The sequence below is a fragment of the Ambystoma mexicanum genome, chromosome 7q (assembly GCF_040938575.1).
Source record: "Ambystoma mexicanum isolate Mex_15411 chromosome 7q, UKY_AmexF1_1, whole genome shotgun sequence".
In the NCBI taxonomy this organism is placed as follows: domain Eukaryota; kingdom Metazoa; phylum Chordata; class Amphibia; order Caudata; family Ambystomatidae; genus Ambystoma; species Ambystoma mexicanum.
Genome location: NC_090941.1, coordinates 684,351,855 through 684,496,033, shown reverse-complemented (window position 1 = coordinate 684,496,033; position 144,179 = coordinate 684,351,855).

Below are 144,179 nucleotides of genomic sequence, written 5' to 3'. Positions count from 1 at the left end.
CAGTAATTTTAGGCAACTTGCGGGCCCAACTTAAGACTGCCTGAGCCTGCCTTAATAGTTACAGGATTTGTTTTTCTTTTTTAGTTAAATGCAGCTCTGAGAATGTACACCGTTTTCAAAACATTATAGGTTCCCTGATTCCAGGAGGTTTATGGTCCTATAGATAAGACGGAAATTCCGTACCTACATTCCTCAGCCAATTGTCATGTTGACGTACTAGTTGTGGGAGCTTCGGAGGTGGGACGAGAAGTGACGCCTCAGAGGCGGAGTCTGTCAGTTTTAGAAAGGCGAGGAAATGAAGAAGACACAAAAAAGGTAGCAGGCGCCCCTCTCTCGAAAGAACACGGCATGATAACTGAGCGCCTGCTACCCTTTTTATTAAATAAAGAAGATGTTTGTTTAATGCAGCTCCGTCTCTGTGTCTCTGTCCTACGCAGCGAGGGGCTCGCAAACGAACAGAGGCCAGGCCATAACACTGCCGACGAAGGGGAACCGTGGGTGATGGAGATACCCACAGGGCTGACGAGCAGAGCGGCCCAGAGACACATCGGTCTCAAAGAGACACTGCTGTGCCATGGTTGATATTGAAGCCGCACGAGGAGGAAAGTGCCGCGCCCACCCTAGAACGCTCGGCAGAGCAAAAGGGAATCCCGGGCTGCGGCAGTGATCTCTCTCATGCAATGTGAGAAGAGGAACATTTCTCCACATTGGGAGGCCCCACCCACACTGGAACGTGCAGGGGAGCAGCCTAATATCCCGGGCTGTGGCGGTGAAGTAGCACACACGCTGAGTGTGGGGAAAGTATCCCTCAATGGTGCTTGTGTCGGAAGGCAGCCATTGAGAGGCCCAGCTGCCCCAGGACATATCTCCCTCCCAAACATGGTGCTCGTGCCTGTAGGTGGCCGTAAGGAGCTGGAAGGGAGAGTGAATCACCCGAGGAAAGATAATGTCTGGCCAGGATGGGGTGCAGGCACAAGATGGAGCCCCAGAGGCAGTGGATCAGGGGCAAGCAGCCCCACTGTAGCAGCCCCAATACAGGCTCCCGGAGTATTTAACAGCCCAAATGCCTGGGGCATTTGATGTAGCGGACACCAGCAATATGGAGCCCAGATGGTCACGTTGGATGAGGGACTTTGAACTGTACATGGAGGCCAAAGGGCCTATTGAGGAGAACCGACAGAAATGTCTGCTGAAATTGGCGGTTGGGCCGGCTACACGTAACATCATTGGTGAGATGCCTCTAACATCTATAAGCTCCCTGCAGGACCTAAAGGCTGCACTATTTTACTCCACACACCAACGTAGACTAAGAATAACACCTGTTTCACAGCACCAAACAAGCCAAAGGTGAGACCATGGATGCTTATGTCATGAGACTCTGAAACAAGATGAAACACTGCGACTTCGCAAACTACTTTAACACTGAGGCCCTGCGGTCACAAATCACCCCCGGTTGTGAGTCCTAGACATTCCGCAGAAAACTGCTGCACTTTAGATGAGGTTCTGATGCTGGCCAGGGAGGAAAGGGCTGTTGACTTGCAGGTGGAGAGCTTTAACACCCCAGCCGTGGGTGACAGAGTGCATCGACTGCAGTAGGGAAGGAGGCCGGATGAACCATACTGCTTCAATTGTGGGTTTGAGTATCCACACAAAGAACCCTGCCCGACAAGTGGACAGCGGCATGCCACGCGTGGCGAGGAAGGACATTTTAAAGCAGTCTGCAGCCTTCACAGAGACAATGGCAAAGAAAGAGGACGAGAGGCTCCCCTCAGATACAAGCCCAAGGCCTGGCCTACTACACCCCAACCATCGGGCATGACTCAAGTCCAAGCAACATCAATGGACTCTGAAGCTAAAGACCGAGACTCTAGGGAAGAGAGAAATAGAAGAGAGAGGAGGGAAAGGAGAAGGTATGTCCGGAGCGACGCTCACGCTGCCACGTGCAATATTTAGTTGACCAGTCCCCGTCCGAGACGGAAGGCAGATCCTCAGGAAGTGAACACCTGAGGAAGGCATATGTGTATGCCCTAGGAAATGCCTTGCCCTCAGAACACAGCCCCACCCTCATCATAAAACTCAACGAAAGACCCACCAAATTCCTCATTGTATAGGGGCGACCATAAATGCCATCAGTGAGGAAGTATTTCAGGAGCTACCACAATGCCCGAAGCTGTCCCCAGCCACCCTACAAATATATGCATATGTAGCCACCACGCCCCTCAAATCCGTAGGCCAATTTGAAGGCTCATGCAGATACAAGGGTCACGAAAAGAAGGTGTTAATGCATATGCTAAAGGCTGGTAAGGAAAACAGCTGCGTATTAAACTTCAAAACAGCCATAGAAATGGGTCTGATTCATGTGCTATGCAAAATCATGCTCCAGAAGTACATCGACCCGATGCACATGATAAAGAATCTATATCTCAGGCTTTTCAAAGGTATCGGTAAACTCTGCAACAGGTAAATCAAGCTACACGTCGACGAGTCGGTACGCTCCGCAGCACAACACTACAGGGGCATACCTGTAAACATCCAGAAAAAGGTCGAAGGCGAACTGCACAAACTTCTGGAACAGGTCATTATAGAGCTGGTGACAGGTCCCACCACGTGGGTCTCGCCCATCGTTCCACCCAAGAAAGGTTCCGACGCAATAAGATTCTGCATAGACATGAGGAAGCTGAACCAGGTGATTCAAAGAGAGAGACATAGGGCTCCCCATATCACTGACATGACACATCTTCTCAATAGAGCACAGGTCTTCTCCAAGTTAGACCTAAAGAAAGGATACCATCAGCTGGTTCTAAGCCCCGAAAGCCAGAACATCACTACTTTTGTTACCCATCTAGGGTTATTCTGATACAAAAGATTGAGCTTCGGGGTCTCCTCAGCAGCTGAGATATTTCAGGCCGAGGTGCACAATATAATAAATCACATACCGAACTGTCTGAACTATAGTGACAACATTCTCATCTTCGGAACTGACGTGAGCAAACATGATGAGACCCTGGCCATAGTATGCATGGCCCTCGAAGCTGCCAATCTCAATTCTCATTTTGTTGAGGTAGTGACAGAAGAGCATTTGTTCAGTTTGAGCAGATGACTCCAGACTACCAGGAAATGGCCTTTCCAGTCCCAAACTTTCAACTAAGAAACTTGTGCTGCTTAACTTGGAACACCTCGCATTTAGGCACCTTATATCAATGCTTTTTCAATGAAGAGCCCAGGAGAGAAAACTGTGTCTTGTTGATCTGGAATCATCTGGCCAGGACACCACTATATTTACTTAAATATCTGACTACAATATGTGCCCTTCAACACATGTGGAAAATGATGTGTGTAAGGAATTCGACCATTCGCACAGTGGGTGGGCGCTCACCTGGGCTTTTTTCAAAATTGTATATGAAATTGAATAATTGTAGATCAACCTCTGGAAAATGTGTGGGGCTAATCCGCACACATTTACCTTTGCTCACGGCACAACATACACGTAGACACGTGTACTCTGGGTGGACTCCAGAAGGGGGAGGGCCAAACCTTCCTCCTGCCATGGCCAGCCTAATTAACTACAAAGGCTCCATGGATCTGCCCTTTACTTTGTTAGCTCGGCTGGTGGCAGCTTTGCATACTAATCAGAGTTAATTCAAACAGGCCCATGGGGGGCACGGTCGCAGAACTAACAAAGGACAAGAAAACCCCAACAACCTTTGATATGCACTGTATCAACCTGAAGCCAGCTCCCAACTCTCAGTATCAAGGGCAGTGACCTGTTATGTCTGGACAGTTGTTTACAGTAATCGTCCTGCAGGGGGACCCCATTCAGAAGATACGCGTATGTGATTTGGTGGGGCTGAAAGTCTGCAGTTTCAAGGGGGACCTGCCGCTTTAATCAGGAACCACAGACAGCTCAATTAACCAGAGAGACCCTTTGATGCACAACAGACAAGAAGATGGGTGGGACTTACCTTTTCTATTGCAAAGCACTCTAGTTATGACCTCACGCAGATTGTTGATGGGGACCCAGGATTGGTTCATTAAGGTAAGAGCCCCCAACACCAATCACTGGGTCACATTTGGCTTTAACAGAGGGTTGAGACCATCTTTTGGAAGATCATCTGAAGACATCGCAAGGAGTAACAAGAAGAACTCATTTGGACCCTGGCTGAAGGCACAGTCTGCTTCACAGCTTCCGCCAGTGAAGGAAAGCCAGGATTTCCAGAGAGGGAATCAAGATCCCTCCCCTAAACATCTCCCAGGGAGCAGAGGGAGACACTGAATCCAGAGGACCCTCAAGCAGCTCCAGAACCAGCACCCAGCCAGCACACAGCGTGCCCTGCTGGGCACTGCAAGCAAGCTTCCTAGTTCGGAAGTGCCTGAGAGTCTATGAACCAAACCAAGCACAAGGCTGTTGCCTGCAGCACTCTCCTCAGCTTTGGACCATACGCCTTAAAGGAGGACACAAGCCCAGTGAAGAACCTAGGAGGAGTGCATCGAGAAGCATCAACCAGCATCCAACTTAAAGGACATTTTTGAGCCAGTTGAGCCCCTTAAACTGCAACCGACTGCACTGCTGATTGTTGTTACGCTGCAGTCGCTAACGCCATCCGAGACACCTCAACCAGTGCTTCAGACCTGCCGACCAGCAATGAGACAACGATTCCTGACCCAGAGCCACTGTGTAGGCCAGCCTGCAGCCGTCTGTCCAGCCTCGCTCACCAAACTGCCTGCTGCCTGCAGCTGTCTCCCGCCTTGAACTTTGTCATAGAAGCTGCAAAGCACCCTGAAACCGAATCTGCACTGTCGAGCACCAAGAACTTCTACATGCACAAGGTATATTGCGGTTCTGTGCCCCAGATCCTTGTCTGAAGGCCCCTGGTGACATTTTAAGATCCATTGCTCCCTTTCTGCTGAAACCAAGTATCCGTGAACTATTGCAATTAATTACTTTACTGATTACCCTCCTGTCAGTATCAAGAATGCATCCCTTTTCCTTCTTGAAACTGTCCTCTGAATTGCTCGACAGGGTGGTTATATTTTGTAGTGTGCTACAACTGTTTGTTGTGATAATAATAAAGTAGAGAGTTTTATTCAACCTTGACTGGACAGTCCCTTTTATCATTGGGTAATAATTGTATTTTCGCTGTGTTACAACTAACCAACGATCCACAACCTTTTGGCGATAAGCCTGCCGTTCCGTCCATGTTACCAAAATTGGGCAAACAGGTTTATAATTTGCTTGTGTTTGCAATCTGTTTGGATCTCTTCTGATGTACTAGAGGTGTGCGGCTGATTGATGGTTTAGAAACCAATATTCATCCGTGGATCACTAGTGCCACGTAAGTTGGTTTGTCACAATGGAACTCATTACGAGTTTGGCCTCAGCCCTTAAATGTGGCGGTAAAGCTATTACCGCCACATTTAAGGGCTGGCTTAAATCATGTGTTGGGCGGAAAGTTTGGAGATTTACTGCCAGCTTTTTGCTGGAGGTAAAATACTCCACTTTCCACCTGTTTTTCAGCGCTATTAGCACAGTGTTAATTGCGCCCCCAACGGACCTAATGGGGAATGGGAACGTACTGCTTCACCGCTACTCGTGATCTGCTGCTAGCTCCTGACCGATTGCCAGTAACGCTATTTGCTTTGGCAGTGTTACAGAAGGGATACCGCCAAGGCTCTGATAGAGCCCAATGTGTCTGCATTTATAAGAGAGACACAAACTTGCAAAGTTTAACTGAATGGGCATCACAACATAGATGCACAGAGGCCCAGTGTCACATTTGACACCCTGAGCCAGTGCAGGCCTTTCAGCCAAGTAGACACAGTGTGGCTGTTACAATGAACTGTTAACAATACGGTTCTTGGGTATACCTGGAAAAAAAATGGCATGACAAATATGGACTATCAACATACTTTATTGTAACCATGAAAATACCACCAATGAAAAGATGTTTTTTTTTGCAGCGCACATGACCCGTAGGTATCTAGGCGCTAGTTTCATTGTGGAAGGGAAGGGTATCTATAACGCGCTCTTTTCTTTTTCATGCTGGAATCCGGGATTCAAACCTGTGTTTGCTCATCTTGCTTTCAAGACCCGCGCGTTGCCACAGAGCTATCCTCCCGTGGTGAATGTAAAACAAAAAAAGTCATTTGCATAAACCCATTTAAAGTAAGAAGTCACCTCCTGTGATTAAGTGTGCAGATCCCTTCGTTATTGGCTAGCGTCCCTCCACGCGCTGCCCGGGGAGATGTGGTTGGAGTGCAGACTGTAGGGACCACAGATTAAACTCAAAGGAAGGCGTGTGCAGTGTGCTGGTCATGAGTCACACGCATGATGCATATGTTTGAGCACGGCGTGTACAAATACTGCTTATCACTCCAAAACACAGACCCGGCCGTCGTTACATGGCGCAAACAAAAGCCATTTGGCTCTTTCAAGCATTCTCCCTGCTTTGTGCCATCGAAGCAGCATGTGTGTTCATATCTCTATGAGGCCATAATGCATCCCAACCGCAGTACCTCACTTCTTAATGTGTGACGATGCTCCGTACATGCCAGCTATGGCGAGGCTTGCTGGCACACCTCTTCTGCGGTGTTTTCTATCGCGATGCACAGTAATGCCCCCCATGGCGCCGTAACGTTCCATTGACGCATCCGTCCATAGAGGTCGCTGCTCAGTCACTTGGCCACACATCTAAGACTGGTATCCCACCCAAGTCACCGAGTGTTCCCTCTCATAAAGGATTTCCCATCAACATACTCCACCATGCGAGGAAGACATTACTGGAGGGTCAACATTCAACCCCATTTTCGCATGCGACTTGCAAGACTGGATTGCTACTCGCCAGTCGGCCTTTCCCCATGCACAGCCTCACACTGAAGCCGCAAGAAGCACTTTTCAAAAACCCAAATAAATGAATGAATGCGCTGATTCCAGGCCCTGGGGGTCACCGATGCCACCACACTTTGCTATGTGATGCTGTTGGGCTTTGTGACACACTCTGCTACCATTTGCATGGCCTCCAGGCACCCTGGCGGATCTGAAAGAGACAGGGGTGGGGTAGGTTAGCGGGCAAGGGGGAAATGCAAAATTACTTTGCTGTTGTGGTGTGGCATGCAAATCAGCAGTTACTGAGCGCTGCGTGCGGATTTGTTTTTAGGTGTTTTGTGGCGAGAGCATTGAGACATTTGTGGCCAGACAGGAGAGTTCTGTGCCCCTGCGCTAGGATGCATTGGCCTGTCAGATGGTTGTAGAAATGAGGTGTACTGTTGTTTGAAGTCTGTTGGGGGAGGCATTACATTCCTGTATGTGAGTGGTCGGTCGATCTGCGTTAAGTGAGTTTGAGTGGAAAGGTTGAGACTGTTGGTACAGGGAGGTTGGCGAAGGGTTTGGTGGGCAAATTGACATGCCCATCTGCTGGGGTCGCATCAATGCCTTGCCCGAGCTGCCCTCTGGGTGATGTCTGAGTGGTGGTGACTTCGGGTATAGTTGTTCTGAGGAGGTTTTCTGAGTTGCCCTGATGTGTGTCAGTATCCCTGACCACATGGCGTGGAGCGGTGACTCCTAGATCAATGTGGGGAAATACAGGGGAGATAACAGGGAGCATGCAGCTCTAGACACCAAGTAAAGGCCAAGTAGAAAGAGGGTGAAAGCAGTTCTGGTGTGTGCTAGGTAAGGGCAGGCTTCCAGAGTGGCACATGTGCAGCTTGGGTCCCTTAGACAACTGCACCTGCCTTGAGGGCAAAGTGTGATACCTATGGCCCAGAAAACACAAAAGAGTTGAGGAATAACATGTCAGTGGGTCGCTCGAGACATTGTGCACTTGGGGGCAACTGACACTAAGAGAGGTAGGAGGACGGGGTATTTATACTGCTTCACCAAGCCTCCAAACTAGGGGAAAAAAACCTTCACAGAAATACAAAAAGTTTGGTGGACAGTGTGTTGACCAGGTGGGGCATCTATCTTTAGCTGGATTAAGTTTTCTAAACTGAAAAGGGATAGCATGTAGCTCACCGCATTAGAGTGTAGAAACAAATGACCTGGTTGGTACTACAAAATGTACATTCAAAGCAAACATTTATCAGAATATATATATTTTATTAAATTGATTAACAATGGTTAAAAAAGAGATCCTTCAAAGAGGCAATTCATATTTAACAACACAATACAATAGAAATGTGGAAAGTGCACAAAACAAACTCAAACAAATACTACACGGGAAACAATGGCAGTAATCGGAACCATAAGCAATCAGGTTCCATCTTACGGATAAAGAAAAAATCACTATTCACAAAAATTCACTATTCAAAAAAGCACTCAAGGGGTCAACTAATTCAACCCACGATGTGCTCAAAACTCAATTACACCAAAGTACTCACACTGCATCATACCCAGTCAACCCAACATGTTTCATTCCTCATACAACCACATCACACACAGTAAGGGGAAATTCATCAGGGGCTCATACTCAAAAGACAAACACAATTCACAGAAAACAATTGTTTATGTAACTTTGAAGGCTAAAAAACCGGCTCAAGGGCCGTTTTAAAAAAAAGCTTTACAGAACCTCCTGGTCACTACCAGGGCTAACCCCGAATATACACTATTAATGTGATGCCATGGTTAAACAGTAGAGGGAGATGATAGGTGCAGCCGAATTGCTATCTTCACCATCACCTCACCATCACCTCGGTCTCTGATCCTGCCGAAGGAAGATGCTGTCCACCTGTGAACAATGAAAGAATCGGGTGCGGGTAAAAGAGGGACTAGTCACTAAAGCCTCAATCCCACCAGAATGTTACATTACAATTCTGCGGAAGTACACATTTGCATATGTAAAATGTCTCCAACCCCCATAACACATTGCGAATCTAATGCTAAGACACAAGTTGAATTAGTATTTTAAAATATTATAAAAATATTTTATAAGAGAAAAGAAAAAGAGAAAAGAAATGGCCATAGTTTAAAATAAGCGATAGGTTGGTGATGTTACTCATAAGATTCTTAACCATCCTGTACCTTCCACATACCACGCTTATAACACGCTTATAGCGGGACTCAAAACAACACAGTATGTCCTCCGTCACCTGGTCAAGAGCACTCACTCAATATCTTCACGAAATGGTCTTTGTAGACTACTAAAGAATATTATCTGTGTTCTTGACGGTGCCTTAGCCTACACCACACCTCCCCAATAAGATGAAGGGGTGTGATCTTGAGGGCAAATCACATTACATTGGGTACACTGCAGAACCCTCCAATTGCCAAACGGGAAAGTTGTCCTGCTTTCAGGAGAATGAGGGTGCCAAGCAGGAGCACACGGCAAACAGGTGTCCGTGTCCCATCCCCTATGGGCCACTGCAGCATCCGCGAGTGGTGTGGGACACGGACACCAGTGTTGCTGTGTGCTCTGCCTTTGAGCCCTGAGTGCTTTCACCGCAATTTTGTGAAAGAAGTCAGATAATTTCTGAAGTTGGATTCAAAGCACTCAGAGTCAGAGAGTTAAGAAAGTAACGTCCTAGTGGAAGTGCGCGCACCACACTGCAACTAGCACTGCAACTAGAACGTTACTTTCTGACCAATTCCGGCCCAACTGCACATGACAGGAAACCAGGAAGCTCTCCCTGTTTCCCTTCCTGCGTAGTGTATGTGGGAGTCGGCTGAGCATGGGACTCGGTGACCTGCAGTGGGGGCCAGCCAGCCCTTATTCCTGGGTGTAGACAGGGGAGCACTGGAGCAGTTAAGAAAAATATGTTTTGTGTGTATGTGTATGTATTCATGCTGTGCTGTGTGTTTATGATGAATGTGCAGTGAGTGAATGTTGTGTGACTGGGCGGGTGTGTGTGTTTATGCTGGGCTAGCAGCGGAGAGGCTGGTTTTGGTGGGAGGTGAGGGAACGTGTCAGTGCATTAATGGCACTGTTCATTTTGTAAAGGGCATTAATCCATGATAAATCAAGCATTGTATGTGTTATTACTTGGCTACACTGGCATTTTGGGGAAGCCATTTGTTAGGGAAATTCTGGGCAGGCAAGGCTGTGCCAAGGGTCCGTGGGCTCCCAACTCTTTCCCGTGCCCCAAAGAAGTCGAGGTCCACGCAAGTAGCAAAGGAATACTGTGGTTTTATTACAAGCAACAAAACACACAGGGGTCATATGCACAGAGTAAGGTCCAGGCACATCTCGCCGCATTCTGGCTCGCAGGCCAGTTTTGTAGACTTGTGATGTCATAGTCTGAGTGACTCAGCAGGCTCCCTCCCCAAACCTTACACCGCTCAGTATTGACCACTGAGTGGTAGTTCCCATATAGGAACCTATAGAGAAAGAATATTAGTGGATACCACTGTGTCAGGTTGTATGCTTGGATCATCCCTACAAATTGCTACTCTGAGAATGTTACATTGGTAAGCTCTGTGATTGGTCGGTAGCCCCTGCCATCTGCCCCCGGACCCAATGGCCATGATTGGTCAGGCTGCGGGCCCCCAAGCCTGGGACAAACTCCGTTCCCAGCCCGCAAGCCACCTGGTTTTGCTACGTGTATACCATGTGTCAATGAGGTGCGACTATGTGGCGGTGATTATATAATAGTGTGAAAGACTAATGCCATGAGAGCGTTCCATTCTCATTGTACGAGGTCACTTGAGAGTAGCGAATATGTTGCGACCCGTTTGTCTAGTCGTGGGACAGCTGCTCTTTCCCAGCTGCCAAGTCTTGGCTCATTATCAGCTTGGCCGAGACACGTGTTTGGAGACCACTCTTGTAGGCTCAATTGCTTCGAATTAGCTTATATTTTGCAGGGAGTATTGTTTGCGGGAGCCGGTGTCACCTTGGCTCTGTGTGTGGAATGTCGTTCACAACATTGTAGCCTTGGCCGCCTTAGCTCCTGCCACGGCCGTTTTGCTTGCACAGCATCTTGTGGCTTGAGATTTCTACGAGACGATCATTGGCCTACTGTGTTTCTCTAAGGCCTGTTCAGCCTTCTATTTTGTGTTCTCCATAGTGTCCATAGGTTAGTGTGTCATGGTTGATCAGGTCCCTCGAGTGCTTCTGTTCTTCCATCGGGTTTAGCTGCATGTAAGCAGCTGCAAGCATGTACACGAGCTCTTCTTGCTTGTTGCGTTTCTGCATTGCTGTAGCAAGCCTAATGGCAAAATACAAAACATGCAGACAGTATTTATATGTCACGGTCCACTACCTCATAGAGCTGTACGCATGTGTTCTTCATGTAGATTGGGTGTGTGAGGATCCTGAATGTGCAGATTGCACGTTTGCTTCCTGTCTAATGTGGCTGTGTTGTCATGATGTCTCTAATGACTTGAGCCCTGGCTTCTTGGTGGTGTTAGTCAATCCTGTCCATGTATTTGTCTCCAGCTCTGTCTTGTCTCTCCTCATCCACTCTTGGTAGGGTTCAAATTACTGCAGGGTTGTATGGTCTGCTGGCAGGGTACCTTTCGTGGTGGTTATCCATGGTTGGAGCAGTGGTAATCGGTGTAAACTCATGCAATCAGCGGCCATGGTGTCGTTAGTACTTCTTCCAGTGAGGTGGTCTTTCAGGAGGGAAGGCAGTTTCGGATTTTCCCTCTTCAGTCCCCCCTCTGGTCAACTTGTTGACCACACCACCATGGTGATTTCTTCTGTCGTCCATCAAGCGCCATACCTTGGTAATTCCAGCCAAGTGTCCATAGTTGTTGACATGATCTTCAAATGACCAGTACATGTAGACGCACCCTCCTCCGGGCTTGCAGTAGACTCACTTCCCTACGTACTTTTTTGGGTTCCTAGGGTTCTCTAATTTCATTGTAGGTGGATACATGTCTGATTCCATTATCTGTTGTTGTAGGTTCTCTCGTTTCCTTAATATTTCGTCCGTCTGCTGTTCACTGTCCATGGCCATGAGTAGTTTCATTCCAACCACTTCTTCTGCTGTGGTCTTGCATTTTGCCAGGGATAGCTTTATTCCACACAGGGATGATGCTCCCAAGATCATTCCTCCTGCTAACACCTTCTGGCCGTCTGATAGCCAGGATAGCATCCAGGACCAAATGTACGAGAACCAGCTCCTGTCCTTCTTCGTGCCCTTTGATTCTTCCTTCATTTTAGCATGCATCTGCGCCAATTGTGCCACTGCTTCTGACAGTGTCCCGTTGTCCTCATCGTTTGCAGGTATGAACGTGCAGCTGGAACTTCCTGTTTTGGCTCAAACTCCTCCTTCCATGGCTGTGAGGCGGTTCAGAACATACCTATTTTGTAGTGCCACCAGTCGTATTGCTCTAAATTCTTCTTTTATCACGTTAAACCCATTCACTGTTGAGTTTATACTCATCATTAGCTCCCATCGTGTTATCTGGAGCCACTTTGCATTTGCATGTTTGAAATCCAGGGTGTATCAGTGCCGAGAAAAACATCTGTGTCCTGCTGAACAGTCTGTGAGACGGTGGTACTTCATCAAGTGCCACTTCTGATCGCCCCCAAATGTAATTTCCTCCACTTTTTCCTCTTTTGAGTGTTGCTTTCTGGTCAGTGTTGTTTGTTTGGGGACCTTGTGTCGATTGCAGTGATCTCTTCCTCCTCTTTTTGCCTTCGTCCATCTTAGGGAAGTCATCAATCTTCACGTCTTTCATTGGCACCACCAGTGATGGTATGTTGACGTGTGCCAAGGAGCAAATTCCTCCCCAATTCGGTGGGAGTTTGTCATATGCCTTGGAACCACAGGCCCAATAGTGATCCATCAGCACCGCCATTCCTGTTCCCATTTCTGGAATTTTCTCTATTCTTTTGCAACCTTCATTTTCACCTATTTCATCCTCGCTGTCATGCTGGCAACACAAAGCAGGCGTTGTCAGGGGAATTATTGTGAGTGGTCCATCTTCCTTATCCACCCATGTCAGTAAGCTTACACTTTTGGCCCATTCCTTGAGGCACTCATCATTCTCTAATTGGACCTTGTTCACTGCTACCTTTGTTAGTGTCAGTGCCTTGCTCCCCACTACTTCAGCCTCCCATCCATCTTTTGTGAATACCTTCCCATACACCAGTATCTCTGGTCGTTCCCAGCAGCCAGGTTCTCCACCTATTTTATTTGCTCTCCATTTGCATGGTAAGTATTCCAATGTAACCATCTTTGTTTCACCTTTTTCTGGGCCAAAGGTTATGTATCATAGAGCTTCAGGGTGCTGCCAATAATTGTCCATCATTGGCAATGTTTTAATAAAATTATCTTCGTAGGGAAATGTTGCCTTCGATCTCCATCTTAATGTGGCCGTCTTCCCTTGAAACCTTCCTCGTGTTTGGAACATTGCAAGGTACAGGAGACATTGTGCTGTTGCTACTGGTACTTCTGTTGCTACGAATGTCCTGGAAGCGATCATGGCATATGGGATCAGTGAGCAGCCAAAGCAGCTCTCCCCTGTTGTATCCTTACCAATTTCTGACTTGTGTTTATACCACATATTGTTGGTTATGTGTGCAGTGCCAGTGAGGTATATGTCAACTCCATTAACATCTGTGCCAACAATACACTTACCTCTTCTTGCCTTATCTGCAGTGTCTGCTGTACCACCTTACACATTATCCTTGCTGCTTGGGTGGGGGGAATGTTAGTATTGGATACAGCGGTGACATGCAAAGCCATATACAGCTGCCAGAGGGCAGTTGCTAAAAGACCGGTGGACAATAGTAACCACACAGTTGTTATAAGTATTTTTATTACTAGAACCATGATTTTCCCTTTACTTAACCCGCTATTGAGCGGCTGATGAGATGATAAAGTTGCTTGCCTGAAAATCGCAGTAAAAAGAGTTATTGTTTTAGTATTTGTATGTACCTTTAAGCTCTGCGTACTAAATAATCATTTAATGCCTATGCAAATATCTGTTCCCAAATTCTTCATATGGAACTATGTCTGAGTGTAGGTAAAAGGGTGTATGCCCCCTGCTGAAGTTGTGGGTATACTTGCACTATATACTCAAGAAATGCGTAGTGGTAAATTTGTGGTGATCAGGATCTAAACTGTGTGGGTCTTCTTATAGCATAGGTGAATTGACGAGACAGTGCTTCAGGGTGTTAAATGGGAGGCAACATCTATAATATTCCATAATAACTATACTTATCAACACTTATACATTAAAAACCAACAGTTGCCGAACCCTGCGTGTGTGAATTAGAACAATGTTAAGACAGTGTTAACATAGTGTAGTGAACCCATGAGACTGTGCGTGCGGAATGATCAGATTAACTCAGAGTGCTGTAATATTTGACATTTTCATTCGAGGCAATGGCTGGGATGTTGTACAAAAATATGTATATATTGCTTTTAGAGTGCTTATTGTTCTCAGGTATGGGGACAATGTTGTTTCATTGGTCACCAGTGTTGCAGTGGGAATATTAGGAGCTTGGGAGCGTCTGACCATAGGGTGACTGGAAGTCTCTGTTTCGGGGGCACAGTTTTCAAATTCAGGGGCGTTTGGGGCACTGATGTTTTTTTGAAGATTGTTTGTTGCTGTTGTGTTGGCCCTGTTGATTTCTGTGGAGGCGCTTTGGGGCGAGGCTGATGCTTTGTCGGGCTTGATGTCTTGGGCGTGGTGCCAGACGGACCGTCCTTTGAGTTTAACGACCCTTTCTGCTACTGCCTCCACTGTATGGGGGACTGTAAAGCAAGGTGCATTCTAGCACCTCGAAAAGGTTTTGAGGAGAACCTGGTCTCCTACTTTAATGGGCAGTTCCTTCAGTGTTTCTTGGATGTTGTCGCCCTCTTGTATGTTGTCATCCAACCTCCCCTGTAGCCATTGAATCTGTCAAGAAATAAAATAGGCGGTAGAAATAAGTGAATTCACATAGTCATACATCTCTGTTCCAAATATTTCTGAGGCCCCTTCACAAACCTTTAAAGCCCTCATGTGTGGAGCTAGTGGGAGGTGCATATGGCATCCTGTCACCACCTCGTGAGGTGTGAGATGGTGGTTGGAGCCGGGTTTATTTCGTGATTTGAATAAGGCCATGGGTAGACAGTATAGCCAGTTTTTCTTGGTGCTTTGCTGTGTTATGGCTATGCTTCTTTCAGGAGTCCATTGAGGCGTTCACACACACCATTTGCTTGTGGGTGATATGCACATGCAAGCTTGTGTTTTATCTCTAGCAAGGCAGTTATGTGCTGGAACATTGCGTTGGCGAAGTGAGGACCGTTGTCAGACCGCAGGACCTCAGAGACGCCTCATCTTGGGAATACTTCTCGGACCAGGAATTTGGCTGCTCTGAGGGCGTCGGCATGGGAGCATGGCCCAGCCTCTATCCATCTTGAGAAGGGGCAGACTACCACGATCATGTATCGGTAGCCTTGAAATACATTGATCATATCCACATAGTCGATGTGGAGGTGTAAGAACAGGCTTTCTGGCCTGGGGATTGCTCCTTTTATCACTCTTAATGTGTGTCCAGCCGTGAACTGCTGGCACGTCAGGCAGTTGTTAATGAAGTTTGCAACGTGTGCATTTAAGTCAGGGCAGAACCAAGATTCTCCAATGAGTGTTGCAATGACCTCTTTCCCTGTATGTGTGGGATGATGCAGTTGTATCAATTCTGTTTTCAATAGTGCAAGGGGCATCACTACCTTTCCTGTATTGTTTTGCTGCCAGAAGGCATCAGGGGGGGACATCGAACACCCTCTTTTTACCCAGAGTTCTTTTTCATTCATTGGGGCTGCTGCCTGCGCTTCCATTATTTGGGTTTCTGGTGGGTGGTTTTACCCTCTTACTTTAGTATTTGTTTCACCCCTCCCTTTCCCTTTTGTTTTTCCCTCAAATCCCATATTTCTCCAAAATATGATGCAATCTTTGCATGGTAGTATGCTGCTTCATTCCCCTTTGGGATTGGGTCCTCCCCGTTAGTGTGAGCTTGGCACTTTACTAATGCTAGTTCCGTTGGGTATGTAACAACCTCTATTAGCTCTCCCAATTGTAAAGCATGTTGTACCGGGGTCCCATCTGCTCTCCTGATCCCTCTTCTCAACCATCTTGCCAGTCCAGAGTGTACTGTTGATGTTACGCAGGCACTGTCAGAGTAGATCGTAACCCTCTTCCCTTTACATTCCCTGAGAGCTAGTATCAGAGCCACTAATTTTGCTGCCTGTGCTGAATATTGCAGAGGTAATCGAATACTCCTTACTACCTCACTTGTCCAAACCTCCCTCAACCTGACCACCACTGCTCCTGTCCTCCTGATACCATCGCCTTGATCAATCATTGATGACCCGTCAATGTACAGTAACTCTCCCCCTCAAGTGCATCTTCCTCTACCTTCCGTGTCTCTGTGAAAAACTCAATAGCATTTGTGCAATCATGAACATATTCTCCTTTCTTGTATTCCTCTGACAGGAAGTGTGCTGGGTTTACATTTTTGCACCTTACTATTTTCAATTCAGGCCTGGACAATATGATCTCGTACCCTGTTGCTTTTTGTGCTGTCAGTGTGCTCTTTGGCTTATGCAGAATCGCAAAGAGGGCATGTTCCAAATACAGTATGGTGGAGCATCCCATAGTTATTGATGATGCTTTTTCTACTGCGAAAGCTGCAGCAGCCAAGTGTTGTTCGCACAGGAAGTGCCCTTTCATTATCAGATCTAATTGTCCAATGTAGTAGGCAATTGGTTTGTGGCCCATGCTAGTTTTTGTGTCAGTACTGCTTTTATGACCACACTGTCTGAGTGCGAGAATGTGAAGAATTCTTTTTTGTAATCTGGGGTCCCTAGAACCAGAGCTGTGAATATTGCTTCCTTTAGTTCAATGAATGCCTCTGTGATTTTCCTAGTACACTCCAGCTCTTTACTTTCCCCTCTGTGCTTCTTTAAGTGCTGTTTGAAGGGGACACGTGTGTCACGTTTTCCTGAGCCTCAGTGGGAGCGATGGAGTCTTCTGGCTCTTCTCTCACTTCCTACTTGCCCACTACTGCTGGAAGGACTATCTGCCAAGAAAGGTAACATTTTAGAGGAGAGATGAATAGCCCAAACCCCACCTCTCTTCCCAGTCCCTTCTAAACCAGAGGTTTAGTTCCTCCCTAACTAGGGTATGACTCACCTTTCAGTTTAGCTCTCCATCCTGCTCTTGCAGGGACGCTGTGTCTGGGGCACGGAGGGCGTAGTTGGAGATGGCCGCTAGTAACGGCTAATGTTCAGGTATGTCTTTTGTTCAGATAAAGTCCGGGACCAGTTGCCTCACTGGTCGGTTTTCGTGTGCCAAAGGTAAGTTCAGGAACCCAGTTCACTCACTGGATTCGTAGTTGGCCTAGCAGGTAAGTTCTGGTACCAGGTAAGTTCAATAACCCAGTTGCCTCACTGGGTTACTTGCATTGTGTGAATGCGGTGAGCGTGCTGAGCAAAAGTTTCTGATTCTAACCTTTGTCTTCTCTTTCTCTTCACAGGTCTGCTCTGGAAGGCACTGAGGTACTGGACAGAAGAAGGAGTAAGAGGCAGGACCAGAAGCAGTTCCAGATGAAGACCGTGCACCGGAGGTGAATATCTGTAGACGGTCTCAGAGCAGTGCCTTAACACACTGCAGAGAGCGAAGAAATCCGGGTAAGCGTGTGATACAGAATTCACACGAATCGCGTGTTGGTCTCTGGGCGTGGCTTATATAGGCAACCACGTCCAGAGACTAGACCGCGCTGCTTGCTTTGAGCTGGAAACCTTTGTCCATGTTGGAGGAAGCAGGAAGTTCCCTTGACTGTGATTGGATGATGGGGTTTCCCTGATGACATGCCCAGGGTTCTCAAGGCCTTAACCTATGCCACTCCTGCCTGTCTTCCCCACCTATCCCTATGAACCACACAGAAAGAGGGCCTGCATGTATGCCTCAGGCCCGTAACCATGACAGTCCTCCCCATCAAGGCCCCTCACAATGATGTGTTCTCTAGTCCTGGCTTGGTGGGGTTGTCCCTATGAAATTTGCGTACTAGACGGGGAGAGTGTAGGTTCCCACTTGGTTCCCATGACCTATCCTGAGGACAATATCCTTTCCAATCTATTAAGTAATACAGGACATTTTTAACGAATTTGGAGTCTAAGATCTGTTTGACCTCATATTCTGGCTCTTCCCCCTCTACTATTATGGGAGCAGGTGGTGCTTGTATTCGGGTCCCAGGGTGTACCGGTTTTAATAAAGAAACATGGAACACTGGGTAGATGCCCATTTGAGGCGGTAACTGGAGCTTCATGGCCATAGGGGAAACTATCGTTTCAATTGTAAAAGGGCCCAGGAATTTGGGTTGGAACTTTCGGGCCCCTTTCAAAGGGACATATTTTGATGCTAGCCATACAGATTCCCCTACTTGATAGGCTGGAGCTTCTTTTCGGTGACAATCAGCGTGTCTCTTTTGTGTAGCCTTAGCCGCTTCCAGGTGTGTTGTCACGTCTTTGACAGCTTGTGTGATTCGTTCATCTAGGGTCTGGATGGCTGGCATTTCGATGATCTCGGGTGGGTCGTACGCAGATGTTCGAGGATTCCGTCCATACAGTGTGTAAAAAGGAGTCAACTGTGTGGAACTGTGCGTCGAGTTGTTATAAGCATTTTCTGCTATCCATAGGATTTCTGTCCAGGAGCGATCAGTTTGATGCAAAAGACAACAAAGGTATTGCTCAAGAGTTTGATTTGTGCATTCCGTCTGCCATCTGTTTGTGGATGGTGACTTGTAGATCTCTATCCTGACTAAAGAGCAACATTTCTTCCAGAATCGCGATACAAACTGGCTTCCTCTGTCGGAGATCACCACGGACAGGAAGCCATGTAGCCTCACAATGTTGTTGAGAAAGTCTTGGGCCAAGACTTGGGCTGATGGAATGCCCTTTAATGCAATAAAATGAGCCATCTTAGTAAAGAGGTCAACGACCACCAAAATAGTGTTATGACCAGAACTGGGTGGTAAATCCGTGATGAAATCCATGGAGATGGTATGCCAGGGTGTGGATGGTATCGCCAATGGTTGTAATAAGCCAGCTGTTTTTTGCCTTGAGGCCTTGTTTTGAGCACAAGTTCTGCACAAGTTGATAAAATCAGTGATGTCTTGCTGCAAAGTAGGCCACCAATAGACTCTTTTGATTTTCTCTATGGTCTTCGCTATTCCAGGGTGCCCTTCAATGGGTGAGCTGTGGTAAGTTGTAAGAATTTCTTCCTGCAGGGTTCGTGTTGGGAGGTATAGGCGCTTCCGGTAATATTGCAGCCCATCTTCAACTGAATAGTTGGTTCCTTTCTTGGCCCACGTCAGTAGTTCCTCCTTTGGCAAGTTATTTCTTATCTCCTTCTTGATCTCTTCCCAAGGACTGTCTCCACAAAGGCCTAGGATTTTGTTTCCCAGTATGATGTTCAGTGGATTAGGGATGCAGAAGGCTTATTCCACTTTGCCTATCCATGATAGAGTGTCTGCTTTGCCGTTCTTGACTCCAGGTCTGTAAGTGATCACGAAATCGTACTCTGATAGAAATAAAGCTCAGCAGAGTTGTCGGGATGATTGGGCTTTAGCCGAGTGCAGGTATTGGAGGTTCCCATGATCGGTTAAGATGGTGATGGTATGTTTGGCTCCAAGAAAATAATGCCTCCATTCTTTGAGGGCTTCTTTGATTGTCAGCAGTTCCTTGTCCGTTACCGCATAGTTCAGCTCTGCGGGAGAAAACTTCTTCGACCAGAATGCTACTGGGCGAAGGTGGCCAGTGGTTGTATTCCTTTGGGACAGGACGGCCCCCATGGCCACGCTGGAAGCGTCAGTCTCCACAACGTAAGGGGGTTTGGGCTGCGGGTGTTGTAAAATGGGTGCCGATGTGAATTTATTCTTTAAAGCAAGGAAGGCCTCATCAGCCGCAGAAGTCCACTCAAATTTTCGATTCTTGCGTTGGAGGGAGGTAATCGGATGTACCATGTGCAAATATCCAGGTATGAACCGCTGGTAAAAATTTGCGAAACCGAGAAAGCTCTATACTCCTTTCAGGGATGTGGGTGGAGGCCAGGTGAGTATAGCTTCCACATTCCTGTTGTCCATTTTGATGCCTTGTGGAGATAGTATAAAACCAAGAAACTCTACTTCGGTGACGTGGAAGGAGCATTTTTCTAATTTGGCGTATAGATTGTTGTCACGTAACTTGCAGAGAACTCCTTGCACATGTGACACGTGTTCTTGAGGGGTTGCCGAGTAGATGAGGATGTTGTCGATATATACTACAGCGCACACGTCCAGTAGATCTCATAGGACATTGTTCATAAAGTGTTGGAATGCAGCCGGGGCATTACATAGCCCGAAAGGCATCACTTGGTATTTGTAGAGACCGTACCTGGTGCGGAATGCGGTTTTCCATTCATCACCTTCTTTGACGTGTACCAAGTGATAGGCCCCTCGGAGATCCAATTTTGTAAATATCTGAGCCTGGCTTACTTGGTCCAGGAGTACAGGGATTAGGGGCAACGGATACCTATTCTTTACTGTGACCTGCTTTAGTGCTCTGTAGTCGATGCAAATTCGTAAATCTCCCTCTTTCTTAGGGACAAAAAAGAGGGGAGAGGCCGCGGGTGACTTTGAAGGACGGATGAAACCGTTTGCAAGGTATTGGTCCAAGTATTTTTTTAGATGAGCGTTTTTGTCTTTGGTCAAGGCATATATCCGGCTACATGGGACTCGTGCTCCTGGTATTAAATCGATTTCACAATCGTAGGCGCGATGTGGTGGTAATGTATTGGCCTGTGCTTTGGCGAATACGTCTTGGTACTCCTGGTACTCAGGGGGTAAGGCCCCTATCAATCCTAACAAAGGTGTGGCTTTGGGAGATGCGAGTAGTGGGAGTTGAGACTCCTGGTTTATAGTCCCATAACTATGGCTGCACTCCTTTGGAAAGGTTAACGTTCTGGCACGCCAGTCTATTTTGGGATTGTGCTTTTCGAGCCACGGTATGCCAAGTATCATCTAAAACTGTGGGGCTGGAATGAGGTCAAACGAGATTAGTGTCCATCGTGACAGAGCAGAACGATTTCTGTGGTACATTGATTTACTGGGCCAGAGAGTAGTTGTGTTGCATCCACAGTGGTTATGTTCTCAGCGGTTGCCTTGGTAGAAACAGGGAGTCCCATCCTACCAGCCGTGACCAGATCCATGTAGTTTCCGATGGCGCCACTGTCAATAAAGGCTTCAAGGCCGTGCAGTTTGGTTGGCTGCAGTTGATCTATAACCACCACCGGAATAGCAAAGTGCGAGGTCTGATTAGGTCTTTCCTCGCTCGACAAACCAACCTGTAAGTTTGCCGGGCACCGGAGTTTTCTGTCTCAGTGGGATTCCTTCCCCCATCTGTTGCTCCTACCGTCTTCCGTGGAGGCGTGGCGGTACAATTGCGAAGAAAATGTCCAGCCTGACCACAATACAGTCATAATTGTTCTTGTCGTCTTCAGTACCGCTCTGCCTTGGTGAGTGGTCCACGTATACCACCTAACTGCATGGGTTCCGGAAGGGGTTCTGCAGGTGGTTGACCTGGTGTTTCCTTGGGGCGCATGTAAAAGGTTCTGTTCTCTGAGCGGATGCGATCGGTCTTTCTGGTCTGTAGGCAGTGATCGAGTTGGATAGTCAAATCAATGAAGTACGCACAGTCGTCAGGCGGATTCACCACCTGTGCCAGCAAATCCTTGAGGTCCCCTCGCAGACCCCTCTCGAACAAGGAAGTTTGCTTCTCCTCTGGCCAGTTCGCCTCAGCTACAAGCCGATTGAACGTAGCCACATAGGCCAGGAGGTCTTGATTGCCCTGTCTAAGAGACAGCAGCTCTTCGTCCACGGCCTGCCCTTGTGTACGATGGGTAAAGAGTTTCTCTAATTCCCGCTGGAAACTGGCATAATCCCGGAGTAAGGGGTCATCCCTGTTTACTAATGGGATTGACCAATCCGCGGCATGACCCCCCAGGAAAGAAAGCACAAAGGCTACTCCAGACTGGTCCATCAGAAATACTCCTGGCTTGCACAAGAAGTCTAAGCGATACTGGTTCATGAATGTTCCAAACCTTTTTGGGTCTCCCAAGAAACTTTCTGGAGGCACTAACGGGATGTTTCTGGGAAGGACTACTTGCACTGGTGTCACAGGTTGGGTCTGTAACGACGGAGCTGAGGCGGTTGTAGGTCCACTTGGCAACAGGGCTAGGCACGCCTGGGTTTGTAATAACTGCTGGGCTATCTCATCTGTCTTATCTCTATTCACTACCAGTTCGCACCTCAATGCATTTGTTTAAGAACGAGTTGCGTGCACTTGGAGATGGCCGCTAGTAACGGCTAATGTTCAGGTATGTCTTTAGTTCAGATAAAGCCCAGGACCAGTTCCCTCACTGGTCGGTTTTCGTGTGCCAAGGTAAGTTCAGGAACCCAGTTCACTCACTGGATTCGGAGTTGGCCTAGCAGGTAAGTTCGGGTACCAGGTAAATTTAATATCCCAGTTGCCTCACTGGGTTACTTGCGTTGCGTGAATGCGATGAGCATGCTGAGCAAAGGTTTCTGATTCTAACCTTTTTTCTTCTCTTTCTCTTCACAGGTCCGCTCGGGGAGGCACTGAGGTACTGGACGGAAGAAGGAGTAAAAGGCAGGATCAGAAGCAGTTCCAGATGAAGACCGTGCACCGGAGGTGAGTATCCGTAGGCGGTCTCAGAGCGGTGCCTTAACGCGCTGCAGAGAGCCAAGAAAAGTCCCGATGCAAGCCGTTATTAATCACCTGTTCTTGCCTTTCATTTCAGGTGCTGGTATGCTGAGGGAGCTGTGGGACGAAGGCGAGCGACTCCGGAGAAGGATCCGCTATCAGTTCTTCTTTCAGCCTCGAAGCCGATGGTCGCGAAATCCACACGGAGATAACAGGTAAGCAGAGAAGTGCGGGTAAGCGTGTGATACAGAATTCACACGAAGCGCGTGTTGGTCTCTGGGCGTGCCTTATATAGGCAACCATGCCCAGAGACTAGACCGCGCTGCTTGCTTTGAGCTGGAAACCTTTGTCCATGTTGGAGGAAGCAGGAAGTTCCCTTGACTGTGATTGGATGATGGGGTTTCCCTGATGGCACGCTCCGGGTTCTCAAGGCCTTCACCCATGCCACTCCTGCCTGTCTTCCCCACCTATCCCTATGAACCACACAGAAAGAGGGCCTGCAGGTATGCCTCAGGCCCGTAACCATGACAACGTGTATGCACTGTAATCAAAGACCCATGCTCTGCAATAATTGCATAAACCGAAGAACTGTTGTAGCTCCTGTTCCGTTTTTGGTTGCGGTGTGTCAAGTATTGCCTGTGCTCTTTTTGGTGCTATGTGCCTGCTGTTTTGAGATAGTAGCTGTCCAATGTACAGTACCTCCTTTTGACAGTACTGCAGTTTTGCCTTGTCTACTTTGTACCCCTTTTCTGCTAGTACAGTGAGCATGTGTACTGAGTCCTTCTTGCAATCTTCCTCAGTGGTGCTGCAGATGAGGATATCATCCACGTATTGCAAAACTGTGCTCTCCGTTTGTACATTACCCAAGTCCAGCTGGATTACTCTGTTAAAGATGGATGGTGATTCGCAGTACCCTTGTGGTAATTTGGTGTGTTTCCATTTTTTGTTGTGGTACATGAAGCTAGTCAAATCTTGTGAATCTGGATGTAGTGGTACTCAGAAAAATGCATTTTTGAGATCGATAACAGTGAAACATGTTGCTTCAGACGGGATGCCACATAGGATTGTGGCAGGGTTAGCTGCTACGGGGTACTCTGCTTCTACAATGTTGTTAAGGGGGCGTAAATCTTGAATGAAATGCCACAACCACCCATTCGCCTTGCGGACAGGGTACACTGCAGTGTTGCATGGAGATTCTGATGGTACTAGGATGCCACTTTCTATGAGGGCACTGATTGTTTCATAAATGCCTTCATCTGCTTCTTTGGTCAGGGGGTATTGTCTAACCCTTATCAGGATTGCTCCGGGTTTAAATTTAATCTGCACTCACCCTATGCTTTTTATACAATCCATGTCATAAGGACTGGTGGTCCATAGCGTGTTGGGTACCTTTGCTAGGTCTGCTTCACAGAAGGGAGGTGGTGCTTCTAGTGCCATTGCCATTTTCTATGACACTTCTCTGTATGTTATGCACAACCAAAAATACACGCTCATCCCCAACATCATCTCGCTCTCCCCTTTCTTTTGTGAGAAGAGTTCCTCATCGGACACCTGTTTTTATCGACATCCTTCTGCTAGTGCAATTATCACCCTCCAAGGCTTTCCCTCATCCTCTAGGGTGTGTACAGCAATCCAATCTTCTGTTGCTACATTTCCCTCAATGTCAATTGATACAAATGCTCCCTCTTTCTCATCTGCTGGTGTCTCTGGCCTAAAGAGGTACTTATCTGGTCTCTTCCAAACCTTTCCTGCAATTCCGGGCAGTCATGCCAGTGCCATGTCCGTTCCATATTGCAACATTTCTGGGTCAACTGGCTCCCCCCTCTGTACCTTTTTCCCACAGTATGCCTGAAGTATTTGCATAGCAGTGAGCATGTGAATGCCTGGTGTGGAGCATACTATACCTCTGTCTGTGAATGAGATAGTCAGGTTCAACCTGCTCATTATGTCGCGTCCCAGTATGTTTACAGGTGCTTGCTAAGAGCAAAGCAGAGGTAAAGATAAGTTGTGATCTCCTATAGATAAGGAGATGTTATCAGTAAATGGAACCATTTCTCGAGCCCCAGTGAATCCTTGAGTGTTAATTTCCCCTCCCGTAAGCATGACCTATTTGTCCCATTGTCAACAAAAAAGGAAAACGTTTTGTCACCTATCGCCACCTTTATGCAAGGTTCCTCCACAGGATTAGCTGTTACTGATAAAATGGGACACACCAAGTTTCTCTGTGGGCTGTCCTATTGGGGATACAGTGATTGTCCATTCCCTGTGTATGGATTGTGCCCCACAGTGGTTACCTCTCCCATTCTTGTCACTGGCACCATTGCCGTCGTGTCCATAGTTTGTGGTGAGTGGTCCTGTAACTGCGTTAGCTGTTGTGCAGGTTGTAACTGTTGGGGCACTTGTGCTGCAACTTGTTGTGTTGTTTGTTGGGGTGCTGATACTTGTTGTGTCTGAGTTGGATGAATGTTTTGCGGTGGAATATTTTGTTGTTGCCCTGTCTGGGTGGTCTGCGTGTAGTCGCCTGTCTGCCCACCCTGGTAGCTCTATTGCCCTTTTTCACCCCACCCCTGTTGCATCCCTCTGCTCCTACGTGTGTGGGAAATGTGGCCTAGCTGCGCGCAGGTCCAGCATTGGGGTGGCTCACGTGCTTACCATGGGAATCCTCCTCCTCCCTCACCCTGTCCTTGTTGCATTTGCTGTGGGTATCCCCTGATGTGACTGTGGTTCAAAGCCCCGCCCTCGTTGGAAGCCTCCCCTTCCTCTGCAGTTATTCTGGTAACCACCCATTCCCATATACCCGCCTCCCATTTGTGGGGCGTATTGCTGTACCGAGTTGTATTGTTGCTGTTGTTGAAGCTGAGGTTGGGGTTGCAATACTGCCACCTGTGCCTATGGGTCTGAGCTTGTTATGAGCGCACCTTCGAGTGCATATTTGGACAATTTCTTTTGGACCAATTTTGCTTCATCTGCCTTTCTGTCTTCTGCCTTTTGCTTCATCTTCTCTTGCCATAGCCTACAATTGTGCAGTATAGTGAGTTCTATTTCCGACCACGCTTTAGCTTCCAATCCTACCATTTTTTCTTAAATTACTTTGTACTGGTTCAGATAATCCTTGCATCAAGATGTGATAAAAGATAGCTATGGTCTTATGCCAAGGCTCTCTAGTTTCGAGGCGCCAAAGCTCTTCAATCTCTTGAATGTTACTAACCGGATCTTCATCGTCACGCATTTTGCGTGACGTAATCGTTCCTATATCTGATGAGTCAGGGTATTGTGTTTGCAATGCCTGCCAAACTGTGTGTCTGCAATTTTGAAATGGTGATCCGTTGTGTGCGGTACTTCGAGTGGTGACTCCTGCGAAACCCGCCCTTTTCCAAATGTCATCAGCTGTGTCACACAATATGGAGACCAACAGACCCATAACATCATCCACTACCAATCTGTGACCCGCTGTTTGCTTCTCCATTTCGTAAATCCATTTCCCTCCCCCCTCCCTTGTTGTTGGATGCTTGTGGCATAAACCTTTGGGGCATATGTGGGCGGTTTATACGTGGGGTTTGAGTAGCATTCTGCTGCTTTTAATTCTCGTGCCTCCCTCACTTCTTTTAGTTCCCGTAATGGGTATAGGCCCTGCTCCTCCTCCTCTTCTTTGTCTTTGGAGGTGATGCTAGGTGGCACAGGAGGTGGAACGCATGAATCCGCTCCCTCCTCCTTCACCCCCTGCAAGCTCATCATCCATAGCCTGTCCTCCTGGAACATACGCCACAGCTTGAATATCTCCATACGTTTAGCTAACTTCTTCTCCTTGTATGTGCTCTGTAAATGGGTCAGTAGTGATTGCAGCATGCCTTTGGAGAAAATGCCGTTAGGGCTATCTTCCCTTCCGTACCTTTTGTACCATTGTACACTGTAATTGACTATCCTGTCCTGGTAGAGAGGTAATGTCTTGCACATGTGCTGGATGGGAGTTACTAGTGTTCCTGATCCACTGTACGTTGTTCCCCACACCCCTCCGTGTAAATACATAATGGCTTTATATTTTACCTGACCTCTAATCGAGGATTCCAATTCTCCGCTGTCAGCTCAGGGATAAACAACTTTGTGTATTATACAATGCAGTTTGTCTTATGTTGTCTACGGCCTTCACGGCCCCGCACCTTATGCAATAAACTCTTGTACTGCCCCGCATTCACCAGAACTGCCGGTTTCTGGCACACCGCCTCACTCACGCGCAGGCGCTGTCCACACACTGCCGCTCGTTCACCTGTCTAGCAATCCAGTTGCCGTACTGCTGACCCTTCACCAATTACACACAATGTCCCATGCAATGGCGTATGGGTGACATCACCAGCTAAGGTTCACAAAAAGGGAACACTTTGTGCGCGCACAAAACATCAACACGTTACTTTGACCCCACACTGAAAACCCACAATGTCCTACAATGTCCCACAGCTGTCTTCCCACCTCCCAGGAGTGGAATATGCTCATCAACTCTATGTGATTAAACTGCACCCGTCGTGTCGCCTGACGTGTGACATGCCTCTTATCAGGGAGACTTAACCAGTTAATGCACCTTCCACAATCTAAGATAGCTCCCGCTAACTCTTACGGGGATATGTCATCTACGCACCAAACTAAAACGCCTGATTTATAGGTTATCCAACACACTAACATAAGCAGTCACAATCCAAACCTATCGAGCGACCAATCCTACTTAACACAGGAACCTGTTGCCTCGCAACCTGAACACTCACCAAAGGGACTTATACCTCTGCTCCGATCCCTACCACTGTGTGCGTGCTATCAAAACACTTTGATGCCAAAGGTTACCACAAGTCACCTCCCCCGGCCCTCGTACTATTTACATATCCCCCACCCACACAAAGAATTGCTGCTGATTGCGTGGAACACACTTACTTTAGTTCCACGTCTGCCGGCGCTGCTCGGTCGCTGACTCCTCGCTCTCCTCGCCTCGCCCCCTCTGGACTGCGTGGATACCTCGCCAACTGCGGTCAGGATAATTTTGAAGTCGGCTATCGACGGCCAATCTCCAGTTGCGCTGTCCATTTGTCTTGCAATTCCCGTGAGGGTCCTGCAGTCCTCCGAGGTCCGACAGCCGAGGAGGCAGCACCTTGTTGGGCTGATGTCACAAACGATCTTGCTGGGGCCTCCAACTTGTTAGGGAATTTCTGGACAGGCAAGGCCATGCCAAGAGTCCGTGGGCTCCCAACTCACGGAAGGCCCTAACTCCTTCCCGTGTCCCAAAGAAGTTGAGGTCCACGCAAGTAGCAAAGGAATACTGCAGTTTTATTACAAGCAACAAAACACACAGGGGTCATATGCACAGGGTACGGTCCAGGCACATCTCGCCGCATTCTGGCTCGCAGGCCAGTTTTCTAGACTTGTGACATCATAGTCTGCGTCACTGAGCAGGCTCCCTCCCCAAACCTAACACTGCTCAGTATTGGCCACTGAGTGGTAGTTCCCATATGGGATCCTATAGAGAAATAATATTAGTGGATACCACTATGTCAGGTGGTATGCTTGGATCGTCCCTACGAATTGCTGCTCCGAAAATGTTACATTGGGTAAGCCCTTTGATTGGTCGGTAGCCCCCACCATCTGCCCCCTGACCCAACGGACCTGATTGGTCAGGCTGCTGCCCCCAAGCCTGGGACAAACTCTGTTCCCAGCCCGCAAGCCACCTGGTTTTGCTACGTGTATACTAAGTGTCAACGAGGTGCGACTATGTGGCGGTCATTATTCAATAGTGTGGAAGACTAATGCCATGAGAGTGTTCCATTCTCATTTTACGAGGTAGCTGGAGAGTAGCGAATATGTTGCGACCCATTTGTCTAGTCGTGGGACGGCTGCTCTTTCCCAGCCTCCAGGTCTTGGCTCAATATCAGCTCGACTGAGTCACGTGGTTGGAGACCACTCTTGTAGGCTCAATTGCTTCGAATTAGCTTATATTTAGCTCCTGCCACGGCCGTTCTGCTTGCACAGCATATTGTGGCTTGAGATTTCTACGAGACGATCATGGCCTACTGTGTTTCCCTAAGGCCTTTTCAGCCTTCTAGTATGTGTTCTCCATAGTGTCCATAGGTTAGTGGTCATGGTTGATCAGGTCCCTCGAGTGCTCCTGTTCTTCCATCAGGTTTAGTTGCATGTAAGCATCTGCAAGCATGTACACAAGCTATTCTTGCTTGTTGCGTTTCAGCGTTGCTGTAGCAAGCCTAGTGCCAAAATAATACCTGTGCAGGCAGTATGTATATGTCACGGTCCACTACCTCATAGAGCTGTACGCATGTGTTCTTCGTGTAGATTAGGTGCATGAGTATCTCGAATGTGCGGATTGCACGTGTGCTTCCTGTCTAACATGGCTGTGTCATCATGATGCATACTGCAGGGTTGTATGGTCTGCTGGCAGGATACCTTTCGTGGTGATTATCCATGGTGGGAGCAGTGGGAATTGTTGTAAAATCATGCGATCAGCGGCCATGGTGTTATTGGTGCTTCGTCCAGTGAGGTGGTCTTTCAGGAGGGAAGGCACTTATGGATTTTCCCTCTTCACAGTCTAGCCCTTACTTACTGTGGCATGACTTTTTTCTGGGTATCCTGTTCAGCACAGCAGTGTTGCCGTGTGCTCCTGCTCAGCCTGGCTTCCTGTACAAAAGTGGCCCGGACTGGGACAGACTGGGCTTGGGGGCAGAAGGGCAAATGCCCCCCTGGCCAGGCTGTCCACCTTCAAATGGGCTGCACTAATGCCTGCAATTGTATCTAACCTCTGGGTTTTTATTTGTTTATTCTCTCAATGTACAGGAGGCAGACTGGCAGGATGCATTTCTGTATGAGATGACATTAGCAGGTGCGGTGCGTTCAGTAGTGTAGTGATACATTGTTGTCACCTAAGCTCAGCCTTAGACTTCCTTTCCTGTTCCAGAAAGTGCGTGTCCCCGGGCTCGGCTTCATTCGTCAATAGCACGCAACACTGTTTAGAGTTCTCTGCTTGACCTCGGACGTAGGAGCAATACCAATCACCAGATAAAAGCCAGTGATGTGTGGTGTCTACACGTGTGTTCAAAGACATTGGATTAGGTAAAAGCCAGGGCAGCGACTGTTAGCACTGAGGTACCATACTCAGGTAGAATAGTTGATATTATATTATATATTTATGCATAGCACTTCATGTCTGAATCTTCCTGCTTCCAAGTGCTATAAAATAGGTGTCAATACTACCAACTGTAATACTACTTCATTTCTCAACCTCAGAAGGATGAATGGTTGATTCAGCCCTGATGAAATATGAACCTGGAAAGTGCAGGCTGGCACATGCTCGAGCTGAGCTTTTAACCCGCTGAGTTATCCAACCGCAACACAAGTATGCTGTTTTATGAACTGGGCACTTAAAAAGAAACATTTATTAGGAGACCTATCCACTGTCCCTTGCAGTCCTTTAAACAGAAAATATATAACAGTACTATTATTACGTTTACTCCTGGGTCATGACATATTCCTCCTGCTTCTAAGCACCGTACTAATAGGTGTTATATTAATAAGAAATTTAACTCCTGGAGCCAATGCACTACCAAATGCAGCAGCATGCACATTTGAAGGAGAAATAGGTGGTAAGATAGCTCAGTGGGTTAAGTGTTCCCATTTTACCCATTTATGCCCCCTTGTGGTTTAAATGACATATAGATTTGTCCTCTTGTTTATTGCTAGGTTGTACCAAATGCACACAGATAGATTCACATAGGTGTGTATGTTCAGAACCAGTTGGCCTGAGGAGCCAACTGTAGTTCCTCTTAGCTGTTGATGCCAAGCTAACCAGGCTCTTCTATGCTACAAACAGGAGCTAAATAGCTACCAGATCCCCTAAATTTCGAATCCTGTTTTAAATGCCAAAGCCAACTAAGTACATTCTTTTAAGAAGGTACTGTCATATGTTGGCAGAACCAGCGTAGACATGTTTTCTTATAGTATGATTACTGTCATTATGCGCAAAGCAAACATGAGTACGTACTTATATGAGACTAACTGGCACATTGGTGCAGCCAGAACAGAATATGTATGGGCACAGCAAGCGTGAACATGTTTTTATACTGGCATACATTGTGGTAAAAAGCGTCAGGAAATGCATTGGGAAATGTTCCTGTGCACGGTTTGTGACTTGCATCTACTGGATTTTTTCACTTAAGGTGTGCTGTAAAAAGCATCATTGTAACCCATTAATAAAAACAATGGAGGGGTGTGTCAGTCTCCCTTACTATGCTCGGTCACTGTGGCATATTCAGGGGGAAATATTTACGCCCCTCTAATTAAAGAATTCACCAGCTGCCACTGCTGGCATGTCTGAAGTGGAATGAGACAGGGTTATACATCCATTGGCTATGAGATAATAGTGCCTTCATTTAGCTGGATGGGAATACACATCCTGATGATACAATCTATATATATCTACATAGCAGACTTTGTTAATGTTATCAGCAACTGTACATGCCTCCTCCACCAACAAATAGCTTATGGACACACCAATATTCTGCCCCAACCCATCTGGTCTACATGAAGCACATGAGTAATACCTAGAAAATAACTCCTCTGGGGACACTGCCTCCAGAAAATTGGATAAGGCAGTTCGGGTGTTGGGGGGTGTGCCACAGATAGGAATAAGGCCAGAGACCATGCTGGAAGCAGGCCGACCTGGTGATTAGTGCAAACTGCAGAGAGTCCAGGTGGCAAGGAGGTGATCACTGTGCATAACACAGTGGAGAAAGGGCACAATGGGAGCTGCAGCTATGCTACATTTGAAGACAGACTGTGATCTGCCTTGTACCTGGTGGTGGGTCATGAAAGGCATTAAAGCAGAGGAACAGGACAGTAGATTGCTGGCACCAGCCAGTTAACACCTTAGCTTTGAATGTATCAGAGCGAAAGCACAAAGACATTCAGGGCAACTGTTAACGAAAATGCTCTGTCGGCAAGGGCCTCACAATAGAGCCCACTGCATGTCCCCACAGAGAGCGGGGTTGGGGACGTTTTTTCACACTACCTGACCCTCGTGATGGCGCTGACTGTCCTTCCGGTGTACCCTAGTACCCCATTGCTTCCCTATTGCTAACATGTCCGTAAATAGGTAGCTCTGATGCCAACCAGCCAGCTTAGTAAAAGGGCTGTTGCAGGTAAACGTTTTCATCCTGGCAAGAAAGACTTGAATGAAAAGATGCAATGAGGATTGGTTTATCAGATGGGGAATGGCGCCCTGTGATTGACTGGGTCTGGGAGTTCCAGTTCCTGAAGTTTGGTTACTTTGGCAAATATGGGCACAGCGGAAGGTGCTTAAATAGGCGGCTGGGCTAGTCACAGAATCAGTATCAGCTGATATTTAGATTAAAACATGCACTCGTTTGGCTCAGAAACATGCGTGGGCATTTTGGGGAAGAAATTAAGCCTACTGTTATGACAATGTCCTCTCACATTGCAGGACCAGGAGGAAGGTCGAATCATGGAGGCTCGGCCTGCACTCTGTAACTAGGCCTTGGCCTGGCCTGGATGGGCAGAGAGTCCATAAGGGCTTTGCCACCCACTACCTCCCCGGCCAAAACACTTCCTCCTCAAGGGATGCCTTTGAACTAGTTTTCTGAAGCAAACGTTACATAAAACCTTGACCTGCCAGTGCTATTTGTAAGCAGTCTAATGAGAGTTCATGGCTTAAATGCAGCAATAAATCTGCTAACAAAAATATCTTACAGCATGGCCTCAGCCACTTGACCTATAACTGTTCCTTGCACTGAAATCCTCTTAAAAACAAGCATTGACAAAGTCAACAATTTCGGCTTGCATAGACATAGATACGGACTGTGGTGGGTTTGTGAGTTTGTGGAAGGGAAGCAAAGGGAGCAGAGAAGAGATTGCTCTTAGATTAGATGTGTGAGTTCGGTTGTGTTATTGCTCTAATGCATTCATACTTGTTTTCTCTTTTTTAGTTGTACCATGTGCCACTGAACTGTCCTCTCCACCTCCTGCTAGGCTTAAAGTTGCCAGTCTTCCCCTGGGCCTGCAGCAGGACACAGCCAGCAGCATTGCTGTGTGCTCCTGCTCTGCACCCTCCATGCACAATGAGGGGCACAGAAAAAGCACCCTCTGTGTCCCACTCCATTCTGTTGACTGCACTGAAGGCCCACTCCCTGCAGCTCTCTGGCCGGCCTCTCTTGGCCCTCTTCCTGCTCCTACCTGCAAGGCAAAAAACCTTGGGGTCATCTTCGACGCCACACTCTCCTTCTCTCCTCACATATCTGACGTCTCTAAGAAGTCACACTACCAGCTGCACCTCCTCAGAGGTATTCTTCCTTTCCTCTCCTTCCCCCAGAAGCTCACTGTCTCCAGAGCCCTGGTTCTCTCTAAGCTGGACTACTGTAACAGCCTCTATCTAAATCTGCCTGCCTCCACTCTCTGCCCTCTGCAACTCATCCAGAACAGAGCTGCGAGACTTGTCCTTGGCCTCAAGCCCAGGGACCATACCTCTCCAGGACTGAAATCTCTGCACTGGCTCCCAGTGGCTGCGAGGATTAAGTTCAAAACCCTCTGCATTGGCCACAAGGCCTTCTGGGGCCTGGGGCCAAAATACCTTCAACTCTCTCTTCCTAAATATCTTCCTTCTCAAGCTCTTCGCTCATCCGCCTCCAACTCCCTCAGGGTCAGCCGCTTCTCCAAGCAACGAGTTGGGGGTAGATCTCTCTCCGCAGCAAGGGCCTCCCTCTGGAACAGCCTTCCTGCCTCCCTGAAACTTGAGGAGAACCATCTCCGGTTCCGGAAGCACCTCAAAACCTTCCTCTTTGCTTCTGCTTTCTCTCCCCCTTTCCCCTGCTAAATTCCTGACTGAGACTGCACTGAATCTGCAACTGGGCCACTCTCACCGATCTCGGTCCCTGGCCCAGCCACTCTCCCCTTGCAGAGCCTCCCTGGCGACCCCTGCACTGCGGGACTGTCTCTGTATCCCTACAGCCCCCCCCCTTCCCAGCACTTGTATGCACGTAACTTGCACTTGCCACCAGCTGGCCATTATTATTTATCTTGTTATTCTACTACCCCTGTACTGCACTTTCCCCTCTCCCTTTCCCCTTGCACTTTCCCTTCCCCTCTGCCCATGCACTTGCGCAATCTGAATGACACCTGGCCTAGTAAGATCGTTGTCTGTCTACCCTTTGTCCCCCCTCCCTGCCTCGTCGCGCCTTGAAACACTTGTGTATAGGCGCGTTACAAATGCCATATCATATCATATCAATAAGGGGCAGAGCCAGATGTAGAGCAGGAGATGTGTGTCCCACGCTTGTCTAGATGTTGTAGGTCTTAGGGGTGGAGTCAAGTCATCATATGGGGGGCGGGAACAATTGTATGTCAGTTCAGCATTAATTGTCCATGGTACAATTGAGGGAGGTGGCTGGGGGGGAGGTGTAGCGGGACTCCACTCCCACTCTTGCAATGCTGGATACCGCCCCGGTTCTGTTCTTTCCATCCTAAATAATAATCTCACCTCCCTGTTCTGCATGCGTTATGTTTCTTAATAAGGGGATATGGCATGGCAAGATTTGTGCTACTGACACAGTCAATTCTTGGTTAAACCAGAAACATGAAGGCACGGGCCCTTTTGGGAATGTGAGGGGGGGGCATTGTTCAACTGATCCTGGAACCAGCAGTTTCACATTTAACATTAGAAATGTGGCCCTCCAAGAACTCACACTAGGCAACCAGGGCTGGCAGGTGGGGCCCTCGAATTCAAGGCAGATGTATGCTTCATCTATTACTCATATGTAAGTCATGTGTTTTGTGTAGAAAGGCGAAGACCTTTGGGTGGTTTGTATACACCTGCTTTATCTATTTCACAAGTAACGTTGTTTAGCAACAGCCAGTTCGGGGCTATGAAGCTGCCTTGTAGTAAATAAATAACCCTAGGAGCCTGGTACTCAGTGTTGACCACTGAGGCCATTGCATACACTACATAGACATGATGTCAAGAACTGGAAACAGACACCAGCTAATGCCTGCTACATCATACACTATCAACTACAGAATTATGTCGATCCTATTAAAATTCTTCTAATTATATCACTTGGAAGAAATGTGTGAAACTGGGCGCACACACATATACACATGTCATGATCATAGTAATTAGTTGCGTGACATTTGTATATGCGTGGGCTCCCTTGTAGCCGCCTCAGGTCTGCACGAACGCCTTGATAAGGAAGTGTGTGTGATGGACTGTGTCTGTCCCTGGGGCCCTTAAAGCCCTACGTTGCGGGCTTGCAAAGGCGGCCATCAATGAGTCACACAGCAGCGCTACCTGGTTAACTTACTGCCCCTCCTAAGCCGGGTTCACTAAACATTGAGCGAGGGGCGATTGCTGCTTTACGAGCAATGCTTGGCCTTTCTTGGTGAGCTGTTAAAAGCTTCTGCAGCCGAAGGAAAGCTCACTCAAGCCGCACAGCACACACATTAAAGGCTTGGACCCTTTAAGGAGAGGCTTACAAATACTAAAAAGAAACCTCTGCAGTTGGGTGGGTGGGCAGCGGTGGGGGTCAGGCTGAGGGACACAAGGATTGTTCCAGCTGTATAATTCCGGTCAGTGACATTTCACTGCAAACCATTCCAGTTCTTGCTAAAACAGGTTTAAATTAAGAAAAGTCAATGGCCACAGTGCTTGTTTGAACTACCCAAGCCTACTTGCAGTTTGTTCTGGTCTGGCGCTTTTCACCACCATCAGGTCCGCAGCACCTGTTTCTTAATTGGAAAACGTGGCTGGGCAGCATTAGAGCATTTCCCATCCGCGTCTAGGCACGCCTGAGCCTCTAGGCCAAGTGATGTCATTTCCTATGACGCAACACCTATCCGCTCTCAACAATATTGCTGAGAACTCTGGGCAATAGTGGTGTTAAGTGGCCGGGAGACGGACTTATGGTCCCAAGCAAAGTGGGGGTGCATAAGGAGGACTAAGGGCTCTTAACCATTAGTATTGCCCAGGGGCAGTGGCGTGTCCATACTCTTTTGACTGGGGGGCCCTAAGTTGGGCACTGACCCATGCAGGGATGGCATGAAGTACGAGCTCACACACACATAATGATCATAGTTTAGGATAATGGGGTAGCCAATCAGATTCCAGGGGTAGCACGTGTCCCCCCAGCAGTGGCAGATTTAAGAGAAAAGGTCCCGTTGGCAAAAAGGACAAAGGGCCCCAAGTGGGCGGGTCATGGCGGCGGAGACTAGAGTGGGCAGAGTTGCACAATGGTGAACTTTTGGGATAAATAATAAAAAGTTGTGTTTTTGTTTTACAGTTTTCTGTGTTTGGGGGTCTGACTGTAGCTACAGACAGCTGGGCCTCCTCGCCGGGTTTTGCTGTCAATGGTGGTAATATTGAAAGATCAAGCCTGAAGCTAATGTTGGAAATGATAGGGTTCAAGGCAATGTGCAAAAGGAGATGACATTACAGGTGGTAATATCACAGGATAATTCATACAGCATACAGATCCTATTTGTGTTGTTACATATTAATAATAAAGTATCCATATATTGCACACCACAAAATTCTCTTGGTTGACACAGGAAAACCTGGCATCCAGGATGGGGCAAATAAATGTATAATCACATTCTTTTGCTAGACACATAATTATTTTCCCCTTTGATTACCAAACCTTTACAATACTGATATAAATTATACCTGGGAAGATATGTGGTCAGGTTCTTACATCTCCTCCTGGGACAGAATCCTGGTTTTGCTACTTAAAGTGTTTGATCCTCAGTAAATAATGCAATCTCATCGTGCCTGATCTACCAACATTGGGAGCCCATAAAAGCAATTAAGTTTGCAACTTTTGCTATGAACTAAAATCTACTCTCAAAAGTCACTAAACTCTATTTAATGATCATTATGATTGGTTATTTATAACGTGCTTAAAACCCGGCTTCTAAGCGCGGACCCGGGGATCAAACCTGTGTTGCTCCGTGTCGTCTTGCTTCCAAGGCGAGCTTGTTGCCCCTGAGCTATCCTCCCGAGACTTGGTGCTCCCCGCCTATGAGCCATTTACTGTAGTTCTTTGCATGTTGCATTTATAGGCACCAGGAGACAAGGAGGAGAGTGCACAATTTGAAAGGAGGATGCGATAAAGGGATGCAGAATGAGACGTGAAATAGGGCAAAGGAGGAAGCCATTGATAGAGGGTGTCATTGATGATGAGCAAGAGGAAATATGAGCGAGAAAGGGTGAGAGTGAGGGTGGGTGGGATAGAGAGAGTGGATATAGCTGAGTGGGTGGGAGTAGAGAGTGGATGTAGGGTGGGTAGGAGTAGAGAGTGTGCGGGCAGCGTGAATGGGGGTAGAGAGAGCAGGGGCAGGGTGGGTGGGGGTAGAGAGAATCGATGTAGGGTGGGTGGATGAGGGTAGAGATTGGCGGTTGGCAGAGAGATTGGGAGTAGGGTGGGTTGAGGTAGAGAAAGTGGATTAGCATTAGGTTGAGTGGATTGGCAGTAGAGATTGCTTTCAGGGGTTAACATGTAGTAACATGGTCTGCAAACTGCTCTGGATGTTTTGGACTACATCTCCCATGATCCCTCACTATAATGATGCTGGCGAGATCTGATGGGAGCTGTAGCCCAACACATCTGAAAGACAAAGGTTTCAGGCCCCTGCATTTACGATATTTTTACTGATTAGTCCATCATAATGAAGTAGGGAAGTGTGAGAAACCTGAAGGTGTCTCACTCGTTAGTCCCTGGGGATCTGTCATCCAGGTGGCCAGGACACGGCCATCACTTTTGGATCCAGTTGCTGGGGGTGGACTAGTGCGAGAGGATCATCTGGATGAGGGGTTTCAGGGAGTGGAAGTGGGATACCGGATGGCAAGACACAGTATCCCCTTCCCTGTAACACCTTTTCCCCATCCTCCCCGGTAGGATACCTAGGAACTCAAGCCCCTCCCCACCTTTCCGACACAAACACTTTCCCACGGACAGTTCACCGTGAGCGACAACGGACTAACACCAGAGCCGTATAACTGACATGTCCCAATACAATGGACAGGTAAGGTCAGGCAATTACTGATCATTACACACACCTGACATCCATCACACTTCCCCACACAGATAAATGGCGGAGCATGAAAGCACCCTCTGAGCGAGGAAAGCACACCAGGAAACAGCAGTTCCAAGATGGCTTTTTAATACAAGTAGAAAGACAGCAAGACCAGAGAGGGTTTCAAGGAGGGAAGTGCCCTTGTCCTTGAAAGGCCGTTACTTTCGTGAACCTTGGAAAGTAAGAACTAAAGCTGAATAAATCTACATTGAGCATCGAAGGTGCCCGGGGCTCTCCCACGTCGATAACCAAGGTGGGGAGGAGCGATTGCCGCTGTGGTACTGACCTTGGCTCATACAACAAAGCAGCACCAGTAAAGACATATTAGCCAGTGAGTCGAAGAGACTGATACCAAACTAGCTTGTGTTTGAACCAAGGTTGCAAGCGTCAACATTGTATGAAGAATTTCAAAGAGGACAGTTTGTGAAATGCATGTGATGAGCGATCCGAATATAATTGGAAACCAAAGGAGTCCATGAACATTGGGAGCTCAAGTGAGATTTGGCATACAGAGTGGTCCGGGCCCACGTGGGTGCTCATTCAAAGGTCTCTGTTAGGTATCCAACTGAATGGCAACTGTATTGTAAAAAAGAGGTTTTGTATAAAAGTGGCCCTGCAACGGCTCAAGCTAAATCCTGTGCACTTCGATAAACCAAAGTGAACTACAATTGGTCTGAGCTGAGGGAGACTAATTGAAAATAGGAATGATCTGAGCCCGGCTGAGGGGGATCCAGAGTGAACCGTGAGTCACCTGAGAAAACAAATATTCTTTGAACTTTATAAAAAGTAGGATCTGTGCCCGGAAGAGAGGGATCTGCAGTAATGATCAAAAAATAACAGGGATCTGAGCTCTGGTGAGGGGGATCCAAGGTGAAGTACCCATGTTGAATACTTGTAAGAAGAAAATAACTCTGTGGGCCTCATTACAAGGTGGGCGGTAAGGGATTACCGGCACCGGTAAGGGCACCGGTGCCGGTAATCCCTTACCGCCCTACTACGAGTTCCCTTTGTGGGTCCTCCGTTAACGACTGGTTTTACCAGGCGTTAAGGACGCGACCCGCAAAGGGACTTTGGAGCTAATAACGGTACCGCAATTTGCGGTACCTTTATTAGCGCCTTCCCCATTCCCATTGAGCCCTATGGGGGCTCAAATGGGAATGGGGAAGGGCCCTGGTGAATGGGGAATTACCGCCCCCACCAACCTTGTAATGGGGCGGTAATAGCTCCATTCACCAGGGCGGAGTCGTTAAGGATTTGGAGGCAGCCATGGCGCTAATAGTGCCATGGTTACCTCCAACCTCATAATGAGGCCCTGTATCTTATTTTTGTACATCAAGCCCTCTGAATCAAGAGACTTTAATAAGAAAAGAGACTTTGGCACAGAAGAAAGGCCCTGTTGCTGGAAATAGAACTGTATCCTCATGTCGAAGAAGTCAGAGATTGTACTTTGCTCGAGTGAACCACCTTGCACCGGCTGAAAACGTGGGGACGGGAGGCCAACAGCCCGATCATCCTGATGTATCATTTTGTGAGCACTTTTTAATTTTTCATGAACATTACCCCACACTATTTGTCAATTAGTTCTAAGGATTGGCAGTCATTTTTTTAGTATAGGCCCCTTTTATTTTGACAAGACTACACTAGGACTGCATTATTATTATTTGATGGTCGTAGGTTGCTCCCATCTGTAGAATTAGGTTTAGATTAGGCATTTATCACACCCTTGTGAAAGTTCAATAAACACCCTTGAACTGTGGTCACTTGTATCTGTCTTACTGTTGATACCATGCCTTCCTTACAGAAGAGAGTCATTTGTTGGATAGGTGGTAAATGTAATCTTGGGGGTTAGAAAGGGATGCCCTGATATATATATATATATGGTATTATATTGTATTGTGTTGAATGAATTAATGTCTGTAATGTTTGTTTTAGGATGTTGTGTCTGAAGTAATGTATTGCCATTTGTAATGAACTAAGAGTTGGAAAGAATAATGTTTTTAATAAACTATAAGCGCACACAAAAAATAGGCAGAGGACACTGTCATAGATATGCCACTTCAACATCGCATGGCCAGCTACTTCAAGATTATGCCAGTTTTAGATGCATGTCGGGTAATGTCATTATATGAAAAGTAGAACCCCTGCATTGCCAGTTGCAGCGATAATACAGTATCCACACATCCAAGTCACTTTCAGTGCACAGGAGCATTAATGCTTTAATTAATGTTGATTTGTTTTTTATATGGCGCTTTATATAGCACATATTTGCATACAATTATCATCCCAACCAAAGTTGGTATTAATTTATCAACCTCAGAAGATTGAAAGGCTGAGTTGGCCATGCCAGGATTTGAACCTATGACCTGCTGATCACACAGAGATTGCAGCAGCGAGCTCTCAACCAGCTGAGCTGTCTTAATGTTTTGCTATTAAAAATGCAATACCACCATAAGAAAGCATATTAAAACCGGCTGCACAATGTAGGCCAGACACGTAATAACACTTACCATGTTTGCTGCAGCCTTGAGGATGTACAGTAAAAAATACCTTCCCACAGTAAGGCATACCTAGACTGGCAGCACCAAAACGCCAATCTAACCACACAATAACAGTTATCATGCATACTTTATCATAGCTGCCCAGAAACATATGCAATGCCACAATAAGGACTGGTTGCACCCAAATGCCAGTCTAGCCAGGTAATTAAACTTATCATGATTGCTTTATCAGTGATGCACAGTACCAAACGCCACAGTAAGAAATGGCTAGTCTAGCTGCAGCAAAATGCTACTCTAGACACGTAATAACATTTATGATGCTTAATTCATTAAAGATACCCAGAAAAATATGCCATGATGAAGTGTCAAGGGACTGATCACTGGGTTTCTGCTTACCCGAATGCTGGTTCGAGGTGGCTTGTCTGTCTTCTTGGAGGCATCATCTTGTGGGACATCCAGGATGCTGTGGTCAGTGCAGGCAGGAGATCCAGTCCCCTTCCCCCCTGAGTGGTGGTAACCCCAGATAGGGTTGGGGACCGGTTCTCCCAGACCACCGGCTCACTTCCCAGGATTGACGAGGTGTGAAGGTAGTGAAAACCACTGAACTGGGAGGTGGTGGATCTAGAATGATGGTATCCAAAGGGAGTCATCACAGAGAGATAAGGCAGGCCGGCTAGCCAAGAGGAAGAAGGGAAGGGAAGGAGAGGAAGGAAGGAGGAAGAAAGGGGGCAGGACAAGAAGGGGGACTGTGCCAGATGCAGAGCAAGGCAACGAACAAGGGTTAGAGGAAGACAGAATTCTGCAAAAACAGGAGCGTTAAGACACACCATTCCTGGTGTCTGCCAGCCTTATGTAGTGGAGCCTAATTGGTTCCTGTGTGGACAGTTTATAGGTCACAGGAGAAATCCTATGAAGTACAGAAAACAGACACAGGAAGCTAGGGGCCAGCTTAGTGGGTAGATTGCGGAGGGGCGAATTCTTTGAGGACAACCAGACCCGGTCACCGACCAAGTAGATGGGACCCGGACAACGTTGTTTGTCAGTTTGGCGTTTGGATTGGGATTGAGAATCCTGCAACAGGGTCTTTGTCAACTGGTGAATCTGCAGAATACATTGCACAATGGCATCTGCTGAGGGAACGGGACTAACCAGGACTGACTCCACAGGTAACAGCTTGGGATGTTTACCGTAAGTAACATAAAATGGTGATCGTCGATCGAGGAATGTCAGGTGTTATTATAGATCAGTAAGCATATGGCCCTTGGAACGTGCATCTGTTGCTGAATGGGATTACACCAGAATAATTTGGAGTCCAAATAACCAGACAAACTCAAGAAGATGGCAAGTTACTGTTTTATTAACAATGATCTAAAATAGGTAGGTTGCAACGAACATCAACGGACATACGCTCAGTCTCTGTGATTTCCACAAAAAATACAATTTATATACTTCATTATGCATCAGAGTGACATCATACTAGGTGGCAATAGTGAAAAACCTATCAATGGTTGGGATTGGTTTAAGGGACACATCTAGATACAATCATATAGGAGCTAGGTTTGTTATTGGCTGTCTGATATCAGGTGGGCAATGTATGCCTACCTCTTCACACATGTCATTTAAGCAAAATCAGTTACACAGTGTTTCATTGGTTTCTTAAACTATACCTCCTTTGTTATACAAACTAATACAATTGTTTTGGCATGCTTGTGCCATGTCTATAACATTCATTTAAATTAGCAGCACATAAGCCAAGACCCGGGTGCAAGTAGATAGGACATGAGGCTGCCCTACCACCCAATTAGCCCAGCATCTCTCATCACCCATGCTTTCTGCCATGAAATTGTCTTTGTACTTTGTCTTGTAGAGTATTCCTATCCTGGGAATGCACAGCAGTGAGGGCACTTGCTATTGTATCTGGAACGCCAAGTTCAAACTCTATTTCCATCCTTGACCCACGTGACAAGAGACCATGATTTGGATCATTCTGCAGCTTTTAAATGCTTTAAATGAATTAAGACTTGGCATCCTTTGTGTTCCTTCTTTCACCTTAATGTGAGTGGATTCATCCTCAGCACACACGTTCTTCTTCAGAGTAAATAATTGACCTTGACTTCTTAGTTCTTGACTTCAGGCCAGACAGCCTCCCAACGCAGCTCCAATAACCTGCTATTCTACTGCAACACAACTTTTCATTTTTTCTCAAAGATTCTTTGGCTTACTGTTTCATTATACCAATGTCCAGTTTATATACAATGGTGGCTCCGCCTGAATTTCTTTCACTATTTGTAGCTAGCCTATACGATGACTTGATCTATCTTGCTTTTCAGCATCTGTTCATCCATTAAACTTCTGTTTTCTGCAGCACTTTGTTAACATGTAATCTTCTACTTTTACATTTTAATAGTTCACTCGATTCTTTACTTAGTCATTTGTCCTCAAGGATCCAGACGTCTTCATTCAGTATCTCAGGACGTCGTGCACACTTTCATATAGCATTATCAGTTCATTTTCTTAGCTCTTTTTCATATTCATTCAGGAAGTTCCCCCTGCAGGCTTTCATCGACTCGAGGATACATTCAATATAGTCGTCTCAATGGATACTGTCTTCCATATGCTCGCTGTATTATTGGTACAGCAGCTGAGGTTAGAAAGTGCATGGTCTCATGGCTCCAATACAGGGGGGTTAGAGGGGTAGGATCTCCTGTGGATATATACGCCTTCTCCTCTACATCCCCTCCAGTCAAGCCCTCGATCACCTCCTTGAGTATATCTGCTTCTTTGGATGTTTTCTTGAAGAAAGTTTTCTTTGGTATCCGTATCTTCGTCACCCCCTCAGGGTGCCCGCACTTTTTATATGTTCGTCCGCACATAATTCTTATGATCTCTTGGTTACAGGAACTTCGTTCCCTCAGATACTACAATACTGAGCATTGTCTTCTGTTTCACCTTTTACATCGATCTTGATCTTCATTCCAACTGCTTTCTTTGCTGTTTTCTGGCATTGTCCAATTATTATCCTTATATTACAGAATCTGAACATTTTCATCACCAGTATTGCTCCAAGGAACTTGAATATACTCACCATCCAGTCGAGAATCCATGAAAACAGGTATGAGAACCAATCGTCATCTCTAATAGCCTCTGTCTCTTCCTCCATTTTCATATGCAGTTCTGTCAACATAGTTATAGCATCCGTCAGAGTCCCGTTCTCACCGTCATGAGATGGTATGAATGTACAGCAAGAAGGCCTGTCCTGGGCACAAACACCTCCTTCCATTGCTGTAATTATGCCAAGAACATACCTGTTCTGGAGGGTCATCAACCTTACGGTCCTCAATTCTTCCTTTATGGCATTAAATCCTTTTATAGTGTTGTTGATTATCTGTAACAGCTCCCTTCTGGTAATCTGAATCCATTTGGCATTCAATGCTGTTTGGAGTCCAGGCATGAATGTAGATGTCATTATCATAGCAGTCTTGCTAAACAACTTGTGCTCATCAGGAAAGTCTTCATAACCCTTTATCGAGATTTTGATGAGAAATAGTTCTCTCTTTTCATCCGCTGGAGTGCAAGTGACCTTTTTTTCTCAAGTGCTCATCCACTCGAGGAAATCCCTCGATCTTCAGGTCGTTGTGAGGAATCACCAAGGCTGGAACATGGATGAGAACAATGGAACAGACTCCTCTCCAGTTCCTGGGTAGCTTCATATATACTCTAGATCCACAGGCCCAGCAGTCCCTTTCCTCATTCCTGGGACATCAGTTATGTTCTTGCACTCCTTATTTTCTCCAACTCAGATTTTACCTGTGTTTTAAAAGCACATTGTTGCGTTAATCAATGGGACCACAGACAGTGGTCCTGCTTGATCATCCACCCATATCAGCAGTTTAGAGTTCTTTGCATCACTCCTGACACTCGTCATTCACCTTCTGCACCTCATACGCTGGTCTCTTCCTTAGTAGAGGAGCTGAACAGGACATCACCCCGTCTTCCCATCCCTTGGTCATTATCACTTTGTTTTTCGATCACAAAGAAACATGAGACTATTAACATCTCTCCTAACAAGGATAGAGCATGATTGAAGTATAAACCCAAAAATGTCAACTACAAGCCTATGTGTGCCACTATCGATGGGTATCATGTATTATCCCTGAAATAGAGATGCTCATAAGATTGAATCTGGCTATTGAATTATCTTCCAATATCTCATAAGGAATTGGCGCTTGGGCATAGCATCAATATGATTTTGCTTTATCATTATTTTTTCAAAGAATCTTTAAAAGTACATTTAAGCTCTGGAATTCTCTGCAAGTTCATGCACTTCCTGCTAACATTTTAAGTAGTGTCCAATGAATTCCAGTCCAAAATGAAATATCTTTTCAATCTCACACTGTTTTATCATCCTTTTTCCTGATCATCGGTCAGGTCTGCACAACCAGCAATTCATCTTCTTGTCTTGCTTCTCGGTCAACGGGTACTAAAGGGAGGGTCTTGCATTTATAGATCTTTACATTGCCCAAATGCAACCAAGCTCTTCTTCCAGACACCCTAACTGCAGTAGGGAAAAATTCTTCTACACAGAAAGGTCTGTTAAACCTTGGCTCATTCCATCTACGGGTAAAGTTTTTAATAAGCACTTGGTCCCCAACATCCAGCTTTGGGGGTGGCAATAATTTCCTGTAATTGGTTACTAGGATGTCCTCTTTCATGTTCCTTGACCCCTCCCTCCAAAGCTTGACTTGATCTGAAATGAAAGAAACACTGGTAGTCACACATGTCAAATAATCATGAATCTCTTTACCTAGAGTCTGTGCTAAACTCTGGGCATCACTCCTGACTCTAGATGGGGGCATAAGGGGCATTCTTATCCAGCACCCTGTTACTAGCTCATGGGGCGTAAGGTGATGGTCCGAACCAGGCTGATTTCGAAGGGCACTGTGAGAAAGCTTAAGGTGTCTCACCCGCTAGTCCCCAGAGATTGGTCATCCAGGTGGCCAAGACACAGCCCTTGCTATTGGATCCAGTTCCTGGGGCTGGACTAGTAGGGGAGGATAACCTGGATGAGGGGTCTTTGAGAGTGGAAGTGGGAGACTGATGGGTGAGATGCAGTACCCCCTTCCTTCTAACACCTTTTCCCCATTCTACCCTGTTTTAATACTTAGAAGCTCTACGCCCCCCTTTCCAACATGAACACTTTCTTACACAGTGAAAGACAATGGACTAACACCAGAGCCGTTTATCTTAAATGTCCCACACAAGGGTCAGGCAGAGTCAGGCAATTGAAAATAACTACACACACCTGACAGCCTTTTCCCTTCACCACAAGGATAAAAGGCAGAGCAGGAGAGCACACTTTGAGCAAGGACAAACGCACAAGGAAGCAGCTATTCTAGGATGGCAGTTCAAATGGAGAAGAAAGGCGGTGAGACCAGAAAGGACAACAAGGAGGGAAGTGCCCTTGCCCTTTTCGATCCAATTCTGCAAAGCCTGCGTGAAAGAAATCATAATACCGGGACATAGAGCTGACGTGTGGTATAAAAGATGTCAACGGTGCACAGTACCCTCCCACACTGATAACGGAGCCAGGGAGGTGCGCTTGCTACCGTGATACCGCCCTTGACTCCAGAGATAATAATCGACAAGGAGGTCAGCACAGCGGGTGAGTTGGAGGGAGTACAGATAGTAAACCGGACGGTGTTCAGCGAAGGTTGCAAACGGCAACTTGCTTTGAACAAAGAACTTGTGCACTAGGGAAAGACCAGCTGCAGAGTGGTCCAGCGCCATGTGGGTGTCCATTTGTAAGACTCTGGCTGGTCCCCTTTTCTTGTCAATAATATGGTAACAAGAGGCCGTAGGAAAGGCCGGCATACAAAGTCAAGGTGGTCATACAAGGGTCAAGCCAAAATCCCTTGTACAATCAAAAGTCCTTAACCCATTACCAAAGTTGTGACAGTGTGAAACAGGCCTATGCGCCTAGCTGAGGGAAAACGCTGTATGAATGATAAATGTGAAAAGCCTGGCTGGGGGCTTAAGAGAAAGCCTCACTGGGGGCTAGAAAAGCTAAGAGAAGTGAATCCCGCAAGGTATTACAAATAAGTGAACTGTGTGAAACTGTCAAATGTCAAGTCAGTGAGCGGGACGAACTCGGGAGCGTGCGAAAAGACAGTATTTTTTAAAGTGCCACGAAGCATAAAGCAAGAGAGAGAGCAGAAAGTGAATGGAAAGTGAGGGAAAGGCGCGATGAGAGCGGAAAGAAAGCAAAAGACTTGAAAGTGACTTAGAAAGGTGTGAGTGACCCGAAAGGAACAGAAAGGTGCAAGTTAGCACTGAAGATCGAAATAAGGATGCAAGAGGCACGATAAGGAAAAGGACAGGTGCAAGGGTGCATAAAAGTATGGAAGTAAATATGCAAGAGGCACAGTGAAGGGAAAGTGAATTCAAGGAAAGTGCCAGGGGTACGACAAGGTGAAAGAAGAGAAAGCCAAAGAAGGTGCAAGGGTGCACAACAAAGTGAAAGAATGTGCAAGTGTGCACAACAAAGTGGACAATAACAAAGGGGTGTAGGAAGCACCTGAAAATAAAAGGGTATAAGACAAAAGGGCATAGGAAATAGAGAGAGGGGCCAAGGATCAGAGTGGTCGCGCTTAGGAGGAGCCAAGAACCTATCATTTTTTACAGTCTCTGATTTTACCCCATGAGAAGGTTGTGTGTGAACGGAATTGTAAATAAGAAAAAGGTACATCCTGACAAGTTGAATTTTGTGTTGGAAACTGAAGGGGCCTAAGCTTGAAGAAACTAACCCTGAGAGGCCTAAGTGGAACTGCGTTATCAAATTGAACTTCTGTTTCGAACTGAAGGGACCTAAGCTTGGGGAAGGGAACCCTAAGGGGCCTAACAAAGGTGAATACTTATTTGGTGAAACAAGGAGGAATACTCTTGGGGAAGGGAGCCATGAGAAGCCTGAGACAAACTGTGTTATATTTTTGTTTTGTTTGAAATGTGAAAGGATTGAAGCTTGGGGAAGGGAATGCCCACGAACTAAAGACATTGGGAGTTGTTTGAACATAGAGCAACAGCTTTGTGAAGGAGAGTTAACAAACGACCTCTTTTTGATTGTGCTGAACTTTGATGGTACTGGCCGAACCACACCTGGTGAGAAGACCACCTGAAACCAGCCTTGATTTATATTTCTTTTTTAACTACTATTTTTCTTTAAAGAGACGTCCTACCACATTTGATCAAAGAGTGAGGGAAAGCATAGGGTTAGACACAGATGGATTTTGGTTTTGAACTTTCAGACATCGACGGCCCTTAGAAACATCAGTTGAGGGAACCATCCCTTTAGAGTAAGGGCCAGTTAGGTATTACACCAACCCCATCATTATAGTAAATAAAGGTTTTGAAACTATAAAACGTGGGTCTGTGTCTCTCTTGATACCATGCCCGTCTCACAGCATCCTCCCACTACTCCCCTTGGATCTTCCTCTCAAGTAGCCAGGGAAAGGCCATTGTTTTTGGATCCTGACCCTGTGGTGGATATGCGAGGGAGGATCATCTGGGTGGAGGGACCTTTAGGAGTGGGGAGAGGATGCATACAGGCGAGACATGATCTCCCCTTTCCCTATGAGAATGAATCCTTGGTTCCCCCTTCATAGGGTTTTGTCAGTCCCTATCACTTTCACACACACACTATGACCTTGAAGTATATACCTTTAAGACAGGGATGTGGAAAGGCAACTAGCAACAATGCACACTTCTAGTCTGTTTCACCACTGTGGTACTGAGACGCAGAAGATGCCTATAATGGATCAGGGATGTCCAGTTAATTGGTGTAATTAGGGTCAAGCAAACTATTTGCAACTGCAACTTATTGGATGGGTACAGGTGCTTAATAGCAGGCCCAGGCAACAGAACAGGGAGAACCTGCCTGGAGAGAAGGTGGCCGACGTGTTGCAAGGAGCAGGCTGGAGCAGGATTGGCAGAGAGGACATTGCGTGTTCCCAGGGGAGGAGAGAGGTGCTGCGACCCAAGTGGGCCATGAGAGGACAGAAGCCCCAGCAATTGCCTGCGCCACGTGTTCCCAGCCGCTCAGAGGTTTGCCGAAAGTGAGCACCCCTTGCTGGAGCTGGCAACATCTATCTGGGAGTAGAGAGCAGAATGGAGAAAGGCACAAAGACGCCCAGTGAAGCAGAGCAGCTCCGGTGAGTGCGGGATGGGGAAAACCTGGACTGGGAAGCTGAGGGGAGAATCTAAGACATTTATAGTTTGCAAACCAGCAAAAAGCTTAGAAGAAGTGGGGTTTGAACCCAAATGGAGAAATAATGAATCTTGAATAAATTACTCAGTGTTTTGGGAAGTACAATGAAGGACTAATGAATCATGAAAATCGGTGCCAAGTATTTTGGGAAATACAAAGGCATATATTGAATACCGAACTAAGGAGAAGATATGGAAATCATGTGAAATAATAGCACAAGTGGAAAACAAATAACAAGCTTTGGTGAAGGAGGGATATTTACTGAGGCATTAAGAAACAAAGTGAAAGCTGTCATGAATATTTCTGAACTGGATGAAAAGACAAGTGTAAAAGACAAGTTGTTGAACTCAGAGGGGCAATGTGACTGAAAGGTAGTGTAAGAAGACATATACACCACAGAACAAGGTAAATGCAAGTTGTGGAAAAGCCAAAAGACTGTTTATATGCGCATGGTGATTGAGCCCCAAACTGCTAAAGAAAAACCAAAGCAGATGTTAAGTGCTAACACTGGCGCTAGGTGGAACAAGCAATGTTAATCAAAAAGAACAAAGAACATCATAAAGTGCCCAGGGTCATCGGTTGTGTGACCTGTAATGGGTGGACTGTGTGGTCCAACAACTGCGCCAAGATCGAGGAGCCCGACCTGGGAAGGGGCCAAGAGAAGCTAAAGACAAAGGCTGAGGGGTATCAGTTGCATGACCTGTAATGGAAGAACCGTGTGGCCAGACAACAACACCTAGACCAAGTAGGCCAATTTGAGGAAGAGCCAAAAAAAAAACAGAGACAAATACTGTGTGATATAAATGCTTAAGCATCTGTTTGATATGAGTCAAAATGAGTATAAAGTGAAGTTAACAATATTGGTGAAAATCAGGACACTTGAACCGAGTGGAACTGTGTTGAACTTGGGTAAGGGAACCCTGAGATTTGCTGGAATTGTGTTACACTTGGGGGAAGGAAAACCCTGGGTCCTTTTTCTTTGTGGAACTATTCGAACTTGGGGGAGGGGAAGATGAACCAAGCCTGAGCTGAGAGAAGCTCAGAACTTTATTTTTTAACACTTTTGCTGCTGCCATTCCTACACATTGTATATCTTTAATTGTGAGGGCAAGTATAGGTTTTGGACACAGACAGACTTTTAAGTTGAACTTACTGACTCAGACTATCCTTAGTTTCTTTAGGTAGGGATATCCCACCTTAGCATAGTGCAAATTAGGCCTTGGGGCATGGCCGGCAGCCGAGGCATGACCACGTAGCTCTTCGGAGCTCCTACACCGCCTACTGAAATCCTGATAAAACCTGACTCCGAAGATCAGAAATAAACTCCAGGAGGGGAGAAATTTCAGCGGGACAAGGTCAGAATGTTGAAGGGACAACAAGAAAATGGAAAAGTACACGGACATGAGGAGTAAGATACAGAAACAGGAGGGACTGGACACAGGAACGGAAGAAACATCTGTGGGGGTACTGGAGGAGTGACCCTAGACGTGCTGATGGAAGCAATCCAGGTCACAAGGTTGTCCCTGGAAGGGATCATCAAGGAGGTGGGTATGGATGTGTCCGTGGTACGTGCATACCATCGCAAGGTATGTGAACGGGTCACAGAAGTAGAACAGAGAGTAAGCTCTGTGGAAGATGACCTCCAGCCAATCAAAAACCAAGTGGCGGGTCTTGTGGGTGCAACCAGGACCCTGGAGACTGAAGTGGAGGTTGCAGAGGGGCAATCCAGGTATTGCAATATCCGTCTGGTTGGGATACCAGAAAGGGAAGAAGTACCTAGTGTGGAACTCTTTGTGGAAAATCTCATCCTGAAGGTGCTGGGGATAAAGGGATTGTCCACATTTTTCACAGTGGAGAGGGTCCACGGAATACCTGGTAGAGCCCCGCTTCCGGGGTTTCCGCTGAGAGTTGTAGTGGCAAAGGTCATGAACTTCAGAGACAGGGACGCCATACTGCAGGAAGCCCTATAGGTGGGATTCTACGATTGAGGTGCAACGCCAAAGGAGAACATATGATGCAGTGAGGCGACGACTCAGAGAATTGAATATTAAATATTTGATGATCTTCCCAGCTAAATTGTAGGTCATAGTGGGGGGAAAATCATGGTTTTTCACCCCCCCCGCAGGAGGTGTGGGCCTGGCTAGACACAATATCGCTGTAACGCTTACCTTCTGATGTCTTGCGGAAATGCCCTGTCTTTGGGCGCCAGCTAGGTGTTTTCGTGGCCCCCCTCCCGTGATCAGGTATGAAGAGTATTCCAAAACACTCCTTCCCTACCGTATTCGCAGAATGGCAGGTTGAACCAGCGCACAGTGTGGGTGGGAGTGTTTTAAGGTTATGCTGGCGATGATCGCTGAGTGACTCGTAGCCTGGCCGCTGTGCCACCTATAGGCAACAAGTGGGGACTATAGTAAATGGTCAAAAGTAATCCCTCCCAACCTTCCTTGACACCCTCAAGGCTGCTGGCTGTCAAGAGCAATGGCTCACCTTCTGTCGGTAACGGCGAGCTGCATGTTGTAGTCCTCAGCACCAGGTCCAGTTGCTTCACTGATCGCTCATGGTCCAGTCCTCAGCGGGTGGTTGATGCGCAGCGAGGCACGAGTCTATAAGTTCTGTTGTGCGAAGTGTGAGAACTGCGCCAAAGTAATGCTCTCTTGTTTTGTCTCCCCGTAGGTGCGGTTTATCTCCGGAATGCGGCGGGCATTGGAAGATTTCGGCAACGTGTCCAGTTTTCAGCCAAATATGAGGTAAGTGAAAGACTTTGGGCTTGCTCGAGCGCGATGCATGGGCGGGCTCTGAGTGCGATGCTAATGGAGATTCTTACATGTGCTTTGATCTTTTCAGGTCCGGCGGCATGCATCGGATATCTGGCTGCGTGTGGATTGGAGGAGTACCTCCAACAAGCCGATCGGGATGCACGAAGAAAACGAAACAGGTACGTGTGAAGATTGCAGCTCCCAGGCTTTTTCTGAAGTAGCAGCTGAGCTGCGCTCGTACAGATGGCAAGCTTTGTAGACTTGAAGTGCTCCTGAAGTTAAAGCAGGGCCGTGCTCGGAACAGATAGTAACCGTTACACTGCTTATGGTCTGGCAGAAGTAAAGCTAAGCACAGGGTGTGGCCCAGCAGGTGGTTTTATAGCCCTGTGCTACACCCTCGAATACTAGACCACCAGGGATCTTCAAGATCTGGGTTACCTGGAGGCCGTCTTTGATACCAGTCAATGGTATAACTTGGCAGCTATCTTGGTACAGGCCTGCATATGCCAAGTGTTTATACGCCAGCCAGCCACCCTTTGAGTCCAAACCATGCCAATCTGGCTATGTGCAGAGGTGTTTAACTGTCTGTTTGCAGTGACAGCATAGTGATGATGTGTGTTAAGTGAGAGCCCACCCTGCCTCCTACTGGGGATCATAACACTATCGCAGGGGGGCGTCTCCAGAATGGGAAAGGAGCGGGGATGTCACAGTCACAATCAGGGGATTAAAGAAGGACTGAGAGGTGATCAGGCTACATGTGGGTGACATAAGTCCTGGGGGAGAATTCAACAGTGGTAGTGGTGAAATGGGAGTGGGAGATGCTGAGCAGGCAGGTGGGAATGGGGATGAAGAGGAGTCCCCGGTTTGGCACCACTAACTGCTAGCCCATGAGGAGAGGGAGAGAGGAGGGGTGAACCGACCAAGTGGTCAAAAGTTTGGGGGAAGAGGGGACCAGACCCTTGTGAGTGGAAGGTTAGTGGGGAGGGAAGGGGAGTTGGGAGTGGGGATATGGAGCGGGGGTGGGAGAGGGAGGCGGAAATTGGGGGGAAGCAAAGGGGTGCGGGGGACAGCGCAGGGGGAGGGGTGGAAGGAGAGTTGAGTATACGGCCAAGTTGGGCACAGTTGCCGAGTTGGGTACAGTTCAAAAATAGGAGGGGGGAAGGGAAAATGGGGGAGAAACAGGAAAAGACAAACATAGGACCGAGAGGAAGACCTGGAGATGGGTTTGTCAGCCTCAGAGAGGAGGAGGGAATACCAGAAGAAGGAAGGACTGGGAGGGGACCTGGTAGAAAGGGAGAGGACCATAAATTATAGTCGTGATCTACAATGGGGCTCAGGGGCTTGAAGTTTAGAACATAAAACGTCCGGGGGTTGGTAACGAGCCGAAAGAAACAAAGAGTTGTTGGGTTTCTGAAAAGATAGGAATACAGGTAGCCCTGATCCAGGAGAAACACTTGACCAGAACTGACCTGGTGGCGTTAGGGAGAAGATGGGGAGGGCAAGTGATTGGCACGTCTTATTCATCGCAGGCAAGTGGGGTGCTGACTTGGGTGGCAGCGGGAGTACCGATACAAGTGGAAAAGGTGTTATTGAACGAGGTGGGAAGGACGGTTGTGCTCTTGGGGAAATGGGAGGAACAAGCAATATGTGTTGCAAACTCATATGCACGAATATTGATGACAAGGAATATTTCCCTTCGGTGCTACAAATAATAGGGGCACACAGGGACGCTTTGGTAGTTTGGGGAGGAGATTTTAACTGCCAACTGGATGCAGATTTAGATGGGACGGGTGGGTCAGGGCCCTGTAAAAAACACATGGCGGCAGCTCGCCACAATGTAATCGAGGAGCTGGATTTAGTTGAGCTGTGGAGCTGTGGAGAGAGGCACATGGGGAAGAGAGGGGGTTCTGGTACTATTCGGGGGCATATGGGTAACACTCGCAATTGGATAACTTGCTGGCGGGGAGAGAAAGTTGTCACCTATTTGAAGGGTTGGAATATTTAAGACATACTCTAGTGGCAAACTTGATGGGGAAGGGCAGGAGACCCCCACAACGGTTGTGGCGCATGCTGAGGACAAAGCTGAAGGATGTTGCCTTCAGGAATGAGCTCCGAGGGGGGATTGAAAGCAATTTTGAGCTAAACACAGGGTCAGTGACAACAGTGGGGGTGTTGTGGGAGGCCCTTAAGCAAATATAAGAGCAGTCTGTATCTCTACGACAGTAGGCATGAGGAATATGCTGCAGGTAGAGCTGCAGCAGGCAGAAGCACAGGTGGAAGAGTTAGATAGTAAAGCGGCAAGGGGAGGGCAGGTGGGGGATAGATTGGCCCAGGTCCTGTCATCATGTAATAAGACCCTGGCGTACCTTGCTAATTTTAACAGTATCAGGCGAGATGTAAGACTTCATGGTGAAGGAGATAAGGCGGGAAAACGCGTGACCTGACTAATAGACAAGGAACGTCCACAGCGTACTATAACACAAATCAGTCCTGGAACCGGTGAAACAGTGGGTATCCAAGACCAGATTAATAAGGTATTTCTGGAATTCTGCAGAGAATTGTGCATGAGTGAAGGGGCATATGTGGAGGAAGACGGGGATGAGTTGCTCCGCACAGTTCAATTACCAAGGTTAGGAGCAGACCGGAGGGAAGAACTGGAGGGCCCGATAGGGGAGGAAGATATCCGATGGGCAGTGCGTTCAATGAAGAAGGGTACGGCTCCAGGTAGTGATGGGCTCCCAATAGAATTCTATTCCAAATATATAGACCTCCTAGCCCCATGTCTTAAGAAGGTGTATGATGAAGCTTTTGAATGTAGTATCCTTGCGGACCCCATGAGGGAGGCCATTACAACGGTCCTGCTGAAGGAAGGGAAGGATCCCTGGGACTGTATGTCATATCGCCCCATTTCCCTGTTGAATATTGATGGGAAAATTCTGGGAAAAATCCTGGCAAATACGGTGACAGGAGTGGCTCCGTAGCTGGTTCATCCAGATCAATGCAGGTTTATTGGAGGGAGAAACATGACAAGAAACATTAGCCACCTCCATCACGTAATGGACCAAACCAAAACCCAGAAGGGGGAAATGGTGTTAGCCTCTTTCGTCGCCATCAAGGCGTTCGATTCACTGGAGTGGAACTGGTTATTCTGGGTACTGGAGAGGTTTGGGTTTGGCAAGAACATTTGTAGGTGGTTGGGCTTACTTTATAATAAGCCAGTAGCGGTGGTGAGATCCAATGACTGGGTGTCAGAGAGGTGGGAATCGGGCAGAGGGACAAGTCAGGGATGTTCCGTCTCCCCGATCCTATTTGCACTAGCTCTGGAGCCGTTAGCGGGGTTCTTGTGACAAGAGATGGGGGAAGCAGGGATATTAGTGGGTGGGGGTGAGACATGTAGTGTCACTGTACGCTGAAGATCTATTGTTGTACATGAACAATCCCCGGGAGAATCTTCCAATGCTGCTGGAGGTGTTGAGGAACTTTCAACACCTATCAAGTTTTCGAATAAATGAGAAAAAGTCCCTGTTGTTTCCTTTAGGAGGATTGTGTGGTAGTGAGAGGGAGGACCTACTGGACGGGGGATACTATGGGAGACAGAGTCATTTAAGCATTTGGGCATCCGCATATTTCATGACATAGAAGATACCTTCATACATAAGATGGGGAGGGCACTATCAAGGAGATTCAGTACAGTTCTGGAAAGGATTACCCCTCTACTTGATAGGAAGAGTAGCGATATGTAAGATTGTGATACTCCCGAGATTGCTGTATTATTTCGCCAATATACCGTATATGGCCAAAAAGATCTTTTTCAAATGCTGGATGGTAAAATTGGGGAACTACTGTGGAACACAGGAAGGAGGAGGGTTTTCACTGGCAACGTTAATGCGGACGTGATTGGAAGGTGGCCTGGATTTGCCAGACTACGAGAGGTATTTCATGGCGGCCCAATTGAAAATGGTACTGGAGTGTGGGCAAGCAAATGGAGAAGTCCTGAGAGGGATGGTGGGAAGTCTACCGTCTCACAAACAGGGGGTGGAACTGTTATAGAACCCAATGGGGAACAAGGGGACGACAATTGTATTTAAAGTAGTTAGAGAGGTATGGAGAAAATATGTCAAAAAAAGGTGGCCTAACGTGTTATACGGTGGCTGCCTACCCTGGAGTGTGGACCCGAAGTTAAGGCAGGCCATTGGGAGGATGGGGGTATAGGGACTCCGAACAAAGGGCTGCTCCATGGTGGGGGACCTGTTTGAGGGAGGGTCGCTACTGACGTCTTCAGAATGGTGCTCAAAATATGATCTTCCGAAGGGATTGTTCCTGACATACAGGGCAATAGTTAAGAGGTTAGCAGAGTTAAGGGAGGGAATACCTGAGGAGCCAAAGGTCAGCCCACTACTGTAGGTATTCCTGGAACAGGTGGGGGCCAAGGGGGCAAAGATCTCACGCATATACAAGGCCCTACAGGAGGAGGAACCCCAGGGGGAATTGAAGGTGAAGGGTAAATTGGAGGGTGATGATGGAATCCATATATCTGAGAAAGATTGGACAAAGATTTGGGAACAAGTGCAGAAGGTGCCACAGAATGCTAGATTCCAAGTGGTCCAGTTTAATTTGCTACAGTGGGTATATGTGACCTCAACAAGGCTGAGAGCGATGAAGGTGACCCTGAGTGATGAGTGCCCGAGGTGCGGGAGGGGCCCAGCGGGATACTGGCACATGGGTTGGGAATGTGGGATCATAGCAAGTTACTGGCATAAGGTGGTCAAAGGGGTGAACGATTTGTTGCGGACAAGGTTGGAATGTAACCCAAGATTATGTCTGTGGGGAATTCTTCCAGAGGAGAAAAGATACAAGTCACAGAACAAGATGGTGAGGTTCCTATTGAAACATCCACAAAGACTGTCAGTAACGTTATGGCAGGGGGATGTCTGCAGATGGGGGATGGCCGCACTGGAGATATTACAGGCTAACAGTACCCACATAGAGGAAGAATGGGTAACAGCAGATTGAGGTTAGCTGCTGAATGAATTATCCATATCTAAAGATCTGAAACCACCATGAGCCATGGGAGGGCGTGGGGCAATAGGAAGAGGGGGAGAGAGGTGGGTGGAGAGAAGTCATGGAGTGAACCTCAGTGGAAGGTACTCGAGAGCAGGGTCCGCTATTCAAGGAAAGTGGGGAGGGGTTGGCAAAAGGGAGATAGGGAGGAGTTGCTACAAGGGTCACAGGAGAATCGGTCAAATGAACGGAGGGTTAAAGGTGATGGGGAAGAGGGCAGGGGGGTTAAGGAAATGTTGGGATTGTTTTTTGATTTAATGTTACAAATGCCAATAAAGAGTGTTTTTAAAAAAACTTAGGCCTTAATCCATCCTAACATATACAATAAAGTTCTTTTTGTTAAGAAAGTGAATCTGTTTTCTGTGTCTTGCTTCATGATGCCTTCACATAGTCTAGACAGCTAATAACACTTATCATGCTTACTTAATTATAGATGCCCTGTAAAAATGTCTTGCCTACGTAAGAAATTAGTAGACTGGCTGCACACAAATGCCAGTCTAGCTAATAACACTTATCATGCTTACTTTATTATAGATGTTGTGTATAAATGTCATGCACATTAAGAAATGACTAGACTCACTGAACCAAAATGTGAGTCTAGCCACTAATAACACATATCATGCCTGCCTTTTCAAGGATGCCCATTATGTGATAGCACACCCTCCTCTTGCCCCACCCTCATGACCCATCCCCTCTCCCTCCCATTCTCCTCCTCCAACCCCAAAATCAGCCGGTTGGTCCAACATTTCCTCCACACTCCTCTGCCTTGTTCCAGTATACACATATGAGGCAAGGTACTTCATGGGCAAGTACTGGGACGAGGAAGAGTAGAGCTAGAAGTAATGCAGATTACTGGTAAGTAATCTAGGTATTGAACACAAGCACACTTTTCACATACTCATGTACACTGCACCAAAACACCATTCACTCACACACTGAGCCGCCTTTACTTCATGCACTCACTCACACACATTACATAATTACATGGCCTGCGGTAGAGGCCATGTAGTTATGGTTAAGTTGCTAAACCCATAGGAAGAGCACTTTTTGGGTGGCTTATAACTTTGCTCCCCCTGGACAAATCCTCACCAAACTTTGCAAAAAAAAGTATATGGCCCACTCTGAATTTTTTTGCAAAGTTTGGCGAGGTTTGGTCAAGGGGGGCAAAGTTATAGGGGGGGTCCCAAAATTTCTATTTTTCCCATAGACATAATGGGAAAACATTTCTGTCGTGCCTACAGCCCAAACCACTGGATGGATTTTCACCAAATTTGCGGCAGGAAAGGCGGCTTGGTCCCAAAAGCATACTTTTGTTAACTTGGTGTAAATCCGTCCAGTAGTTTATTTTAAATGACCAAAACGGAAGGCAAAGAAATTAGTGATATCTATGTCCGCTCCGTGGACTCACTTACCTGTTCAGGCCGCGGACTGGCCTCTGATTGGCTGTTCAGTCCGTGAACTGGCCTCTGATTGGCCAGAAAAATTCACAGACTTTTGCGTGGTCCAAGGACATCGGGACGCGGCCGCTGATTGGGTGGTGAGAAAGCGTGAAATGCGTTGACTTTCCCGAAACGCCCGCCATCTTGGATTCGCTGACTTTTTTTGTGGTCCGGGGACAGTGTGGTGAAAACATTAAAAAAAAAGCAGTATTGCACTTGTCAAACTCAACAAACAATCTCTGGGGATGTGGTGGGGATGAGGATTGGATTGGATATGGCCAGAAGAAGCCAAAAAATTGGTTGTTTCACACCCCGAAAGTCCACGAACACTCCAGATGTCCTGGGGCAGTCCTGTGGTGTTTGGGGACACTTCAGATGTCCTAGGACATCTGTACCTATTTCTGCATTACAGGGTTGGGGAAAAGCAGTTTCTGGATGGTTTATAACTTTTTGCATGTAATTTTGCAATTGTATTCTTGAACCAAGCCTGAACGGTTTTGCAAAGTTTTGTGGGATTCTGTCAAGAGGAGGCAAAATTAGAGGGGGGGGTCCCAAAATATTGTAAAGGCATATAAATGTGGTGTCATTTGATGAATCTGCACAACATTTGGCAAAACGATTTTGGATCTAGATATAAATGGTTTTCTAAAGGTTGGTGGGATTTTCTCAAGAGGGCGCGAAATTAGAGGGGAGTCTCAACATTTTTAGATGGCTTATAACTTTGTTGCTATTTGACGAATGTGGACAAAAGTTTTGAGAAAGATTATAGATCCAACCTTCAATGTTTGTGTAAAGACTGAATGGATTTTGTAAAGTGGGGGCTAAGTTATATTACTATTGTATGTACATACATTTTGATACTGTTTAAAAAATAAAACAAGGGCGGATTTCAAGCAAAGTCGTGAGGAGCTCTGGCAACGACATTAAAGCATGGTTTTGCAAATATGTCAGTGTTTTATTTTTTGACAAGTGTCATAATGTAGGTACAAAAAATAGTCATATACCTTTGGTGACTGAGGTATAGCCTCAGGCCGTGGGCAGTAGCCAGATTGTCTGGGTCATGGCATAAGGTCATGACGCAGACAATCTGGCTACTGGTCATGACCGCTAGGGACGAAAAATGGTGTTAAAGTGGTTATGTCTACCCGGGACCGGCTATGTTGTAAAGTTATTCGAAGGTAGGATAGGTTTGAAAGGGAAAAAAGTGCTTGTGGTAATATGTTCATAGGACTTTGCAGGCTGCCATGGAAAGGGAAAAAGGGCTGTGTACGGAGCCCCGCCTTCTCTTTCCATGTTGGCTGTCTTGGAAAAGGTTTTTCCTTCCTACAGTGGGATGCCACAGGCGTCCCGCTGTAGGAACGATAATCCTTCCTTCTTACGGCGGGACGCCACAGGCGTCCTGCTATAGGAAGAAAAATCTATGTTTTAGCACCCTGGGTTCCCGCTTTGGGAACCAGGGGTGCTAATGGCCTTTATCCCCCATTTCAGGGGCTGCAAGGGACGATAATGGTCTGTAGCCCTCCTTATTTATTGATTTATTTATAACGCGCCAAAGCACGCAGACATTAGGCTGTGTGGTTACAGTATATGTTGAGGAAGATGAGGCAGAGGAAGACATCTTACCACTTGCTGAGAAAGGAACAACCTTTCTGAGAGCATTGTGGTCATTGGATTTGGTGTGGCAGTGCATTGCATGGAGGTGGTCCCGTAGGAGTACTGTCCAGGTAGTCTGCGACTGAGTACAAAATTGCACTCAGTGCATTTCACTTTGGTAGCTTTAGCCTTTGGTACACTCCCAACAGTATCAAAGAACTGGCACACCCATGATTCGATCTTGGTGCTAGAAGTAGACACTTCCTCTACCTCATCTTCTTGTTCCTCTTCATTGCCTTTGAAAGTGCTGCGCTTTTTTGTTGTGAAGGTCCTCCAGCTGGTGGTGGTGGCTCTTGGGGAGGAGGGATGGCAATAACTGATGCCATTTTTAAGATGAATAGCAGTTTTGATCAAATTCTTCCAAGTATGTACTATGTACTAGATTGGTGATGGATGATGAGTACAAAAAGGTGTAGGAGGTGTGCAAGGGAATTTTGAAGTTGAAAGTTCCTAGATGAGTAGAAAATGCATTTCCGAACTGTCTTTGAAGCACGGATCCGATCACAAAGTGCAGACGCCTTCTCAAACACATCCCCATGCCACGCGCAAGCATATGGTCATGTGGCACTGTCCAGAAGGTCTGCGATTAAGTCAGATGTTCCCGGACATATACGGATGCAAAATTATTTCAAAAAAGTTGCAAAAAGTGTATAGACGTGTTCAAAATTATGCTACAAGGTGGGAAATGGCAGAGTTTTAAGGTGAAACTTTGAAAGCTGGACAAAAGTATTGCTTATTGGCTAAGTATGATATTAGTAAGTTGTAGGAAAATAGCATGCACTGGTAAAAACCCATGAAATTCACTGAAAAAACTTTGTTAAAGGAATGTTATGGTTAAGTTGCACTACTAAAAGCCTATGAAATTCAATGAAAAAAGGTTGTAAAAGGGACGTTATGGTTAAGTTGCACTAATAAAAACCTATGAAATTCAATGAAAAAACTTAGTTAAGGGGACGTGATGGTTAAGTTGCACTAATAAAAACCTATGAAATTCAATGGAAAAACAGTGTTACAGGGACGTTATGGTTATAGGTAAAACCGAAAAACCTCAGAAATTGGCCAGTTATGGTCAGCTAAGCAACCATAGCTCGCACCACCACCATGCACTGCTAAGACTAACACAACATCACTGATGACATCACATATCTGGCTCACTTATTTTGGTTCACTGAAAAATCTAGGCCAGGTGGTTTTATTCATTGACAATCAGAATATTAAAATTCAAAATATGCTGTGTATCAAAACGTTAACCTTGTCGTATGTTCTTAAAGTACTTTCCTTAGGGTTTGGTCTCAGCTCATGGTGCACATGCATGGGGCAATAGCAGGCCTCAAACAAACAATTCATTTGTATACAGGAAGATAAACTTTAATGCTATTAACATTTTCTGATGATGCTGTTTCTTTCTTCCGTACATTAGTTTCCATGTGTGTGGCTTTGATTTATATGCCTTGTGGGTCTTCATATGTACTGTTTGTACTAGCACAAGTGTGTAGTAAGTCTTGAATTTTTAGCTAGTTATTACATGTTTAGCATTACACAATCACCCCTGACATCTTGTTACCAACATAATAAAAACAACCCCTTGTAGGTAGGGACTTTTCATCAACATTAATTTCACATGTGATGTCATCAGTGATGTCATCAATGACATTTGTGATGTCATCTTTGATGTCCTGGGTGTTAGTGTTAGCAGTCATGGTGGTGGTGCGAGTTATGGTTGCTTAGCTTACCATAACTGGCGAATTTCTGAAGTTTTTCGGTCTTACCCATAACCAAAACGTCCCTGTAACAATGTTTTTCCATTGAATTTCATAGGTTTTTATTAGTGCAACTTAACCATAACGTCCCCTTAACAAGGTTTTTCATTGAATTTACATATACATACATACCCTTCCATGCACGCATGCACGCATGCACGCACGCACACACACACACACATTTACACACAAAAGAAATGTTCATACATTTTTCAAAGTCCATTGCTGCTCCGAGGACTGCCGTCTGGCATCTCTGTCTCCCATTCTCTATGCATGCAAGGCCTGTCATGTGCAGAGCAGGGGAGCCAGAGGATTCCATGACCTCTGGGGGATGGCAAGGGGGTTCTCTTTGAAGCCATTTTTACTTCAAACGCAAATTATTTTTGTTTACGGAAATACATTCATTTTGAAGTTCAACTCACTTTAAAAATAAATTAATGTAAAGAGAGCTCTCGTTTGAGAGCCCTCTTTAGTTTCGGTTTCTCTCTGCCTCTACAACCCCTAGGGTTGCAGAGCCAGAGTCAGGGATAGCACAGGAGTTGCCAGGGGTAGCAATTGCTACCCCTGGTAACTCCTAATGGATGTCCCTGTGTCAGAGAGCTGTGCGTTCATGAGGGCAGTACACTGTGCTTTGTCAATTTCCTTCAGGTCTAAGGTGACTTGAGGGAGCAAGAGAATATTATCTATTGCTCCGCAATTGATGAAGAATTCCATAATCCACTGCTATGATGTCACGGTAGGAGGATACAGCATTTCAAAACTAGATTACTTCTGCCTAGATCTCTTTTTTTTACCCTGGCCCACTTCACCAGTCTCAATCCTGCCGCAGTTTGTATCAAGGTTCACTTCACCCCTCTCAATCCTATCGCAATTTAAATCAAGCTCCACATCACACCTCTTATTCCTACTACAGTTGTATTAGTGTCCGTTTCCCACCTCTCATACATACTGCAGTTTGTATCAAGGTCCATATCACCCATCTCAGCCATATTGCAGTTTGTATCCGGGTCAACATCACCCCTCTCGGTCCTACTGCAATTTGTATCAAGGCCCACTTGAACCCTCTCAGTCCTACTGCAGTTTGTGTCAAGGTCCACTTAAACCCTCTCAGTCCTACTGTAGTTTGTGTTACAGTCCACTTCACCCCTCTCAGTCCTATCACACTTTGTATGACGGTCACCGCTTGTAGTCCTATTGCAGCATGTATCAAGGTCAACATCCCCTCTCTCAGTCCTATTGCAGTTTGTATCAGGGTCAACATCACCCCTCTCAGACCTAACACAGTTTGTATCTGGGTCCACCTCGCCCCTCCCAGTCCTTTTGCAGCTTGTGTCAAGGGCCACTTCACCCCTCACAGTTCTACTGATGCTTGTTTCAAAGTCCACTTCACCCCTCTCAGTCGTACTGCGTTTTGTATCAATGCCCACATCACCGCCCTCAATCCTACTGTAGTTTGTATTGAGGTCCACATTATCCCATGTATTCCTACTGCAGTCGTAAAGGGGTCCATTTCACCCCTCTCAGACCTACTGCAGTTTGTATCAAGGTCCATGTCACGCCTCTCAGTCCTATTGCAGTTTGTATCAAGGTGCACATCAACCCTGCCAGTCCGACTGCAGTTTGCATCAAGATCCAATTCACCCCTCTCAGTCCTATTGCAGCTTCTATCAAGGTCCACTTCACCCCTTTCAGTCCTATTGCAGTTTGTATCAAGGTCCACTTCAACCCGCTCAGACCTACTGCAGTTTGTATCAAAGTCCATTTCACCCCTCTCAGTCCTATTGCAGTTTGTATCAGGGTCCACATCAGCCCTGCCAATCCGACTGCAGTTTGCATCAAGGTCCACTTCAACCCTCTCCGTCCTATTGTAGCTTGTATCAAAGTCCACTTCACCCCTCTCAATCCAATTGCAGTTTGTATCAAGGTCGCCCCTCCGAGTCCTACTGCAGCTTGTATGAAGGTCAACATCCCCTCTCTCAGTCCTATTTCAGCTTGTATCAGGGTCAACATCACCCCTCTCAGTCCTATCAAAGTTTGTATCCGGGTCAACATCACCCCTCTCAGTCCTACTGCAATTTGTATCTATGTCTACTTCACCCCACTCTGTCCTAATGCAGCTTGTCAAGGTCCACTTCATCCCTCTCAATCCTATTGCAGTTCATATAAAGGTCCACCTCACCCCTCCCAGTCCTATTGCAGCTTGTGTCAAGGGCCACTTCACCCCTCTCGGTCTTACTGTATTGTGTATCAAGGCCCACATCACCCCTCTCAATCCCACTGCAGGTTGTATTGAGGTCCACAACATCCCATTTATTCCTACTGCAGTTGTATAAGGGTCCATTTAACCCCTCTCAGACCTACTGCAGTTTGTATCAATGTCAATTTCACCACCTCAGTCATATTGCAGTTTGTATCAAGATCCACATCACCCCTTCCAGTCCGACTGCAGTTTGCATCAAGGTCCACTTAGCCCTTCTCAGTCCTATTGCAGCTTCTATCAAGGTCCACTTAAATCCTCTTAGACCTACTGCAATTTGCATCAAGATCCATCTCACCGCTCTCAGTCGTATTGCAGTTTGTGTCAAGGTCCACAGCACCCCTGCCAGTCCAACTGCAGTTTGCATCAAGGTCCACTTCACCCCTCTGGGTCTTATTGCAGCTTGTATCAAGCTCCACTTCACCCTTCTCAATCCAACTGCAGTTTGTATCAAGGTCCACATCACTACTCTCAATTCTACTCTATCTTATATTGAGAACCACATACCCCTCCTATTCCTGCTGCTGTTGTATCAAGGTCCACTCCAGCCCTTTCAGATCACTTGCAGTTTGGAACACGGTCCATATCACCCCTCCAGGTTCAACTGCAGCTTGTATCAGGGTCCACTTTACCGCTCTCAATCATATTGCAGTTTGTATCAAAGTCCACATCACCCTTCTCAATCCTACTGCAGCTTGTATTGAATTCCACATCAACCCATTTATTGCTACGGCAACTGTATAGGGTTCCATTTCACCCCTCTTAGCACTACTGCAGATTGTATCAAGATCCACTGCACCCCTCTCAGTCCTATTGCAGTATCTATCAAGGCCCACTTCACCCCTCTCAGACCTATTGCAGTTTGTATCAAGGTCCACATCACCCCTGCCAGTCCGACTGCAGTTTGCATCAAGATGCACTTCACCCCTCTCAGTCCTATTGCAGCTTCTATCAAGGTCCATTTCACCCCTCTCAGTCCTATTGTAGTTTGTATCAAGGTTCACTTCACACCGCTCAGACCTACTGCAGTTTGTATCAAGGTCCATTTCACCCCTCTCAGTCCTTTTGTAGTTTGTATCAAGGTCCACATCACACCCTGCTAGTCTGACTGCAGTTTGCATCAAGGTCCAATTCACCCCTCTCAGTCCTATTGCAGCTTGTATCAAGGTCCACTTCACCCCTCTCAATCCAATTGCACTTTCTATCAAGGTTCACATCACACCTTGCTATTCTGCTCTAGCTTGTGTTAAGATCCACATATCCCTCTTATTTCTACTACTGTTGTATCAGCGTCCACTTCAGCCCTTTCAGACCTCTTGCAGTTTGTATCAAGGTCCATTTGACCTCTCTCAGTCCTATTGCAGTTTGTATCAAGGCCCACATTACCCCTCTCAATACTATTGCAGTTTGTATTGAGGTCCACATCATCCAATTTAATCCTACTGCAGCTGTATAGGGATCCATTTCACCCCTCACATACCTACTGCAGTTTGTATCAAGGTCAATATCACCACCTCAGTAGTATTACAATTTGTTTCAAGGTCCACCTCACCCCTACCAGTCTGACTGCAGTTTGCAGCAAGGTCCACTTCACCCCTCTCAGTCCTATTGCAGCTTCTATCAAGGTCCACTTCACCCCTTTCAGTCTTATTGCAGTTTCTATCAAGGTCCACGTGAACCCCCTTGGACCTACTGCAGTTTCTATCATGGTCCATCTTACCCCTCTCAGTAGTATTGCAGTTTGTATCAAGGTCCACATCACCCCTGCCAGTCCGACTGCTGTTTGTATCAAGCTCCACTTCAACCCTCTCAATCCAATTGCAGTTTGTAGCAAGGTCCACATCACCCCTCTCAATCCTACTCTAGTTTATATTGAGGACCACGTACCCCTCCTATTCTTACTGCATTTTGTATCAAGGTCCATTTCACTTCTCTCAGTCCTATTGCAGTTTGTATCAAGGTCCACATCACCCCTGCCAGTCTGACTGCAGTTTGCATCAAGATCCACTTCACCCCTCTCAGTCCTATTGCAGTTTTTATCAAGGTCCACTTCCCCCTCTTAGTCCTGTTGTAGTTTGTATCAAGGTCCACTTCACCCCATCTCAGACCTACTGCAGGTTGTATCAAGGTCCATTTCACCCTTCTCAGTCCTTTCGCAGTTTGTCCACATCACCCCTGACAGTCTGACTGCAGTTTGCATGAAGGTCCACTTCACCCCTCTCAGTCCTATTGCAGCGTGCATCAATGTGCACTTCACCCCTCTCAATCCAATTGCACTTTCTGTCAAGGTCCACATCACACCTCGCTATCCTGCTCTAGCTTGTATTGAGGTCCACATACCCCTCTTATTTCTACTGCAGTTGTATCGACGTCCACTTCAGCCCTGTCAGACCTCTTGCAGTTTGTAACAAGGTCCATATCACTGCTCCAAGTTCTACTGCAACTTGTATCAAGGTCTACTTCACCCCTCTCAGTCTATTGTAGTTTGTATCAAGGTTCACTTCACCCCTTTCAGAACTACTGCAGTTTGTATCAAGGTCCATTTCACCTCTCTCAGTCCATTTGCAGTTTGTATCAAGGTCCACATCACGCCTGACAATCTGACTGCAGTTTGCATCGAGGTCCACTTCACCCCTCTCAATCAAATAGCAGTTTGTATCAAGGCCCACATCACCCCTCTCAATCCTCTTCTAGCTTGTATAACGGTCCACATACCCCTCTTATTCCGACTGCTGTTGTAACATGGTCCACTCCAGCCCTTTCAGACAACTTGCAGTTTGAAACAAGTTCCATATCACCCCTCCAATTTCTACTGCAACGTGTATCAAGGTCCACTTCACCCCTCTCAATCATATTGCAGTTTGTAACAAGGTCCACATCACCCTTCTCAATCCTACTGCAGCTTGAATTGAATTCCACATTACCCCATTTATTCCTACTGCAGTTGTATAGGGGTCCATTTCACCCCACTCAGACCTACTGCCGATTGTATCAAGGTCCACTTCACCCCTCTCAGTCCTAATGCAGCTTCTATCAAGGTCCACTTCACCGCTCTCAGTCCTATTGCAGTTTATATAAAGGCCCACTTCACCCCTCCCAGACCTACTGCGGTTTTTATCAAGATCCATTTCACCCCTCTACGTCCTCTTGCAGTTTGTATCAAGGTACACTTCACCCCATCTCAGACCTACTGCAGTTTGTATCAAGGTCCATTTCACCCTTCTCAGTCCTTTCGCAGTTTGTATCAAGGTCCACATACCCCCTGTCAGTCCGACTGCAGTTTGAATCAAGGTCCACTTCACCCCTCTCAGTCCTATTGTAGCTTGTATCAAGGTCCACTTCACCCCTCTCAATCCAATTGCACTTTCTAGCAAGGTCCACATCACACCTTGCCATCCTGCTCTAGCTTGTATTGAGGTCTACATACCCCTCTTATTTCTACTGCTGTTGTATCGACGTCCACTTCAGCCCTGTCAGACCTCTTGCAGTTTGTAACAAGGTCCATATCACTGCTCCAAGTTCTACTGCAACTTGTATCAAGGTCTACTTCACCCCTCTCAGTCCTATTGTAGTTTTTATCAAGGTCCACTTCACCCCTCTCAGAACTACTGCAGTTTGTATCAAGGTCCATTTCACCTCTCTCAGTCCATTTGCAGTTTGTATCAAGGTCCACACCATCCCTGCCAATCTGACAGCAGTTTGCATCAAGGTGCACTTCACCCCTCTCAGTCCTATTGCAGTTTGTATCAAGGCCAACATCACCCTTCTCAATCCTCTTCTAGATTGCATAATGGTCCACATACCCCTCTTACTCCTACTGCTGCTATATCGACGTCCACTCCAGCCCTTTCAGACCACTTGCAGTTTGAAACAAGTTCCATATCACCCCTCCAATTTCTACTGCAGCTTGTATCAAGGTCCACTTCACCCCTCTCAATCATATTGCAGTTTGTATCAAGGTCCACATCACCCTTCTCAATCCTACTGTAGCTTGAATTGAATTCCACATCACCCCATTTATTCCTACTGACGTTGTACAGGCGTCCATGTCACCCCTCTCAGACCGACTGCAGATTGTATCAAGGTCCATTTCACCCCTCTCAGTCCTAATGCAGCTTCCATCAAGGTCCACTTCACCCCTCTCAGTCCTATTGCAGTTTATATAAAGGTCCACTTCACCCCTCCCAGACCTACTGCAGTTTGTATCAAGATCCATTTCACCCCTCTCAGTCCTTTTGCAGTTTGTATCAAGGTCCACATCACCCCTGCCAGTCCGACTGCTGTTTGCATCAAGGTCCACGTCACCCCTCTCAATTCTATCACAATGTGCTTTTGTCACAGAGTCCACAAAGTGAATGGGCTTGCAAAGAGTCGCTGCTCCATTCCTGAGCGTGCATGGAATCGTTCAAGAGAGTCTGTGATTGCAACCCTGTGCTTTTGATACTCCCAGCTTCCCCATGAACCATCCATCTCCTGGGTCACTGACACCCGTAGGGCAGAGGTATGGGCGTTTTACCACCATCGCAGAGCAGCCAGAAAGAAGCCAATGGGCAGGAATCCCAAAGCGCAGTGTCAGATGTTAGAATTGTCATGTAGGCGGTCACCAGGGGTTGCCCGTTCGTTATACGCTTCATACTTCTTTTTAGATCCGTTTTTCAGCCTTATTAAAGTGTTCTTTGAAATCTACTGCCTGTGATTTCATCGGGGTCAAAAGCTATGTGAGAAGTAATTGGAATCAACTATCACGTGCTGCCTCTTCCTTTGATGTCGGTGGGTGTCTGATGGTTGCGCGATTTCACTTACGTCACTCCTATGATTTTGTTCAAATGCCTCCATTGTTGACTTGGTGCAATCACAGATAAGGATTCAGCAGCTGTGCCAGCTCCATGGCGAGCAAGGCTTTAACCAGCAGGTCTGCAAGTGCTTGCGCTGCACTACTTTCAGTGAGTCACGAAAGCAATCACTTCTGGCTTAAATTGGTCCCTTTGGCCAGTGCAATGAGGCAGAACCCTTCTGGAAAAGGTCGCGCAATCACACACAAAAAAACGGGACTGACAAACAGATACCCACCAGAACATTATGCATTGGCGAGAGAGAGCGTGGGTGTACGGGAAGGGCGGGCCGTAGTAACAATATACGCCCTAGTCCACCATTAATGGACAATGCAGTCATAAAGTATGCACACACAGCTGATGTCATGAAGGACCAATGGGAGGCGTGCTTTCTGACTTAATGGGCTTCCCTGTTTACAAAGCTCCGATTAATGAACGGAAACAGCGTGCGTGTTTTCCCGAACACACGAACGAACTCTCAGTCGTAGAAGAGTTTAACCTTGAGACCGAAGCACTGACCGGGCTGGAGAGAGGGAAACAGTCATCGTGTCCCTTGAAAGCAGAGGGGAGGGATGTGCGCTAAGAGAGGATTTGTTCAACACTCAATTCTAGATTGCCTGGTGCATATCATCCGATCACCTGATCCCCTCTGTTCAATAGAAGGGGCTCATTATAAGTATGGTGGTGTGGGAAAACATGAACAGTAACAGAATTACCGGCATTTTTCCCGCTCAATTATCAGTAAAAGAATTACCAGCACTTTTCCTGCTCTGCCATACTACGAGTATGGCCCTCAAGCAGAGCCGGCCTTGAGAGGGGGGGGGGGCGAGTAGGGCAACTGCCAGGGGCGCCACGCCCGGGGTGCCACGCCCCCCAGGGTGCCATATGCCCCCACCACGCCAGGTCGGGGGAGTCTTTCAAGGGGTCCCCCGAGCTGGCGTTGTGGGAGAAGGCGCGGCAGGCAGCCTTTTGCTGTTAAGAACACCCGTCACCGCGGGTGCCTTTAACAGCAAAAAGCGCCATTAGTCCCCCCACCACGCCAGGTCAGGGGAGTCTTTCAAGGGCTCCCCCGAGCTGGCGTAGTGGCAGAAGGCATGGCAGGCGACTCATTGTCATTGAATGAACCCGCAGCGGCGGCGGGCTCATTCAATGACAATGGGGTGTTAACGCGCCCTATTCACACCATTACCTCGTCGCAGTGCGAGGAGGTTTAAAAAAATTAATTAAAAAAGTGGCCCCTCCTGGTACGCCCCCCTTCCGTCCTGCCCCCTGTTAACCACGGGTGCCAGAGGGCGAGGGGGGCGCCAATTCGCCCAGGACGCTGCTCCTTTAAGGCCGGCCCTGCCCTCAAGTGGGTGATTTACCTCCAGCATCGTGCTGGAAGTAGATCCTGACACTTTCTGCTGAAAATCAGCTAAATCGGTGGAACTGTTGCAGCAGTAATTCTACCGGCGGTAATTCTGCCAAAAATGCCCTACAGAGTCCAAAGGACTCTCAAAAAATGGGGATTAACTTTGTCGCTGTCACTTGTAATCTGGCGGTAATCCCGCCAGACCAAGTGGCAGTAACTGTAATTCCATTGGGGTGGTATTCCAGCAGATTTACTGCCAGAATACCGCCCAACTCGTAATGGGACCCTTTGTCTTTTAAACACAGAGGTTACCAATGTATTAGAAATCACATCACTGAAATGGAATTGCCTGCTTCTTTTCATGCTTTGGGTCTATTTCCTTTTGCTCTTTGCATTTAATAAAACACGTGTACATCACTGTGTGGTTCCATGGTGCTGAGTCTGTTCGAGGGGATCTAGGTACCAAATGTAGATGAAGCAAGCATTGGCAAAGCAAACAGGGCTGGCTTTTGTGTAGGCCTGGGATAGACATTTGCCATGCAATGTCATAATGGTACTACCTGGCTTTAGCATGGCAACAGCTGGAAAATGCTGTATCTGGCCATGTGATAGCAGAGCTTAGCAATACCTAAAAACAAGTGAAAACTGTTGGCTTTGCCAATGTTTATTTTTTACAAAACTTCAAATGTGAGGACACACATACTGCTTATAAATGAAGTGGCTGAAGTCACAGTTACGACATTCTGTTACACCAGTAGCAGAATTTTGCTTTACAATAACACTGGCATGTCTTTCACAGAACAACATGTCATGTTTCTGCGTGATAGAGGTAGCTCAAAGAGATCCCATGAGGAGGTGTTTTGGGCGGGGAGGGAGAGATAGTGGGTGTAAATGGCCATAGGGACCAGCATCACCAGGTGTGGTCAATAACCAAATGACATCCGCCACATCCTTTCTTATAGCTCTTCCTTCTTCTAGCTTCACTTCTGATGGCACTAGTTTTGGCTTATGGGCAGCACTTTCAGGACACTTATAGCAAAAACTAAAAGGCCTGGTCCTAACATCCTAGCAGGACGGAGAGTGGCAGGGAGAGAGGCAGAGTTCCTACGGGCAGATGCTTAGCAGTAAAACGATCCACTGGTGCCACCAGCATGGACAGACAGAGAAGTAACAATGCGTTATAATGATGGCATCTTGGGATTTACAGATGGTTGAAAGCAGAGGAAATCCCTGCGTGTGGAGGTCTTGCTTCTAGGGTAGGATATCTTTTCTTTGGCTGACAATGTAACTAAATACTGAATTCGGTCTTCAATAGAGGGTTTTTTATTCTCCTTTCTAGATATTTACGGTGTGTACTTCTGCGAATATCAGCTTTGGTTAATACAAGTTTTCCCGCTCCTCCTCCTCCCTTTTTTCTTGGTCTGTGTACGATTTCGCCAGATTTGTATGACCTGCTTGCCCTGAACCCATTTTCCTGCTTCCCTGCTTAAATGCATGTTCCTACCAGTGGCACATGCACTGAATATGTCACTGCAGGAAAAATACATGTTTGGATAGTGGGGCACATTATTGAGTGGGAATGCGTGCCTGGGCCAACTTGATACACACCCCCATTGGACACAGTGGCAAGTAAGTAGTCTTGCAGCTGTGCTTGTGGTGGCATGGACCATGTTGGAAGGCCTGTGATTGGTTTACGGGCGGGGAACACATTGTGTATCCTTGGTAAATGCAGACTGGCATACGCCATGGTCCAAGAGTCTAGAGCACCCTACTGCTATTGTCACTGCTGTTTTAACCCCTGCCCGCAATGTATTTATTTATTTTATTTTTAACGCGCATAAACAAGGCCCGTGGGCACAATAGCGCAAGGACAACATAAAACAGGATCAGAGAGCAGGGCAAGATCGGGGAAGTCAGAGGTTTAGCTGAACAATGTAAAAAAGACAAAGGGAAAGAGAGAGAGATGGTGAGAGAGTGTGAGAGAAAGAGAGCAAGCAGATCAATCATTATGGCTAGTATTATCTGTATATCAAGTCCACCATCATGTATGAATCTCATTTATTAATATACAAAGAGCCTGCAATACAGTAATAAAGCCCCACCATGCCCCTGGGATCTGGTAAAACAATAGAGCCAGACTGGATTGGTCACATCACGCTAGGCTTTGCAGGCATTGCTTTAGGGAGCAGGTCCTAAATATATGAAGCATTTCAACATCATACACAACATTCATCCCTGCGTCCCATACATCGCGTTCATCTGCCCTAGACAGTCACGTGTGTGCTTAACCTCAGGCGATTTGGTCAGAATAGAAGCATTGCAAATGTTCCTCAGAAAAATGTGGTTCCCAATAGAAAACCAGACTAGTATCGAACAGGCCACGAATGGCCAGCAGCAATCGTGCACCATAACAAGTTTCAGAGTTACTCTGCTCAGGGGCGTACAGGCCCTCAAAATAAGTATGTGATGACATTCTGCCAATTAGAAAAAGGTGTGGAATGAAAGATGCCATGACAATGACCTGACCTACGCACAAAATATACACACACCACTCAGAATTCTGTGCCCGACTTCTGTGTATGTCTGAATGGCTGTGGCATATGCCTATGTATTTACTAGGAAAGTAGGCAATACTAGGGATTATACTGCCAATAGAAATGGTCTTCAAAATGTATCTTCACTTCTGTCAGAATAGTGTTGCACCTGGATTGTCCCTCGGGAAGCAACACCACAGACCACACCATCAGAATATATTGTAGCCTAAAAATATGGACGTCAAAAATAGTGTCACAATCTGTGCTCATTAGAATATAGATGCCAAGAAGATTGTCCCAGAACATATTTCCAAATAATGCTTCCCTATACTATGCCAGACAGAAATATGCCCACATACCTGACGTCTGTTAGGATCACACACATGCCTGCGGCAAAGTGGAAAGCGGGCCTCAACGACAGACACGCAAGGTTTTGGTGTTCCACAGCCATGAATTCACATGGGCAATGAACATTGGCCTTCAATTAGCTCTTTCTGGCTGAAGTAGCTGCATCTGGAGTTGGGGCAGGGGAGACATCCTTCCTTCTTGCTTGCAAATGATGCAGTTGATGGTAGTACAATCTCATGAACCTGATTAGAAAACACTCCAGGCCTAAAGCATAGGCCTCCCTCCCTCAAACCTATATTAATATAGCTTTATAGACCTGTAGCGAGGGCTGTACCGGGCATTATGGGCCCTGAAAAACTTTAACGAGGCATGAGGGACCATAACGCCCGGTATGGCCCGAGCTGCAGGTTTATAAAGCTATAAGAACACTCTTAGGGCCTCATTACACGGATGGCGGTAGGGATTTACCGGTACCGGTAAAATACCGGTACCGGTAAATCCCTACCGCCTTACTACGAGGTCCCTTAGCGGGTTGGTGCTTTAACGTCTGCTTTTTGCAGGCATTAAAAACCAACCCGCTAAGGGACCTCGGAGCTAATTACGGCACCGCAAAATTGCGGTGCCGTAATTAGCGCCTTTCCCATTCCCATAGAGCCCTATGGGGCAGAAATGGGAATGGGGAAGGGCAATGGCGGAAGGGGGATTTACCGCCCCTCCAACCTTGGAATGGGGCGGTAAATCCCCTTTCCGCCAAGGCGGTGCCGGTATTTTACCGGCATGAGCCATGGCGCTAATAGCGCCATGGCTCACCGCCTACCGTGTAATGAGGCCCTTAGTATTTAATTAAAGTAGAAAAAATGACAAAAATGACACATAAATGCTGCAGAAATTAATTTGTTTTGGGAAAAGGGTTAGAGGGTGGACAATGTAGTTTTGTAAAGAAAATTAAATAAATGAGATAGTTAGATGAATCAACAGTTTAACCAAGATACAATTTTAACAAAATATCATACATTTTATTTAGAAATCAATTCTAGTCATTAAAAACAGAAGAAAACATTACAATACATGCAATATACAATTATTAGGTAGTGCATAACACAGTACATCAATACTAAAAACTATTATAAAAAGTAACAGTCTTAGTGACAAACACTTCTCTTTGTCTCTAAAAGAGTGGGGGGAGAACCTATATGGTAATTCATTGATGGTTTACACAAATTCGGAATCAGTTTTGATTCTCTTGAATTGAACACTATTAGTTTCTGTTTCTCCAATACTTCCTAGTTAAACTATTACTAGGACTATTCGCTCGACGCGTTTCAGTTCTTGCAGTGATTGTAGAACCTTCATCAGGAGATGTGTCACAGTGACTATACTGGTTAAAATACAATTCTTCTTGGTACATACGATTCTGTATGGTTCAACTGTTGATAAAACATAAAAATACAGAGGGTGAGCTATACATGCTATCATACCTCATAGACTAAATTGTCTGCGTTGGAGACTAGGTCTATTTATTACCTGTTTCAACTTGTGGGCAGAGTCCTTAGTGGGTCAGGTCCCTAAATAAGCAGGGAGCTCTTTGGATGGCCGGAGAAAGTTCTCGAGTAAACCTGTAGATATGGTAAATAGATGGAGGAGACTGTAAAATCTATATACCTTAATTTTAGCACAATTAAACGCTCTCCTATTTTTAAAAAAAAACAATTGCTTACCTTGATATTATAAAGGTAAGTGCTAACGGTACTTCAAATCATGAAGAGTCCATAAAATTCTCAAGCGGATCTCCCTTTGTAGATGTGGTAGCCCGGTGTACAAATTCCTATTAGGGAACAAGATTATAAGGACATTCTATTTAGAATTTCTCTTTTGTAAGTAGTTGCAGGCAAACAATTTTTTAGTATATTAAACTGCTTGCCTTACGGTAGATTTTTAGAGGTTATATGCGGGCTGAAGCTTTAGGTGGTAGTCTTTGTTTGTAATCTTTCGATTAAGTCTACGTTTCGTTAGGAGAACTCTCCAGTTCGTAGGATCTACAGAGACAAAGTTAAACAGTACTTGTAAGTTTACTGTATGACTTTATCAGCAATATCTATTAATTCTGAATGTTTAAGTAGCCATCGATCTATGACTTACCTTGTTTTTAAATATGCCGCGATTAAATCTGCACTGGGTGTCAAGACCGCGTAAGGAGTAAGGTCGTATTATTCGTAGCCGTGTAGAAATACACGAGAAATTTGGCTTGTTCCTCTAGTTGTTAGAAGTGAATCATCCGCGCCATCTTGAAAGTAAAGATGGTTGAATCGCAGTAGCATGCTAGTGTCTAAAAAGTCCTTTTTTAGTTTGTATTTTATTCTTTCACTCTCGAGGTGCTAGTATAGTGGTCTAAAAATGGTGAACATAGAAACAAGGAAGAGTTGCATCTTCTAGTGTGTAATAAATATAAGATATTGTTTTAGTATTTGTAGAACTACTTGGAATTCTAATGTCGTGTAGATTCACATTATATTTCTTTGTAATATTAAGAGATAATATCCGACTTTTCTATTATTCATACCATTTTAGCTAATACACGTATATCTCAGCAACTTACAAATACAGTATTTTAGATTTTATTTCATTCAATAGCTTCATTTAAACGTTTCTGATCACTTTTTGTCAGAAAAATTAATTTCTGTTCTTTTTCCAGTAGAATTTTATTTTTCATATAGTGAGGCTCACCTTGAATAGACATTAAAACTGTCCATCTAAATTCTTCACAGCCGTGATTTCTTTTAAAAAAATGTTCTACCATAGGTGACTGCAGTACCTTGTTTTTTATACAACTTTTATGTTCCATAATTCGGGTTTTCACCTTCCTATTGGTTTTCTCTATGTAAATTAAACTACATGGGCATTTGATCATGTAGATGGTATATTCTGACTCGCAGTTGGAAAAATTGATTTGTTTCCAGCGAATATCCAATCCTATGTCGACACCTTTAGATTGGGCGATCATTTTGCACACAATGCACTTACCGCATGGGTAATGACCAACAATCGGGGCTAAATCGCAAGTTTCTGTGATATTTTTAGTGTGGAGCTTAACTTATTTCAATTTACTACTGCTTACGCAGTTCCCTATTGTAGTAGATTTCTTGTAGGCGAACATAGGGAAGGGTAATGGTGATTCGGACTTCTCGAATATCTTCCATTGTTTCTGAATTATATTTCGGATGCTAAGGCTCTGATTTGTGTAGGTGTTAACACAAACTAGCCTTCCTTCAGTAGGTTTTTTTATTTTTCTTCTAGTAGAGCATCTCTGTTGTTATTGTATGCTCTTTTCCCAGATTTCTTTACTCGTAGTTTTGGGTAACCTCTCTGTTTAAGTTTAGCAATTTACTGGCCGATTCATGTAATTCCTCTCAAAAGTGTCGCACGCGGCTGGCGCACAGCGTGCCCGTGCGAATGTCTGCGCCAGCCGCGTGCGATAAAACCAATTCCTGCGCACAGCGTATTCATGGATTCTCGCCTCCAAAAGCAGACGTGGCGCAGAGTGGCGCAGGGACCCTGCAGCAGCGCCAGTTACGCCCCCAAGAACGCCCTTGCGCAAGGAAAAGCCATCAAGATCGCAAAACCATCGCAAAGGGCTGCGCCAACACTGTACCAGTTTACCGGACTGGCAAAAGCGGGGAACGCGTATTACGGGTGTTGGGAACACACGTGCGCAAGAAGATTCACACGCGATCGGGCCAGGGGGAGCGTGTGCGTGTATTTCAGGGGTGCGCGAGAAGTCCTACATGCGAATGGCCTGGGTGCGTGTATTCCAGGGGTGCGCGAGAAGTTCTACACATGAATGGCCTGAGTGCGTGTATTCCAGGGGTGCGCGAGAAGTTCTACACGCGAATGGCCTGGGTGCGTGTATTTCAGGGGTGCGTGGGAAGTTCCACACGCGATTTCCCTGGGCGCGTGTATTTCAGGGGTGCGCGGGAAGTTCCACACGCGATTGGCCTGGGCGCATGTATTTCAGGGTGCGCGGGAAGTTCCACACGCGATTGCCCTGTGCGCGTGTATTTCAGGGGTGCGCGGGAAGTTCCACACGCGATTGCGCTGGGCGCGTGTATTTCAGGGGTGCACGGGAAGTTCCACACGCGATTGGGCTGCGTGCGTGTATTTCAGGGGTGCGCGGGAAGTTTCACACGCGATTGGGCTGCGTGCGTGTATTTCAGGGGTGCGCGGGAAGTTCTACACGCGAATGTCCTGGGTGCGTGTATTTCAGGGGTGCGCGGGAAGTTCCACACGCGATTGCCCTGGGTGCGTGTATTTCAGGGGTGCGCGGGAAGTACCACACGCGATTGCCCTGGGCGCGTGTGTTTCAGGGTGCGCGGGTGGTTTCACACGCGATCGGGCCTGGGGGAGCGTGTGTGTGTATTTCAGGGGTGCGCGAGAAGTTCCACACGCGATTGGCCTGGGCGCGTGTATTTCAGGGGCGCGCGGGAAGTTCCACACGCAAATGGCCTGGGTGCGTGTATTTCAGGGGTGTGCAAGAAGTTCCACACGCGATTGGCCTGGGCACGTGTATTACAGGGGCTCGCGGGTGGTTTCACACGCGATCGGGCCTGGGGGAGCGTGTGCGTGTATTTCAGGGGTGCACGAGAAGTTCCACACGCAATTGGCCTGGGCGCGTGTATTTCAGGGGTGCGCGGGAAGTTCCACACGCGAATGGCCTGGGTGCGTGTATTTCAGGGGTGCGCGAGAAGTTCCACACGCGATTGGCCTGGGCGCATGTATTTCAGAGGTGCGCGAGAAGTTCCACATGCGATTGCCCTGGGCGTGTGTATTTCAGGGGTGCGCGAGAAGTTCCACACACGATTGGCCTGGGCGCGTGTATTTCAGAGGCGCGCGAGAAGTTCCACACGCGATTGCCCTGGGCGCGTGTATTTCAGGGGTGCGCGAGAAGTTCCACACGCGATTGCCCTTGGCGCGTGTATTTCAGGGGTGCGCGAGAAGTTCCACACGCGATTGGCCTGGGCGCGTGTATTTTAGAGGTGCGCGAGAAGTTCCACACGCGATTGCCCAGGGCGCGTGTATTTCAGGGTTGCGCGAGAAGTTCCACATGCGATCTGGCCTGGGGGAGCGTGTGCGTGTATTTCAGAGGTGCGCGGGAAGTTTCACATGCGATCTGGCCTGGGGGAGCGTGGCGTGTATATCAGAGGTGCGTGGGAAGTTTCACACGTGATTGGGCTGTGTGCGGGTATTTCAGGGGTGCGCGGGAAGTTTCACACGCGATTGGCCTGGGCGCGTGTATTTCAGGGGTGCGCGAGACGTTCCACACACGATTGGCCTGGGCGCGTGTATTTCAGAGGTGCGCGAGAAGTTCCACACGCGATTGCCCTGGGCGCGTGTATTTCAGGGGTGCGCGAGAAGTTCCACATGCGATCTGGCCTGGGGGAGCGTGTGCGTGTATTTCAGAGGTGCGCAGGAAGTTTCACACGCGATCTGGCCTGGGGGAGCGTGTGCGTGTATATCAGAGGTGCGCGGGAAGTTTCACACGCGATTGGCCTGGGCGCGTGTATTTCAGAGGTGCGCGAGAAGTAGTTCCACACGCGATTGCCCTGGGCGCGTGTATTTCAGGGGTGTGCGAGAAGTTCCACATGCGATCTGGCCTGGGGGAGCGTGTGCGTGTATTTCAGAGGTGCGCGGGAAGTTTCACACGCGATCTGGCCTGGGGGAGCATGTGCATGTATATCAGAGGTGCGCGGGAAGTTTCACACGTGATTGGGCTGCGTGCGGGTATTTCAGGGGTGCGTGGGAAGTTTCACACACGATTGACCTGGGCGCGTGTATTTCAGGGGTGCGCGAGAAGTTCCACATGCGATTGGCCTGGGCGCGTGTATTTCAGAGGTGCGCGAGAAGTTCCACACGCGATTGCCCTGGGCGCGTGTGAAACCACCCGCGAGCCCCTGTCATACACGCGCCCAGCCCAATCGCGTGTGGAACTTCCCGCGCACCCCTGAAATACACGCGCCCAGGGCAATCGCGTGTGGACTTCCCGTGCACCCCTGAAATACACGCGCCCAGGGCAATCGCGTGTGGAACTTCCCGCGCACCCCTGAAATACACGCACCCAGGCCATTCGCGTGTAGAACTTCTCGCGCACCCCTGGAATACACGCACCCAGGCCATTCGTGTGTAGAACTTCTCGCGCACCCCTGGAATACACGCACCCAGGCCATTCGCGTGTAGGACTTCTCGCGCACCCCTGAAATACACGCACACGCTCCCCCTGGCCCGATCGCGTGTGAATCTTCTCGCGTGTTCCCGACACCCGTAATATGCGTTCCCCGCTTTTGCCAGTCCGGTAAACTGGTACAGTGTTGGCGCAGCCCTTTGCGATGGTTTTGCGATCTTGATGGCTTTTCCTTGCGCGAGGGCGTTCTTGGGGGTGTAACTGGCGCTGCTGCAGGGTCGCTGCGCCACTCTGTGCCACGTCTGCTTTTGGAGGCGAGAATCCATGAATACGCTGTGCGCGGGAATTGGTTTTATCGCACGCGGCTGGTGCAGACATTTGTACGGGCACGCTGTGCGCCAGCCGCGTGCGACACTTTTGAGAGGAATTACATGAATCGGCCTGTTAGAATGTTCATCCATTCATAGAATTCAGTAGCCCTTTCTTTAGTGCCCGTCCATATCATAATAATGTTGTCTACATTGCAAGCCCAGAGATTTAGATGTTGCTCAAAAGGGTGAGTAGTGTAGATGTATTTTTTCTCAAATAGTTCTACATATAAGTTTGCCACGCTTGGCCCATTGTGGCGCCCATCGCGGCTCCTTCAATTTGTTTGTAAAATGAACCTTTGCACTCAAAAAAACTTGGGGTTACTGAAATTTTAGACACCAAAGAATGAATGAGGTGGGTACAGGATCATTATCGGTTCGAGTTAATAGAATCTCTTCTATTGTATCAAGAGTTTCTCTCTGGGGGATGTTAATGTAAAGAGATGTAATGTCAAGGCCAATCAGATACTTAGTTTCGATGTTGTAAGGGCGATGTTCCAATTTATTGATGACATCTTTGGTATCTTTTAGATATTACTTTATTTGTTTAACATAGCCTTTCAAATAATGGTCTCCAAAGATAGAAAGAGGCTCTAGGATAGAATTTATTCCTGCAACTATGGGTCTACCTGGTGGTTTAATCAGGGTTTTATGAATCTTGGGCAAACAGTAGAAGGTAGGGGTTGCCGGATTGATGTTAATCAAAAAATTGCATTCTTGTTTGCTCAACCAGCCTCTATCTCTAGCTTTAGTAGCTTTAGATTCAATCAAAGTGCGCAATTCCCTCGTTGGATTGTGGGTCCGTTTTCTATAGTATTGGGTATTGTTAAGTTGGTTCTGGCATTCTTCAATGTAACTCGCTCTATCTTGCATAACAATCCCCCCTCCTTTGTCAGCTCTTTTTATGATGATTTGCTCGTTGTCAGAGAGAGATTTTAGAGCCGCGTTTTCTTCTTTATTGAGGTTATGAAACATAGGAGTGTTCAATTTCTCTAGTTTATCTATTTCTTTCAGACCTCTTTTCACGTAAATCAAAGATTCCGGTGAATTAGAATGAAGAGGTGGACAAAACGTAGAGGGTGGTTTCAGCCCTGTATGGTTAATAGAAGATGAATTAATGATATTAATTTTCTCAGCAAAAAATTATTTCAAGTAGATTTTGCGCATGAATTTTAAAAATTCACTACGGAACAGGAAGGGTTCACATTTATTAGATATCACAAAGCCCAAGCCTTTGTTAAGAACCTGTTCTTCTATCTTTGTGGGTATATAGGTGGAAAGGTTCACTAGAAGTGATTGCCGCTTCTCGTGTATCTTTGGTCCCTGTTCCAATTGCCGGTGTTGGGTCCTTTGTATAAAAAAGGCCTTGTTGTAGAGCTCTGGTTATTACGCCCCTGTCTAGGGTTAGGATTTCTTCTGCCGCGATAGGGGTTCGTAGTGCAGCTTCCTTCTCCTGGGTTGTCTGGATCACTACTCCCATTGCTCGAGCTATAGGATGTAGCTCTGAAGCGCACTCTTCTATTCCGATTAGTAGGTCCATTTTGTTGTGTGGATGGATGTTTACATCCTTCTTGTGTCTAGGGATATAGTCTTTCATGGCTATATTTAGATAGATCTTTTTTTCAGACGCTGTATGCGTTCAAGAGTATTGGTTTGTTTGAAATCTTTCATTTCTTTAACGATTTCTTCCAATCTCTTTTGCATGGCATCTAGTGATGAAATCTTTTGGTATCATCCTCTAGTTTTTTTAGATCAATTTCGATTTTGTCAGCTGTTTCTTTAGCCGTGTCTATTATTAGGATAAACCAGTCACGGCCATATCGGTTAGCTATATAACTCCATTGGAGCTTAAACATGACGTTATCCAGGAACAAGCATGGTTCATTCTGGACTGTGAGACCTTGAGGCAGTGCTTTAATTTTAAATACTCAAGCATTATTGCCCCGTGGAGTTCGGTGCTAGTGAGTCATTTTTTAAGTTGTATAATTTCATCCCATTCGTCACTTTTATCGTTAGTAGTCCCTAATTCACTATTGTTTATAATAGAGATGGCGTTCATGAGATCCATGGCGTAATCATCGCTATAGGCTAGTGTTCTATCTTCTGCCATATTTACTTAAGGAGTGGTTATTAGGAGAGTGTTCACATTGTGGAAAACAAGGTACAGGTTTCCCACTATTAAACTAAGTTCCTGTGACCATTAGCCACTGAGATACTCTAAACATAGGAGGAAGTCCAAATGTTCACTTATAGTTAAATCCCTACCTTTTTTTGGAGACTAGTATGTCAATTATATAAATGAGGTAGTTAGATGAATGTACAGTTTAACCAAGATACAATTTTAACAAAATATCATACATTTTATTTAGAAATCAATTCTAGTTACTAAAAACAGAAGAAAACATCACAATACATGCAATATATAATTATTAGGTAGTGCATAACACAGTGAATAAATAATAAAAACTATTATAAAAAGTAATAGTCTTAGTGACAAACACTTCTCTTTGTCTCTAAAAGAGAGGGGGGAGAACCTATATGGTAATTAATTGATGGTTTACACACATGTGGAATCAGTTTTGATTCTCTTGAATTGAACACTATTTGTTTCTGTTTCTTCAATACTTCCTAGTTAAACTATTACTAGGACTATTCACTCGACGCGTTTCAGTTCTTGCAGTGATTGTAGAACCTTCATCAGGAGATGTGTCACAGTGACTATACTGGTTAAAATACAATTATTCTTGGTACATATGATTCTGTATGGTTCAGCTATTGATAAAACATAAAAATACAGAGGGTGAGCTATAAATGCTATCACACCTCATAGACTAAATTGTCTGCGTTGGAGACCAGGTCTATTTATTACCTATTTCAACTTGTGGGCAGAGTCCTTAGTGGGTCAGGACCCTAAATAAGTAGAGAGCACTTTGGGTGGCCTGAGAAAATTCTCAAGTCATCCTGTAGATATGGCAAATAGATGGAGGGGACTGTAAAACCTTTATACCTTAATTTTAGCACAATTAAACGCTCTCCTATTTTTAAAAAGACAATTGCTTACCTTGATATTATAAAGGTAAGTGCTAACGGTAGTTCAAATCATGAAGAGTCCATAAAATTCTCAAGCGGATCTCCCTTGGTAGATGTGGTTGCCCGGTGCACAATTTCCTATTAGGGAACAAGATTATAGGGGAATTCTATTTAGAATTTCTCTTTTGTAAGTAGTTGTAGGCAAACAATTTTTTAGTATATTAAACTGCTTACCTTACGGTAGTTTTTTAGAGGTTATATGCGGGCTGAAGCTTTAGGTGGTAGTCTTTGTTTGTAATCTTTCGATTAAGTCTTATAGTTTCGTTAGGAGAACTCTCCAGTTCGTAGGATCTGCAGAGACGAAGTTAAACAGAACTTGTAAGTTTACTGTTTGACTGTATCGGCCATATCTATTCATTCTGGATGTTTAAATAGCCATCGATCTATGACTTACCTTGTTTTTAAATATGGCGCGATTAGATCTGCACTGAGTGTCAAGACCGCGTAAGGAGTAAGATCGTATTATTCGTAGCCGTGTAGAAATACGCATGAAATTGGGCTCCTTCCTCTAGTTGTTAGAAGTGAATCATCCACGTCATCTTGAAAGTAATGATGGTTGAATCGCGGTAGAATGCTAGTGTCGAAAAAAGTCCTTTATTCATTTCTACTGTGTTCTTTCACTCCCGAGGTGCTAGTATAGAGCTCTAAAAATGGTGAACATACAACCAAGAAAGTGTTGCTTCTTCAAGTGTGTAATAAATATCAGATATTGTTTTAGTATTTGGAGAACTAGTTGGAATTCTAATTTCATGTAGATTCACATTATATTTCTTTGTAATATTAAGAAATAATATCCGATTTTTCTATTATTCATACCATTTTAGCTAATACACGTATATCTCAGCAGTTTACAAATACTGTATTTTAGATTTTATTCCATTCAATAGCGTCATTTAAGCCTTTCTGATCACTTTTTGTCAGAAAAATTAATTTCTGTTCTTTTTCCAGTAGAATTTTATTTTTCATATAATGATTCTCACCTTGAATAGACATTAAACCTGTCCAGCTAGATTCTTCACAGCCATGATTTCTTTCCAAAAAATGTTTTACCATAGGTGCCTGCAGTACCTTGTTTTTCATACAACTTTTATGTTCTATAATTCAGGTTTTCACCTTCCTATTGGTTTTCCCTATGTAAATTAAATTACATGGGCATTTGATCATGTTGATGGTATAGTCTGACTCGCATTTGTTAAAATTGATTTGTTTCCAGAGATAATCCAATCCTATGTCGACATCTTTAGATGTGGCTGTCATTTTGCACACAATGCACTTACCACATGGGTAATGACTAACAATCGGGGCTGAACCCCAAGTGTCTGTGATATTTTTAGTGTGGTGCATAACTTGTTTCAATTTACTACTACTCACGCAGTTCCCTATTCCACTAGATTTTTTTTGGTGAACATAGGGAAGGGCAATGGTGATTCAGACTTCTCGAATATCTTCCATTGTTTCCGAATGATATTTCGGATGGTAAGGCTCTGGTTTGTGTAGGTGTTAACACAAACTAGCCTTTCTTCAGGAGGTTTTTCATTTTTTCTTCTAGTAGAGCATCTCTGTTGTTATTGTATGCTCTTTTTGCAGATGTTTTAAACTCGTTTTTTTGGATAACCTCTCTGTTTAAGTTTAGCTATTAAATCCGTAGCCTCTTCCTCATATGACGCTTTTAGACTAGTGTTCCGTTTTAACCTCAAAAATTGCCCATAGGGCAAGTTGTCTTTGAGATGTTTTACATGGTTACTCTCATAATGCAGTAATGACATTTTTTCTGTTGCTTTGTGGTAAGGTTTAACTCCAACTGACCTTGATTATGATATATAGTGAGGTCAAGAAAATCGATTGATTCTTTTTGGATGGTCATAGTAAACTTATGGTGGGGATTTAGAGAGTTCAGCCATTCATAGAATTCAATAACTTTTTCTTTAGTGCCCGTTCATATCATAATAATGTTGTCTATATAGCGGGTCCAGATATCTAGATTTTGCTCAAAAGGGTGCGTAGTGTAGATGTATTTTTCTCTAATAGTTCTACACATAAGTTCGACACGCTTGGCGCCATTGTGGCGCCCATCGCGGTTCCTTCGATTTTTTGGTAAAATGATCCTTTGAACTCCAAAAAATTTCAGGTTACTGAAACTTCTAGACACCAAAGAATAAATGAGGTGGGTACAGGGTCATTATTGGTTCGAGTTAATAGAATCTCTTCTATTGTATCGAGAGTTTCTCTCTGGGGGATGTTAGTGTAAAGAGATGTAATGTCAAGGCCAATCAGATAGTTTCGATGTTGTACGGGTGATGTTCCAATTTATGTATCACATCTTTGGTATCTTTTCCATATGACTTCATTTGTTTAACATAGCCTTTCAGATAATGGTCTACAAAGATAGAAAGAGGCTCTAGGATAGAATGTATTCCTGCAACTATGGGTCTACCTGGAGGTTTAATCAGGGGTTTATGAATCTTAGGCAAACAGTAGACGGTAAGGGTTGTCGGATTGATGTTAATCAAAAAATTGCATTTTTGTTTGCTCAACCAGTTTCTATCTCTAGATTTAGTAGCTTTAGATTCAATCAAAGTTTGCAATCAGAGGTAGTCAGAGGTAATTAGCATTAGGGGGAGCGGGGGGAACATAATTTGGTGTTTCAATAAAATTTAGTAAATGGGCACTGTTGAGATTAAATGTTTTGTAAGGCATATTTACCTTTGTAAATGGAACTTTGCTTTCTGTTCGTTGCAGTGTTTCTTCCCCGTGTGATATTTGCGATAAGGAAGGTTTCCTTCCGATCATTTTCATGAGGGGCCAGGGATGAAGGCCACGTTAGGTACGCCCGCACACACAGCAAGGCAAGTTAACTCCCACCGGGGCATGTGCCAAATTGGACACAGGCAGATTAGCGAAGCAGCAGCAATTACTTTGTGGGCTATAACGGGCGGCAGAGGTATGCAGCAATGCATGTTTCTGGGCTATATTCAATCTGCGGGCTATACCAGTTCGTATAGCCTGGAAATTAGCCAATCAGGTTTATGGCAACACCACTAGGGTGTTCTAATAACGGTAAAAATGTTGTGATTTCGATAGAAACTGGAAGAGTCTGGTATGAATCACTAAGAGCTGCAATAATCAGTGTCACCATTATTACCCACTCGTGGCACTCAATGTATTGACCTTTGAATGATGAAAGGCTGAGATGGCCTAACCAGGATATTGAACTATGCCACAGGACATTCACCTGTTCCGAATGGCACCACATTTTGCTTCAGCTATCCACCCGCCCAGCCTCCTAAGCCGTTCCTTGGTGGCCCTCTTTTGACTCGTTCACACCAATATCAACTGACCAATTCACCAAAATTCTCTCTGCCCGGAAACCATCCAGCTCCCCGCTAGACCCCTGCCCAGCCTCAACCCTCAAAGAAATATTTGCATCTACCTGCACAGGAGAATACACGAGAACCATCATAAACGAGCACCTCTCCTCAGGAATGTTTCCCAATGCGTTCAAAACTGCGCATGTCAAACCACTCCTAAAAAAAACTTGCCTCAACCCTCTCGACCCCAAAAACGACTGCCCCATCTCAAACACCAGATTCCTTGCTTAACTCATTGATCAAACCTCTTATTTCCAACTAAATGCCTTTGAAGGAAGCCAACAATCTCGTAGACCCCGCTCAATCAGGCTTCAGACCCCAACACGAAACCGAAACCACCCTGACCTCAATCTGGGATGACCTTAAAAACACTGTAGACTCTGCGGGTTGCTCTGCACTAATCCTCCTTGACCTTTCCGCCACCTTTGACACAATCAACCACTCAATCCTCCTCAACCGCCAAGTGGATAGCATCCTTCCTTAACAATAGGATACAAATAACCCTCCTCTCCTCCTTTGTCTCCATTGCCGCCCAGTCAATACCGAGTTCCACAAGGAGCGTGCCTATCAGCCCTCCTGTTAACCTCTATATGTCCACCCTCGCACGAATAATCCACTCGCACAATATCCTGTGCTACAACTACACCGACGACACCCAAATAATCCTAAAACTCCTTAACTCAAAACCCAGCTGCCAGCCCGACCTCGCTGCCTGCCTGCTGGACATTGAGCACTGGATGACTACAAACCACCTTCTTTTAAATCCCATCAAAACTGAAATCATGGTGTGTGGCAGCACAGAATTTCTTCTGCACCCTCTACCCTGGTCATCATCCATTGGCAATCCTCTGACAATCTCAACCTCAGTAAAAAAACCTGGGATGTCCTCTCGACTCTGACCTAACCCTCTCGCACCAAGTCAACAATGTCTCTAAGTCCTGCCAATACCACCTCAACATTCTTAGACGCATTTTTCCATACCTCTCCTTTCCCAACAGACTTGCTGCGGTCCAATCAATTGTAATGTCTACACTGTACTATGCTATTTCCCTCTATCTCGACATACCACCTGACTAAACTACAAAGAGCACAAAATGCTGCAGCCAAACTACTACTAGCACTTGGCCCAAGAGATCACACCTCCCCAGCTCGCAAAACTCTCCACTGACTCCCGGTCGGACCAAGGGTGACTTTCAAAACCTTATGCATTTCTCCCCGAGCAATGCACAAAACCGGACCTCAGTACCTTCAGGCAAAGATAAAATCCTACCATCCAGCGCGCATTTTAAGATCAAACTCTGGCCGCCTCCTAGTGATACCAAACACCAACTCAGTCAGGTTAGGTGGATCATCATTCTCAGCCTTGGCCCCAACTCTGTGGAACTCACTTCCACCCCACATTCGACTCACCGAAGACCTCATGTCCTACCACAAATTACTGAAAACGTGACTCTTCCCTTAAAACAAGCTCAATTAACAGAAACCGAAAGTTGTCGAATCAAACACAACAATCCAGCATAGAGACCCGACCGAACAAACAAAAACTAAATTGGTCAATGTAAATAAAATCGGATAACCTTAGCAGAACGGATGAAGTGGATGAAACGGATGAAATGGATGGAACGGATGAAGTGGATGGAATGGATGAAACGGATTGAACGGATGAAGTGGATGGAACGGATGAAGTGGACGGAACGGATGAAGTGGATGGAAAGATTGAAGTGGATGGAAAGGTTGACGTGGATGGAACCGGTGAAGTGGATGGAACCGGTGAAGTGGGTGGAGCGGATGAAGAGGATGGGAACGGAAGGAGTGGATGAAACAAAAAGAGTAGATACAACGGATGGAGTGGATGCAACGGATGTGACAAACAAGCAGATTGAATGAATGAAAAGGATGAGTAGTCTTAACGAATAGAATGGACGGAATGAATCAAATGGATGGAACAGATGCAATGGATGAAACGGACACAGTAGACTGAACTGATGGAGTGGATGGAACAGACGGAGTGGATGGAACAGATGGAGTGGATGGAACAGATGGAGTAGATGAAACAGATGAAATGGATGTAGCGGATGGAAACAGATATAGCGGATGGAACAGATGAAGCGGATGGTTCAAATGGAGTAGATGGAAAAGATGGAGTGGATGGAACAGGTGGAGTGGATTGAACTAATAGAGTAGATGGAACCGATGGAGTGGATGGAACCAATGGAGTTGATGGGACTAATGGAGTGCATGGAATCTGATGGAGTGTATAGAATCTGATGGAGTGCATAGAACTGACAGAGTGGATGGAACTGACAGAGTGGATGGAACTGACGGACTGGATGGAACTGATGGAGTGGATGGAACTGATGGAGCGGATGGAACTGATGGAGTGGATGGAACAGTTGGAATGGATAGAACAGATGGAGCGGATAGAACAGATGGAGTGGATGGAAAAGATGGAGAGGATGGAACAGACGGAGAGGATGGAACAGATGGAGTGGAAGGAAAAGATGGAGTGGAAGGAACAGATGGAGTGGATGGAACAGATGGAGTGGATGAACAGATGGAGTGGATGAACAGATGGAGTGGATGGAACAAATTGAGTGGATGGAACAGATGGAACGAATGGAACAGATGGAACGGATGGAACAGATGAAACAGGAGTGGATGGAACGGAAGGTGTGGATGGAACGAAATGAGTGGATGGAACAGATGGAGTGGATGGAACAGATGGAATGGATGGGACAGATAGAGTGGAAGGAACAGATGGAGTGGAAGGAACAGATGAGTGCATGGAACAGATGGAGTGGATGGAACAGATGGAGTGGATGGAACAGATGGAGTAGATGAAACAGATGAAATGGATGTAGCGGATAGAAACAGATATAGCGGATGGAACAGATGAAGCGGATGGTTCAAATGGAGTAGATGGAAAAGATGGAGTGGATGGAACAGGTGGAGTGGATTGAACTAATAGAGTAGATGGAACCGATGGAGTGGATGGAACCAATGGAGTTGATGGGACTAATGGAGTGCATGGAATCTGATGGAGTGTATAGAATCTGATGGAGTGCATAGAACTGACAGAGTGGATGGAACTGACAGAGTGGATGGAACTGACGGACTGGATGGAACTGATGGAGAGGATGGAACAGATGGAGTGGAAGGAAAAGATGGAGTGGAAGGAACAGATGGAGTGGATGGAACAGATGGAGTGGATGAACAGATGGAGTGGATGAACAGATGGAGTGGATGAACAGATGGAGTGGATGGAACAAATTGAGTGGATGGAACAGATGGAACGAATGGAACAGATGGAACGGATGGAACAGATGAAACAGGAGTGGATGGAACGGAAGGTGTGGATGGAACGAAATGAGTGGATGGAACAGATGGAGTGGATGGAACAGATGGAATGGATGGGACAGATAGAGTGGAAGGAACAGATGGAGTGGAAGGAACAGATGAGTGCATGGAACAGATGGAGTGGATCGAACAGATGGAGTGGACAGAACGGAAGGAGTGGACGGAACAGACGGTGTGGACGAAACAGATGGAGTGGACGAAACAGATGGAGTGGACGGAACAGGTGGAGTGGATTGAACTAATGGAGTGGATGGAACCGATGGAGTGGATGGAACAGGTGGAGTAGATTGAACTAATAGAGTAGATGGAACCGATGGACTGGATGGAACCAATGGAGTTGATGGGACTAATGGAGTGCATGGAATCTGATGGAGTGTATGGAATCTGATGGAGTGCATAGAACTGACAGAGTGGATGGAACTGACAGAGTGGATGGAACTGACGGACTGGATGGAACTGATGGAGTGGATGGAATTGATGGAGCGGATGGAACTGATGGAGTGGATGAAACAGATAGAATGGATGAAACAGATGAAATGGATGGAACAGATGGAGTGGATGGAACAGATGGAGTGGATGGAACTGATGAAGTGGATGGAACAGATGGAATGGATAGAACAGATGGAGTGGATAGAACAGATGGAGTGGATGGAAAAGATGGAGAGGATGGAACAGACGGAGAGGATGGAACAGATGGAGTGGAAGGAAAAGATGGAGTGGAAGGAACAGATGGAGTGGATGGAACAGATGGAGTGGATGAACAGATGGAGTGGATGAACAGATGGAGTGGATGAACAGATGGAGTGGATGGAACAAATTGAGTGGATGGAACAGATGGAACGAATGGAACAGATGGAACGGATGGAACAGATGAAACAGGAGTGGATGGAACGGAAGGTGTGGATGGAACGAAATGAGTGGATGGAACAGATGGAGTGGATGGAACAGATGGAATGGATGGGACAGATAGAGTGGAAGGAACAGATGGAGTGGAAGGAACAGATGAGTGCATGGAACAGATGGAGTGGATCGAACAGATGGAGTGGACAGAACGGAAGGAGTGGACGGAACAGACGGTGTTGACGAAACAGTGGAGTGGACGAAACAGATGGAGTGGACGGAACAGGTGGAGTGGATTGAACTAATGGAGTGGATGGAACCGATTGAGTGGATGGAACCAATGGAGTCGATGGGACTAATGGAGTGCATGGAATCTGATGGAGTGTATGGAATCTGATGGAGTGCATAGAACTGATGGAGCGGATGGAACTGATGGAGTGGATGAAACAGATAGAATGGATGAAACAGATGAGATGGATGGAACAGATGGAGTGGATGGAACAGATGGAGTGGATGGAACAGATGGAGTGGATGGAACTGATAAAGTGGATGGAACAGATGGAATGGATAGAACAGATGGAGTGGATGGAACAGATGGAGTGGATGGAAAAGATGGAGAGGATGGAACAGATGGAGAGGATGGAACAGATGGAGTGGAAGGAACAGATGGAGTGGAAGGAACAAATGGAGTGGATGGAACAGATGGAAAGGATAGAACAGTGGAGTGGAAGGAAAAGATGGAGTGGAAGGAACAGATGGAGTGGATGGGCAGATGGAGTGGATGAACAGATGGAGTGGATGGAACAGATGGAGTGGATGGAACAAATTGAGTGGATGGAACAGATGGAATGAATGGAACAGATGGAACGGATGGAACAGATGAAACAGGAGTGGATGGAACGGAAGGTGTGGATGGAACGGAAGGTGTGGATGGAACGAAATGAGTGGATGGAACAGATGGAGTGGATGGAACAGATGGAATGGATTGGACAGATAGAGTGGAAGGAACAGATGGAGTGGAAGGAACAGATGAGAGCATGGAACAGATGGAGTGGACGGAACAGATGGAGTGGACAGAATGGAAGGAGTGGATCGAACAGATGGTATGGACGGAACAGACGGTGTGGACGAAACAGATGGAGTGGACGAAACAGATGGAGTGGACGGAACAGGTGGAGTGGATTGAACTAATGGAGTGGATGGAACCGATGGAGTGGATGGAACCGATGGAGTGGATGGGACTAATGGAGTGCATGGAATCTGATGGAGTGTATGGAATCTGATGGAGTGCATAGAACTGACAGAGTGGATGGAACTGATGGAGTGGATGGAACTGATGGAGTGGATGGAACTGATGGAGCAGATGGAACTGATGGAGTGGATGAAACAGATAGAATGGATGAAACAGATGAAATGGATGGAACAGATGGAGTGGATCAAACAGATGGAGTGGATGGAACAGATGGAGTGGATGGAACTGATAAAGTGGATGGAACAGATGGAATGGATAGAACAGATGGAGTGGATGGAACAGATGGAGTGGATGGAAAAGATGGAGAGGATGGAACAGATGGAGTGGAAGGAACAGATGGAGTGGAAGGAACAGATGGAGTGGATGGAACAGATGGAGTGGATGGAACAAATTGAGTGGATGGAACAGATGGAATGAATGGAACAGATGGATCGGATGGAACAGATGAAACAGATGGAGTGGATGGAACAGTTGGAGTGGATGGAACGGATAGAGCAGATGGAGTCGATGGAACAGATGTAGTCGATGGAACAGATGTAGTCGATGGAACATATGTAGGTGATGGAACAGATGTAGTTGATGGAACAGATGCAGTTGATGGAACTGATGGTGTGGATAGAGTGGATGGAACAGATCGAATGGATAGAACAGATGGAGTCAATTGAACAGTTGGAGTAGATAGAACGGATAGAGCAGAAGGAACCAATAGAGCAGATGGAGGGGATGGAACAGATGGACTGGATGGAACAGAGGGAGTTGATGTAACAGATGGAGTTGATGTAACAGATGAAGTGGATGGAACAGATGGAGTTGATGGAACAGATGGAATTGATGGGACAGATAGAGTGGAAGGAACAGATGGAGTGGAAGGAACAGATGAGTGCATGGAACAGATGGAGTCGATGGAACAGATGAAACAGATGGAGTGGATGGAACAGTTGGAGTGGATGGAACGGATAGAGCAGATGGAGTCGATGGAACAGATGTAGTCGATGGAACAGATGTAGTCGATGGAACATATGTAGGTGATGGAACAGATGTAGTTGATGGAACAGATGCAGTTGATGGAACTGATGGTGTGGATAGAGTGGATGGAACAGATCGAATGGATAGAACAGATGGAGTCAATTGAACAGTTGGAGTAGATAGAACGGATAGAGCAGAAGGAACCAATAGAGCAGATGGAGGGGATGGAACAGATGGACTGGATGGAACAGAGGGAGTTGATGTAACAGATGGAGTTGATGTAACAGATGAAGTGGATGGAACAGATGGAGTTGATGGAACAGATGGAATTGATGAACAGATGGAGTTGATGGAAGAGATAGAGCTGATGAAACAGATGAAATGGATGGAACAGATGGAGTGGATCGAACAGATGGAGTGGATGGAACAGATGGAGTGGATGGAACTGATAAAGTGGATGGAACAGATGGAATGGATAGAACAGATGGAGTGGATGGAACAGATGGAGTGGATGGAAAAGATGGAGAGGATGGAGAGGATGGAACAGATGTAGAGGATGGAACAGATGGAGTGGAAGGAACAGAGGGAGTTGATGTAACAGATGGAGTTGATGTAACAGATGGAGTTGATGTAACTGACGTAGTGGATGGAACTGATGGAGTGGATTGAACTGATGGAGCGGATGGAACTGATGGAGTGGATGAAACAGATAGAATGGATGAAACAGATGAAATGGATGGAACAGATGGAGTGGATCGAACAGATGGAGTGGATGGAACAGATGGAGTGGATGGAACTGATAAAGTGGATGGAACAGATGGAATGGATAGAACAGATGGAGTGGTTGGAACAGATGGAGTGGATGAAAAAGATGGAGAGGATGGAACAGATGGAGAGGGTGGAACAGATGGAGTGGAAGGAACAGATGGAGTGGAAGGAACAAATGGAGTGGATGGAACAGATGGAAAGGATAGAACAGTGGAGTGGAAGGAACAGATGGAGTGGAAGGAACAGATGGAGTGGATGGAACAGATGGAGTGGATGAACAGATGGAGTGGATGGAACAGATGGAGTGGATGGAACTGATAAAGTGGATGGAACAGATGGAATGGATAGAACAGATGGAGTGGTTGGAACAGATGGAGTGGATGAAAAAGATTGAGAGGATGGAACAGATTGAGAGGGTGGAACAGATGGAGTGGAAGGAACAGAGGGAGTGGAAGGAACAAATGGAGTGGATGGAACAGATGGAAAGGATAGAACAGTGGAGTGGAAGGAACAGATGGAGTGGAAGGAACAGATGGAGTGGAAGGAACAGATGGAGTGGATGAACAGATGCAGTGGATGGAACAGATGGAGTGGATGGAACAAATTGAGTGGATGGAACAGATGGAATGAATAGAACAGATGGAACGGATGGAACAGATGAAACAGGAGTGGATGGAACGGAAGGTGTGGATGGAACGAAATGAGTGGATGGAACAGATGGAGTGGATGGAACAGATGGAGTGGATGGAACAGATGGAATGGATGGGACAGATACAGTGGAAGGAACAGATGGAGTGGAAGGAACAGATGAGTGCATGGAACAGATGTAGTGGATGGAACAGATGAAACAGATGGAGTGGATGGAACAGATGGAGTGGATGGAACAGATGGAGTGGACAGAACGGAAGGAGTGGATCGAACAGATGGTATGGACGGAACAGACGGTGTGGACGAAAGAGATGGAGTGGATGAAACAGATGGAGTGGACGGAACGGAAGGAGTGAACGAAACGGAAGGAGTAGCTGGAACAGAAGGAGTGGATAGAACAGAAGGAGTGGGTGGAACAGAAGGATTGGATGGAACATAGGGCATGGATAGAACAGATGGAGTGGATGGAACAGATGAAGTAGATGGAACAGACGGTGTGGATGGAACAGATGGAGTGGATGGAACAGATGGAGTGGAAGGAACAGATGACGTGGAATGAACAGATGGAGCGAATGGAGCAGATGGAGTGGATGGAACAGATGAAACAAATGGAGTGGTCGGAACAGATGAAACAGATGGAGTGGACGGAACAGATGGAATGGACGGAACAAACAAAGCTGATGGTGTAGACGGAACAGATGGTGTGGACGGAACAGATGGTGTGGATGGAACAGATGGAGTGGACTGAATGGAAGGAGTAGATGGAACGGAAGGAGTGGATGGAACGGAATGAGTGGATGGAACGGATGGAGTGGATGGAAGAGATGGAGCGGACAGAACAGACGGAGTAGACGGAACGAAGGGAATGGATGGAACAGTTGGAGTGGATGGAACGGATAGAGCAGATGGAGTCGATGGAACAGATGTAGGTGATGGAACAGATGTAGTTGATGGAACAGATGCAGTTGATGGAACTGATGGTGTGGATAGAGTGGATGGAACAGATCGAATGGATAGAACAGATGGAGTCAATTGAACATTTGGAGTAGATAGAACGGATAGAGCAGAAGGAACCAATAGAGCAGATGGAGGGGGTGGAACAGATGGACTGGATGGAACAGAGGGAGTTGATGTAACAGATGGAGTTAATGTAACAGATGGAGTGGATGGAACAGATGGAGTTGATGGTACAGATGGAATTGATGAAAAGATGGAGTTGATGGAAGAGATAGAGCTGATGAAACAGATAAAATGGATGGAACAGATAGAATGGATGGAACAGATGGAGAGGATGGAACAGATGGAGTGGATGGAACAGATGGAGAGGATGGAACAGATGGAATGAACAGAATAGATGGAACAGATGGAGTGGATGGAACAGATGGAGTGGATGGAACAGATTGGGTGAATGGAACTGATGAAATGGATGGAACACCTGGAGCCAATCGAATGAATAGGAAAGACGAAACGGATGGAACACATGAAACTGATGGAAGGATGAAATGGGTCTACGGAAGGGATAGAGTAAGCTATGTAGACGATGTGTTGAGTGGATGGAATGATGGAAGGACTAATAGATTAAATGGATAACACGGACGAAATGGTTGAACCAATCAAGTGGAATGAACGGACAGATTAAATAAAATGGATAAAAAAGATGGTACAGATGAGTGCTCGATCTCAAACGCCTTAATGACAACAATTGGATGCAACAGATGAAATGAATGAACAGGCGAAGTAGAATGAGCGGACACAGTAAATAAAACAGATAGAAGAGATGGTACAGATGGAGTGCTCGATCTCAAGTGCCTAACTGATAACCACCATATCACACTACCACGCTTACTCTCTCCTATACAGCAACACTCAACTAGAACACAGCGATACTATGACACATTCGGTATAGCTTTCCTCATACTAACACCAGCCACATACTCATCATCCTAATTAAACACAGCAAGCTGAGCACACACTGCTAGCTTAAGTGTCTCCTCATGCCTAATGCAGCCACAAATCAGTCTGGGAGTAAACCCTCCAGAATGAACACATATACCTGACCTCCCAACCAGCACACCTACCGCTAAGAAGCAGCCACCATGCAACTGCCACACCGGCTGCACACATATCCGGTGCACACATGCACCTTATGACTCTTTCTCTCTCTACTGACTTGAACTATGGTTCCCGAGGGCATTCAACCTACCAGCGCTTTGAGATCATACCAATGATACATAAGGCGCTATACAAATGCCAAGTAACATAACAACATAACACCTGCAAACATCCCGCAGGAAGGCCTCCATGGGGCTTGTGCATCAGCAGTGCCATTCATAATGATTTTGCCTTGTGGGTGGTTTGAGAATTTGGCAGCCATCTTGGTGGAGCAGATCATTGAGTGCAGGGCTCACTATCTGGTCCCTGTTCCATTTTTCGTGCTCTGTTGGAGCTAATAAATGCAGTTTTGGGAGACATAAGCATTTTGTGTGAATGATCCCTGTTCTCTCTAAAGTTTACTCAAAATTCATCTACATATCACCTCTTGTTTTTCTTAGATTGTGCTCAAGGCTCTCGTTGGTTGTTTAGTCCCCTAACCTGAAATTATTTGCTATTGTTTGCTGGTCTGTTTACTGAAAGACGTGACTCTCGCTAATGGTGCCTGAAATTCATGACCCTCTTAGCTATGAGGCAAGAATTTGCCTTTTGAGGTAAGCTAGCTTTGAGGAAAGGAAGGCACAGCCAATGATTTCTGCATCACTTGCTTGCTTTGTGGTTCATGGGTATCACCTTTACCCCTGTATTTGCAAACTGTTTTGAAATGGGCCTCCTTGATCTCTGTTTGGGGAGCAGGGGGGCTCTTTCTAGGGTTGGCCGGAGCTTGCAGCTAGCAGGCCCTTGTCAGGCTGTTCTTGGACTGACTCTGTTCTTGAATGCACCTCCATGTTTGTGACCATTATCAGACAACCCAGCTATTTATGCCTTGGGATGGGCCCTCCATTGAAGACTACTAGATGACTAATTAACATGGTTCATTAATATAGTCCATAAGTAGGCCATGTCTTTGCCAGGGTGAGCACACAGTGATAGGTGAAAATAATGGAGTGCAAATGCTATTGCTAAAAACACCACTGGGGATATTACATTTTGCCCCCTCACCCTCCATACACAGCAAAGTTTAGCTAGCATGAGGAGGGAATGCCGCCCACCGGCACTAATTGCCAGCAGCATTCACTAGCCGGCATTATCACACAGAACCGTCCAAGTGTGCCCAGTGGCACAGCATTCCCAGCTACCATCAACACCAGTCCTACTGCACTGGCAATCCATTACCCAGGAAATAGTTTGAAAAGTACGATAGGAATGATTGGACCGCTAAGGGATAATGGGAAGCACTTTGAGGTGCATTTTGGAGCAAAGGAATCAAGGAGTTAGATTTGAAAATGATAACACATTTTTTATATATCGCACTCATTTAACAAATGTATTGCTAGATCCAGAGGTCAAAGTGGGCAGGAACTAAAGGGTACACATTCCCTGACTTTTCGTGGATAATCAGTCAGTTGTTTTACTTTATGAGAACTGGAGTATGTTCCAGGACTGGCAGTGAAAGACACATTTATTTATGTATTTTGTAACTTTCCCTTACTGGGGATTGGAACCTGGGCCGTGCTGCTAACACTCCCGTGTCGCACTCTGGTGCGTTATTCTACAGGTGTTGGGCTGCTCTTAATCATTTGTATAGACTGCCTGGGACATAACGCTCATTGCAGAGCAGTCACATGGATTGCTGCAGACAAGTGTCTGTACACATATTGGGCGCGTGTGTGTGGCTGTAGCACTACGCGTGTCCCTTAAGAGGTGGGAATGGTGGGCTATTGGAAGGGGACGCTGCATGCTGCAGGGGACAATTACCACCTAATGGTCGTTTTTTAAATGTATGTTTTTTGCTTTTTTCATAGTGTTCACATTTGTCTTGATAGTACTGTTGTAAACATAGGTGTGGGTTGGAGTGGAGAAAAGGAAGGTATTGTGTTTGAATTATGGGGGTGGGAGTATGGGGTCGGTGTGGAGCGCGGGCGGGGATACAGGGATTAGTAGGGGAACCATAGTCCAATAACCTTTTCTACACTTCAAGCACTGGCTATCTCCTGTTATTACCAACCTCGGCAGAACACCTTTCACCAATCCCAGAACTCAGGAGGGCCGAGTGAACATAGACTCCATGCTGTCGCTCTCAGCTTCTCCACGCGCCAATTCTAAAGGCAGTAGCATTCAATTATGACCAGCACCTTGGGTAGAACTAGCTCCAAGACTCCACCTTTTTAATCATTTATAATTGTTGTTTTATATCACGCTTAATACCAACAGGTGGTTTCCAAGCACTGCATTGTCTTGCTTCCAAGACAAACACGTTGCCTTTGAGCTATCCTTCCTCCCGTGAAGTTTTTTAAAACGGAGACAACCTTTGAAAACTGCTATGACAAGCAAACGTATGCACTTTTAGACGATTATGGACATCATTGCCAGATGTATTGCTCTATTTATATCCGTTCTTTATTTCTGAAGCAGATATCATGCTGAAACAGCTAAAAGACCGTTGAATTTATAAGAACAATGCAGCCCAGGTTATAAACTCCATGGCCTATTGTAAAATGCATTCAGACTGAGACAACTAACATATACAGCAATCCTAACGGCTCACAGCTCCACTTACAGGTCTGCTGTGTCAATGGCACCCACAGACTGAACACCTGCCCCTCACTCATGCAGGACGGGAGGTCTACTGTGTATCCACAGATGAACTCCATGGAGACCGAATTCGTCCCTTTTGGAAACCTCACCCAGCGCACTCACATGGAATTGTGGCATTCTGTTCATGGGTCAACATATTCAACATACTGCGGCTCTTCTTTAATCAGCTAGGGCTCCGGGGACTTATCGGGTTCTCTCTGCTTCCTTCTTCCTCTCGCACCTGTTCATCTGCAGCTGCTCTCAAACCCCTCCTCCATTGTTTCGGTGCCCCTTCAAAGCCTTTCCCCTGCTCCTCCATCCCTAGTTTCAGGTGCCGCTCTTCTCCCAGGGCTCGTCTCCATTACTGTGATGCCGGCTACTGGGAGATAACATTATTCACCTTGTTAAGTGGTGCCGACCCTTTCCCGTTCATCTGAGGGATGGCGCCTCATCCTTCTAAAGCCCCAGAACGGGCGATTCCTCCAAACCCCCATGTACATCTGTGCTCCTGTCGTGCCCTCCCACGCTTTCTCAGAGGTGCCCATTGTAAGATGCTCCCGTCAGACCTGACTAAATGACAGGAAACGCAAAGGTTTCATGCCACAGCTCGGTGCCAGCACAACATCACATACATTTACTATTGACAACCACCTCTCATTCAAGGCACCCATTTCCAAAATCGCACAAACACCCTGGTTCCAACTTTCGCAAGAGCAAAATCAGGTCCTGCAACCCAAACTCAAGTTTCAGAACCGATGTGCAGGCCCTGGTGTTCCCCCGCGGGCACTCCCCAAGTCTTCGTTGGCCCTGCTGAAAGCCATTCTTCCCCATGCCACTCCCCATCTGACCAAAGAGGTGAAGAAACATGACCAGCTTTTTCTCATCCTTAGGGTACGGCACTAAGTACCACACAAGCCAGCATCACCTTCAACACAGCCTTCACCACCCAATAGGAGTACCAACCTACTCTATTCTACCTTCTTCAAAAAATAACTCAGTAAACCATGACTTATCTGGACTAGTAAGAAAAAGAATTCAAGAAGGAGAAAACGAAACTACAAGCCGCCTAGTGATATGCTCCAGTGCTATCGATCAAAACGCCAATGCAAATCCAGAAGGCGGCCTCAGCCATGCACATAAGGGTCACCTCAGGGTTCGGTGCTCAATATAAATAATAAACAAATACAAAAACAAATAAGGGAGGAAATGAAGACTCTGCTCTCCATAGCACAAACAGGCAGCTGCGGATTGCTGGTCCGGGCACCTGTGGTACCTCCCCTTCTGCTGGGATCATGCTAAAGAAGACGCCCACTTATATTCTTAAATGTACAGCAGATTAAAAAAATGCAACAGCAAACATCTTTCGGGACATAAACAAGCCAAACCCGCCAAGCAATGAAACAAGAAGTGCCAACGTGGCACCTTGATCATTTCAACTAGGAAGACATGAACGCGGGTTATTGTAGCCGTAAAGCTTTAAACACCAGGCATCCAAGCTTACCTAACAACCATGCCTCAAAGGCAGCTCGTGAAAAGAGAAGAGAATTTGGCATATAGGATTGCACAATTTGCCACCCTTCACCAAATTGGCTGCCACACAAACAGCTGATTTTAGAGTCTGACAGGCAGATTTTGAAGCTCCAGCAACCAATGAATTTCGCCATCAAGCCGAGACATACAAAAAGTTGCTCGAAAAAAGTCACTAGGCAGAAAATGCTTGAAGCGTTGCCCATTGGAGCAGAGCCAATGTGAAATGAACCCACGAGGCCTTCTTAGCAACATGAGCCTGGCCGTAGTGTAAAAGAAACTGCAGTGGGAATGCAGATGTGACTAAATAAACAGTAATGCCTTAGTTACTAAACGTGAAGATCTGTTCCAGAGTATGAAAGGAGGTACCATACAGACCAACAATTAAAGATTCTATTTTTCAACAATGATGATATGATATGGCATTTAGAACGCGCCTATACACAAGTGTATCCAGGTGCGACGAGGCAAGGGAGCGGAACAGAGGGATGACAGAGACAACGATCCTACTAGGCCGGGTGACATTGAGATCGTGCAAGTGCAGGGGAGGGGGGAAGGGGAAATGTGCAGGGGGAAAGGGGAGGGGGCAGTGCAGTACCTAGGATAACAGTAAAATAAATAAAATAAAATGCACAAATAAAAGTGCAGCCAGCTGGTGGCAAAGGTAAGTGCAGACATCAGGTGTCAAGTGCTAGTCTTCCAAAAGACCTTTAACCCATGCAGGCATCGCTCAGTGGGATCACAAGGCAGCAGGCGGTGGGCATCCCCACTACAGTGATACCTGGATATATAATTAGGTGTTCTCAGCATACACATGGATCGGGGCGCCAAAATCAGCAGCTAGCTCTTCCAATAGCTCCATGTAGTGATTTGAAAAACAGGGAGATAGAGTGGACAACTAAATTACTCCACACTACAGTGGGGGCTCTCTGGAGCCCATCTAGGCCAAACAAAATCTGCAATAAAAGAGAGAGCTAAACCACTCCATGGCAGGTCCCCCAGACCCACCCATGCCAACAATCGAAAATAGTGTGCCATGGTATCAAAAGCAGCTGAGATCTGCAGCAAACAGCCTGTAGCTCGGAGGGCACGACCAACCACATAGAGTCTGGCCAGTACGCTACGATATCGCGGATGAAAACAGAACTGCTAATCTATAGGGAGATGGAGAAAATAATTGCATAATTTGAATTAACTCATTGAAACGCATCACAATGAATTGTTGAAAATTAAACTGAGAAGATTTAAAGAGGATGCGTTTGATTACAAATGCTACCATGTTCACAAGTGTGTGACTGAAACGCCACAAATGAAAGAAGCTGTTTCTTTTCTCGTCAGCATAGATCACGTTCGACTGAAAGTACATTGAAGGAGAGCGTCTCAACAAGTGGGGACTCCAGTAGACACAATAACGGTTCCGCACAGGGCTTGGACACAATTCACTTTTCCTCAAAATAATGATTTGCTCAAATGAGCACTTCAGGGTACGAATGTTTAGTTTTTAGGAATAGGTGACGAAAGACCTGAAGGGGAAGGAAAATCAGACATTCATCCATAAACAACATCGCAATTAGAGGTGGGAGGGTTGAGCCGAGCCGTCGTGCCTGGCTTTGCTCTGAGCCTAAGAGCGAAATGTGAGCCAAGTATGCAAATATGCATATCTTGCTGTCTGCCTCCTCACCCACAAATACAAAACCTGGCTTCCTTTCTACTCAACCCCTATAACAAAAAAAAATATCTTGCCGGATTTTGGTTCCCGCTGATAGACGTTGTAGTACTCCATCAAGGTTGAGAATGAATGCCCCACAGAGCATACTAGTGAAGCTGTTCAATGCCAGACATCGAATAATAAACCATGTTTTGGATTGAACATTGACTAGTATTTACTAAGTACACATGCTTAACATAACGGCTTGCAAATAAATATCGAAGAAACAAAGAACATGGCTTTTGTGCCCAGAATAGGACTGTGAGACTTACTTATCCTTGGCCACAAGCCCAGGGACTGCATCTCTCCTGCCCGAAACTCTCTCCACTGGCTGCCAGGATCAAGTTCAAGACCCCCTGCATCACCCACAAGGCTTTCTGGGGCCTGGGACCCTACTACATTCAACATTCTCTCCCTAAATACTCCCTACTAGGGCCCTTTGGTCTTCTAGCTCCAACTCCCTGCACATCCGATGCTTCTCTAAGCAGAGAGTGGGGGGGGGGAGTAGATCTCTCTCCTCCGCAGGAGCCTCCCCCTGAAATGGTCTCCCTACCCCTCTCATGCTTGAGCCTGATCTCCTTAAGTTCCGGAAGCTCCTCAAGACTCTAATTTTCCCTCTCCCCCTCCCCCTCCCCCTCCCCTGCTAACCCCCCTCTGCTGCAGTGACTGGCTGCCTGGTTCCCTCTGAGTTCTGCAGGGCTCTAGGCCTCACCCGCTCAGTCCACCTGCCTCCTCGCTGTTGGCATGTGGACTCTCGCCCCCTGAACCCCATGCAATCCCTAACACTTGCCCTTCTGGCCTCTGCCTAACACCCCCTGATCCCTGCGGCCCTCTTCTCCCTCTCTGGCACCCTCCCCTTTTGCTTGCACTCTCGCTTCTTTACCATGCACTTCCCTTCCCACCCTAGCACTTTGTATTTCATGCAGACCGGCACTTCCCCTCTCCCTCGCACTTCTTGTTACTGCACTTGCAGGATCCGAATGTCACAAGGCCTAGTAGGGCCGTTATTGTTATCTTTCTCCCTTGGTTCCCCCTTTTTTTGTTCTGTGGTGCCTTGAAACACCATTTGTTCTATAGGCGCCTTACAAATATCCAATAAATAAAGAAAATAAAATACATTTCAATACTGGCAGAAAGGTAGTTTTGAAATTTTACACAACTTGTTGGCCTGATGGACTTATTGGACTGACCATGCAATCTGCTTTTTGAAATGCCCTTGTGGCAAAATTGACGTGGGTCAGACATCACACAGATGAAAGAAAGTTTGAATGATGAAAGTTCAGACATTAGGATCAAAAACAGCAAACCAACAGTTGCACAACACATTATGGAACATGGTCACAATGTTTCACAATTATGAGAATTAACTGTAGGTGTGGCTTTTTTCCTGTCAGTTGCATTTGGCCTTTTGAAATCAAATCATGGTGTGACACACTGGACCAGCCCTCAAGAGAATGTATAGGTTTATGGAATAACAATTCATATTAATATTTCTTGTCTTTGTCTCAATGTCAAAACTACATGCAGGTTTTGAATGCAATATGTAAAGCCATTTCTGATTATTTACAGCACTTGACATAGAGGATGGGACACCTCCTAACATGTTGTGTGCAAATGTTCCTTTGGCTTACAAAGCTGTCTAATAAAATCGAGTAATCACAAGCAAGTCCATTTTTTGCATGTATCATTGAAACATGTGAGCTTAAGCCCCTTTAGGAGCGAGCATATGTAATGGATGGGATCACGCAAAAACAAAGAGGTGATGGTTTGAAGGTTTAGAATGAATCTTAACCACTGGCATTGCTCTGGGCAACCCTCCAGACCATCGTTCTTCGCCTGCCAAGCCATTACAGAAGGGGAAAGACCATATGCAAATCAGGCTTGGCCCCACCCCAAAAGGGGCACTCCAGATGAAACTGCTAGGTCACATCCCTTCTGCACGAGACCACAAGCATCCCCAAACATGTTTCAGCCTTGTTGGGCCTCATCAGTGAGGAGGAGCTTGGGTCTCTAGGCCTAGCAGGCACAGGACCCACGTCTAGGCATACCCGTCCCACTCGGGGTAACAAAGCAAAAACAAAGAGGTAATGGCTGGAAGGTTTAGAATGAATCTTAACCACAGGCATTGCTCTGGACAACCCTCCAGACCATCATTCTTCGCCTGCCAAGCCATTAAAGAAGGGGAAAGACCATATGCAAATCAGGCTTGGCCCCAACCCAAAAGAGCAGTCCAGCCCGAACTGCTAGGTCACATCCCTTCTGCACGAGACCACAAGCAATCCCAAACATGTTTCAGCCTTGTTGGGCCTCATCAGTGAGGAGTAGCTTGGGTCTCTAGGCCCAGCAGGCACAGGACCCACGTCCGGGCATACCCGTCCAACTCGGGGTGACAAAGCAAAAACAAAGAGGTGATGGCTGGAAGGTTTAGAACGAATCTTAACCACTGGCATTGCTCTGGGCAACCCTCCAGACCATCGGATGGGATCACACCAGAATAATTCTGAATCCAAATAACGGAACCAACTCAGGAATATGGCAAAGTACTGTTTTATTAACAATTATCTAAAACAGGGAAGTTACAACGAACATCATTGGACGTACGCTCAGTCTCTTAACGATCTCTGCAAAAAACAGACTTTTTATAACAATAATGCGTCAGAGTGATGTCATACTAAGTGGCAATAATGAAAAACCTATCGGGGGTTGGGATTGGTTATGGGAAACATCTAAGTATATTTTTCTATAGGAGCTAGGATTATTATTGGCTGCCTGTTATCAGGTGGATACAGTTTCTCATTGTTTTTCAAACTATAAGGTCCTTCATTATGTGGACTAATATAATTGGTTGGCACACTTGTGCCATGTCTGGAACATTCGGTTCACTTAGTTGCACATAAGGCAAGACCCAGGTGCAGGGAGTTAGGTCATGAAGCTGCCTCACCACCCAATTAGCCCACCATCTCTCATCGCCGATGCCTTCTGCCATAGAATTGTCTTTGTAGTTGGCCTCGCAAAATATCCTTTTCTTTGAGAATGTACGGGAGTGAGGGCACTCGCTTATCGTGTCTGGAACTTGAAGTTCAACTCTATTTCCATCCTTTGCTCATGTGACAGGAGACCACGATCTAGTCCATTTTGAAGCTTTTAAATGCTCTGAATGAATTAAAACTTGGCATCTCATGTTTCTTTGATTGCACCTTGCCGTGAGCAGATTCATCCCCACACAATTGTTCTTCATTCTAGATAGCTGACCTTGTTTTCTATAATCTTGACTTCAGGCCAGGCAGCCTCGCCACACAGCTCCACAAACCTGCTTTTCTTGCTGCAACATAGTTTTCCATTCCTGCTTCATGGTTCTGGCTTACTAAATTAATGATACCAATGTCCAGTTTCCGTACAATGGCGATTTCGCCTGAATTCTATTTACTACTTATAGCTAGCTTCTATGATGACTTAATCCACCTTGCCTTTCAGCATCTGTACATTCATTGAATGATTTGTTTTCAGCAACACTTATGCACGTGTAATCTTGTTTTTTTTATATTTAAGAGTTCACTTGATCCTTTACTTAATCATTAGTATTCTTAAGATTCATACAATATTTTTAGCCAATATCTCGAGACTCTGAACACTCTTCTCATGACATCACTGGCTCATCTTCTTTGCTCTGTTTCATATTCCTTCTGGGAGTTCCTCCTGCAGGATACTCTTACTCCGTGGGTACATTCGATCGGACTCTCTCAATGGGCATCTTCCTCCAAATACTTCCTGCGGTATTGGTACGATGGCTGGTGTCAAACATGGCACAGTCTCATGTCTCCAGTATATGGGAGGCAGGGGGGCGAGATCTCCTGCAGATGTGTACAGCTGCTCCTCTACAATCCACCCTCTGGTCAAGTCCTTGACCACCTCCTCCAAGTTCTCAGTTTTCCTGCCTTTTTTCTTGAAGAAGTTCTTCTTTGGTGTCCATATCTTCACCACCCCCTCAGGGTGCCTGCTGATTTGATGTGCTCATCCACGCTCCAAGCCATGTAACTACACTGTCCAATGCAGTATGCCCATCATCCTACATACTTCTTATGATCCTTCGGACACCAGTACTTTGTTCCTTCATGTGGCACAATGCTAACTTTAATTTAATCCCTGACAGCATCATCAGTTAACTCTTTAGCTTCCGGTCCCTCCTTGGCATCAACTATTAGCTTCATCCCTATCGTGTTCTATGCTGTCTTTTAACATTGTGAAATTATTATCCTAATCACACAGAATCCAAACATTACCAGGAACAGTACTGCACCAAGAATCTTGAATAAGTTCATCATCCAATGAGTAGTCCATGAGAACAGGAACATGAGCCAGCTATCATCTTCAATACCATTTGCCTCTTCCTCCATCTTTGTGTGTAGGTCTGTCAACATCGAAATGGCCTCCATCAGGGTCCCATTCTCACCATCATGAGAAGGTATGAATGTGCAACATGATGGCCCGATTTTGGCGCAAACCCCTCCTTCCATAGCTGTGATCATATCGAGAACATATCTATTCTGGAGGGTCACCAGTCGTATGGCTCTCAGCTATTCTTTAATGGCATTGAATCCCTTTATAGTAGCATTGAATATCTGTAGAAGATCCCACCTGGTGATTTGTAGCCATTTGGCATTCAGTGCTTCTTTAAGTTCAGGCATAAATATAGGCATAAATTATCATGGCAGCCTTACTAAACAATTTATGTTCATCATGAATGGCTTCATAAGCTTTTTTTGACTTAGATGAGAAATAGTTCTCTCTTCTTATTTGTCGGAGTTCAAGAGATCTGCTTTTTCTCATATGGTCATCCACCTTTAGGAATTCATCAATGTTCAGGTCGCTTTGAGGAATCACTAATGCTGGAACATGGACAAACACCAACGAACACACTCCTCAATTCCTCGGCAACTTCATATATGCTCTAGATCCACAGGCCCAATATCAATTCATCAGAACAGCCCTCCTTTTCCTCATCCCTGGAACATTAATTGTAGTCTTGCATCCTTTGTTCTGTCTGACATAGTTCTTCCCATGGCTTCCAAAACACATTGTCACATTAACCAATGGGTCTATAGCCACTGGACCTACTTCATCTTCTAGCTCATTTCGGTAGTTTGGAGCATTTTTCCCATGATTTTAGAGAGTCATTATTCACCTTCTGTATTCCTTGTACTACTTTATTCCTCAGCAGATGAACTGCATGGGACATCCATCTTCACATCCTTTACTCGTGCTCACTCGTCCGTAGATTAGCAGCTGTGATTGTTGCCAGCATCCAGACATCCAAGCTTTTCCTGTCGTATCATAAAAGTTCATTCTTTTCATTTCTTCAATGATCACCTTATCCAGTCCTGCAGCAGGATACACAAGCATCTTGTCTGTCCATCCAGGCTCCTTTTCCATTTGAGCAGTCTTGATATAATCATCCTGGTATGGAAAAGACTGTCTATTTCTGCATTACGAGGTTGCCTAATTCCCTTCAAATAATCCTCGAGTGGTACATGCTGCAAGATGGCTGAGGCATTTTGCATTGTACGCTGACACCTCTTTCGAAATTAAAATCTTTACTGTATTCATGGCATAGAGGATGAGAGAGCAGACATGGCAATTCTCATCAGATGCTCTTTCCCCCACCTTTTTCATATGTTGATACAGCATGTTATTCCCCAGGTGAGCTGAATTATGTAGATAGGTATTTATCCCTTGATTATCTTCCTCTTCATCCCTTTTGTGTCATCTAAGTCTTTGTGTTTGTAAGAGTCTGAATGAATTTGTGCATGTGTGTGAGTACATGAACATGCATGCTTTTATAAATGTGTATGTTTATGTGACTGTGTTTGTGTGTGTCTGAGTGTGTGGCAATGGGATCATGTGCTTTGTTAAGTGAAGATGTAGGCCACACCAGCATCCTGAAAGTAAAATGCAGTGACACTGTCGGCATATGTTGTGGGCACAACATCTTCTAAGTGATTTACAGTATGAAGATTGATGGCATATATTGTGAGCGCAGCTTGATGAAAGTGATTTACCTTGGTAATGCGGTAATATGCAGTGAATGCAGATTCATAAAAGAGGGAATATTATCAATGCATATTTGTAAAAATCATGGTCAATGCTGTCAAATATTTGGGTGCAGCACCATGAATATGATTTGCAATAGCAATGCTGTTACATGTTGTGGGGCTTCATGAAAGTGATTTACACTGGCAATGATGGCATACATTGTGGGTGCAGCATTGTGAAAATGTGTTGCAGGGGCAATGCTAGCATATATTATGGGTGCATTTTCATCAAAATGATTTACAGTGGCAAAGTCATCATATATTGTGGGCACAGCATTATGAGAGTGATTTACCCTGACAATGCTGGCATATATTGTGGGTGCAGGATAAAAAAAGTCCCATATTCTGCCAAATAGTGTAGGTGCAATATATTTAAAATGATTTGCAATTGGAAGATTGCTGGCATATATTGCAACATAAATCATGAAAGTGATTTACCCAGGAAATGCTGGCATATGTTGTGAGCACAGCTTCATCACAGTAATTCATAGGGAGAATTAGGGCATATATTGTGGATATGACATCATTAAAATGATTCAGAGTGGCAAACCTAGCATATATTGTGGGCTCAGCATCATGAAAGTGATTTAGCATGGCCATGCTAGAATATATTGTGGGTGCAGCATCACACAAGTGATTTTCAGGAGTAATCATGGCGTATATTGTCGGCACAACATCATGAAAGGCATTTACAGGGGCAAAGGGGACATATTGTGCATGAAGCAACATGAAACTGAATTACAATGGCAATAGCATATGTTGCGGACACATGTATCATGACAATCATGTAAAATACTCCTGTCTGACAACCTGGTGGCTGTGCCTTTGCTCTGTTAATTCCTTTGATTTACCGCACAGTGTTGAAAGGACTACTGCAAGTCCTTTATTTGTCTTTCTGGCACATGACACGCTGAGCCAGCCAGGAAGAGGAAAAGGAAGCTGCATTAAACCCCCTGGGGATAAGTGCAATTTGGCAGTTTGGTGGAGCGGCTGAGCTTTGGTTTTACTTATGCTAATAAGTGCTACTAACTTCGTAATACTTCCTGTTGTGAGTCTAGAAAAACAACCCTACCAAAGCATAGAAGGTATATTATGTTGGCCGAAAACCAATCGCATCATATACCTTACATCGTCAACAGAGAATCGTCAGCATAACCAGCATAGCCAGCATAACCATAGATCGCCCATTTTAGCTTAAGATCTGCCATTTGCTTTCTTTGCCTTTCTGTTCAAACGCTTTGCAAAATATATTGTGTTTCATGAAAGCTCATGCACAAAACAAGGCCACAGTTACATGTTGAGAGACCGGCCCAGACAGAAATGCCAAGCCAGTACAGAAATACATTGTTTTCCTCCCTCACAAGTCCTTGAAGGCGAGCAGGGAGGCATTTAATCAGCAGCCAGGTGCTAGCCGGTCTCGCTGAAACTGTAGAAACAGGCCATAAAGGCACGAATTATACTTTCCTAATGGCCCCCCTTACGAGGCCCTCTTTAGATCAGGCTGTCCCCTAGTGCACGAATAGAAACTAAAAGATAGCATGCTTTGGAATGTGTCTCTCCTACGAAGACGGTCTGCTCGCTTTGTGTTCTTCATAACAAAGAACCATGTCTGCTTACTGCAAATTGCAACTTTTGCTAAAACGAGTGATATAAATTGAGTAAGAAACGCGTCATAATGTGTCATATTTGTCATAATTGTCAATTACCGAACCCTAGCTCAAGAAGATACATTATGGGCGGTTTTGATGTGTCACAAAAAGATTGTACGATTGTCTTTTTGTATATATGATACTGTTGTAGAATGTTCGCACTCTTGCGTCTCACGAGGTCTGGGTGACACACGTTGCGAGACTTGAGATCCAGTCGGCCGACTGAGAATATTTGCTTTGAAATGAACCCTAGTTTTTGGGAACTGAACCTCGTATCTGTCGTATCACTAAGTGTATGGTGATTGTGCCCTGTTTCCATACACAAGGGTTTTCAGGGCCTAGCACTGTCGCCAACTATCTCTGACCTTTGATAGATCGAAAAAAGATCTAGACTTCAAGTCTAAGCCAAAGATTAGTGAGGTAGCTTTTAATGCAGCAACAAATGAGCAGTTTAAAATTAACAATGAGGCAAGTCATCATGGCAAAATCACTGCCTCGTTCAAGCCACACCAGCTGAGTACCCCGACTGACAAAGAAGATGGTGCTCCCCATGGAATAAGGGAAGACATATCATCTGCTCAAGAGGAATTATCCATACTTTCCCCTATTCTCAATAATTCCATGTTTAAACTATGCCTCAGATTGCAAAGGCAATCAATGGGGTCTGTTCTTCGTGATCCCACCACAATCGTTCCTTCTGCTAATATTATCGGTGCCGCAGACCCCCAAAATATATCTTGCATCCCGATTAGAGCAGATTGCTGAGAGTGTGTATGCTTCCTCCCCGGCTCCCAATACTGGTAAACAAATTAGTAGACATTTTCATTGCAAATGGGTTGGAGCCTATTCCTAATTTTGAGATGGACAATTAAACAATTAATTGATATAGGGAAGAACTGTCATCTGTAAATGAGTCCATGATCTTTCCTAACTCAGTGGAGGTGGAGAAAGATGTGTAATTATCCAAGCAGTCACCAGTCACCCCTAAGATTGTTGGCCCAGTAAAAGGGGGCGCTCTAAACGACAAGAAGGTGGAAAACAAAGAACAAAAAGAAAAAAAAACATGCATCATTGGATGTGGACATCAGCACTAAAGATCAATTGAATTCTCTGATAATTACTCTGTCCCTTAAGTAATGTATCTACCTCTCATTGCTTTTTACCATCGATGAAAAAATCTCCGAAAACCATTAACTGCCCTAATTCTAAAAAAAAGGGTGGCCTTTAGACTCCTCGTTAGCTCCACCTTCTAAACCAATGAACAAGTCTACAACTGTGTTGAATCACGTATTCATTGCCAGTAAAGGGGCGGACCACCAGGCTAGAGATGATTCCCAAAATAAGCCGGGTGTGATGTGCAGTCTACCCTCTCACTCTTTGACAGTAGCCTTAAAAGAGTCAAATCAGAAGTACAGAAATATGTAGATGTTTGTAGTAAGAACGACATATTAGACTACAATTGTATGGGAAATAAAATAAAGATGTGGCGCTCTTTGCTATGGCCTAAAGTTCTTTATTAAATCGAGACAAGGGGCCTCATTACGACCCAGGCGGTAAGTTACCGCCTGGGTCATACCTTTACCACCATGGCGTAAACTACGTTTACGCCATGGTGGTTGGCGGACTTACCGCCCCATTCCGAGGTGAGTGGGGCGGTAAGTCCCCATTAACCCATTTACCCTTCCCCATTCCCATTTTTGCCCCATAGGGCATAATGGGAGTGGGGAAGGCGTTAATTACGCCACCGTAAATTACGGTGGCGTAATTAACAACAAGGTCCCTTAGCGCCATGGATTTTAACACCTGCTAAAAGCAGGTGTTAAAAACTCCATGGCGCTAAGGGACTTCGGAATCAGGCGGTAAGGGTCGGCGCTGTTTACGCCGCCGTAAACCCCTTACCGCCTGGGTCCTAATGAGGCCCAAGGTCCTACAACTAAAACACTGCTAACAGTAATTAAAATAAATCTCCACAAAGGACCTTGTTTTAGTAGAAATAACAGAATCAAATTATGACCCTAATTGGTCCCAGATTCATTTTGTTTCTCCATTTATTGTGTACCTATTGATGCCATTTTCTCATGACTTTCTACGAATGGGTTATGAACTCATTAGAATACAAAATAAACACTTTCAGCACAATGAGAAAGTAAGCAATAACCACTCATCAGATGGGAACTATGGGTTAGGCACAAAAGAGCTGGAAACTATTGTGCAAACTGTTCTCGCCACATTGAATACTTCACAATATCTCAAGCAAAATGTGGTTGGAATGCATCAATCAGATGAGGGCTTTGATGTTGTTGCATTATCATTTTCTGAACTGCCTGAACTTTTTATAGGTATCTCTTGAAGAATATTCCTTTAAATTGTCAAATTGTCAATCGACTAGGGATTTGTCAGCCTTTTTGGAGAGCTATGGTTTACTTCAATTGTCCCTAAAATGTAATTCAAGTATTAAAATGCATTGTACATGGACAAATGGACAAACCTACAAATGAATTAACTATATTTTTATTACCCCTCTATTATATCAGGTCACTTATGATTTTACATTATTCACGCAAATTCTGGGTCATTTTCAATCATCACATGACTTCAAGTATCACTAGAAGAGAGATCAATCCAATTGCTGAAGTGGATTGGGTGGCTTATGTGCGTGTTCTATGTTATAGAAATGACTGTTTGATTGATAAGCTTCCTGGATACTTAGGTTTGTTTTATAATAACTGCCTTAAAATTACTGTAGAGGATATTCTAATACTCATAACAAAGCTTAAACCATCGTGGGCGCCTGGTCCTGATGGGATTGCTAATGTTCTAATTAAACAATCTCCAGAGCTTTGGGCAAGTGTAATGCATCAACTTTTTGTACAAATACTTGAGAAGGGTGTTCTTCCAAAATCTTGGAAGAAATCTATTTTGATTCCAATCTATAAAATGGGTCCTCGAGATATCACAGTGAATTATCGCCTACTGGAAAATATTGGCTCCAAAATGTTCTCGGATTTCTTGATAGAAAAGGTGAACTCATGGATTGCAGAGCTTAATGTTACAAAGAGCCAACAAACAGGTTTTCGAAGGTGAGTCAGCACATTGGCAAACCTCTGGTGCCTGCTCTACTTGATTCGTACAACCTTGAAATCTAAAGATGGTTCTTTATACATTTACTTTGTGGACTACGAGGGAGCTATTGATACAGCAAACCATGTCAAACTTTGGGAAATACTTTGAAAGTGGGGCTTGGTCGCATCCATCCTTTTCCTAATTAAGGAGCTCTACACTGATGCCTCCTCTTCTCTTAGATTAAATAACGAAGGACATCTGACAGCTCCAATTTCTAGAAACCACGGTTTAAAACAAGGGTGCCTTCTCACACCACTGTTGTATTACCATTCTGTGTCTGATCTAGATGCTGTGTTTAAACAACGCCATAATTTTCCTCCGTGCATTTGACAACAAGTCATTAGCTGGCTGTTCTATGAGGATGATAACGTTATTCGTGATCGCATGCTGATTGGTCTTCAACATAGCTTAAACGCCTTGCTACATTTTTCTGTAGAGACTACTTTATGGACACATTTGAAAAAAACAAGATGTATGGTTATTAACTCAGGCAGGAAAATAAAATCCTGATTTTGTATGGAAATGTAGGCATTTCACCTTTGGAAGTTGTTAGGAACTATACATATTTTGGTGTCCCGATCTGTGATTCGCTTAATGTTTCACTGTTAGCTAATGCAATTGGGACCAAGACCCAGAAAAAGTTCAGAGCAATGAAGGCCTTTGTATCTCAGGGAGGTGGCTATTCTGTTGAGAGCTTACTTAAAGTCTTTAAAGCTAGTATTGACCCTAGCACACTTTATGGATTAGAGATATTCCAGAGCAAAGAGGTTTTTTGGTTAAAATTATAGAGGGTAAACTACAGCGCTCTGACTTGGGCCTTCTAAAATCTACACCTATCAAGGTGATTTTCAGGGAATTAGGGTTAACCTCTCTACATGTTAGATGGAAAATCGCAAGTAATTGTCTGTATGTAAAGATATTATCGGGAGAAAATAGCCAAACATCACTATATGCTAATTTTGCAGACACCTTAAGGAGAAATCCCAAAGGGGGAGCACTTTACAACTGGTTGAAAGACATGATATCCTCCCATGAAGATATAGGATTTCATTGAAGCCTCCCCATTAATTGAAGCCTGGCCTATAAAGATATAAAGGGAAAGCCAGAGATTGGGACGTTAGTAATAGCACATCCTACCTCTTCCTTAAATCCTCTTTTAAGGAATTTGTGTTACAAGGCTTTCCTAAGGATCTCCCATTTAAATATATTGTGAAAAATAGAAATGCAAAAATCAGGTGATTCAGAATGCGTTTACTCTTTAATAAACTTCTTATACATGGACTTCTGGGAGCTTGTACTAAGAAGCCATATAATGTAAGAACCTGTAGGCTTTGAGAGTTGACAGTTGAAACAGTGTGATATTTATTAACATCTTGCTGGATACTTAGCATTGAATATGCAAACGATTATGGAACATTTGTGGGTAATCTGTTTGATATAGAGAGGGACCAATTTTGGGCCCTTATGTTCTCGGGAGATACTTATATTCTTAATGCAGCTGCTTACCACATTTGACTTGAGTCGTATGATATTAAAGTTTATAAAGAATTCATGTGTAGGTTGGAAAACAGATATTAACATAAGAAATTGGGCTGATGGATGTGCACTGATCAATGTGTTGTTTGTACTGGTATATTTTTGATATTCCTTTGATATTATATCATACTAAAGTTTATAATGAATGTGTGTCCAATGGTGAATAATGGTTTGATAGCCAAATCACCTAAATAAAAACAAATACAAAAAAATTACTCCTGTCTAATTTTGGTGACATGGCAGCTGCTGCATTTTTCCATGTCTTACCTTAGAGAACAGATTGTAAATTGGATTGCTTTTACTCAATTTTCTCTAGAAATGTTGCAGTAAAAGGCACCAATTCAACCCATTATTTCAAATATCTTCTCGAGGAGTGAACCCCCTGGAACCTGCTACAATATGGACTCCTGCTCTGCTCACGGTTGCTCGGGCAGATCTTGGAGACTGCCGCCACTGAAACTATTCACTAGCCACAAGGTCTGTGTATCATTTAGATAAGCTTGTCAGTGCCCCCTTAGGAGACAACCACCCACCCCGACACCAAAAGCTGTCTCCATCTCAGAACATGAATAAAGAACATACTGAGGTCATGTTAAAATTTAAGATATGTTGCAAGACTATTTTGGGAGATCAACCGAATGTAACATAACCATACAGAGCTACATATTTGATGTTGAAATAGTTTTCTCTCCCATTTAAAATGTATTTTTGTTTCTACTTTGTATCTGATATTGGTATCTGGAACATATATGTGTGTCTGTTCATCTATGTTGCCATGATGTTGTACATATTTCATGCGGCACACATAAAAGTGAGCATCACTTGTACCTGTGGGCTCTGCATTTTTGATTGTGTTCCAAATGTTTATTCATGACAGGGTGTTGCATCATGTGGTGGGTGACTATGTCCCAATATCTGTATCCCGGGGAGCAGGTAATTCATGCTCCTGACCTTGAAGAACAGCAAGAACATTATTTGTTGTAGTTATATTTACTTAATTCATGCACATGAATGAGCAAGACTAATCCTAGGCTTCAAGTCGTGATTTCATGTGAGAGCTGCAGGATGTCCTCGGTTGACCTCATTTCCTGCTCCCTTATGAGTCTGATTTGTGAAAGAACAGACTGGTCAAAGGATCTGCAAAGCACTCTGCGGCGGCTGGCTGTGTAGTGAGGCATAGGCCTCTGCCACAGAAGCATCATTGACCCCATTCAGCACCTATGTGTGCAGGGTGTGGTGGAGTCGAATTACCTCTAGTTGGCTATTACAGGGCACATGGGGTATGTGGTAAGTACGCCATGCATGTGATCTGTGCAATTTCTTACGTGTCCTTATTTATGCTGTGAATTATGTTACACATTGTTTTTTGTTACCTTTGTGTGTTACACGGAATGTGCTTGTAGCTGGTTAGGTTACTGTGGGCCTCATTAAGACCCTGGCGCTCCCGTAATGAAGGGTGCCGGTACGGGACCGGCACCATTCATTACGGGATGCCTTATTACGAGGTCCCCTATCGGGACCAGCACAGAACGTCTGGTCAGACCAGACGTCCTTAGCGGGTCCCGCAAGGGGACCGAGGAGTTATTAACGGGCCCGTTATTAGCTTCATCCCCATTCCCATTGAGCCCTATGGGGGCTCAAATGCGAATGGGGATAGGTTTTGTGAATGAGGAATTACCGGGTCCTCCAAGGTTGGAATGGCCCGGTAATTCCTCATTCACAGAACCCGGAGCTGGAACCCGGTATGGAGGCAGCCATGCCCTTACTAAGGGCTTTACTAAGGGCATGGCTGTATCCATACTCGTAATGAGGCCCTATATGTTTAATTCTCCCAACTCTGTCAGTGATTGTATACATTTGGGGTGGCATTCACCAAATGGTGAAAACCCTCTATATCACCTAGCGTCCATCTGATCCTGCACCTTTAAGTGTGTAAACATAGGAGTCATGGGTAGGCACTCGTAGGAGTAGCGTGACATTGAGCAGTCCACATTGGTAATCGCAGACTGGTTGTGAATTCATGTTGTGCCTGCTAAACCGTTTGATGTACAGATAGAAGTTTATATGAGGGGCTTCAATGGGTATGTGCATTCCATACCTTGCCCCAACTGTGTTAACCATCTCCTCCATGCCATGAAATTCATCTTTGACAACACTGTGGTTCCCATTTGTGGAGCACAGTAGTGGGCACTCCCATTTGTAACTGATATTCCCCGCAACCCAGAATGACTTGATGCTGCATCACCATTGGGAAATGCCACGCATTGTGCAACATTGTTCCGGAATCATCATCAATTGGAGAAATGTGGGGGCAATCCGGGCCGACACTGGGATCGGATTCCAGAGGGTGGGTGCATGACAAGAGAAGGATTGTTTGTGGGTCGTCTCTTTGCGGACAAGTTGTGATTCAAGCCGGTCAGTCAATTTGCTGCATGAAGAGTGTGTGCCACCCGATATGTGGAGCTTAACCACCAGGTACGCTGGTGTTCTACTCGTGACTGCTTTGTAGATGATAAATGCAGATTGGCGTAGGATGGGGTAATTCAGTCAAATTTCCATGCTCCTGTAATATGACATGCGCAGCGTGGCGGACTGCTTTCAGTATACGTTGCAAAAAATATGTTTCTTAAATGAGGCTTACAGTTCTGATTTGTATGCATTGTAGGTCTTCATATGTATTGTCTGTACTAACAGTATGTGGTCAATCTTGAATTTTAGCTAAAATATTGTACTTCCATGGTGCATGCTGCAACGATGGCCAATCTGTATGTATGATTAGGTTACTGTATTAACAACACTCCAATGTAATATTTTGTTTAGATGAGTACATTCTTTAATACATTAAGTAGTTCATGATAGGTCTACCGATCACCCCTGACATCTTGTTACCAACATTATAAACAAAATGCCTTGTAGGGACTTTTCATCAAAATTAATTTAATATGTGATGTCATCAGTTATGTCATCAATGGCATATGTGATGTCCTCTTTAATGGGTGTTAATCTTAGTAGTGCACAGTGGTGGAAGGAATTATGGTTGCTTAGCTTACTATAACTGGCAAATTTCTGGGGGTTTACGGTTTTACTTGTTACCATAACGTCCCTTTAACAATATTTTTTACTGAATTTCATAGGTTTTTATTAGTACAACTTAACCATAACATCCCTTTAACAAAGTTTGTTCACTAAATGTCATAGGTTTTTATAAATGAAAATGTTTTATGATGTTACATCACTGTATATAACTTATTAATAATCCCTCCTTTAAGAAACATATTTATTGCAACGTATATGGATGTGTGTCGTTATCAGCAGCGCATGCAAGGCATGCAAGTCATGGTTGAATTGCCTAGGGCATGAGTTTTGACCATGACCCCAGTCCCACCAAACCACCCCCGTTATCCACTGTACCTACCCTGCATCCTAGTTCAGTGTCCACTGTACCCTCATGATGTGACCAGTGGCCAGTGCTCATGGCTTGCAGCCATGGCTAGTCTCCATAATCCATGGAGCCTGGGCTTTGGCCATGCTGCATTTCCCAATATTCAAATCAGAGTAGACATTTGTCCTTGCAGAGGGTCAGGCCCACTGCTCAAGCAGCAAAGTTATATCACTATTATATCACTATTTTTTGTACTTACTTTTTCGCACTTTGAAAAAAGTAAAACACAGGACAGATTTGCAAAAGCATGCTTTCAGGCCCTTGCTGATGCTCCTCACGCAGGTTTGCTGCAATCCCATCCAGCACTTCAGGCTGCAGACGCAAGCAGATTGTTTTTCCCATTGAAACCTATGGCTTCGGCCATGCCGCATGGCACAGCAAGTAAATCAGAGTAGGCACTGTCCATGCACTAAAGTTATATTACTATGTTTTGTACTTACATTTTGACACTTTGGAAAAATAAAACACAAGACAGATATGCAAAAGCATGGTTTCAGGTCATTGCTGATGCTCCTCGTGCAGGTTTGTTGTAAACTAGTCCAGCACTTCAGGCTGTGACCGCCAGCAGCATTATTTTCCCAATCAAACCTAGGGCTTTGGCCATGGTGCATTCCCCAAAAAGGAAATCAGAGTACACATTTGTGCTTGCTCAGGGCCAGGCAGGCCCATTGCCCAGACAACAAAGTAATATCACAATTTTCTGTACTTAACATTTTGACAATTTCGAAAAAATAAAACAGAACAGATTTGAAAACCCATGCTTTGAGGTCCTTGCTGATGCTCGTCGCAAATGTTTGCTGAAATCCTGTCCAGCACTTCGGGCTGTAGCCACAAGCAGAATTCTTTTTCTCATTCAAATGAATCCCAATTTAAAAAAACTTTACCACATAGCCGGTCCCGGGTGGTCATGCCCACTTTAACCCCATTGCCGGTCCCTCGTGATGATGGCCAACCAGATTGTCCGGGTCAGGACCCGGACAACCTTGCCACTGCCCATGGCCACAGTCTATACCTCCGTCACTAAAGGTATATCATTATTTTTTGTACCTACATTATGACAATTTAAAAAAAATACTACATTATGACAATTTAAAAAAAATAAAACACGGCACATTTGCAAAACCATGCTTTCTGGTCCTTGCCAATGCTCCCTGCATGAGCTTGCTGCAAATCTGTCCATGTTTTATATTTTGAGAAATGCCAAAATTTAAATAATGAAAATAGTCATATAACATAACCCCCACTTGACAAAATCCATTCAGACTTTGCACAAACATTCAAAGTTGGGTCTATAATCTTTCTGAAAACATTTGTCTGATTTTTCAAACATCAACAAAGTTATAAGCCATCTAAAAATGTTGAGACCCTCCTCTAATGTTGCCCCTCTTAACAAAATCCCACCAAACTTTGCAGAAACATTCAGATCTGGGTCTGTAATCTCTTTGCAAACATTTGTGCAGATCCGTGAAACGGCACCAAATGTATAAGCCTTTCAAATATTTTGGGAACCCGGTCTAATTTTGCCCCCTCTTACGAAACAATATTACACAAAAGTAGGGGGGCCCCTGTGGGCAAGCGTGGACGGAGGCAACATACATTGATCAACAAAAGGGATTGCCCACTCTGCTAACAACACTCTGGGTTGTATTCATTTGTAATTATTTATAACAGTTACTAACGTGCATAAAGGTCGCAAACAGTATCTCAAATCAAGAATGATTTTAATGTGTATATATCAGAGATATATATTGATGATCGGACCAGACGCAAGCTACGCCATGAAATTGAAAACCTAATGTAAAGGAAACGAATTAGCCTGAATTTGCCATCCAACTGTCTGGAACCACCACAGAGGCCGCATCATTTCCAAAATTCCGATTGAATTGTTAGGGCAATGAGTCAGCTTGTTTTTTCGAACACAGCCATTAACCGGAGTAACGGAGATGCACTACTGATTACTCTTTGTGAACCGTCACCTACACGGCAATATGCCTCAAGCCAGCTCGGCAGCCGGTGAATGCAGTAACTCACTGCACCTACAGAGATGTCTCATTGATCACTCGCCTTGCATCTACGACAGCAGCACTCAGCAGCCATTCATTGGCACATCAGGAGGACCTCGAGAGAAGGGGCGCCCCCCCTAAAGTGAGGGACCTGGGATTCTGGAGTCAGTTCCACACACCCCCTGTGAGAAGTACAGGGGTTATTTTCCTGCCCTGAAGAAGGCTTCACATAAATGCCACAACCACCAGCACACTGAAACATGTACATCAATGCCCAGCCATCCAGAAGGGACTTTGTATAAACATTAGATATTTCACGTTCACATAGGCAAATCAAAGACATGATTATCAATTAATCGTGCCTTAAAAACTGTCCAGGGTTTTATTTTGTACACCTTTGCCAAGTCTGAAAAATGAATTGTTCACCAATTAATGTATGATTAGTATGATTGCATCTTTTTCGTTGATTTTGTTCTTCTTTTCTTATTTCAATTGTGTTATCTCACCTATTGTCTGTTCTTAAAACATTGGTTTTAGGTTTTAGTGCTTTGAAGTATTCTTAATGTAAATATGTTGTTTGTAATCTTCTTTTGTTAGGATACCCTCACATATGTTTAGCAAAAAGGTGTTTTCTTTTCTCTGATATATACACATTAAACTCATTCTTGATTTGAGATATTGTCAGTGACCTTTATGCACGGTAATAACTGTAATAAATTATTACAAATTAATACAACCCAGAGCGTTGTTAGCAGCATAGGCAATCCCTTTTGTTGATCCCTCTTAGTGAATGATCACCAAACTATGAATAACCATTCAAGGTCAGGTCTAAAATGATATTGCAAAATTTCATTCAGTTTTATTGAGTGGCACCAAAGCTATAAGCCATCCAAAAACTGCTTTTCACCGACCCTGTAATGCAGAAATATGCATGGATGCCCCCGAACATCCGAGATGTTCTTGAACATCAAAGGAAGGTCCCTGAACATCTGAGAAGGAAAAACATCACATTTTTGGCTTTTATGGCCGTATCCCATCCTATCCTCATCAACCCAGAGCTCCCCAGAGATAGTTTCATTTGTTTGACAAGTGCAATGTTGTGTTTTTTTATGTTTTTACTGCAATGTCCGTGGACTACTGGTGCTGTTCGCGAATCCAGCATAGCGTCTGTTTCAAAGGTTTTGACGCACCTCGCGTTTTTTAACTGACAAAGCAGCGGGCGCGTATGGTCGCTGTGAACATCACGCTGCTCTCTGATTGGTCCAGAGGCGTTCACGGACCCCAAATCAGCAAGTGAGTCCGCGGACCAGAACCAGATATCAGACATTTTTTCTTTACCTACTTTTTGGCATTTAAAAAAAAAATGAAACTAAATTTACAAAAGTCCGTTTTCGGGACCAAGACACCACTCCTGGTGCAAATGTGGTAAAAATCCGTCCAGCATTTTGGGGTGCAGGCACGAGCGAAAAATTTTTTCCATTGCGTACCCCCTATAACTTTGACCTCCCTGGACGAAACTGCACCAAATTTCGCAATATCATTCCGAGGGGCCATATACTTTATTTGCAAAGATTGGTGAGGATTTGTCTAAGGGGGGGCAAAGTTATAATCCACCCATAAAGTGCTCTTTCTATGAGTTGAGCAACTTAACCATAAGTACAGGGCTGCTACCACAGGCCCTATAATATAAAATAAATATTGTATATATCATATTATATATTATACATATTATACACATATTATTATAGATATGACAAGGAGGGTCTTGGAGCGTCTGAAGAGCATAAATATTTAAATATTTTTGTCAGAACAGATTCCCAATAACTCTTGTGGAGTCCATGTGGTTAGAATATGTTAAATCCAGTATCCCTGATGAGAGGACCCATTGGTTTAAAGGTGGTATTGTTTCCTCATACTCTGCAACCAACCCATCGGGAAGAGTGAAACTCCCCTTGAGCCCAGTTGGTCCAGTTTTTCACACCATGCGCCCTAGTCCCCCCACTTCTCCCAAAGTGTCAAATACCTGATTTGTTAGAATAGACCACGCTGCATCCTTAGCAGAGTTTGTCTCCTAAAGGGTGGATGCACGTCAGGCTGCAGCCTAGAGCAAGGCAGAAGAAGTGTAAAAGTAGAGACCTCTTACTGCTGCCAGAGGATTAGATGGCTTAGAGAAGAACAATAGATGCAAAGATGGAACCTGTTACACTGGCGGCCACACTCACTCTATTGCACGGCCGTACACCGGGACACCAGACATACGCTTCTCAATAAGGAGGCCCACACGGATTCCAACCAGTCTCAACTCCGGTCCTTATTAAACTAAATTTCTCCTTCCCTTTCCGTCACTTCCCTTCCCTGCCCAGGTCCAACCCCCTCCCTAAACCCACTTTCCACAATGTGGATAACATTACAATTTGAGCATGGCAACCTTCCCCCTTTTTAAAAACTTAGGGCCTCATTATGACCCTTGCGGTCCCGTAATGAAGGGTGCCGGTACGGGACCGGCACTCCTCATTACGGGAGCGCCGATTACGAGGTTCCCTTTGTGGGACCCGGAACAGACGTCTGGTAAAACCAGACGTCCTTTCTGGGTCCTGCGAGGGGAAGAGGGAGCTAATAACGGGCCATTCGTAATGTTTCGCATTGAGCCCTATGGGGGCTCAAATGGGAATGGGGAATGGTTCCTTCAAGGAGGAAGTACCGGGTCCTTCAATGTTGGAATGACCCGGTAATTCCCCATTGAAGGAACCCGGTATTGGAGCCCGGTTTGGAGGCAGCCATGGTGCTAACAGCACCATGGCTACCTCCAACCTCGTAATGAGGCCCTTAGTCTGGCATTAGCCCATCTCCTCAATGAGTCTTATGGGTTTAGTCTTTGCCCGCACAGGGCGGTTTACCCTTGTCAATTCTGGACTGTGGAGAGGGAATCTTTCTGTTGTCCACTCACCATCATCATTGGCGACCTCCCCACCTCAGACTTCGTCATTTCGCCAGTATGGGTCATCGGAATCTTCTCTGACCCACGTACCCTCCCAGTCTTCTGGTTCCTCCTCCGAGGCATCCCAGGGTGTTACTTTGCCGCAGCATTCTTTGAAGTCTGACAAGTTTCTTGTAATTGCGCAACCTTCCTCATCTACTGCCGTAATTATGGTGCCTTTCACCTTCGTGACTAGGGGGGTCATTATTAGTGAGGCGTTAAAGGGTTAACGGCACCGGTAAAGGTGCCGGGGCCGTCAACCCCTTAACGCCTCATTACGAGTCTGCTCGCAGGAACCCGCTAAAGGGCGCCTGGTTTTACCGAGCAGACCAGGGTGCTATTCCCATTGAGCCCCATGGGGGCTCAAATGGGAATGGGGATGTACCGGGTCCGGGTTCCTCGAATGAGGAATTACCGGGTCCTCCAAGGTTGAAATGGCCCGGTAATTCCTCATTCAAGGAACCCGGACCTGGTAGCCGGTAAGGGGGTAGCCATGCCGCTACCAGCGGCATGGCTACTTCCTAACTCATAATGACCCGGTTCGGTGCGAAGCGAAAAGCTTCCTTTCTCGTCTGAGTTTGGCGTACCAGGACTCTGTCGCCTACTTCAAAACTATGTGCACTCGCTCCTCTCCTCTCACCGGCTCTGATTTTCATTTTGTGTTTCCCTTCTGCATCCTTGGTCCTGATCTCTTCCTCTTCTGGTGTGATGTTGCCCTATGGGGGGCTTTGCGGCATCCATGTTCATAGCTTACAGCCAAACAAGAGGTCTGCGGGGCATTTGCCCTTGCTGCTGTGGGGAGTGTGGTGGTAGTCGCGCAGGAGCTGGTAGTGTCTGTCCGAATGGCTTGTGAGACAGCTTTGCCACTTGCAGAGCCCTCCTGAGGTTCCCCATGAAGCGTTCGGCCATGCCGTTGGCTTGGGGCCAGAGAGGCGTCATTTTCCGGTGCTTGAAACCCATGTACTGGGCAAAATTTGCGAAGTCCAAGCTGGTAAACAGTGGACCGTTTTCAGACTTGATCGTCTGAGGAATGCTGTATGCTGTAAGTATGCGGTGCAGGGCTGAGATGACCGCTGTTGCTGCTGTAGATGGCACCGTCTGCACTTATGGGTATCTTGAGTACTAGTCGATCACAACTAGGGCACACGTTCCGTCTCGGAGGGGACCAAAGATGTTGACTGGCAGATCTTCCCATACCCCGGCGGGGAGTTTGAGAAATCATCACTGGGTTGGGGCGTTGGGCAGGAGCTATTGCACAACAGATGTCACAGGGGTGTCCTCCACTTGTTGTCTAATCGTCGGAACCAGATCTTCTGCCTCAACAGCTTCTTCATTGAGACCACACCTCGGTGTCCCTCATGGGCTAGGTCAACCACTTGTTGGCGTAGCGACTTGGGCAGGACGATTCGGCAGCCCTTCATGATGATTTGATCCTTGGTGGTGGTGAGTTCCTCCTGAACTAGCAGCATTGCCTTCATGCCACGCTGCGGTGTCTCCTCCAGGCATTTGGCTCTGTCCTGTGCATGTCTCAATTTGCCGTGTCTGATGCACTGGGTGAGGATGGCCAGCACCGGGTCACTTTCAGGCTCTTGTAGAAGCGTCTTCTACGCTATCGGGAAGGGTTTCAGCTGGTGAATTGTGTACTGGAGGTAGGCACCCGCAATTGAATGTTCTGGGAGTGGGGGTCCGCAGGGTGATGTGACAGATAGTCAGATGGATTCTTGTCCTTACCTGGTCTGTGGCGGATAGAAAACTTGTAGTCCTGGAGATTAAGTCCCCATCTCTCTATCCTTGGTGGCATCTGGGCTTTAGGGTTGCCATAAATGGTGAGAAGGGCCTGATAGACGGTGACCACTGTAAATGCTTTCCTGAATAGAAATAGGTGGTGCGCGCAGGCCCAAACAATTGCTAAGCTTTCCTTTTCTGCCTGTGAATACTTCTGCTCAATGGCTGATAGGATGCGGCTTACATACAATACACCTTTTTGTGATTTAGATTATTCGGGTGTCTTATTGTGCCAGTATTGCATCTAGTCCCATCGGACTGGCGTCCACTGTCACCTGTGTGTCCTTGGCGGAACTGAAGTATGCCATGTCTGACGCCGAGGTGATGCAGGCACAGATTTCTGCAAATGCGACCTCACGCTCTGATGTCCAGATGAAGTCCTGATGGTTCTTGGTCAATTCTCTGAGCGGCGCGCTCACCATCGTGAGGTTTTCCATGTAGCACGAACAGTTTGCAAGCCCCAGAAAAGATTGGGGATCCGACACGTCCATTGGGTGGGGGCATCTTGTGGTGCTTTGACTTTTTCTGGGTCCGGACACGTCCCCTGGTCCGAGAATTTGTGGCCAAAATATTTAAGAGTCTGTGTGCCAAACTCACACTTGTCTTTACTAAGCATGGCGTTGGCAGCTTCCAGGGCTGCGCAGACCTTGTGCAGATTGTTGTTGTGCTCTTGGAGTGATTTGCTGAACACCAAGATGTCTTAGCTGTAGTTCAGGCATCCAGGGATGGGTTTGATTACCTGGTGGATCTCGTCCTGGAAAATCTCCATTGCCAAGCCAAAAAATTCCACTGCAACCTAATTAACACAAGGTCAATGTCAAAACACACCACAGAGATATATACGACCTGCTCTGCGACGACGGCATCAACGTCCTATTCATCAAAGAAATATGGTAGTATGAAAACTACAATAGCACACTTCACAGCTGCCTACCCGACAATGTTAAGTGCACATAGTTAAACAGAAAAGGCAAAACAGAGGAGGTCTTGCAATAGCTTTCAATGAACACCTGAAAATAAAAAAAGACGAATCCATAAACATCAAAAATTGTGAATCCATTATCCTTAAACCCAAAAACAAACATACCATTCATACTGATTTACAGACCACCAACATACGACGCAACTTTAGTTGACAACTTCATAGAAGCCATCGCCAGCATAGCCATCCAACATGAAGATCTGATAATCCTCAGGGACTTCAACATCTGGTTTGAAGAAGGAAACGCAAACTCACATAAATCGCTAATCAAACAACTAAAAGCCATGAAACTACCGCAATTGTTCAAAGGAGCAACACACACAGCGGGACACACACTTGACGCAATCTTCACCAACAAAAATATTATCGCCACTGCACCACCAATACAGATACTCTGGAGCGACCACCTCATCATCCCGTTTGTGATCATGCTGTCAACTAAAGCAGCCAAGCAGCCCGATAAACTGCCAACTATCACAAAAAGAAACTGGAAAGCCGTCAAAGCGAGAAACTTAATAGAGCAACTTGAACTCACAAATCCAACTACCACTAAGTTGGATGAAGCTGACCTTGATGGAAAAGCAAAGCTACTTCACAAATGGATCGCCAAAACAATTGACGGCATCTCCCCTGAAAAACCTTTCACCCCGTCAGGAAAGAGAGCAATGGCAAAATGGTTTACCCCAATGCTCAGCACCATAAAAAAGAACAACAAGAAACTCGAACTGGAATGGAGGAAAGAATATGACCAAACAAAGATAGCATGATTCCAACAACAGATCCGATCTTACAAAAAAGAAATTCAAAAGCCAAAAAGAAACACTACAACAGCAGAATCACCAAAGCCGCCAACACCGAAAAAGAACTGTTTATGATATGATATGATATGATCAACATCATAAATTAAACAACGAACCCACTGGGGTGCAACACCACCCCGGTACCCTCCCAGAAACTATGCAAAGACCTAGCAGACCACTTCAAAATAAAAATCAGGCCCATCCATCAAATAATACAAAGCAGACCGGTCAACCCAAACACACAACCAATCCCGCCATACAAGGAACCACAGTATAAATTCCAAAGCTTCCCACAAATACCAGTAGAGGCATTTGTCAAGTTGGTAAGACATAGCAATAAAGTGAGATCCCCCATGGACCCCTGCCCAGCAGACATTTACAAATCCAAAGGGCACACCACTGGAACACTACAGAAAGCTTTTTAACCTGTCACTCACAACAGGGTAAATACTGTAATCATTCAAATCAGCGCACATCAAACCACTCCTCAAGGACACAGGAGCAGATATGGAAGACCTCTCCAACTACAGACCGATTTCAAATATTCCCTACCCAGAAAAACTACTAGAAACCTACCTCTACAAACTAACACAAGAACACATAGAAAAACACCAGTTGCTGGACCAGGTGTAAGTCGGCTTTAGACCCATGAGGGGAACAGAAACGGCACTCCTATCTATCTCGGATGACCTGAAGACAAACGCAGACTCCGGCACAAACTGTGCCCTAATTCTACTCACCCTCTCTGCAGGAGCAGAATTCATACAAAAGAAAATAACGATTTACCAACCGACCAGAACACTCAGATCATGCACCGACATCCACCTTGAACCAAAACCTTACACAAGGAAAAAGCTAGGGGTATCCTCCTTCTCTCACCTGGCAGCAAAAACTTGGAACACCCTCCCGAAAGACATCTGAAATACAAAGGACCACCTAAAATTCAGGAAACTACTCAAAATCTGCCTCTTCACCACAGAACCAGAATGAATCAGGCACCTCCAAGTCAAGCCCCCTCGCTAGGCTAAACCCAAGGGGCAGGGGCCAATGCTAGATACGAGGGAGCAGTAAAGACTAACTAACAACCGACAGGAGAGGGAGCGCTCAGAACTCAAAGGGAGGGGACGACCCCTAGGTACAAAGGGAGACGATACTAGACAGAACACTCTTACGATAAAAAAAAACAACAACTGATAATCTTCGCAATCCCAACCTTGGGTATGGGAGGCGCTCACTTCCTGTCCCTCTCACAGAGGGAATGCTCCAACAGACAGCAAGACTTTAGAAAGAACACAAGACAGATGCCCGAAAGAACGAGATAACCCCACTAACCCAACCGCTAAAACTTCAACTCTTGGCACACACCTTCCCAAACTCTAAACAAACACAAATTCTCTTTTGCACCGCAAACCGCAAGCCCTTCACTGCACTCAACAACAACAAAACAAACCACACATAGCATCGCACAACAGCACATGGGAGCCCACGGATCCGGAAACCGCACCCATGCTCAGCAAACAGTGCTAACCAAACTGAAGTTGCCAACAAAACATCTCAAATCACGCAGTACCTTTATCCCGCTACACCATACAAACCAATCCTACCCTCTTAACTTTCACATCAAACAGAGCAGCAAGGGACCAATCCGGCAGTGATAGTGCACGCTATCAATATCCTTAACATAACATAACATTTAGCCTGATTGTGCCAGACAACCTGATTGTGCCAGATCGCCTAACTGTGCCATCTAGCAGCCTTTCACAATTAACCTGACTGTGCCAGATAGCCTGACTGTGACAGATAGCAGACCTTTGCATTTAGCCTGATTGTGCCAGATAGCAGGTTTTCACATTTGACCTGATTGTGCCAGATAGCAGCATTTCGCATTTCGCCTTATTTCACACTTACCCTGATTGTGCTAGCTAGCCTGGTAGACTGATTGTACCAGATAGACTAATTGTGCCAGACCTCTCACATCAAGATAACCATTAGTGAGCAATATCTCACAACTAGGTAGACTATATTCTGTGCTAGCTAGTCCAGATAAAATTGCATATATGAGCCAGCGTCAAAACTAGACAGATTTGTGAAGATTAGCATTACATCATACCTAGACAGAACTGTTATACTAGCTTGCGTCATATCTGGCCCGAATTGTGAAAATTACCTTGCATCATAACTAGAAAGAACAGTAATATTAGCTTGTGTCATATCTAGACAGAATTGTGAAGATTAGCATTGCCTCACATGTAGACACAATTATAATACTAGCATGGATCATATCTACACAGAATTGTGAAGATAAGCTTGAGTCAAACCCAAATAGAATTGTGAAGACTGGCATTGCTTCACATCTAAACAGAATTGTAACGCTAGCTTGCGTCATATCCAGATAAAACAGTTAAGATTAGCTGGCGTCACATCTAGGCAGAATAGTGAATATCAGCTTGCATCACATCTAGATAAAATTGTAAGGATTATCATTGCCCCACATCTAGAGGGGATTGTGAAGATTAGCATGCGTAGCTTCTAAATAGCGATGCCACTAACCAACCACACTAAAGAATATCACCCCTCTGCATACACCTCTCACACTCTACACATACACAACCACACCTCCAAAGCACTACAAACCTCACACATGTCACTACATCGCAAAAACAATGAAACATAACACACATGACCTTGCACAACAACACATGACAGCCACCCACCAAAAAGCAGACCTAAATTCAGTGAATGGTGCTAACCGAACTGAGGCTGCCAACACCACATCACAGCTCTCTTGCTCTTTTTCATGCTCAACCTTATGAACTCATCCCACCCTCTTTCCTTCTCAGATCCACCAGAGCACCAGGGTACCACTACAATGGTTATAGTGCGCGGTATAAATATCCTTTAACATAACATAACATGAGTCACAAAGGTGGTAATGTATCTGGACTCCTGGGCTAGTTCCAGCTGGTGGTAGCCCTTGTTTTATTTTTTTATTGCAATCTTTAGTTTATACAAACTTTTATCACAATCTTATGTCCATGACGCTATTCCTTTAAAAGATATTATAAAATCTTTGTGTTTCCTAAATCTCAAGTTTCTATGTTTGTTTCAAAATTGCATCCAAAAAGTCAATACTTGCACAAGTTATTTTCGTGTTGTGCCCTGATATTATGCGATTCCACCATTCATCGGTATTCCCATTTAACGGGAAAGAAAATCCCAGATGACACATCCTTTGATTAGAAATTGCTTCGCATTTTACCATCAAATGTTGTAGCGATTCTGTGTTTTTTTTGCAATGTCTACAGAGATTATCTTTAAGGTCAGGCTCTTTTCTTATCCATCTCATCTCATTTGTCTGTAGCGCATTTAGCCGTAGCCGCAGGTATTGATCTCGATGATGTCTAGACAGGCATTTTTGTAGATATTTTGGTTGTACATTTAGCTTCTTCATTGTGTTTCCAAGCGGAATTGCACTTCGCAATGTCTCTCTTTTTTCAAGATTTGAGATCGAGCACCATCGTTGGAGATGTATCTTGACCAATTGCGGATGTCTCTGGTGCGACTCTTTGTCTATATCTGCAGTAGCCAAAATTTTATCTATTTTGTAGGCCCAGTTTTTTAGCATATTTGATGCTGTCCCAGACAAAGAGGACTTAAATATTTGATAGGTAGGCTCTCCAGGCTGTTCTCGCATTTTGCGTAGCATTGCACATGCTTTCCAGACTGTTGTATTATATAACGAGTTAATCGCCAATTCGTGGCACAATATCGTCATTGAAACATAACGTGGCAGTCTGAGGTCTTTACGCCAGAACAGACCTTCAAGTGATTCCCAATATCTGATTTCGAGATTTCATGCACCTTCATCCCCAAATGTTATTGCGGGCAGGACTTTGTTCAAGTAAAATGCTAGTATAGGTCGAAATGAAAATTTTCCATATTCATTATGCAATTTCAGCCCTTGTAATGCATATGATATCATTCTACTTTCAGATCTTGGTACCATGGCCATTCTCGGATTGATGTACTAAAAATTACTCCAAGATAACGTATTGAGGTCGTTGTTTCAATTTCTTCTTCTGCAACGTGCCATCTGAAATTTGTATTTTCTTTTCCGTTTTGAGGCTCCATCTGCATAATTTTGGTCTTAGTAGTATTTATTTCAAGCTTATTCTTTGTCGAATATAGATTTAATTTCGACAGCAGCCGCTGTAGACCTATTTGTGTTTGATCGACCAATACTATGTCGTCGGCGTATATAATGCAGTTTACTTCTTGGCCATTGACTTTCAGTGGGAAACATCTCACATCTTCTATTTCTGCGGGCAAGTCGGAGATGAATAGCTTGAACAGCTTTGCTGCCAACGGGCAGCCCTGTTTTACTCCTTTTGAGGTGGGTATAGTGTTTGTCAGGTCGCCGTCATGGTTCATTCTAATTTGAAAGGTTGTTCCTTCATGGAGTGATCTTATGGGGTTCAATATGTTAGTTGGACATTGCCACTTTCTTAATTTTTGCCAGAGTAGATTTCGATCTATTTTGTCAAATGCTTGCCGCATGTCCACAAATGCCAGGAATAGGGTTTTGCGTCCTTTTAAAGACTCTCATTTTAACAGATTTAACAGTGGTAAGTTGACTTCAGCCCCTACACCTTTTGTGAACCCTGTTTGTCGGAAATCGCCTATTCCAACATGTGCGGCCCATGTCGATAGTTTTTTTTGTAGAAATGAGGCGAAGAAATTTCCAATCGTATTTAACAAGGCAATTGGGCGATAGTTCACTGGATCTGCCCGTGACCCCTTTTTATGAATTGGAACAACCACTGCTGTTCGCCAGGATGGTGGTACTTCTTGTCTAATTGCTATTTTTTTAAATAGAATTTCTATGAAGCACGCCCACTTTTCTGACTCTTGTTTGTGCATTACATTAGTGATGCCATCTGGACCAGCTGCTCTTGAATTTTTTAACTGTTTTATGGCTTTTATGATTTCAGCGCAGGATTCCACTACATTCCATGATTTGGTGGATGCCTCATGAATTGCGGCATGGTTACTATCAGAGTCATTAAATAGATTAAAGAAGTGGGCTTCCCAAATGTTCGGAGCAACTTCATTACTTTAAATTTGGTTACTTTTCGTGTTGCCGGAGTTCAGGATCGCCCAAATTTCTCGGTATTGTGTTTTTGAAACAACTCTAGTATTAATTCTGCTCTTTCTTGATCTCTTAGAATGGCAAATGATTTGACCCAATTTCTATAACTTTGGTGTTGATATCGTAGTTGTTCTCCTTGCGTGATGTTATTTGATTTCCGAATCGTTCTCATTTCTTGCAAGAAAGCTTTTTTTTCTTTTGCTAGCATTCTACTGAATTCGTGTAGATGTTGATGGCCGGCGATTCCTTTTGTGTTATTTTTCACTTTGAATTTGTTTAGCAACGGGACATAGTCAATATCTTGTTGTGCAATGGTTGCTCCATATATGTCTGTCATGTAACCAATTTGCGTCCCACTTATCCCGAGACGATTTCCATTTGCGTTTGTGCTTAGAGCATCAGAGTATTTTAATGTCGATTGCATACTTGTCTCTCTCCATGTCAATTTCAGCGGATAGTGGTCACTCTTGGTAGATGATATGACGTTTAACTTTGTCACCTTTTCAAGTAGATTTTGTGACGACCAGATGTAATCAAGCGTTTTGTGGTTACGCTTTTGGTGCCAAGTTGGATTAGGGGGAATATCGCCTTGAACGTGACCATTGAGCATGACACAATTCCGGCTAAGCATTGCAGAGTGCCACAGTTTGGCGTCAGGCGTCAATTTTTCAAACGTTGTGGGCCTTTGATTGTTCAAGGGTTCGATCGTCTCGAACCATGTATTATTTAAGTCTCCACATATAATAATTTGGAGATTTTAGCCAATCGCCAGATATGTATCTATCATTAAAGTCACTGACTTGATGTAATTGGAAGCGCCAATCATGGCGGAATTCCAATAAGTATTTATCATCAAAAGCCACGATTTAGCTGTATTTTATTTCTTAGATACTCAATTAGTGCCCCTTGTACAAATAGGTTTGGGTTAGGTAGTTCTTTCACAGACCAGTTTAGAGAATGCTTTATCATCATCAAAAGGCCAGAATAAGGACGTCCTTTCTGATTTTTTCCGGCAGGATTTAACAGAATCGTGTAACCATCTCTGGTCGGTGGTTCGCAAAGCCATGTTTCTTGTAAGCATAGGGCAAAATTGCCTTTTAAATTTACCGGGAAGTCATTCAACAAATGTACAAAGCCTCTTGTATTCCATGAAAATAAGTTCTGAGGCTTATCTCATAGTTCTTTCCTTAGCTAGTGTACATTATTCCGGGACTTGCTAGGAGCTCTCCCCCTTGTTTCTTGTTGTCTTGTTGTTGTGATGTCAAATTGAATTCATGTGATCTTTTTCCGGATAATTGTTTCCTCAACGTTTCTCTTCTTTGTTCGTTTCATGTCGGCGATGCAGATATATCTTTGATCGTATTCTTGACTTCTATCTCATTATATGGTTCAAGAGAGTGGTCGAATTCATTTGGTAGTAAATCATATTTTGCATCAAGTAGTGTTCTCCTGACAGCCTGAGAGTTAATGTGTAATAACAATTGGTCAGAGGTTCTTTCTGTTGCATATTTCACAATCTTTATGTCGTCAGAAATGACAGTTCGTAGCGCTGGTATACATTTAAACAGTTTCATTATGTTACCACGATTTAAGTTTACCTCGTGGTCGTCTGAATGAATGTTTTGTAGTCTCCATTTAATTTTTCCACTTTCTTTACCGTACTGCCACTTCGGCGATGGTTTTGTGGTTAAGTTGGGTGCTTTATGCTTCTGCAAAAGAGTGAATTTAGGGTTTAACCTACAGAGTGATGTGGAATGCATTTCTTTACTTTGTAATGGTTTCCTTGACTCATTTTTTTTTTACCAGAGGCGACAGTTTTGAACATTTATCTTTTGAATAGGATTTTTCTGCTGAATTGTCAATTTTTCTTATTTCATTTTGAGGCGTTGCATCCATTGACTCATGTGTCCGGTCGTCTGAATATGTTGATAGGTAACATAGGTCAGATAACGTAGCGGATGGTGAAGATTCTTGGTCTTCAGATTCCACTCTCTGGCGTTTGTTAGAATTTATTCTATGTGTTGTTGACAAACCACTCAATGGGCCTCATTACACGGTAGGCGGTAAGGGTTTACCAGTACCGGTATTTTACCGGTAAATCCTTACCGCCTTACTACGAGGTCCCTTTGCGGGTTGGGGAATTTAACGCCTGCTTTTTGCAGGCGTTAAAAACCAACCCGCAAAGGGACCCAGGGAGCTAATTACGGTACCGCAATTTGCGGTGCCGTAATTAGCGCCTTCCCCATTCCCATTATGCCCTATGGGGCAAAAAGGGGAATAGGGAAGGGCAATGGTGGAAGGGGGAATTACTGCCCCGCCAACCTTGGAATGGGGCGGTAATTCCCCTTTCCACCAAGGCGGTGCCGGTATTTTACCGGCATGAACCATGGCGCTAATAGCGCCATGGTTCTCCGCCTACCGTGTAATGAGGCCCAATGTCTTGTCTTTTGTCATTGTCACTTCTTGTGTCCCAGAAGTTCTTGTATGTGTCTTTGCACGTTCAAACAGTGCCTTCTTGGTAGGTGTAGTCAAATTTCTAATAAATGACTTCGCAGACTGCCGTATTAGCTTCTTTGGGTCTTTCGTGAGCCGTGATGAAGGGATCTTTCTTTTTGCATTGGATGTTGTTGCTATTTTTAAATTCAGGTTTCCAACTTTTGCTGGACCTGTGAAGATGCCGAAAGAAGAGAATGGGTTTGTTTTTTCGTCTTTCGTTGTCACAGCACTGTCTTTAGTTTTGTGTGGAAAAGGATTCAATGAGCCGTCATTTGTGCCACCTTTAGTTAAACTAAATGGCTGGTTCAGTGGACTTTCTTGAATACTATTATCTGGTGTTTTTTGAATTGTTTGATTTTTGCCTTTTTCTGCCTTTTCTATTTTATTTGTAGGTCTGTTTGTAATACACTCTGTTCAACATTGTTTGTGGTTTCCATTGTAACGGTGACAGTAGGGTATAAGCCTACCGTCAATCTAGTTGCAATTTCAGCAGTCGCTGACGACTCAGGCCCAATATTTGGCAGATTTAAATGGTCCTGACTGGCAGCAGCCAAACATGGACATGGATGCTGTGTTTCCTTCCTAATTTCATTTTGTTGCATCCATTTGATGGATTCAATTAATGCTGCCATTAGATCATCTTTAGATGATTGGTCTTTTGTCGTTAGCTCTTTTTGTAGGGACTGCCATCGCCCGGATTGTTCTGCTTCCTGTTCGATCCTTAACTGAAGGGTCCCAATGAATTCTTCAATGGCTGCTACTTTTGTGAGGACATTTGTCATCATTGTTGCCTGGTTGGTTAGTGTATCCTGCAGCGATTGATAGAGTTTAATGAACGGAGTTAGAGCCATCGTAGAAGCGGCCAAGACATTGTTATAAATTTGTATGGCCGCGGCAGTTGATAAATTTGATTTGGTTCCTGTTTCACAATTGATGTGACTTTCATTGTCAGCCAATTGGCGGGTTTTTTCTTAAGTCTTTTGGCACGTCTTCATTTTTTCCGTATTGTGTGGATTTATCGACTGTAGATAAATTTAAGGTGGAATCCCAATGTTCAGCTGGTTTTATTTCTGAGTTTTTCCTGCCCAATAATTTTATTATTGGGGTTCTGGTACTTGCTTGTTGTCTGGCCTCGGAACTGCAAGTCTGTTCTGCCGTTTCTTGCAGCTTTTTGACATCTTTCCTTTTTTGTTGATCAAATTTAAAACTTGCAGTTAGTTTGGCTTTTATGGCTCAGCATTTAATTTTTCAGTCAGGCGGAGATCATGAGCCGCCTGAGCTATGTGCGATTCTTCCCCCCGCTTAGCCACTTCATTCGTATGGGGCTTTGAGAGATTTTCTAAGGTGAACTGCCGGGAATCGCTCCTGTGAGGTGCAGTTTTGCAAGTAATTCCGCTGTTATTTATAGTGGCAATTGGAAGGCTAATTATTTCAGTCTCTTTGCTTTTTGCACCTCGACTATGCTTTGAGTTTCCATCTATTTTACTTTCTGAGTTTTTGCAATTTTCACCAATTTTCACCGGACGCCCCCTTGTGGTCCGGCGTCTGGCATCTTGAGACTTACTTTCGGAGGGAAGGTTCGTATATATCGCTGTTTGTGTCCTTTAGACAGAAGTTGGAAAGTTGCCATCCACGTACAGCGCACAGCAAATAGTCAACAGTCTGAAACGTGCGCACTTTACTAACGCAGGCTTCACGCCACAAGGGCGGCCGTATGCTGCTTAAGTAGCCTTTTTTCCGGGTTGGGTGTGGCTACAGATTTTAAAGCCACGGTGCCCCAATCCTTCGGTTTTCTTCAATGTCCGTCTGCGCCGAGGGAGACCGTAGGTAAATACAGCTCAGGCGTATGTCTCTCCAGAGAAGCTTGAACAGCACAAAAGGTCCACAAAATAGCTGAGATAGCTGTTAGTCTCCTCGCACAGCACAGTCAACAGTCTGAAACGCACGCCCTTTACTAACGTGGGCTTCACCCTTAGCCCTTATTGAGATTGAGTTTTGAGAACACGGATGCACCATTGAGTAGGTGGATCATGTCCGTTATTCTCGGGGCTTGATGTCGCTCTTGCTGGATGGCCATGTTGTGGGGGGCACATATCTACACAGAGACGGATGGCACCTTCTGCCGATTTCTTGGAGACTGGCCCAATCAGGGAGACCCATGGGGTGGGGCCTACCACTGACTCAATGATGTTGCAATGTAGTAAGCATCTTAACTCTTCCTCCACCTGTTTTTGAATGTTTATCGGGATGCCCCTGTAGTGTTGGGCTATGGGCTTGACTTCTGGATCAATGTGAAGCTGCGCTTTGCAGTTACGCAGTTTGCCCAGACCCTTGAAAAGGTTCGGATATGCTTTGGTACTGCTTTGGTGCTTAGCCCCTACTGGGGATCAGTATTTGTGGACCATCATGCGGTATAGGACATGGACAAGTCCCATGTCCACTGCCATCTTGAAATTTAGGATACAACGGCTATTGGCTTCCGTGGGGAGGACATGTAGCTGGACGTGGGCTGTGTGTGTCTTGTGTGCACAGATCGTGGTGAAAGCGCCCTTGCACTGCATTGGCATATTTGGCCTACATGTAAAAATGCCAACCTGCAAGGGCCGCAGTTTAGGTGGGTGTGGGAGGCGATTGTAGGCCTCCTCACTCAGAATATTCACTGTTGCTCCGGTGTCGATGAGGAATTCTGTTGGCATATTGTGGACCTGCAGAGTTAAAAGGAATGGTTCGCCCAAAAATTTTTATTTAAAAAATAGATAGGCAACATAAAAAAAAACGATTGGTGTTTTTTTTTTTCGAAGTCCCTATGTAAACTTTTGAGCAATTCAAGCTCAAAGATAGCACATGGGGGCATCCATTTTGTGAAATGGATGCCCGCCGCTGTGCTCGCTTTGGCTTTTGCGGCACTAATGAAGGAAAAGCCAGCCAGCAGTAGTAAACAAAAGCTACCACTGGGTGGCTTTTCCTTCATTGGTGCTGTACGCGGAGGACGGGGACCAGAGACTACTGGCAGAAAAGCTGCAGCTGCATCTCGGTAAGTGCTATTTTTTTAATAAAAATAAACACTAGCTGCGTTTTTTTTTCTAAGTTTTCCGGGCTGGAGGAGCCCGGAAAACTTAGAAATAAAACCGCAGCTTTAAAAACGTTGTATTTATGTTTGCGGTAGCTTTTGAAGCGACCGCAAACATAAATACAACGTTATTGTGTTTGAAAACGCTGCGGTTTTTCTTTCTAAGTTTCTCAGGCTCCTCCGGCTTGGAGGAGACTGAGAAACTCAGAAAGAAAAACCGCAGTGTTTTCAACCACAACCGCGTTGTGTTTCTGCCTGCCGTGGCTATCACTTTGGGTCTCCGGTGCTCCCACATGGGAGCACCGGAGACCCAAAGTGAAAGCCAAAGCAGGCAGAAACACAACGCGGTTGTGTTTACATGCCGCGTTGTTTCTGCCTAAATCTGATTTCCCATTTGGGGCTCTCGGGCTCCGCACGGGGGGCCCGAGAGCCCCAAATGGGAAATGCTAAATGCTGCAGTGTTTCTGCCTAAATCTGCTTTTCCATTTGGGGCTCTAAGACTCAGAGGAGCCTGAGAAACTCAGAAAGAAAAACCGCAGCGTTTTCAAACACAACCGCATTGTGTTTCTGCCTGCCGTGGCTATCACTTTGGGTCTCCGGTGCTCCCCCAGGAGAGCACCGGAGACCCAAAGTGAAAGCAAAGACAGGCAGAAACACAACACGGTTGTGTTTACATGCTGCTGTTTTTCTGCCTAAATCTGCTTTCCCATTTGGGGCTCTAGGGCTCCCCGTGGGGCAGAAACACAACGCGGTTGTGTTTGAAAACGCTGCGGTTTTTCTTTCTAAGTTTCTCAGGCTCCTCTGCGTTTTCCGCAGCGTTTTCAAACACAATAACTTTGTATTCAAAAGCGACCGCAAACATAAATACAACGTTTTTAAAGCTGCGGTTTTATTTCTAAGTTTTCCGGGCTCCTACAGCCCGGAAAACTTAGAAAAAAAAACGCACCTAGTGATCATTTTAAAAAATAAATAAATAGCACTTACCGAGATGCAGCTGCAGCTTTTCTGCCAGTAGTCTCTGGTCCCCGTCCTCCGCGTACAGCACCAATGAAGGAAAAGCCACCCAGTGGTAGCTTTTGTTTACTACTGCTGGCTGGCTTTTCCTTCATTAGTGCCGCAAAAGCCAGCACAGGCGGGCAGCCATTTCACAAAATGGAGGCGCCCATGTGCTTGCTTTTTCAATTTTTTAGCTTGAATTGCTCAAAATTTTACATAGGGACTTCGAAGAAAAAAAAACGCCAATCGTTTTTTTTTAATGTTGCCTATCTATTTTTTAAATAAAATGTTTTGGGCGAAACATTCCTTTAAGATGGGGTTGTGTTCCTTTGCTGTTTCGTTCCCTAGTGCCCACACATATCCTTTCCTCTTTTGGCTGTCATGCGAGGATGAAGACTCACTCCCTGAAGGTGAACGTACTTCCACGTATCAGAGACTTTGTCAGGGTCTATGAGAGATCCTCATGTCAGGGGACCATAGCGAATGTCTGAGCTGTTTCTGGTTGCCTTCACTTTCTCCTGGGTGGTATCTTCTATATTCGCGGCTCAACCTCCTGCCGTCTGCCCTTCAATCAGGATGGTTTTCTCAGGGAAGCGACCTGGACGCTTGTTGCCGGGATGTTTATGCAGACTGCTCTGAAGTGGTCATCACCTTTGCATGCTGCACACTTCTGGCCAATTGCCGGGCATGTGCCTTCATGGGGGAACTCGTAACCACACCTGTAGCACGATTTTGTCGACTGGTTGGCCTTGTTGGGTATCGTCAGTGTCAACTTCTTGATGACCTCCTCATCTCTGGGGTCCGATGAAAGCTTCACTCGACCCAGCCTAACCACCTGATGCGTGACTGCTGAGTCAGTGTGGGACATTGTTAGGATTTCATCGAGGGTCTGCTGTTTCTGGAGCAGTTTCTTTTTGAAGTCTGCAGACTCGCACCCCAGGATGACTTGGGACCGAAGAGCTTCATCATTTGAGTATCGATGGAAAGCGCAGTGCTTCATCCGGATGGTCTCTCCTTGCTCCTGCATGGAAGTATGAAAGATATGTCTCTCGTAGTCTATGTTGGTGTTTGGTAGGAAGTACGTGTCAAGTGCTTCACAAATGTCCTGGTAGGTTGCATTTTCCTCATCAATGAGTTTGTAGAGGATATCCCTCACAGCGGCACCCACTGCTAAGGTAAGTATATTCTTCCTTCTCTCCTCATCCATGGGACCGATCGCCCCCACATATACTCTGAAGTCTTTCATCCTTCAGACCCACTGGGGCCCGAGGTTACCTATGTTTTGGAGGTCAAAAGCTTGGGGCAGCTGCCATTGAGTGACTTCTTCCTGGCTCTGGGGAAAAGTCTCTGAAAGCCTGGCAGGGACAGTGGCTGGGATGTCCTCTTCTGACATTGTTAGCCTCTATGGATTTCCAACCTTCACTTTATTTCCTCGGGCTTTGTTTGTTCTCAGTGACCTGTGTGGCAGGGCCTGCACTACCTCTTCCTGGAGTGATGAGGTTCGTATCCTCGTGCTCGTGCTAGGCCTCAGCTTCTTCCTGCACTGAGGTGTAGGGCAACTAGGGGGCCTCACCCCCCAGATTGCGCCTTTGAAATTCACAGCTGCGACCTGGGTTGGGAAGCTGCCTCGCGTGGGGTTGGGTTCACGCCACCACCCCTGGTGTGAGGACACTGGGCGGGTCAGCGGACAGGAAAGAGCAGCCGAGGTAGACAATGCCTCGCTCTTGTCCCGGGGTGAAGTGCCACGTCAGGCAGGACCATGCCGGGTCCGGGTTCACCTTCGTCACCAATCGTTAAACTGGCAGCTGCACTCATTCTCTCACGCGGCCGTACCGCAGGACACCAGACATACACGTCTCAATTAGGAGACCCAAACGGATTCCGACCGGTCTGAACTCCTTTCTTTATCAAAGTAAACTTTCCCTTCCCTTTCTGTCACTTCCCTTCCCCTCCCAGTTCCCACCCCCAACCTATCCCCGCCTTTCACACAACAAATGTGGATTACATTACAATTTGGACATGACAGAACCGAGTATAGAGAAACAGTGGGACGGAACCGAAGGAATCTACACAAAGGACTGAGAGGGAAAAAGAATGAGGTTATAAGGAGTGGTGACTGAAAAGAGGGGGGGGCAGGGAATAGAAGTGATAGAAAATGCAATGATCACCCTCCCAGTGCCCCAGTGGTGTTCCTACCCAGTATGCCATCGTCAGAATGTATCTTCATGAGTACCAGTGAGGGTACTCTGCAGAAAAAAGGTCTACATTTTCATAAGAAAACTATACAAGTTTCTCCTGAAATTATTGCAATAATCATACCATGGTTAAAGGACTTTAAAGATACCATAACATTAGCTGGAATTCAAAATAAACTCTAATACACTGGCTATTCTGGTCTGTCTATGGGCTTAGCCGTTCTGGTCTGTCATATATCTATTCCTTTGCTTATCCATTGATGTGAAATGCCCATTATATGGACTTTACTAAACGTTTTGGTTTTGCAAATCTGGCCACCCGGGGCGCAGTGCCGTCTTCTGTTAATTAATATTTATTAATTTCATGACATCATGACCTTGACCCCGATTAGTGCAGAACCTGTCACCACAGAAAGGAAGGGTCTGCCATTTCCAGGCGGGGGATTCAGGATGCGAAGTATCCAACTAGATTGGGGTCAAAGTGTGATTGGAACTGTCCTCTGACCTTGCTAAAGCAAGCTTTTTTTGTTGACTATACAATGTTTACCCAGAAGCCCAAGTAAACAGAGCTAGGCGGTCAAAGGGACGAGCCCAACAGCTGTGCTGCTGTCATGTGCAAACAGCAGATGGGAACAGCCAGCAGAGCTGAAACACGGATCCCTTGGGGGTTGATAGAGGAACGGGCAGCAAGCAGGTCTGATGCCAGACAGAGCTGCGTCTGTTGCATTGAGCATCTCATGCCACCCTTCCTCCCTCATGCCAGCCCCATCGTCTGAGTGCCCATTGCACACTAAGTGAGGGTGTGGTCAAAGGCACATCATTTTACCTATGGTGTTGTGACAGCAATATCTGTTTTGCACCTTATTGCCTGATGACGCTCAAAGTGATGACGTCACTGAGCTCACACATAAGGACGACATTTAGGCTTGTACTGGTCAACAGCAGAATGCCCAGAGAGACGCGCCAAAAAGCTATTGTGACACCACTTATTGGCAAAGTTAAAGTGGGGCATTTTTATGAATCACTGCACTGTGCAGATAAGAGTTTTGACAAATGTTAATGAACAAATGTGCTTTAAAATGCACTATTTGCAATACATTTTAGCAAAAGCGCCCCTTACAGTCTGTCAAGAAAAGTAACATATTGCCTGTTGTGCCTGGGCCTGTTTTATTTCGCAGTACGGCCCTGGCCTTTTTCCCCAGACCACTGTAACATGAATGGGAACCATAAAAACTGGGAATGTAGGGGACCGATGTAAAAAAAAATAAGAGTCACCTTTCATGCCCCTATCTGTGGTTGACTTACAGTGGATATGGAGCTGGCAAGGCCAGCTCAGCCTTTCATCCTTCCAAATTCGATAACTGAGTACCAACTTTGGTTAGGTTATAAATGTATGTAAATATGTTCCATGTATAGCGCTCTATAGTACTTTGGGAAAGCGCTATATAAATAACACATTAGTATTTTATGGAGCAGTGGAAGTGGCAGGGGACAATGGACAGTGGTCAATGATGTTCTTAGCATTATTTCTTATAGTGAAGTTAACATGTGTGATTACTTCTGTAGTTCTTTGGGTTGAGAGCATTCACAATATCAGGCCACGCTCTGGTCCGGGCTTGCTACGGGAGGTGTGAAGGCTAGGCGAGGGCCAGGTACAGGTATTCATATCTTGCTGATATTCACAGTATTTCCACGGCTTTCATAGGGCATCATAACATGAATAGTTGGTCATCCATTTGATGTGAAGTACAAAATGACACTAAAGAAGGCCTCAGTGGGCCTTGCTCCCTTTATACATCGGAAGTAGAGCTCTGTGTGCCACCTGCAGATCACAAGTGCGAGTCCCAGGGAAGGGGAGGGAGCAACTCAGGCTTCCTCAATATCATCGATACAAAGACTGTCCTGCCAGAGTCGGACTGGGCAAAAAATGGTCTCGGGGAACCAATGAAAAAGTGGCCCACAGTTGCAAATGCCAATTCATTACTGCTTGAGTAGAACCCATGAGGGAGGTGTTTGATAAAATGTGATTTAAAGAATATTTATTCAGTAACACTGGTCAAAGCTACTAGCCGCATAGTGAAGTAACATCAAACTGGCCCACATGGGCCAACAAAGAGGCCCACTCTGACCAACAAAACAGACCCACAATAGCATTTTGTGTTGTTGGTTCGGGCATTGCCCTATTATTGCTCTATAGGCCAGTCTGAGCCTGTGTTGTGGCTTAAATAGCTCAGCAAAATTATTGGTAGCTTAGAGACTCTGAAATGTCACTGGATCAGTCTTAGTCCTATGACAAACCTTGTAAACAACATGGACACTTTAGAAGAAGATTAATTTGCTTCAATTTCTGTGTCAAAAAATGTTATTGGCATTTTAACAAGATAACAATAATATCTGACGGATCAAGCTGATCATAATATAACACTGTAATGCCTCCTCAACCGTCCTCCCCCACCACAGTAACATCTGCCCCATACTTGGAAACTTTATTTCAGGACCAAAAGGAGAAGGGCAGTTCAAAACTATCATTCTGGCCTCATAAGACTTAATCCAGTGACAAAGCCCCACAAGTCTAGCAGAGAGACCCAAAATCTCCTTAGTCGCAAAAGTCAACATCAGGGAGAGCATCTTGGGTCTGCGAGCCCTATATATGGGGGCAATTCGCTCGTCTTGGAAGGAAAATATGTGCAGCACAGGTTCGATTCCCGGGTCAGCACTTAGAAAGCTCTGGGTATTTAGAGCGTTATAAATAATCCATTGCAATTACAATCTGTTTAGCCATTCACATGAATGTTCTTTATATTGAACGCACAAGGAAGAACACTTCACACAGGACCAAATTGTTTTCCATTTCCCTCTGAGATGTGATTACCCAATTTTCCATGCCATGTGCCTGGGTAAGGCTATCCGGCCAGTGTGTGCTGTATTCTAGGACCCTCTGCAAAGTGGAAACCAATCGCCTAGGTTCTATGTCATAATCTCAACTGTTGAAGGCCACACCCAAAAAAGGTTGCTTTTTTCAAGCCGATTTTGTTCGACCCTCAACGAACAGGATTATTGCAATTTCGGGGGTTTTATCCCCAGACCGCTGCTGGGAGCCTCTCTGCCACCTACCCCCACCTTTTTCAACTGAGGGGAGCTTTATCCTCCAAACCACCCTTCGCTCAATTGCCCCCTCTCTTCCCTACCATGTTGCATGAACATTGCGCCCAAGCCTCCCACAACCAACCCACACCCCCCACAGACAGACACACACACAAACACACACATCCTGGACCCAACACCCATGACTCCCGTCTTCCGGCATGGCACACCAGTCAGCCCCTGCGCCCACTCATATGTGGCATGGGTCGTGGCTTGTTGGGCTGGCAGCTTGCAGGCTCTGGCATTCAGCCCTTTTTGCCACTATCACGCCACTATTGTGGAAAAAAGACCTAATGCATCCTCTAGTACTCTTGAAGCCCTTTAGCATTTTTCCGAAAAACATAGGTTGACGCGTGGCCTTCTCTTTGACGGACTGTTAGAGCACCCAATGCCTGATCTTATAGTATTCGAGCCTGTTTGCACCCGATAGCCCAAATCCTATTGTGTACCTTTGGAAGGATTTGATTCTGCCCTCTGTGAAGATTTTTGGGCAACATAAATAATCAACTATCCTCCAGTTGCCCAGCACCAACTTCCCAAGTCCTGGTGAGAAGTCCATGGGCGTAATTATAGGGGGGGACAAGGGTGTTTGTCCCCCCAACTTTCGAGGCACACTATTTTTGTCCCCCTCATTTGACAGGGGCCCCTTTCCTTTAGATATCATGCCCCCCAACAGTTTCAGCAGTTACTCCTCTGGAGAAGCCAGGGTTACAGTAATCGGTCTGTGCAAGGGGAGGGAAATGCTGTCCAGCCCCCTTTACTGCTATTAGATTCCATAATTTAGAGACTGCTTGAGTAGTTGGGCTAACATAAACTGAACTCGGGTGATGAGACTTGGGTAGCTATATGAAGTAGCTATATGAAGTGAAGTTCCATGTACAGTAACCAGCCACAGCACCATCCACCTCTGGCCAGTGTTTGTCTGAGCTCTTCTCGTCCCATTCCCTGAAGATCCTCGTTTTGGCAGCCATACCTGAACAGATCTGGCCATCCCGACTGCTTCGGTGGACAGCAGACCAGATGTGAGTATCCAGGCCACCTCTGTGGCCCGAGGAGGTAAGTAGTTTACAAGAAATTCTAGACTTGCCCTTTCAGCTAATCTGATCAGATCCCTCTGCAGCCCTACAAGGGCCCTCCCCAGAAGGGGAGGAGCCAGTGCTTGAAACAGGTACCAGAGTTTGTGTAGACTATCAATTTGATCCATCTGAACCACGAGGCTGCCAGCTTCATCACTGCTATAGGTTATCCCTGGTGGATCCAAGAGGTGGTGTGCAGTTACCGCTGTATACATCTCCCCTCCTCGAGGTCTCACAGTCAATGTCGCCCATTGTCAGCTCTTTACCCTGGTGGCTAAGCTGTCAATGCTTCACCTGTCACGTTGCCATCTTAGGAGCTCTACTAGAACTCTGCCTGCCACTGCGCTGATGTCAGGTTCTACACCTCGACATTCCAAGCC